The sequence below is a fragment of the Ctenopharyngodon idella genome, chromosome 22 (genome assembly GCF_019924925.1).
Source record: "Ctenopharyngodon idella isolate HZGC_01 chromosome 22, HZGC01, whole genome shotgun sequence".
Lineage (NCBI taxonomy): Eukaryota > Metazoa > Chordata > Actinopteri > Cypriniformes > Xenocyprididae > Ctenopharyngodon > Ctenopharyngodon idella.
Window position 1 is genome coordinate 14,141,130 of NC_067241.1, and position 121,763 is coordinate 14,262,892.

At 37.8% G+C, this 121,763-nt stretch overlaps 3 protein-coding genes across 7 annotated transcripts; 2 read left to right on the forward strand and 1 right to left on the reverse strand.

The window, feature by feature from the left end:
- Positions 1–448: 448 nt before the first annotated feature.
- soga3b (SOGA family member 3b) lies at positions 449–15,467 on the forward strand. 2 transcript variants are annotated; one of them, XM_051880368.1, is made up of 12 exons: positions 449–884; positions 1,297–1,984; positions 3,439–3,663; positions 3,830–3,988; positions 4,081–4,146; positions 4,960–6,192; positions 7,400–8,029; positions 11,287–11,522; positions 12,294–12,704; positions 12,815–12,882; positions 13,038–13,905; positions 14,373–15,467. In XM_051880368.1, the coding sequence occupies exons 2-7, from the start codon at positions 1,322–1,324 to the stop codon at positions 7,508–7,510; spliced, it is 2,457 nt and encodes an 818-aa protein (XP_051736328.1). In that variant the 5' UTR covers positions 449–884; positions 1,297–1,321; the 3' UTR covers positions 7,511–8,029; positions 11,287–11,522; positions 12,294–12,704; positions 12,815–12,882; positions 13,038–13,905; positions 14,373–15,467. The 2 variants fall into 2 exon arrangements, with proteins under 2 accessions (XP_051736328.1, XP_051736329.1); XM_051880369.1 differs by having other exon boundaries at positions 12,404–12,704.
- An 11,662-nt stretch (positions 15,468–27,129) lies between these two features.
- On the reverse strand, positions 27,130–33,351 carry rnf146 (ring finger protein 146). 2 transcript variants are annotated; one of them, XM_051880221.1, is made up of 2 exons: positions 33,059–33,351; positions 27,130–30,012 (listed from the first exon to the last, which is right to left on the reverse strand). In XM_051880221.1, exon 2 carries the CDS (start codon positions 30,009–30,011, stop codon positions 28,899–28,901), a length of 1,113 nt encoding a protein of 370 aa, XP_051736181.1. In that variant the 5' UTR covers position 30,012; positions 33,059–33,351; the 3' UTR covers positions 27,130–28,898. The 2 variants fall into 2 exon arrangements, with proteins under 2 accessions (XP_051736181.1, XP_051736180.1); XM_051880220.1 differs by having other exon boundaries at positions 33,126–33,350.
- A 5,507-nt stretch (positions 33,352–38,858) lies between these two features.
- On the forward strand, positions 38,859–114,247 carry LOC127505237 (cadherin-11). 3 transcript variants are annotated; one of them, XM_051880648.1, is made up of 14 exons: positions 38,859–38,992; positions 55,071–56,104; positions 80,899–81,193; positions 81,331–81,450; positions 83,503–83,670; positions 96,933–97,114; positions 101,017–101,273; positions 103,179–103,315; positions 103,975–104,096; positions 105,871–105,988; positions 106,590–106,916; positions 109,812–110,016; positions 111,476–111,842; positions 111,994–114,246. In XM_051880648.1, exons 2-14 carry the CDS (start codon positions 55,319–55,321, stop codon positions 112,888–112,890), a joined length of 3,981 nt encoding a protein of 1,326 aa, XP_051736608.1. In that variant the 5' UTR covers positions 38,859–38,992; positions 55,071–55,318; the 3' UTR covers positions 112,891–114,246. The 3 variants fall into 3 exon arrangements, with proteins under 3 accessions (XP_051736608.1, XP_051736609.1, XP_051736610.1); XM_051880649.1 differs by having other exon boundaries at positions 38,895–38,988; XM_051880650.1 differs by lacking the exons at positions 38,859–38,992; positions 55,071–56,104 and adding an exon at positions 80,099–80,673 and having other exon boundaries at positions 111,994–114,247.
- The last annotated feature ends 7,516 nt before the right edge of the window (positions 114,248–121,763 follow it).

Here is a 121,763-nt window from a genome sequence, read left to right on the forward strand (position 1 = left end):
CACAATAACGCAAACTCAACATTAATATATTTATAAATGGTGCGCAAATCTTCATTGTCTACTATTCTGAGTATTAACTTTTGAGACCATTGTGATGTGAGACAATGTGAGCATAAGGATGGATAGATATTGTAATTCACCTCTGAATTTAAAACAGCTGAGACCTCAAAACATGTAATAGGCTAATGTTATTGCTATTGTTCATAAGCTAACTTATTTGTACACAGACAGGCAGACGGCGCTCTCTAGTGTTCACAGACAGTATCACAGCCAATGACCTGAGATTCACTTGTGACTCACTGTGACATTTACAAGAGCATTTCATTAAAGTGATAGTAATTAAATATGAGAGCGATTGATTTGAAGACCAAGGCTAGTGATAAACCAAGACTTTGGGCTCTGAGAAATTGTGAAAACAAAAAAAATACATTTTAAACAGCACATGATATAAATATTTGTGCCTTTGCTGCTGAGGTACATAGTATATTTTCTGTTGTAGTCTGACTACTGGCCTGACTTTAGCACAAACTGCAGACTGACCTTTTTGAATGTATTCTTGTATAATAGTGTTGGGGGAATGACGCAGCAAACTCCAGTAGCATTCAGTCTTCCTCCTCTTTGGGTTTTAAAGGAGACAACACAACTGTATATATATCGAAAAAAAAAAACCTAACAGGAAAAACTGGAGAAAAAAAAAAACATCTTTATATAAAACAAAGAATTCTGAGGAAAAAGTACTCTCACTTCCTTATATCCGATGTTACGTCACCTCATGAATATTAAACATCCGTGTCTCGCGTGCCTAAGCAGTGCCTGGTACCCTCGAGCTAAAGTGAAGCTGAAGTCCCACTCACAGGAAACAAATGAGCACAGTTGATAAACAGGTAAGAAAACATCGCGATATTTAATGTTCTTGAAGAATAACTCAAATTACGACTGCACCAAAGATGTATTATAATATATCCTATGATTATTTGAACAAGCTAAACTTGCAAAGTATAAAACATTTTACTTAAAGGAAGCCTACTGCGATGGATGTCAAAAAACTTCACTGTCAAATACATGTAGCTACTTATAAGTTTGAAATTAATGTTCATGTACATAGCCTACTCACCTTGGTCGTTCTTTAAATGACATGAATTTACATTTTATATTGCATATTGGTTTATATTAAACAAATATAATTTTATTTAGCCTATTTCCTATATATAAGCCTGATGTAATGATGTACCGACTTGCACTATAACAAAGTTTAATATTTCATTTTTTCCCTCTTGTAAACGGCATTGATTAAAGTGTTGTTGGAGGTCTGCGAAATGACATGATGCGCTCTGCCGCAAGTGGCGCTGCGGATTTTTCACCATCAGCGGACAGTACCGAAGGGAAGAGGAGAACGTCTCCCGGACAAAACCCCGCCAAACCGGCCTCAAAACCCAGCGGCAGCCGCTCCTCATCATCCACTGCGTCAAAACCCGGAGGAAAAGGCATTAAAGGACGCGAGGGAGAGCAGGCAGCTATAGAGCCACGTGAAGTTAGGGTGAGAGGTGCGGCAGCTGTTCATGGTGCTGAAACTGAGGCGGTTTGGGAAACCGAGGAGCGGATTGATCGCGCTCCAAAACCGGACACGCGCCGCGCGCTGTGTTTACCGTGCGTCAACAGAGACTCGTTCTCGGACCAGCCGGACGGTTCCTCTGTTGGTGGTGTGAGGGGGAGCGAGAAGGAAAGAAAGGCCGCTGCGGGAGGAGAGTACGTGGGCTGCGGGCCGGCCTTCTGGGGCGGGGGCTGTCTGCAGTCAGAGCTCATCCAGTATCACATCAACAAGCGCTTGAAGAAAAGCGGCAGGATGCAGCGAACAGCATCTGACGAGACGCAACCGGGACCGGCCTCACAGGCCACGAGCGGCGCCGACGAGCCCGTGACACAGCAGAATGAAGCCCTGCAGGACGAGATCGAGAGATTGGAGGATGAAAACGAAGAGCTTAAGGTTTGTTTGTGCTACTTAAGAAAATGTAATCATGTTAAAATATATATGGATGATAGATAGATAGATATGAATATGCATAATATAAGCAAATATATAACTGCACAAATTTAGATTCCCACATTAATTTAATAAGCAATAAATATGTTGATGACCATTAGCAAAGTAGATAAATGATACATGTTGTTGATGTTGATAACTGTGAACATACGTGAATTCTGTGGTTTAGCATGTCAATTCAAAATCAAAGCATGTTACTTGCTTTTGATAATGCTTTTTAATGACTCCTGCTCAGAAGGTGCATGGCAATATTGCTCTCCAAACACAATCTTGATTCCTGCTCAACCTGATAAACAGAAATACTGGTGATTAACAGAAAGAAAGCAATGATAAGCCTGCAGAGATGTTGTCCATCCATCTTGAAATCAGAAATAGCACTCTGAGGCCCTGTTTCCATCTGGTATTAAGATGCGTTTTGGTTGATCGGATCGCAAGTGGACGACGCTAAATACAGGTGTAAATGGAGTCTAAAACGTTTGAGCTCGTCCACATTCGACCACTTCCAGAGGTCGTCGAAAACGCATTCAACGGGATTGCTTTCGTAGTATAAACGCTCATGTGGTTGAATGTGTTTGAACAGCCACAAAAGATCACCTACTCTCCGCCTACTGACCTAACGCGTAAACATTATGGGAAGTGCGCTAGCCAGATGGGATTTAAACTTTGTTGGCTGAAGATCCACATTTGGTTTGAAGACAAAAAACGTTCCAAGCACAATGTTCTCTCACCATTCCTGATTTCTAACACTTAATCACCATGTTCGGCGTGGACTCGCAGCTATCAGAGCAGAAATGAAAGCTGATGCTCTCTGTATGTTTTTCCGTCATCTCTGTGCGCGTTCACATGTAAATTGCATAGCTTATTTTGTCCATTAGATCGAAAGATCTGAAAAAACCCATACATTTACCCGCCAATAGACCTTCCACTTGAAGAAATCAGGACAGAAGTGGTTGAAAGTGGACAAAAGAGACAGATTGAAACTCCAGGTGTAAACGGGAATGTCTCCCTCATCTACTTGTGATCCGATCGACCAAAACACATCTTAATACCAGGTGTAAACAGGGCCTGAGCGAAACCCTGGAACATAAACATTATGACCAATGAGGGGGCAGTTTGCTTATATGTCTTTTATTAACATATTTTGGTCTATTTAAAATATATGTTGCCTTCTGATAATGAACAGAACAATGAGAGAAATGCAACATTGTAACAATTTAATCCATTTTAGAACAAAGCAAGATACAGTTATAAAAACAGTCTTGGTTTTATTCAATAATTTGCATGTTCAACCAACAGTTTGTCAAGGACTCATTAAACATGTTATTTTGGAAATAATGTACAGCTTATTAAAATAATTGGAGAGAAGAAAGCTCTAATGAGCACACTCTGGTTTTCAGAATGAGATTGAGGAGATGCGGACAGAGATGGAGGAGATGCGCGACACCTTTTATGAGGAGGACACCTGTCAGTTACAAGATATGCGGCGTGAGCTTGAGCGAGCAAACAAGAACTGCCGCATCCTTCAATACAGGCTCCGCAAGGCTGAGCGCAAACGACTTCGCTATGCACAAACTGGAGAAATTGACGAGGACCTCCTAAGGAGCTTAGAGCAAGATTTGAAGGCAAATACCATTGTTTTTATCTTTAAAGTCATGCAGAGAAGGTCTATGATAAATTACCCATTCCAAAGGACTTATTTGCACAATTTTTATCTAATTATTAACTTGTCATTTAGTTGATGCTTCTATCCAAAGCAACCACTAAGCCACACCACCACCATTCTGACAGGTTGCCAAGGATGTGTCTGTGAGACTCCACCATGAGCTAGAGAACGTGGAGGAGAAACGAACAAAGACAGAAGAAGAAAACGAGCGATTGAGACAGAAACTTATTGAGGTGGAAGTCACCAAGCAGGCCCTGCAAAATGAACTGGACAAAGCCAAAGAGGTAGTAATACAAACACAATTCACTACAGCACATCTAAATAGGTTTAAATACATATTAATTGCATAGCATTCTTATAAATTTGTTGTGTCCAGTCTCAGAAACGAAGAGGAAGCAAAGATGCACAAAAGCCTGAGAGGAAGACTCAGACGCCTACAGAGGTGAGGACAAAACACTGCTGTCAAATGAAGACTGTTACTTTAAAGGGGACCTATTATACCCCTTTTCACAAGATGTAATATAAGTCTCTGGTGTCCCCAGAATGTGTCTGTGAAGTTTCAGCTCAAAATACCCCACAGATCATTTATTATAGCTTGTCAAATTTGCCCCTATTCGGGTATGAGCAAAAACACGCCGTTTTTGTGTGTGTCCCTTTAAATGCAAATGAGCTGCTGCTCCCGGCACACTTTCCAAAAGAGGGCAGAGCTTTAACAGCTTGTGCTTTGGTTGCTCAACAACAACAAAGCTGGAGAATCTCACGCAGCCAAAATGACGATTGTCAGTAACGGTGTTCAGCCTTACATTGTTCAAACTGGAGTCGGACACTGATAGAGAGACTCAGGAAGAAGTACTACAACAACTCTTCCTCTTCTCTAAAGCAGCCCAACATGGCCTAGAATACATTTCTTACTCGAATGCTCCTGATAAATGCTCTGGGGAGGAGATAAACATAGCGGACTGTGTACAGCTCACTCAGGGTAACACATACTGTGGACACAAATCTGTGTTTAAACACCTTAATAAAAAGTGAATTTTGCATAATAGGTCCCCTTTAAGTGAAAAGCTCAAGTTCAAGCTCAGCTAGTTATGCAGCCTTCAAGTTCAAGTTGGTCATATGAATTAGCCGCATTCACCAACAGAAAGCTGTTTGGTTTGAAAGGGACTCATACTGTACATCGCTACACTATTGACAACAGACCTTTTTTTGTCTGCAAAATCTTGCCCCCACCTTAACGCAACACTTCTGTCCACAGGAGGACAATGAGGACCTGAAGTGTCAACTGACCTTCGTTAAAGATGAGGCTACTTTAATGAGAAAGAAAATGGCCAAGATTGACAAGGAAAAGGACCGTTTGGAACAAGAACTCCAGAAGTATCGTTCCTTCTATGGAGATCTGGACAGCCCTCATCCAAAGGGTGAAGCTGGTGGCCCACCCACTACAAGGGAATCAGAGCTGAAACTCCGCTTGCGATTGGTGGAGGAGGAGGCCAACATCCTAGGACGCAAAATTGTCGAATTGGAGGTGGAGAACCGTGGCCTGAGGGCAGAGTTGGATGATCTTCGAGGTGAAGAATCCTCCAATGGGGGCTTGTCCGGAGCGGAAGGAGGAATGGGGCGCGAGCAGGGGTCGGAGCTGTCGGAGCTGAGGCAACAACTGCAGTTGGTGGAGGATGAGGCGGAACTTCTGCGGAGGAACCTGGCAGATGTAGAGGAACAGAATAAGAGAGTGACATGTGAGCTGAACAAACTGCGCTTTAAAGAGGGTACAAGGCATGCCTCAGGTGGTAATGCAGCGAGTGCCGCCAGTGGAGCAGGAGATAGCTCCAAAGCCGAGGCCTTGCAGGAGGAGCTGAAGGCAGCGAGGAAGCAGATCAATGAACTGAGTGGGAAAGTGATGCAGCTGCAGTACGAGAACCGTGTGCTGCTTTCCAACATGCAACGGTATGATCTATCATCTCACCTAGCTGTCACTCCACGGGATAGTGACGCAGAAAGCGACACTGGTCCTGGAATCGGAGGGCGCAGAGGAAGCGATGACGACTCATCTTCCTCTCGCCTTCCTCCCCATCGCAAGCGTGAGGGTCCTGTTGGAGGAGAAAGCGACTCAGAGGAAGTCCGCAATGCTCGGTGCCTGACGCCAACTCGCTCTCTCTATTCTCCTGAATCCGCCCGCCTCCTCTCTCGCTCCATTCGAGACAGGCAACAGATGATTGACATCCGTGCTGAAGCAGAGCGATTGGGACGAACCATTGATCGGCTCATAGCCGACACCAGTACCATCATTGCAGAGGCACGGGTGTTCGTATCTAACGGGGATCTTTTCGGCCGTATGGAAGATGATGAGGATGGTGGCCGTATCAGGGAGCATGAGCTACTCTACCGCATCAATGCTCAAATGAAGGCCTTCAGGAAGGAGCTGCAGGGGTTTATAGACCGACTTGAAGTCCCAAAACCTGAGGAAAGAGATTCAGAAGAACCATTATCTGTGAGTCTGGCAAGAATCTGTGTCTCTATGTGAAGCACAATAAGAATGTTTACCACACTGTAATGGTAGTTCAGTTCAATTCTGTCATTTACTCAACCTCATGATTCTCTTTCTTCTGTGCAACAGTGACCAGGGCTGTCAGGCTCCTAAAAGGACAAAAAAAAGCATCATAAAAGTAGTCCATACAAATCTTGCACTGTATTCTAAAGCCGCGTTTCCACCGCAGGAACTTTCCCCAGGAACTAGGGACTTCGGGGTGGTACTCTGTGTTTCGACTGCAGGGTCCAGGGTCTAAATAAAGTTCTGGGTAAAATTTTCCCCACTTCAGAAAGTCCCTGCTTGCGAGGTAGTACTTTTTCAAAGTTCAGGAACTTTCGGGGGTGGGACTTGGGTGCTTCGACTGCTGATTGGTTGAGTTCACACAGCATTTTGATTGGTTGACTCCACGCAGCATTTTATTTCAACCACCATTTTTAAAGGCCTGTTGTAGTGCGTGCAGTAAGAGTTGTTTGCTATTTGAATCAATAATGGAGTTTAAAAAATACGACAGATGGACCGATGACGAGGTTCAGGCTTTATTAAGCTTTTATACAGAGGACGAAATCCAGTGGGAACTGGATAGTTTTGCACAGTCCTACGTCACCGGAATAATTTGCCAAATCTTCACGGTACTTGAAGACCACGATGAAAACGCAGACAGCAACAGGTCTGGGGGGAAAGTTCCTGGCAAAAAGGTTCCTGTGACAACTTTTTCTGGGTAATTTCAGTGGAAACAAGGCTTAGGGACAAAAGTTAGGGTTTTTACCAAAACTGTTTAGTAACAAAATTACTAAAAAATAGTGTGGTTACAGAAGCCTTATAGTGCATAAGTTATATTTGAATTTTGAGCAAACAAGAGAATCACAGGGTGAGTAAATTATGACCATTTTTATTTTTGGGTGAACTATTCCTTTAAAGGGAGTGAATTTGATAGTGAGGAGCAAGGAAGCACTACATATTTCAGAGAGTTCATTGCCTGACTGCTTTTAACATTCAGCAAAATAACAAAGCATAATTTTACGATTTGCCAAGATTTTGTAAACTATGCAAATAGAAAATGTTAATGGCTATAATATCTTAACCTCTCTCTCTTTCTCTCTGATCCTGTCTTCCCACGCACCCATGTTTTTTAATGCATGTTCGTCAATCCTGTCGGTTATTCACCCAGATGTTTCAGCCCATCATTTTATTCATCCTCATTCTAGTGTTGTTCTCCTCACTCTCTTATGCCACCATTTTTAAACTTGTATTTCTTTTTACCCTTTTTTTTGTCCTGTGATCACCATCCGTCCACTCATTAGCATAGTCTCGCCCCTTTGTTTTGTTTGTTTGTCAATGTTGTGTATGTCACCATGGTTGAAGAATCACAGGACAGTCACTTTCCAAGCACAGACAGCACGCTTAAGCACAGAAGTCTGCAAAACCTTAATTTCCAAAAAGCTGGAGGCTGTTTTACCCAATTCACATATATATATACGGCTGCATTGGAAGGCGCATCAAGACAAGAGTTTTTTGCAAATAAAGACTGTTACACATCGCTGGAAAAACATTACATGCATTTCTCAAGACATCAATACCCTTGAGCCTCTGGAAACTACATTACCCAAAAGACATTTCTTTCATTAAGGACTATGGCTATCTGCCCATTGACACTTGCTTTGCCACCAAAGACTTGCAACGAAATATGCAACTGCAGTGTTTACCATTAAGGGGCACATTACCACATTGGCCAGAATGCCTGCCACTGCACGCTTAAGATACATCAGCTGGAATGATTACCTGTCGGAATCATGTAAAGGTGAGTAAGAACATGGTATACAACTGTATGGTCAGAGAGGAACATAGGAGGTAGGAATCATACATTTGTATGTGTAATTTGCAAGACAAGAACTACAGTTTTGCATAGATAGATAAATTAGGTTGCACAAGAACCTGAAGAAATTGCACAAATGTTGCACAAAAAGTTTCATGCAACATGCTAAAGAAGAGCTGTGGCTTTGGTGGGTTGGGGGAAAGTGCTTATGTACATGATGGCAGTATGCATAAAGTACCTTCTGTTGCACCAGAGCAGGATCAGTCTACTGCTGAACGTGCTCCTCATTCCAGCAAGCATGTTATGGAGGGGTTGGGATATGTTACCCATGATGATCAGCAGTTTGGACATCAGAGCTTCATGCTTTCTGCACGAGTTTATTCAGCATGTTGGCATCTCCAGTTTTAACCTCTGTTGAAGGGTCAGAATCTTCTGAAGTCGTCGGCAGTAGTTCCTTAGTTAAATAAATAAAGCTGTCAATGGATTTAAATAATTGCTAAAAACAAAAACTATGGAAGGGTTGGGTTCACAATTTATTTGGATCACAAATACATTTGTTTTGTTTAGGTTTAGATGGGTCTACACTCTAAAAATATGCTAGGTTAAAAACAACCCAAGTTGGGTTGAAAATGGACAAACCCAACGATTGGGTTAAATGTTTGCCCAATCTGCTGGGTAGTTTTATTTAACTCAGCTAAATGACTGTATTGTTTGCTTAAAATGAACCCAAAATATGTTGGAAATTAACATTTATTAATATGTTTAATAAATAAACATTTATTAATAAGTTTATGAATAATGAATAATAATTAAACAATAAACATTTATTAAATTGCTTATTAATAAATGTTCACCTTTTGATTATTATTGTTGCCTCTAGTAATTATGTGTCTGATTTTTAATTTCCAACCTATTTTGGGTTTATTTTAAGCCAGCCATATAGTAATTTTTAAACAATAGTTGAGTTAAATAAAACTGCCCAGCATTTTGGGCAAACATTTAACCCAACCGCTGGGTTTGTCCATTTTCAACCCAACTTGGGTTGTTTTTAACCCAGCATTTTTTAGAATGTAGGTTATTAAAATGACAAATGAACTTCAAGAACAACAACTCATCTGTTTTCTAGAGTGAGTGTCTTTTTGGATCTCCTGCCAGCTGAAAGACAGTGAAAAAGTCAAACATACAGATTTCATCTCAGATTTTGCCAGTTCTACTGCGTTCTCCATTCTCAGAGGCTTTTGCTTTGTTGTTTTCCTTCCTGCATTATTGTGCCCGGAAACTATTTGAGTCAGCGGCCAATATTAGGGCTGAACTGTCGGCTGTCTGTTTATTGCGCAACAGCCACATGTGTCAAATAAATACAAGCGTGAGGCGCCCATTAAGAACTGCGGACAGCACACTTAGTATCCGCTAATTCTGTCCACTGGTATCTTAAAAATAAAATGGACAGAGTGTTTTGAGAGTCACAAATAGCCCGGTTGCCTATTGAGATTAGTAGAAATCGAAACAACTGGAATAGGAGTCACAAGACTGCAATCTGCCAAGTCCTAAAAGCAACCTAGCAACAGTTTCACAGAGGTGGGGTAGAACTGGGCATTTTAAAATAGCCATGTAAACACTCTCCCTCTGCCTTTGTAATTTTAACCTAGAATGTCAGTGACGACAGTCTCTTGCATGGAGACCACGAATGCTGGAATAAATCTGACATTATGACACCGGATACCTGGCGGGTCTGACGTCGCAGGGGTAAATACTTAGAGTCACTATAAAACCCCGGGGCCCCCTCAGGACTACAGTTGTTTACTCCTGAGCTCCGGACAGGACCATAGGGCTGGACAGAGGAAACATTTAAGATCCAATACGCAGGACTTTTACGTCACGCCGTGGGGAACGAACCTCTGGGGTCTTTGCGCTGTTACATGCTGTTCGAGTGCAGGAGCTGTCAAAGAAGGAGGTGGTACTGAAACAAGAGTGATCTTGATTTAAGCCACAAACCTGTACTTGAAAACCATACTCATATTCTGGAGCGTCAGTTCATACCAAGCACATGAGAGGGAATTACTGGAGGAACCAATAATACGATTTAACTGGTAAGGATTAAGAAAGCTTGTAGACAAGACTGGAACAGAAACCTCCTCTTTGAAACCTTTTAAAGTATGAAATTATTACTACCTGTAACTCTTTTGAAGCTTTTTAACTTTTCTGTGATCTTTTTCTGGGCTGACAACGTTATACAACATTAAGAACCTTGCAGCCAAACTGGTCACACTAAAAGCATTCACATACGTACGTGCATATACTTGCTAAGAAAATACTAACAAACAATATATACTAAATATATAAATATTTTATGCAACTGTCTGTAAATACAGGAGTATTAGTAGTATTACTATTGTGATAAGTTACATTTACATAAAGTAAGTGTGCATGCATGTTGTAATGTAAACAGATAGACACTTACTCTATGTCTTTTTAGTTTTATGACACATAATTGCAAAGGGTATAAATATCCCTCTATGCTTATGTCATATGGCGGTACATTCTGGCAATTTCAGGAGTTAAACTGGGTGTCAAGTTCCTTGACGGCAGAAAATTCCACCCCTAACACCCGCCGTAAATCAAAGCTGTGTTACAGAAAAACTCAGTGACGTTACCATGGAAAGGATGCAACTATTCCGAGCTCATCCAAGTGGGTAAAAGGTTCCGCACTTGCTTGGAACTTTGACCTCATCCTAGCCTGAAAGAAGTGGCGTAACCTCATAGTTAAAGATCTAGACTGGCAGTAGGTGGAGGTTCCCATTTTGCAAGGGGCAACCAATTACCCTTTACTATTGTGCCCTTGATCAAGAGAGATCATGTTACACCAGGGAGACTGTCCATGTTATAAAACTGACTTAAGAATCCCTGAAGTCCCTTTAGGTAACTTGAGCATGTCTAATGAAGTTGGTGTGGTAAAGAACGTGCTGACAATTTTGACAGTTAAGGGCTGGTTTGAAGGACATGGAATGCATATAGAAATGAGTCAAAGTTTTAAAGCAGGTGTCCAGAGCAAATAGCTGGGATTTTGTTTCCTTCTATAAGTCTACTTGGATGCAATTCAATCAGGAAGACTTCACTAATGTTTAGATTCATAACACCTTTGAACTTCAAAGCAAGCCACAGTTGACACTGTAAAATTTATTTACTCGAGACATTTAGGATAGGCTGTTTCTCAATGATGAATGTCTTTTTTGTCTTCATAGAGGTATTGGTGGACTTGCCAATGTGGTCACTCCAGTGACCTTTCAGGAATTGCAGCATAAGATTCTGAGCACAGACAAACACTCGCAAAAGAATGGCCGCATTGGAATTGCACTGTGGGCCGGAGCCTGGGAGTTGTGTGTGGGGTGGAGAGAGAGCTAACCTGCTTGATAGTTTTGACTCTGAGATGCAGGAATGGGAAGATCAACTACAGGACATGCAGAGGAAGATTGAAGAGGTGAGACAAACTTTCAACTGCAGTGACGCCAGTCATTGTGACAGAATCCATCTCCATATCTAGAGAGAGAGAGATACTCATTCCGATCCTTATTTAAAAGTGTAAATAAACATCAAAAATATGATGCCAAAAGATCCAGTAGCACTGCAATCCTGTATTTATTAGGGACCATGAAGTTGTTGATGTTGTGATAGTGGCCACTAACTAGGATTGTGATTGGCTGAAAGGACCTTGACCCCCTGTTGCCAAAGTTGGCTGTATCTCTTGGATATAATAATAGGTGCTTCACCCTCCGTTTGGAACCATGACTTTGACAGATGTTAACAAGCTTATTAAACCCAAAGGGATAGGGGTAACAGGAAACCCAAAAACATTTACACACACACACACACACACAATCTCTCTCTCTCTCTCTCTCTCTCGCTCTCTCTCTCTCTCTCTCACACACACACACACACACACACATACACACACACCAAAACACACAGGAAGTCAATGCATTCATGTTGAAACAGGCCAAGTGAGTATGTTGTTATTGGTAGATTAATTAACCTTTGAGCAAGTAATCCCCTTCTGTTTCAATGACCCCTTTCTAAAGAAACCTCATGCTGTTTTATCTGTTTAATCAAAGATTGCATAATTAGTCCATGCAGTACACTATACCAGTTGTATTTGCTGACTTGTGCATTTGAAACACTTGCTTTCATGTAGGTGAGCAAAACATGCTTTGCAACTGCTGAGTTTGTCTCTAATATTATGATTGTATTTCAGTTGTACAATGAGGTCAAAGCAAGAAGAGAAGCCAGCGAAAGCGGCACAAACAATGTCACAAACAACAAAAGCCTGGACATTACTTTGCTTCCTGTCAACTCTCATTATAGATACCAGGCCAATGGTTATCATGAACCCCATGGTCACCCCAACAACAACTTCCCAATTCGTCAATGCAATGAAGTAAGAGCAGATCGTTCAGTTATGCAAAGCCTTGGGTTTCACCACCCCAGTGATTACTATAATGGCTCCAACAATTCCTCACTTGATTCCCTGAGCAACGGCAGCCATTATCCTGCCAGTTGTCATGATCTTGAAAAACAAGATGCCACCCTAGACATCCTCAATGGATATCTCCAACAGGGCCCGCATTTTGGAAAGAACTTAGGGAATCTTAGAACCCCAAATGCAGTGAGTACCTCTTTCACTATTTATCAATCTTTCCTTCATCTAGACTCTTAAACCCCAAGGTACCTTTGATATCCCTCTTATATCCCATATCTCTCTCCTTTTGCTATCAGAACCCCAAGGTATATCCAGTTACACACAGTTATCAAGATAGCATGAAGACTAGCCTGGTGACAAACAGGTAAAGGCTTCCCATCTCAATTTATCAGAATCATTCCTATTGTTTGTCCTAACATCATGCATGTTTCTTGTTGGTTGATGGTTACTGACCAATTCTTAGGATTTGCCCAATGCCCTTTTGTGGCTACTTTTGATTGATTTGTCTTTTCACTTCAGGACTGCATCGTGTGTAGTTCAGGATGAGTTTGAGGAGGCTGAGAACAAGAAGAACAAGAAATCAAGTTGGGATGACTCCCAAGCCCGCCACGTTAGCTGGAAAGACCCAGTTTCATCAAACGAGCTTCCCCCTAAATATTCAGCTTCCAAACTGGCAGTCAGACAGAGAGATGCTTCTCCTGTAACCCCTCGTTCCACTTACCATGAGTCATCACAACAACCTGACAGGAAGTGCCTCTTGCTTGACAGGAAATCTGGCAGCCCATCAGTGTTGCGTAAGTTTGGTGCCATGTTGCAGGAGAACGAGGGGAAAACCCTGATAGAGGATGGTCTTGTGACCACAGTTGTCTCCACTGAACCTCCAAGGCACACCAGCACTCCCATTTGCCAGAGCAAGTTTGACGCCAAGCGGGCATCCACGCGTGCGCCCGTCCAGAAATGCCTTGCAGACTGTGACGTACTGGTAGCAGAACTGGAGCCCAGCCAGGAGCCTTGGGCAGCTGGTCCTTCTAGACATCTCCTGAATGGAGACAGAGACAGTGGGAGGGGTGGTAGTACTCTTGAACAGTATGGCTTGGCCTATAACTTAAGCCCGTCACAGTCTCAACTTAAATCGAAGTATCACAAGGCACCTCAAGGGCCTAAAGCCAACAAAGCAGGCTTCCAGGGTGAGAACCTATTCTCTGACTACCAGATGGTGGAGAGGATTCTGGCAGCAGGATCTCAAAACTTCAGGAAGATACACACAGGGCTTGATGTTGATACAAGACAGGGAAATGACAACTTGGAGCAACTTCTAGAAATGATGGAAATAGAGAACAACAGAAGTCAGAGGGTCACATTCACCCAGCAACTGGACACCAAGCAGGTGAATATGGAATACAAATGTGATCTGCACACACACTAAATTACAATGCAACATTCACTTTTGTCTGAGTGATGGTGCAATTGTAGTGCACATAGTCTCGGGCCAGTGTTTCCTTTGTCTGGAGAGCCACTTTCTTGAAGAGTTTAGTTCCAACTCTGCTCCAACACAATTGGTTTTCAGGTAAGTCCAGACATCTTGATTAGTTACTTCAGTCATGTTTAATTAAAGCTGAAACTAAACTCTGCAGGAAAGTGGTTCTCCTGGACCAGGAATGAGGAACCCTACTCTGAGCTGTAGTGCTCCCGATTCTCATTCTCCCTTCTCTCCTGTACACTACTTTCTTTTCTGTTTCCTCTAACCTGCCAATTAAAGACATAACATATTGGTACATAAAATGCAAGAATATTCACCCAAGTATTGATCATTTATGCACAAAGATACTTAGATTAAAATTTGTTCCCCTCCAGGTCAACCATGAGTTGTCTCCTGCCCCCAGCAGTAGCAATTTTTCCCGTCCTGCTAGACCAGCCAATCAACGTCGTCCATCAAGGTGGGCAAAGCAGAACCCGTCAAGCAAAATCGCCCACACATCCTGCCCACCAAGCCCTGGCCTGAAAGCCAAACAGTTCTTGAATTCATATTTCCAGCACACAGAAACTGTGATCATGTGACCAGGATAGAACAACCTTGAATGGACACTTTAAAGGACATTTTCATAGACAAACCTTTGACCTTTTGTAGAACACAATCTACTTTTTTTGTATATAACCACCACCACTTCAAAGAACCTTATTGCAGCCCACTAGGATGGCCTGTGATATTTTCATTAAATAACTTCAAAAGGATACTGTTTTCATTTAACTCTGTGCTGTTTGAAGTGCTTTGGAAAGTAACTCCAGTGGAAATTCTCTGACCTGGTGAACTTCTGTGCCTATGAACCTTTCATTGCCTTTTTCTCTTCATTTCTTTCTGTCATTCTCATTCAATTTTGTATTCTTTTATTCTTTTTTCTATTTTCCTGAGTGCTTTGTGTACACTGCAGTTCTTTTGGTGCCATGTAGGGCATTTTTTTGTAACCATATAAGCATGTATGCAACAAGCATAACATATTTAAGCATACATGTCAACGAGTTATTGAGCCTTCTCTATTATGCATTACCTGTAAAGACGTGTGCAAATGTTTTGATGTTCTGTCAAAGTCCATTTCAGTACTGCATTAGTGCTTCATAATATTGACATGTAGAGGTCATTACGGGCTCATAATCTTTTTATAAGCCTTATTTGACTGCGCCTGACGTGGGCTGTAACTACGCGGTGCATGGCACCTTTCTGCGGGAACATGTCTGCATTCTCCAGCCTTGTAAAGAAAATCCTTTAAGTTCAACATCTGTGAAGAGTAAATTATATCTTTTGACCATATTATAATGAAGAAATGCTTTGGAATGTTTATTTAATGTTGTGATATGATCCTTACAAAAACGTGATGCTTTTTGTGTTTTTTTTTCTTTCTCAGTATAATAAACGCAAGTGCTTTGACGAGTTAGTGAAACTCTTGAACTCTAGACTCTGTACGCTTCATTGTTTTTGTTTTTAATGGTGATTGCTAATGTTAGCACTGATATTTCTTTTCTGTTCAGTGTGCTATTACTTTCTCTTGTGATCCGGCTAGCCGATTTTCACTTGGTAGACAATAAAACAGGCAACAAATCCATCCACTTGTGAAGCAACCCAAGTCATCCAGGGACTAGAAAGTCAAATAGACTTGGAAATGGGTTCTTTTGACTTTTAGCCAGTAAGCAACCACTTAGCAATGTGTTAACAACCACTCTGAACACCTCATTAATAACACAGCAACAACCTAGTAACCAAGCATAATATCCTAGTAGAATCTCAGCAACTTGATGTAGTAACTTCATGGCCCCTTACGTCACTTATTTCCCTATAAAGCAAAACTACAGTATAAGACGCTTCATGCCAAAATAGTAAAAAATCCCCTCTTTAATTAGCTCCTTGTTAAGCAGTATTAACAGCATTAACATTGCTCTTATCATATGTTACTAAAAGCTACCAGGAAGCATCCTGTTCCTCATACAGAGTCCTAATGTAACCAACTCTTACTGAGCTTTGCTCTCTCTCTCTCAGCTCCGCTCTCCCGGTTACTCGACCCACTGCTGAAATGTTGCACCTGTGCCTGAAATAGGAAGCGTGACGCTGTTTTGGTGCCAGAAATCTTAGACGTGTCAGTGGACGGGTGAGGGGGTGTGTGATGTCCAAGGGGCATCTCTCTCGGTCTCACTCTGAATCTGTAAATGAGTAATAAAGGCTTTCCTTCAACATAACACCTCCCTGGAAGCACGGAGCAGCATTTTAATGAGGTCTTTAGATAGAGTTGGATGTTCACAACTTACATGTAGGGTCTTCATAGCACGCCACATGAATTTATTATTATAGGACAGGAGTAACCTGGGGTTAAAGGGTTAGTACACCAAAAAATGAAAGTTCTGTCATTAATTACTCACCCTCATGTCTTTACAAACCCGTAAGACCTTCTTTTATCTTCGGAACTCAAATTTCTGAACCACTCACAGGCAGCAAAGTCATTGCACCTTTTGAGGTCCAGAAAGGTAGTAAGGACATTGTTAAAATAGTCCATGTGACTACAGTGGTTCAACCTAAATGTTATGAAGCGACGAGAATACTTTTTGTGCGCAAAAACAAAACAAAAATAACGACTTTATTAAACAATTTCTTCTCTCCCCTGTCAGCCTCCTATGCTGTTGACTTAGTAAACACAGTGCAGCGCTTCCGGGTTCTACATCAGAATGCCCACTCATTATTGGCCGACGTTGTACATATGAGCTGCACGACGCATGCGTGTGAAGCTGACGCAGGAGCCGGCCAATAATGAGTCGGTGTTCTGACATAGAACCCGGAAGCGCTTCACTGCATTCACTGCATTACCTGCGTAAGAGACTGACAGGTGAGAGAAAAATTGTTGAATAAAGTCGTTATTTTTGTTTTCTCGTCACTTCATAACATTAAGGTTGAACAACTGCAGTCACATGGACTATTTTAACAATGTCTTTAATACCTTTCTGGACCTCATAAGGTGCAATGATGTTGCTGCCTATGTGTAGTTCAGAAACTTTTAGATTTCATCAAAAATATCTTAATTTGTGTTCCGAAAATGAACGAAGGTCTTACGGGTTTGGAACGACATGAGGGTCGTTTAATGACAGAAATATCATTTTTGGGTGAACTAACCCTTTAAACTCATTGCAGATTTCTTACTGGGTTCAAACCATCATCCTTCTGGTTACCAGTCCTGAACCTTGACCCCTTAACCGCCACCTTTGCGCCCTTGAAAACCTAAGGTTTGTGTCAGTGGTGCTTACACGAAACAAAACTCTCTGCCATGATGGTAGGATGTTTGTAAAGGTGTTTCTTCAGCTGCTTAGGGCTTTGCTGAGCAGTTACTTAAACTGAAGTAATACCAATAGCGATGACTAAAGGAATGATACAATCAAAGGGTTAAACTGGCAGCTGGACAGTCTCCATGACGTCACAAAGACGTCTCTGTGGAATTGGTGAATTACCGATGTCTAATCCTGGACAGTAGAACACAGACAACTTGGCTATATAAAGCTCTCTCAGTGAATGCTGATCTCAGATCATCTCAGCCAGTGTCACCTGCTGTTGTAGAAGTGTATGGGTACTGCTTGAATGTGTAAGAGTTGCCCAGTAACACATCTGTGATGTCAGAGACGAAAGACAACCAGTAAGAGCTCTTCAGATGCCTTGCCATGTGTCTTCTGCTGGTGAACGTGATTTCACCAAGTGCAACATGTTCCTGGATCAATGACTTTGTTGATCCTGGAACAAAATTCCAATCATCCAATCAGATTTAAGGGGCAAGTCTACAGTTTATATCAAGTTTAGGCTTACAACCAAGTGTTAGGTGTTATTCACTTAACATTGCCCTATGATTTTAGGGATAAGGTATGGGTAGGTTTAGAGATAGGGTTAAAGGGTTAGTTCACCCAAAAATTAAATTTCTGTCATTAATTACTCACTCTCATGTCGTTCCAAACCTGTAAGACCTTCGTTCATCTTCGGAACACAAATTAAGATATTTTTGATGAAAACCGAGAGGTTTTTTTTTTTAATCTCCTATAGAAAGCAACGTAATTACTGTCATTCAAGGTCCAGAAAAACATCGTTAAAATAGTCAACGTGACTACAGTGGTTCAACCTTAATGTTATGAAGCGATGAGAATAATTTTTGTGCGCAAAAAACAAAAATAACGGCTTTATTCAACAATATCTTCTCTCCCCTGTCTTACTGCTATGTTGTTTATGTCCAGAGCTTCCAGGTTCTACATCCGAACCCCGACTCATTATTGGCCATTTTAAGTGGGTTACCATGATCTTTACTTTAGAATTAATTATACATTATGCGTTATTGATGTTTATTATAAACCTGTATATCTTAGTAGTCCTCTGGGAGGTATGAAAAAATAGTAGTTACTGAGTAGTTAATAGTAAACTTCCTCATTCAACTGAACGCTATTACTTTCTAATTAGTTAATCAGAGTCTCCTGTTAGTTATAGCATGTTATTATAATGTTAATATTGTGTGACTCATTTGTTCCTTTGTAGTTATACATTAATGAAGGAACAATATTCTAACGTGTTACCATCCATTGCTCTATTGTTATGATGAAGCAACAGTTTGAAGAAAATTTTTCAAACATGTACAACTCCTCACCTCCACTTAATTTGAGTCAAATCAGACATCACATGGTAGCTCTTGAGTATACTGAGATTTGTATCCACACTAACACAAGAATGCATTCTAAGTATGTACAACAGGAACATGCACATCTTCATTTACATGCTTGCATGAAGAATATTTGTGGTCTGGAAATAATTCAAACTAGTTAAATCAACCTAAACTCTGATTTTAGATTTTAAACTGGATATGTTATGAAGGCTTTGGCTGGTGGGCAAAATAATTCAACCATGTATCATGGAGCAGTAAGCCTGTGATCATTACATCTACATAAACATGCAGATAAATGCAAAATTGAATGCTTGGCCAACACAATGGAAGGGCCAATGGTGGTCTTGTTGTACGCTATAGCGCTCCTTGTGGCAACTCTGAGAATTTGAGTGTACTTGCAATTTATTATAAATTGTGACACTTTAGCTGCATTGTAGTGTTTATTCTCAAGTACTTGTGTAGATTGTTTCATGTCAAACTTATCTCTAATAAACTCCCTTTTTCTCACATTTTAAATGTTAGAATCAAGACTTTTGTATCTTGATTCTAATACTGTATTTCAGAACAGTTAAAAACAAGTTCCATATTATATATTACCCTGGAATTAAAAGCATTTTAAATTCCCCCCAAAATCAATAATTTAGTCCAGAGTTAAATATTATATGTTTCCATGAAACAGCTCTATTACATAACAACCCCTAGACTGAATGTCCCTCAGTGACACACCACAGAGAACCAAAAACTCCCTGAGCCAATCATTTTCCATATTCATGCCTCAGATTACTGACCTGACACGTTTACTGCAGTAATGTCATCAGGAAACTCTTGAGATAACTGAGGGAAATTAATACCTGGAAGAAAGCACTCGCATAATTACAATTAGTTAAACAATTGTAGATTAAATAAATGCCACTTGGTTTGATTATTTAATGACATTCATACATTTATTTCGACAAGTAGTGTCAAAATACTTGTTGAAGATAAACTGCAGGTAAAAATCGTCATTTACCTTTGATCCTGTTTGTCAGCTTTCATTCAACATCTGTAAAATTATACTACATTACTTTCCACAACATAGATCGTGTAAGTGCACTAATCTTGAATGAAAAATAAAATGAAATTAGTAATCTCTCAAATTTGACTACTTACCACCACATAAATTGTGTAAATGCACAATATACTTAATATATACAATATACACAATATACTGTGGGATGGTCTGAAATGAGTTTTTGTGGTAACTGACATGCTGTCGACATAGCTTGACTTTTTTTGAACCCATAAAACATTTATTTTCACAATGAAAGAGTCATGTGAACTCAGCTTCAGAAGGTAAACAAGGGCAGCATGGCATTGTGCATAAAAAAAAAATAAAAACAGCTCAGCCTTGAATTTTGAGAGAGACATCTGTCAGTTAAAAAACCCTCTCCACCTCTAATGACAGACGTTCTAGACACTTCCATTTAGCGCTAGTTATACTGCAGACAGGTTAAAAGAGGTTGCTGATGGCATGGTTATATCCAGAGAACTGTCCTCACAACAGATATAGCTCAGTGCTGTGTACAATACAGACCTGACAGTCACTCCTGATGGCTGTCTGTGCTGACAGATGGATTATTGGAAAGACAGGCTCTGATAGGTTTAGACCAGGGATGGGCAACTTCGGTCCTGGAGGGCCACTGAGTTTAGTTTCAACCCTGATAAAAACTCAACATGATGTGTTTGCCAAACAATGCATTACCAAATCTTAATAATGTAATGCTAAATATGGGATATCTACCCATCTATCCACACACACACACACACATATATATATATATATGGGTCAATGACGTGACGGGTCATTTTTTTGTCGAAAGGCCTTAATAATAATGAAAAACAAAGATATGACATCCACAGTAGGTAAGGTAGTACAACTAGATCTCTTTTATTGAATCCAAAAGGTTTTAATTATATTTTGTTTCATATAAAGGTATTTTAAAGATTTTGAAGTGTCAAAAGGTCATTCGGTTTAACTGTCCAAAGGCCAATACAGCCATTTCATTAGTGATTAGAATATCTTAAAATGTAATAAATGTATTTATTTTTTTATTCTGGCATGATTTTATATCATCATATATCAGCATAGTGCAAACCGTATTAAACTTATGTAGAAGTCGTTGCTTTGTTATGAGAAAGAATGTCCAGAAAAATGAATTTCATTGATGTCATTTGGAGTAACCAATATAAAGGGACCATTTTGGATCAAGTCATGTGGTCAATATCATGTGACAGGATGTGACATCATTCAGACACCTGCAAAGGACCACATGGTCATGAAGCAAAGTAACTAACTCTCTTTTAACTATTTGAAAAATTCATGTTTTCACTTGCTCATACGCATGTCCCGAAATATCAGGTCATTCGGTACAACCGCTATAAAACATGGAAAATATTGTAATATTTTAAAAAACTTGTACTAAATATAAAATGTTTGATTGTCCTTTTGCTACCTAGATATCAGCCTGTTAGCATTCTTTGAAAATATTGTCATTCAGTATAATCAACTGTCATTTGGTAAAACCGAAATTTTGGTTAAACCAAATGACTTTTTTGTAAAAAACGACAAAAGCAGTGTTAACTGATTTTAAAAACCACATGATCTCATTGTTAACACTTAATAAATCTTCAAAATTAATTATATCGCCATTATGTTTTTTGTACACTTTTAAAAAACCTTATTCGTCAATGACCCATATATATATATATATATATATATATATATGTGCGCATTAAGTACTAAGTAATATAAAGCAACTTCATGTACTTACTATAGGTTTAGGGTTTGGTTTGGTTTAGGGTTGGTTGCATGTAATTATGCATAATTTATAGTTATTACAATAGTAACTACATGTAACATATGTAACAATGACACTGTAAAATAAAGTGTTACCGACTTTTACTTATTAGCACTAAACATCACAAGGATTGAAATATAAAGACAGAAGACTAGAGTTCTATAGAGTGCAAAAGCAGTCATGACTCGTTTGCTCGGCGCCTGAGTGTATGTAAAGAGACAGTGAAGAATAGAGCAGCTCAAGAGGGTGAGAAAATCACACTCTCAGTCAGTCTGAGACTTGGGAATGTGAACTCCACCAACAGCTGCTGTCAGAGAGAAGATTATCACCTGATCTCCATACTGTCCCTCAGAGCAGCGCAATATCAGCAACAGCAATCAGAACCTCCTTACAGTAGCAAACTGACTTAATGTCCCATTCATATTTTTACTTAAAAAATAAATAAGAACATTCTACTTTTAGATTGTTACCAAAGCTCTAATGAAAAGAAATGTCTACATACATATATACATACACTTACTGGCCACTTTATTAGGTATACCTGTTCAGCTGCTTGTTAATACAAATATCTAATCAGCCAATCACATGGCAGTGAATTAATTTAGGCATGTAGACATGGTCAAGACGATCTGCTGAAGTTCAAACTGAGCATCAGAATGGGGAAGAAAGGTGACTGAAGTGACTTTGAATGTGGCATGGTTGTTGGTGCCAGACAGGCTGATCTGAGTATTTCAGAAACTGCTGATCTACTGGGATTTTCACACAACTATCTCTAAGGTTTATAAAGAATGGTCTGAAAAATATCCAGTGAGTGGCAGTTCTGTGGGAGAAAATACCTTGTTTATGTCAGAGGTCAAAAGGAGAATGACCAGGTTTGAGCTAATAGAAAGACAACAGTAACTCAAATAAGCACTCGATACAACCGAGGTCTGCAGAAGAGCATCTCTGAATACGTCCAACCTTACAGCAACAGAAGACACACCGGTCAGATAAGAACACCAAACTGAGGCTACAATTCACAAGGCCTCACAAAACTGGACAATAGAAGATTGGAAAAACATTGCCTGATCTGATGAGTCTCGATTTCTGCTGCAACATTCAGATGGTACGGTCAGAATTTGGCGTAAACAACATGAAGCATGGATTTATCGTGTCATGTATCAGTGGTTCAGGCTTCTGCTGGTGGTGTAATGGTGTGGAGGATATTTTCTTGGCACACTTTGGGCCTCTTAGTACCAAATGAGCATCATTTAAACGCCACAGTCTCCCCGAGTATTGTTGCTGACCATGTCCATCTCTTTATGACCACATTGTACCCATCTACTTCCAGCAGGATAATGCGCCATGTCACAAAGCTCAAATCATCTCAAACTGGTTTATTGGACATGACAATGAGTTCACTAAACTCAAATGACCTCAATCACCACATCTCAATCCAACTGAGCAGCTTTGGGATGTGGAGGAACGGGAGATTCACATCATGGATGTGTAGCCATCAAATCTGCAGCAACTGTGTGATGCTATCATGACAATATGGACCAAAATATCTGACGAATGTTTCCAGCAGTTTCTAGTTCTGAAAGCAAAAGGGGTACAACATGGTACTAGAAAGGTGTCCCTAATAAAGAAGGGGTCTACAAATCGAGTTTATGGCCCAAAATCCTATAATCCCACTGAAAATCATAAATCAGTTTTTGCTTGAACTATTTATGACCTTTCCCTGACAAAAACGCATTGGCGGTTTAAGCACAATCATGTAAAATTACTCACGCTTAAAGTCCCCGTGAACCGGAAGTTGCAAACGACTTTTCTCCAGTGTTGTGACGTATTTCCAAGTGAAACGGAATATTAAATAGAGGTCAGGGTTTTACTTTAGTGCTCCTCCTCTCCATCTCTCACTCATAGCAGATTAACGTTTGGAGGGGAGTGGTTTAAGCGTTTTCAACCCAAGCCGTCAAACTGACGTCATCAGAGATGGAATGGCATTCCAGACCGGAAGTAACTTTTAAGATTTTGATTAAAGATTACCACGACAAACTATTTTTTTCTGTGTATTAACTTGCACAGATTAATTGTTCACCACAAGATTAGTAATATGCACTAGCAAAGTAAACGGTCAATTTTGATTTCATGATAACTTGAACAAAATGCTGATTTGTTCTGCATAATTCGCATTACTGTTTTTGAATAGTGAAACACAACAACTCTGACACTGGCAATCAGGAGAACTGCTGGGGAAACCTGTTTGAAAACAATGATTATTATTCTATTTGGTGACGCCAGTGGCACATAAATTACACTCTTTTAGGGGGATTATTTCACCGAGTGAAACAACTTCTTCAGGCACCTAAACACCAGAGAAAACTCTGAGTAAGATGTGTTTTTCCAAGTGGGAATATAGCCATTCAAATCAACAAACTCTAGCATACAGGCGGCCTTATTCCTATATCATGCCTTTAAAATCGTTGACTGGTTAAAAAGCAGACTGTGATCTGATCCCAGGGAATGACCCATGCATACTTGCCGGCGCCGTGACTAGAGCACAGCAGAAAATGAGCTGAGATGTCATCAGTGGAGTGAGGTGTCATATGAAAGTTATTAATGATTACAGAATGAGGTCATCTCGGACACAGTGCCAACATATTCGCCAAATACTGTCAGCCAGAGACACGACATTGTCCTTAAATACACACCCACATCCACAACCATAATAAATACATGTTGGATCCCCAAAGAAAGACCATATAGGCCCTAAGCATGTCCTGAATACCAGGTTGCCAAGTTTGGTTGAAGCTAGGAAGGTGAACAGCGACTATACAAACATTCCCATTGCTATTCCAGGAGCGAGATGCTACTGCAGATCAGTCAATCCATCCCCCCTGTAGTGGAGGGATAGAGATGCAATGACAGATGTCTGTCTGGCGGAAAAGAGGAAGGTTGTGCCATTTGGGTCGCCGCGGCGCAGATTGAGTTTAACAAGTTTACTGGAGTGCCACAGGGGTCTGTACTGGGAGATGCTCAGGTTCATGAACCTCGGACTCCACTCTGTCTGAAGACTAGCATGAAACCCTCATTATAACACTGATCACTATGTCTGTGTCATTTGTCACAATTGCACTCATCCATACTGTACAGACAGTCATGCACACACAAATAGCATGATGCCCTATTGCATCAGTTGCACAAATTTGAACTGGTTTGTTTAAAGACCAAGTGAAATTCAAATTGGACTTTGCTGGTGGCTTTTAGTCCATGTCTGTTAGCTTTGAGGATAATCTATTACATATGCTAGTGTGTACAATTAAAGAACACATTAAATAGGATTTTAGTAGATGCACACTTTCCCCCCGGTTTCACAGACAAGGATTAAGCTAGTCCTAGACTAAAATGGATGTTTGAGCTAGTTTAACTGAAAGCAACTTGCCCTGAAATATCTTAAAATATGTCAGAGCCATTGTTTTGCCTCAAGATGCACACCAGTAATGTTTTTTTTTTCTAGGGCACATTCATAAAAGCTACTTAGATGCCCTAATTGAACTAAGGCCTAATCCTGGCTTAGTCTAAGCCCCGTCTGTGAAACCGGGCATAAATGATAATAGTATATAACAAATTGTAACTTATCTCGCACTCAGGGTCATCTAAACTATGCTGAGTTGCAGAGTTCAGCCTGAAACTTGTGATCTGTTGTACTCAGAAACCAATGCATGATAACAGACAAAGTATGCAGGCATCAGCATAACTGCATCCTAATATTTAGGGGTTCAAGCACGTAGCGCTGAAACCATATTGTAATTGTTAAAATTTCCAAGGATCAGCATTCACCCCAAAAAGTGATCAGGCAGACCAAACCCTAAGTCGCAGAGACTTGAAACTTTGAGGGCTTGTAGTATTCACACCGTCTACAACGTCACCAAGGCTCGCCCCGATTGGCCTGATGGGGGCACTACAAGCGGGCAAGAGTACACAATGGCTAATAACTCTTAAACCGTTAGGCATAGGCTCAAGTGTCGTATATCGTTGGATTCCTTGACTCAGGATGGACAAAATGCATGCCTCGGATTCACTTGCAAAATTTTCGGGAGTTGGATTTTTTTTAAAAACCTACTTTTGCGAACTAGTCCTAGGTTTTTGGTCCGATCGGAACCAAACCAGTGCAGCAAGATTTTCTGGAGTCTGACTGTCAATAATTATCAAAAAAAAGTTGATATTTTGATTCACAGTCCCTTAGGGCGACCAAAATGTTCGAAGTAGGTGGAGCCACTTTTACTAAAATGGCTATAACTTGTGAACGGAATGAGATGTTTTCACCAAACTCAGCAAACCTATGCAAGAGCTCATTCTGTGGTTGCGTGAAAAAGGACGCGGTGACTGGCCACTTGGTGGTGCTATAACAGGAAAAAAAAACATGAAAATGGCTATAACTACTTCACCATTAGACCGATTGACATGAAAATTGGCAAAAAAGTGTCTTTGTCCAAGGTGCCATGACTGTCTATGAGGACATTGATGTTATCTCAAAAAACACGTTTGCCATCGTCCAATGAAGTTTGAGCAGCTATCAGACAAGGTTAACGAAGGCTGATTGGAACGAAACTTGCTGGGCCTGTTTTCTGAGCAACTTTGCCTTTAGGACCGCCACTGTCCATTGAATTGCTCGCGTTAAATATTGGAGATTATTTCAAAAAACAACTTTGGAGAACTATTCCTAGGTTTTTGGCTCAACCTCGATAACCATTAAAAAGCTTTATAAACCATAAATTTCCTATGGTAAATTGCCTGTATTTGGTCTTTTCCATCTATGATCGAGAGGTTACAGGCTTGCTAATTAAAACATTATACCTTTTTACGCATGTTTATAGGCCTTAAAGCACTTAAACCCAGATAATTGCTGCTCGCAGCTATATTAATAATTATAATTGCAAACATTACACATTAAAGCCAGATTACTTTATGAATGGTACTTCTTACAGTTTTCTTAAGTAAATTCTAACAGAATTTTTTTCCACATACATAAGAGTACAAGGAAGTTTATGGCCATACCTTACATCTTAAGATACAGTATTGGAATAATAATAAAACTTGAGTTTAATGTCTTTGTTTCAATCTTACCCAGATTGTTGATCGCCTCAAGTTAGTTCCAGTATCATCTGCATATTGCACAGAAAAATGGAAAGAGCCTTTCACAAATCTCAACTCCAATCAGCTGGCTTTACACAATTTCTGGAGGTCAGGGTGCCCAAGATTTTAATTGGTTCACTGCAAAAAAGAGGTCATTAAGAAGTCAGTGAGCACTTTACAGGAAGATCTACAAAGAATTTCAATAGGGCCACTGGCTCAAACCTTATTAGCAAAAACAGGCTCAGAAAGTGAGATTCACATTTGTAAATCTGTTCTTTTAACTGTCCGTTGTAATGAATTTTGAAGCCTTGAAGAGTATGAAGTCTTGCTGCTGATTTTTGAAATTTTTTATTGGTGGCTAATTCTGGTTTCAACATGTTTAGATCATGAATAATATTAGTGGATTAAAAAATACAGAATAATGAACAATCTATAGAGTAAAGTAAACCTTCTTATATTAATAAATATACATCAGGACAGTTTCAGGACAGTTAACAGACAACACTTTATTTCTCAGATAAATCTGGTAACAAAACAACACATTTAAAACAGAAATACATCAAAAAGAAGTTATTCTTGATTTTAGTTTTCATTTTGTTTTGCTGACAACAAAGAACCTGAACAAGTGGAGATGAAAATTAGCAGGGTTGAAAATAACAGATTAAAATTTCCAAACACTTCAAATCGGACACCTATGCTCGAAAACCACTCGCTCGCTCGGTGTGCTGCAGTCTGGGGACTACTTTACAACTACAACATCTGATAAAAGTCGCCTTTCCCAGAGTTCAAAGTGCCGTAGTCCAGGGCTCCATCCTTGCTCACAGCAACACATGCAAATCCATGAAACAGATAAAGCACACAAGATGAGACAGAATAAAGACAAGTTGCTTAAAATAAAAGCAAATGCACACACACGCAGTTAAAGATTTTTAAACCTCACATTATGAAACACTAGTAGTAGTAAATGTCAGATGACTGAAGCTTTTCTAATGACTAGAGCATAAAGAGGAATCCTTGGCAAAACTACAATAAATTCTTTTCTCGTTTGAAATTATGCTGGTATTGCATCTAATGCTTGTCATTTCACCAAAACGCCAAAACATTCTTAACACTTGTTGCAGATTTAGAAGGCTCTGTACCAGGTGGTGCATAAGAAAAAGTTCTTAAATGCTGATAGCAAAATAAATAATTTGATCTACAGCATAATTGTCATATTCAAAACAGCAAAGATCCAACCTGTACAGGTTTACAAACAAAATATGTGATTTCATTCTTCTTTACTAAAACAGTGCAAGTAGTTCCAGTTATTTTCTGATGCCATGGCAGAATCCTAAGGGTAAAAACTGATATGGCATATATATATATATTTTACTTTTAATGGAGAAATAAAAAAGATAACTTCATTACACCACAGTAAATTAATTAATTACTGTATGACTCCATAACCACTGGATAATGGTGTTGATCCATGCTAGATGTAATGAAATCTCAAGACTGGATAAAGGGTGAATCTCACAAAACATGTTCAGGTCATATTTCACCCCAAAAATCAAAAGAAAAATTTAGTTTTTTTTTTTTTTTTTTTATACATAAAGAAGAAATGAAGGCTGTTTAGGATCATTAACATATTTCTTTGCACTGTGAAATTATGCACAATTAAGCACGTTTTCTTCTGAAGTACTATTAATGTAATGCAATATATATATATATATATATATATATATATATAATGTATATGTGTGTGTGTTTGAGTGTGTGTGTGTATGTGTGAATTTATATAGTAATGAGAATTTAAAGTGAAACCTGTTCCGAAAACGCAAAAATCGTAATGATCACAAAAAAAGCTGAAAATAGGCTTGTGCAAAATATATTTCTGTACTCTTTTCTTTTAATTTCAGGGTGAAAAGTGTTTTTTCCATCATACAGTTTTATTGTGAATATTCTTAAATGAATGAAAAAGAAAATGTAATGGCTGGACCAATTCAGAAGAATTCTAGGCATTGTAAAAGCAAGTTTTATTGTAGTTTTGCCTGTAATTTCCATTAAAAAGTACAGCCCTGGTACAGTCCTCTAAGCCTGAAAGAGAAAGACAAGCACTATTCTTACACCAAACCCATCCTCCCCCAGCCTCCACCCTTATCCAAGACCGTGTCTCTGCGATTTGAATGGTTCATTAATTTTTTGCATTTCAGAGATTGGTTAGAAACACCCAGCGGCTGTGGTAGTTGGGTAGGAGTTCTGTAGTTGTGCTGAGGTCAGACCTTTGTAACGGTGCACTGACCGTCGGGGCACCCAGACCGATCTCCGCTACTCGCTGGCCCACCACCAGGCGGCGGTCTGTCCAATTGCTGCAGTCTATGCCTACCCTGGGATGCTTCCGTGTGCTCGTCTTCACTTTCCCCATCCTGCTCATCTTCATACTCGCTGTCGCCAGACTCGGATTCATACCCCGAGGCGGCATCCGGAGCGGCCGAATCGTCTTCATTTTCCCCGTCTTCTTCCTGTTCTGGCTCGGCGACATTAAGTTGGCCGAGAGCCTGTACAAGTTGAATGTCGCTGGAGGAAGCAGGGCTGGTCAGGTGACCACCTAAGACAGTAGGTGGCCTTACGGGAGCAGGAGCAAAGACGCCTTGAGGACGTCCTCCGCTGACCCCAGTGTCCGCTCCATCCGCCGAGCTCTCTCGCTCCACTGTGGCTCCATCCACACTTCCGTTTAAATCCGTAACTGCGGGCGCTGCAATGGGAACCGTTCCCGTTCCAGACCCCGCAGTTGGATTGGGATCTGGATCAAGTCTTAGTCCGGCCACACCTTTTTTAGGGATGTCCACCACATCCCTCTTCATCCTCCGCCTACGGCCGTGTTCGTTCCTCCTGTACTGCACCATGTTCTCCAGGTCGGCCACGTACAGGAATCCGGCGATCAGCATCTCAGCGCTCTTTTTACCCTTGTTGAAAGCATCCTCTAGCTCTCGGCTCGTCCGCTCGTCGTACTGCCACCATCCGTTACGCCCCTCGTAGTACCACGCGTGACCACCGGTCCCCGCGCCGCGTCCGCCCGTCGCCGAAGCCTTCAGCTCTTCAGGCGAGAGCAAAGTGGGACGCTCCAGGAAGTCCTCCGGCACTTCCTGTCTACAAAGGGCGCAGCGTTTGCTGTGCCAGGAAGCTCCTTTCACGCAGAGGAAGCAGAAGATATGGCGGCACGGCAGACGTACAGGGTGGACGCAGCTCTGCAGGCAGATAGCGCACTCTGGAACAGGCAGGGAAGGAGAGGAAGGTGACGGACTTCCCTCTGTCACAGACTCCCCACTCACCTTCTTGCCCGAAGTCAGGGAGTCCATGGAAAGATTAACCTCGCCGCAACTAGCCATACTGTGAAGAAAACAAAAATACAATGAATTCACATGCAGATCAGGTTTGCCTACACAAGCAGTACATACGCAGATGTAACAAACGGGGCACTGTTTAACAAACTATGTTGCCCAAGTTGACAAAAGTCACGAGTAAACAGTGGTTGTTTGAGTTCTTTGTTCATTGTGGCTCAGTATGATTAAAGCTTTTGCAATTCTACTCTCTCATCTGATAAGAATTACACACAAGAAAGAGTGCCATTCATGTAATATCTGAATATAAAAATATGTCCTTAATAAAAAGAACTGTTAATTTCTGAAAGCACATCACTGATTCTTGAGATAAGGGACAAAACATGTTTTAGAAGTTAGCTTTTATTATTTAATAATACATTATTTTTAAACTTTTTTATTTGTAGAAACATTTCTCAGCTAATGAACTATGTTTTCCTAAAATGTACATTTATTCACTTCAGAACTTAATTTGTGTCAACTCCGTCAGACGCATTAAAAAGCATGATATTTTAATTTGATCCATCCAACAATAGTGTAAAGTCTTTGTGAAGTCTAGTGTAAATTATGTAATAATGGTGTTCAATAAAGGAGCTAAGTGGGGGAAAAAAAAAAAAAAAAAATTCTCTAAAACATTTTCTCGGGTTATTATGAACAATCCAGTTCCTAAATTCCTTAATTCTATACCCTCCTTTTTAATATTAAACATATATAACCAATGCTCTTAGGTAAATCAGACATCGTATCATGTAGTTTAGTTGACGTTTTAATATTTTAACAATAAATTGAAAAAAGAATAAGACATTTCTTTCAAAATTATCAAAAACCTTCACCTGACAGTGTTAAATACTGACGGTGTTGATCAGCTGTGGCCAAATATACAGTATATGTAAATAGAATCATGAAACAACATTAGAAGAATTCCCCATATGCAAAAAACATATTAAATCACATTATATAGACTTTTTTAGAGCACTTATCAATCATCAGACATAAAACCTGACAAAATTGATTTTTTTTCCACCTTAACCACATGTTGTACAGTTGATCAATTTTGCTTTCTTTCTCAGTTGTTGCTGCCTTAATAATAAAAGGTTTATCCCACACCTATTTACAGAAACTATTACACTGGGATGACGGAGCTGACATGTTAAAGCTGTGACCACAGAGACTTCAACATTGTTTGTATAAAATATAAAAAAATATAAAACTTCCAGGACTATGTGTCCTACTGTGAGATCCACAATGAGCAGGAAACAGTAAGTGCTCCTCAGAGTTGAAGATGACCATGACACTGCCTGATTTATCCAGAATTATAAAAAATTCTGACTCAAAGTGAGGACACAACTTTAATAGGCATTTTTATGGAAAATATAATTCAAGACTTACTTGTTGTATTGTTTGATATATTACAGATCTCTGCCTTTCAATTTAAATGTCTATTTTTGAATTTGTTGCATTTTTAAACACTTTGTTTGGCAATTTTACAGTGTGACCTCATGCTGAGGACAAGTTAAATAATTACATGTATTGCATGCATTTCAAATAATAATACTAATAAAATTATTTAAAAATAAAAGCAATGAATGTCCTGAGTATCCAGATTTCCTTTAGATGTAACTTTTTAAGTATTTTTATTTTGTATATTGTATTTATTTTTAACATAAATAAGGCTTTTTTGTTGTATAGGACATGTTTTGTCCCTTATCTCAAGAATCAGTGAAATGAAAAGTGGAATCAGAAGCACAAGGAATGAGAAAAACAATTACACTATAATGTTCTCTTGACAAAATTTCTAGATCGTCTTTGTTTACCATCACCAATGTATAAAACTGACTTTAACATAACCGTCTGGCTTGATAGGACAACCTGTGTAACATGCTCATTATAGCAACAGCCCAAATCTGATGCAGAAATGATCTAAATATATCATGACCCAAATCCTTTACAGCCAAACCATTTACGGGACATTTTATGATGCTAGTATAGAATATACTAGAATATCAGACATTCATTTTAGGTTAGGCTTATAAACAGGAAACAGTTAGCTAGAATGCCACAGAAACAAACTGATAATTAATAAATAATACAAAAAAATATGTTTCTATGCAAACATTTACAATAAATTTTTAGCCATAAATAATCAGTATAGCATGTATATATTTGCTAACAAAAGTTACACTAAAATATCAACTAGGCCGACTAGATAATAATAATAACAATAATAATAATAATAGTTTTAAATAAAATTCAATATTAATATTTAACTATTTATATTTAAATAATCATTTTATCATACATAAATCAGTTAATTGTGACATTAACAAAAGCTAAAAATTATTGAAAATAGTAATAATTTGTAAATAAATAAATAAATAAATAAATAACTAACTAACTTAGTAAGCAAACATTTAAATAAAGGACAGCCATAAAGAATTAGTTACATGCATATGTTTGTTAACAAATGTTACAATAAAATATCAGCAAGGCTGACTGGTTTAAAAGAACAAAAAAAACATTAAAAAAAATAATTAAATAATTAAAATAAAACTCAAATCAGTAAAATGTTACATACAGTATATTCACAGAAGCTACAAAAAGTAAGATAACGTGAAAAAAAATAAAATGTGTAAATATTTTTTCATAAAACACAATATATGAATATATAAATATGTATATTCTAATAAAAAAACTGGGTTAAATTGCGTTTGACTGAGATAATTGTGTTTTTAAATTGCATTACAGGCCCAAATCCCTCAACAACACAAACATGAAAAAAAGAAATTATCTATTTATACATTTAGCTATTATATTAACAAATGATCTCGCTACACAAACTTAATGAATGAGATTTATGAGGCTTTGTATGTGCTGTTGTTGATATCAGATCATTGATAGATCAGATTGAGGCCTGTACACAGGACAACACCCCTGACCAAAACACAGCAAGAACAGCCTTATTTCACATTAAACCACAATACCTGAACCCTACAGAATGATCAAATCATAAGCTACAAACATGTAAAATGCCATATTTTCATCATCACTTCGGTTACCTGAATCTATGTTTAAATTTTTGGTGATTTTGCTGCGTGTTGTCTGTATGTCTTTCAGTTTGCTCACCTGACAAAATATCCGAAATTTCGCCTCTTTTTTCAGCGACGATCAGATTTGGCTCATCTGCTAGTCACCGGATGATCGATCATTGTTCGTTTATTATCGTAAATTGATCGGTAACGTTAGCATTCGCTCGACACAGATGAACACAATAATGTTTTTTCGGCTCCTCTGTGATAATAAGACCGCTGATGTGTGTTCGTGCACATCCGCTATGCGCAAAACTTGCGCAGAACCTTGAAAAATACGACTCTCTCTCATATCATATCATGAAATAAAGTGTTCATGTTTTTTAAAAACAGTGTTTAAATTGTTAAGAAACAGTACATTAACGTGTACGGATTACGTATCATCCTGAGACCCAGCATAGAAGGTTTTGCCTTTTAAGCATTTTAATAACATTATAGTATTTGGCGCATAACAATAACACCGCAAAGTATTTAAAAAAATATATAAGAAAAAGCATGGTCTATCAGAAAGTATTACGAAACTTCTATAATTCATCAACTCAAGCAAGAGTTACAAATCGACCTATTTATACATTTCTATACTATTTTACCTTATCTAATATAGTTTCATTAGTTTTGTAGATTGTTGACAGACCAAATTGGGGCCTGTCATTGAGTTATTTGAATATATGTGGTACTATCATGCTTTTTGGACATGTACAACATATACCATGGTATTCTTTGGAGTACCATGTCAATACTATGGGAGCTACATTAACAGGATAACCATTTACATCTGATTCAAAGACTTTTTTGTAAAATAATTTTTAATCGACTAAGATAAAACATATAGTTGTGAAAGGATAATGTGTAGCCTACATTTGTAATAAAAACATCTCTGGTGTGTAACTATCATATATGCGTCCATTTTGTATTATGCTTTATTTTCAAGACATTGTCACTAGATGGCACAATTGTGTTTAAAAAAAAAAGAGAGAGAGATGGAAACAGATGCTTGTCCCTTGGGGATTAGCAGTAAATCTGTCTACATAACCAACTAATTCAACTAGAAAAGGAATCTATTTTTATTTGTTGCAAGTAGGTTAAGACCACTTCCGATTGTAGTTCTACTTAGAATCAGAGATTTTTCTATTAAACTGTGATTGAATTCTCAGCACCTGGCACCGAGGATCAGATTATAAAGTTGGCATCTTTCCTGTTATGCTCACTGAACTGCATTAATCTCAATTATAGCAAGCAGTACAGTAATAAACAGATCCATGCCTATCCTAAATAAGATATTCACACTGCACGCCTGCAGGATTTTGCTTAAGTAACAGCATGTTCACTGCAGTCCATCTGTAGGCCTTGTTCTTCCTGTATTACACTTTAGAATCTCGTGTTGTCGGATGTTCTTTGTCACATCTGTGCTCAAGGGAATGCTGTTTCAAAGAGGATCAAATAATTCTTCTCAGTGTCTTGGTGTTGTGATGCAGAGATAATCAGTTGATGCGTGCAATCGTGTGTAATTCACGGCATTAAATGAGAGAAATTCTTAAATTAGAACGGAAAAGAATGCTTTATTCCCTGTGGCTTTGTTACGCTAGGATGGCTGTGTTGTAGTAACAAAGTCTTGGGTTTGAGTGTGTGCGTGTTTACATGTGTGGGTGCCATATGCATGAAATCAATGAGTGCTCATTTTCCACAGCTGTTAGTACGACGGCACACAAACCCTCTCAGTGTGAATGACAGCAGCCACACGAGACCTCTCTTCTTCCTCAGGAGGGTTTCTTTCCCATGCGCCATCGGTCTCCATTTCACCCTTCTGCTCAGCAAACTTCCCTCTAATTCCCACTTTTTCATTTATTGGCACTTCTGAACTATTTCAGCTTCGGCTCCCGGGCCCTCGAGGATGATGGTAGTTTATGAACCATCATCTAAGGCAGAGGAACTCGCTGGAACGTTTCCCCGGGGATCTCGTTCCTTTCCCTTCTAACACGGTTTCCTCGCCCCCTACGCCTTCACGAGGAAGAACCACACTGCTCGCGTGTCCTCCTTTTTCTCGTTTTTCTTTGAGCCGTGGCTTATTGTCAGCAGTTTTTCAAGGCTCCTGTCACTGGCAGCCACCTGGTAACAATAAGATACCATCAACGCGGAGGAGAGGAGGCATAAACTGGGGCGTTGTAATGAACGCACACACAGACTCGCAGGTATGAAAGTACTATGCCACACATTCATCTTCTCCAGTTATTGGGGCTGCATGCGAGGCGAATATTCTTCCAGTCATTGTTATTCTATGGATATGGTAAAATTAGAAATAAACATATTGGAGCTGGATCCCTGCTGAAATTACACTCGAAGGGAAATGAGCTGACAGCAATGTATTGTGGGTCATGTGGGACCCCGTTTACAAACCCAGGTCAAAGTTTGCATGGCACACATTCATCATTACATAATTATTAGGCGATGGATACTTATACTCACACCTTTTCAGAATAAAGATCTAGATATACTGCACCAAAACTCCCAAGCAATATCCTCTGTGACAGACTATAAACTTCAGGGCAATTAAAAGGGAATTACTCTTCAATTTTTGATAAACAGAAAAAGAGCAATATCAAGAATTTGCATGCAATATATTAAACATTTATGGCTCTGAATTTCCAAATATAACAAACTTTCTTATGTGTGTGTAATGAACGTAGGCCGGTAAGAGCTGTGTGTGTAAACCTCACTCCCCTGATCTCAAGAGGCACTCTAGCGACTGACGCTAGAGACTGCGGTCTTTAGCCTCCTTCTTAGAGAGCCTGACTCCCATGCCGGCGGACCAGGGATCGAGTCTCGCTTATAGCGGGCAGTTCGAACAGGAGGGGTTACATTGGTGCCGTGACCCGGATGGGAGTGAGGTTTAGGGGGTTGTGTAACGGACATAGGCCAGTAAGAGCTGTGCGTATAAACCTCACTTCCCTGATCTCAAGAGGCACTCTAGCGACTGCGGTCTTTAGCCTCCTTGTTAGAGGGCCCGACTCCCATGTCGGCGGACCAGGGTTCGAGTCCCGCTTAGAGCGGGCGGTTCAAACATGAGGGGTTACATTGGTGCCGTGACCCGGATGGGAGTGAGGTTTAGGGGGATGAGTGTAACGGACGTAGGCTGGTAAGAGCTGTGCGTGTAAACCTCACTCCCCTAATCTCAAGAGGCTCTCTAGAGACTGCGGTCTTTAACCTCCTTGTTACAGCACCCGACTCCCATGCCGGTGGACCAGGGTTCGAGTCCCGCTGAGAGCGGGCAGTTCGAACAGGAGGGGTTATATGTGTTTAAATTAATGTTGAGAATCATTCAATAAGCATTATGGTAATTTGTGGTACAATAATGATAAGTAGGATGCGGTTTTATGTTAAAGCTGCAGTCCGTAAGTTTTGCCTCTTTGTCGCCATCTCTGTTTGAAACCTGCAATTGCAGCTATTTGCGGAATTATCATCTTTACGTGGGTTGTGCGTCGGCATGGCTCCTCAGTGTGGATGAATCTGTCTGGCAAGTTTGTTCTGATCAACTGAGAAAAAAAAAAGCATTACAATAAATTGCGCTGTGGTAATTAAATCTAATGATCGCTTAGCTCATATCACATCAAACCGTGTAAATTATTATTATTGTTATACTTTGTCAGCATTGCGTGAAGTCTTTTGCTTGACTACGGGTGAATCTCCAGTTGTCACTTATGATTGTGGTTTGGAACTTTCTGGATTAAAATCTGCCATCAAAATGACAAGTTTAATTATTCCAGCTGCTGTGAGAAAAGGCTATAAATTATCCGCCACCTGCAGCGACCGGGACTCCTTCTTTATGCATACAGACGTGACGCAATGATGCAAAGGCAAACTCGTATTTCCCGCGGAAACATACCATTACCACTCAAATTAGAAAACATTATTACAAGCTTACCGTTGTGAAAAAGTTTTGAACACTAGGTTATCTACTTGCTCAAAAATTGATTTTGGATCATTTTTAACCAAAAAAAGTTACGGACTGCAGCTTTAAGGTGGTATATAAAACAGCCTGAGCTCTGTGTATGTGTGAATCTGAGCATTAATATATAACTGAATTTAAACTTCAAGGCAATGAAACTTTAACAAAACAGAGCAGCATTAAGCTCAAGATTATGCATGTGAAATTGTACATTGACATTTATGGTGGCATTACATCTGCAAATAGTTTTTGAGTTAGAAGATTTCTTTCTTGTGTTTAAATTGCTGTTGAGAATAATTTAGTGAACATTACAGGCAGGTAATTTGTGGAGCAGTTATGATAATAGGAATATGATTTTATGATGCTGTGGTATACAAAACATCCTGATATATGTCTGTGTTCAGTAGACTTTAAATTTCAAGGCAATGAAACTCAATTTGGCAAAATAGAAAAAGAGCAACATTAAGATGAATTATTATATATTTATATCCATTTCTGTTCTCCTAATGGATTAAAATGTGTTTTTGTGTGTAAAATACTGTTGTAATTTGAGGATCATTAATAAGCAGACTTAATATGTTCTTCTCAAGAAAATGTGAGTGCTACCATGCTTTACAAAACTCTTACCTCAACTGTGGGTGGTTGCCGGGGAATTGTTATGCAGTTGCTAAGGTGTTTTGGGTGGTTGCTATAGGGGGCCAAGTCAAAAATTTCCAGCCTATATTCAGGTTTTATCATCCAACAGGTCAAAGTCATATGGATGAAAGCATTAATTACCTTATAATTTACAAAGAAAATGTGTAGCCTATTATATTTAACAAGGTAATTCTGGTGCTGTGTGGCCAATAAAATATTGTTAAAATTAGCGCCATTTTTTTTTTTTTTTTTTTAGATTTTAAGTGAGTTTATTCACATTTTTGTTATCAGTAAATAACTGGATATATGTTGCGTTTTTATATTATTTAGTTTATATTTAGCACATTATTTTCGTGCCGTGTTACCGTGATGGTGGTTCTTACCTCAGTTGCTGGAAGGCCAGGAGGATCTTTGTGTTGTTATCAGGATATTTTACGGTAAACAATATCTAATAGTTCAATTATTTCGACATATCAGCATTGTATCATTTTATTAAAAGATTCCCTGGCATACTTCTTTTAAGTTTTGTCAATCGGCGCATTCTTTGGTCAAATATTTCTGAACAATCACTGCTCATCCAACTCGTATCACTCCGCGCGCTCTCTCCATAAAAGTTAATACGTCAGAAATTTGAATAGATAATTGGCGCCATCTAACGGTTATCTGACTGAAGTAAAAAAAAAAAAAAAAATGTTTTGTTTAAAAAAAAATTGAACATCGATTGAGAAAATAAAAACAACGAACTGGTAAGAGGCACAAAAGAGCTGGATAAAAAGAACTAGAATTTATTTAGAATCGCATATTGATATACAAAATGTATATTGTAATTTAGTTTCAGCGAATCAATATTTCATACACATGAAGTTATTTATTTGGCAAGTAGCCGTATAATAAGCAGAATAGTACTGTCAGCCGGCCATTGTCCCGAACTTATTTATTTTTGATTATGACCGACGGACAGCATATTGACATACTGTAGCTATAGGTTACACGAATTGTTAAATATACAATCAACAAAATGCCTCACGTAATGCTTGTGACATCCCCATGTATTTCTACTGTTAAGTTCTGGGTTCCAGAGCTGCTTTTTCCCACCGTAAATTTATGTGGAAAAATAGCATATTTTTATTTTGAGTGTGCGCGCGCAGATTTGAGCGATGTATGGTGATGATGCAGAGAGAGAGAGAGAGCGAGAGAGAGAAAGAGCACGCGCGCGCTGGAGACAGTGCGCGCTCTTCTATGTGCGTGTGTCTGTCTGTCAGACCTTCTTCACCAGCACAAGACTCAAGACTCTCCACCTGTCATTTAAAATCAGCCTCCTGTAGGTAAGACCTGATGCCTTTTATAAGCTGCAGGTTGCATGTATGACATGAGTTTATATCATCAGCATATCAAACTTATTAAAGCGGAAACATGCGCTAAATGTCTGGATATCTACAGGCACTTATGGTGAGTCCATAGACATGTGCTGTGATTGTGGAAAACGACAGATGCTCGCTGATGTGTGCTGGTTGGATGTGCTTCATGTGGATACATTTGGGAAATACACCTTTTGCTTTCGCTTCGGCTGAATTTCTGACAGATGGAGACGCGCCGCGCGCACTGGTGACCGGTTACCGGAGCGCACGGACTCGCAGCGCACTGTAGGCTGTTCATTTACTAATTAGTGCTCCAGTCGTAGTGTCTTTGGGTCACTTGTTACATCAGGTTCTGTCCTGTTTGAATAACCTAAGGTCAACTGTCTTGATCAAAGGCACGTGTTTGTAGTTCATGATTCATGATTCGGTTAATGAACAATAGTGGATAGTTCATCAACCCTTCTGGGGTTTGAACCTACAACCTCACCAGCTGCTCGGATTGTCTCAGTTATTGTAGTGAACAGCTGTGTGTGCATGCATATTATGTTATAGGAGAGACCGGGGGAAGTTATCACACGTCTGATTCAAATTAGTCATACCTTGATAGATAGATAGATAGATAGATAGACTTATTTCTGAAAATATCCTCACAAACGTCTTAAAACTGATTTGTTAAGGCTTTTAAAGGGACAGTTCATCCTCATGTTATTCCAAACCTGTAAGACTTTCGTTCATCTTCGGAACACAAATGAAGATATTTTTGATGAAATCTGAGTGATTTCTGTCCCTCCATTGACAGCTACGCAACTACCACTTTGACGTTTCAAAAAGTTCATAAGAGATAAAACTAATCCATATGAATTGAGCGGTTTAGTCCAAATTTTCTGAAGAGACTCGATCACTTTATTTGATGAACAGATTGAATTTAGCCTTTTATTCATAAACATTGATCAGCGAACATAAACAGAAACTCAATCATACATGATTGACTCGCGAGAACAAACCTCATTGGTTCTTGTGGAAGCTCAAACGTGATGCGAAACACGAGAGTGAACCTCATTGGTTCTCGCACACGTCAAGCAAACATGCTTGAGCTTCCATTTACAATAACTGATGTGTGAGCTGATGAATGTTTATATGTGAATAAAAGCTTAAATTAAATCTGTTCATCATATAAAGCGATCGAGTCTCTTCAGAAAATTTGGACTAAACCACTCAATTCATATGGATTAGTTTTACGATCTCTTTATGAACTTTTTGAAGCATCTAAGTGGTAGTTATATAGCTGTCTGTGGAGGGACAGAAAGCTCTCAGATTTCATTAAAAAGATCTTAATTTGCGTTCTGAAGATGAACGAAAGTCTTACGTGAGGGTGAGTAAATGATGACAGAATTTTCATTTTTGGGTGAACTAACCCTTTTAGAAGGATTCATAAATCAACCATAATGTAATGTATAAAATAATGTATAAAATCCAAAAAATGTCTGTAAAGTTTGAAGATATGTTTGTAGTAATTTATAAATTGCTTGATGTAAAATTGAAGTTTATGGGAGGTCATCAGAAGTCTAGGGCTCTGTTCCAAAACCTAGCAAGCTGCATACGTGGGCCGCATCATAAGAACGTTCTGGACGTGAGTCTTTTCCAAAAGATACCTTCTTTGAGCAATTTTGAAGCCAGCATTGCACGTATCCTTTGCAAAGAAAGTAATCCCACAATGCATTGTGAGTAAATTCCATCCAAGATGGAAGAAAAAGTGAGTACAACTTTAACATTTCTGCATTTATATATGCATATATATGTAAATGTAAGCAATATAAATATAGTAAGTTTCATTCAGCCTTAACTGAAACTGAATTTCATTCAGATTGATTCAGTACTGAAAAGTATTGATTAAAAAAAGAGATTTGATCTTATTTAAATGCCACCAAAATGGTCATTTATGAGCATGTGGCAATACGATATTAAAGTTGGGGGGAAATTGAATTGCGACTGTCTTAATTTCTTTATTTTCAAATGTTAAACCATCAAATTTTTTACCACAGTACTGTATAATTACCGTATTCATATACCATGTTATTATAAGAAGGTACTTTGTAAGTGATATTTGGTGCATGAGTAGAATCTAATATGGTTTACAGTACTTGTTGCAAGAAAATAATGATCTTTATGACAGCTCAAACCTGGCAACTTTAGCATTAGGGTGGCGTTTTGCCTTCTCCCTAATTTCTCAGCTTTAGTTTGACTCTCTTAATGGATTCTATGCATCAGTCTGAGCATTAAAGCGAGATTACTGCAACAACTCACTGTAATTAAGCTCTTGCCCGGTTAGGGTGTGTGTAGGCCTGTGTGCGTTTGCTCCAGCTTGTTCATTAAAGAACAAATTTGTTCAACAAATGTTCTGCAAATTATCAGTCCCAGTCTGCCTGTTAAGGATGGAAACTGCCATTCAGCTCAATTTGCAAGCAGAAGCTCAGATCTGCATGAGATACTCAAGCGAGTTTCATTTCCAGTGCCTTTGTGGATCAGCCATTTAAGGCATTACCATTCTCTGAATCTCTCACATGCAATATGTGTGCATCTCTTGTCGTCTGCCTGTGCGGCTCTGACAAGCTCGTGGGTTATTTTTACTGGCAGCTGTGTTTGAGTCCAGTGAAGTGAGACTGGAACAGCGATTTGCCATTTGAGATGCAGTGACCATTCATCGTTACCCATCTGAGCCTGCATGAATCAAAAATATTCATAAACCTCTCACTCGCTCGAACATGCACTCATTCGGTTTTATTTTTTGGCCACTTCCATAGCTCTCTTTTTTAATGTTTAATTGTTTATTTAATATTATAGTATTATGATTTTTTTATTATTTATTATTTTATTTTTAACTCTAACAAGCTGATTTATTAATTTTCAAACCACAAAATAAAGAAAATCGTACTGCTTCGTTTTGCTTCAAAACAAGAATATAATTATTTCCTGTCTTTTTTCCCTCCAATATGTTTGCTTTCTGCCAATATTTAAATTGGTTTTACAGGGAAATCAACCTACAAATGGCTTATTCACAGGATTATTTTTTTTTTTAATTTTTCAAAATTATTTGTTTTTGAAACATTATGTATTTTGTATGGAAGCTCTTATTTTGTTCGTTTAAAGTTTCTTTTTAACCTTCACCCACAGCAGCAGTACCCAATCGCTTTAAACACAGTTTGCCTATTACAGATTAATTCGAAATCAAAGACTTTTTAGAAGGTCTTATGCACCGGAGAAGCTGTGTGTATCCCAAATGAACAGAGCTCTAATATCTGCTCTCCTTAATAATGCTGAGTTTGTTTTTGATCATTTGGTCTGAAGACGGTGTGGTAGCTATTCATACTCACAGTCAGTGAAAATCTGTTTTGAGGTAGTGCTAAATGGTTTACTTTACGCTTTGTAAGTTAAGCAATTCCAAAGCAAACCTCTTGCTTTCGCTGTTTAAAAGTTTTAAATTGTGCATTTGTAACGTGGCTATTTGAGAAACGAATGACAGCAGAAACAGTTATTTAAACAAGCGTAACAATCCAGGCAAAAACCAAATATTCCAATCCAGACACGGGCAAAACCGGAACTGAAACGAATGTCCATCAAGGACAACACCAAACCAAGAACAAAAAAACAAGTAACAAGGAACAGGGTATAAGTGATGAGCTATTGAGATAAATATGGGCTGTGTCCGAAATCACCCCCTATATCCTTAAATAGGGCACTATTTGAGGGGACAGCCATTTATAGTAGTGTCCGAAACCATAGTGGACGTTATCAAGTGCACTCATTCAGTCTCATAATGCCTGTGGTGGATATCCAACCCCCACCCACATCCAAGTGTGACGTCAGAAGCCATGCGCATGTCGCCCTGCAGCCGATTCTTAAGATTTTATTGGTCATGTCAGTCACAGTACTGATTGCCTACACCAAACACTGATCCCTAAACCTACCTGTCACTGTAACCTTAACCAATGAAATTAGCTGCAGGCCAGGATTTCTAGTGAAGTGGTTTGGTGGAAAAAACGTGCCTCCTCATTAACTTTGAAACAGGAAGAAGCATTGAGAAGAATTAACAGTCACCTAATTCTTTTTCATTTGCTTCTTATATTTCTCTTTTTATGACAGACCACACTGAAACCCACTCAAAACCTAGGCTATACCCTTACACCTAAAAAAACCCTTTTAATCTGGAACTTACATACTGTAACCCACCTAAAACCTACTCTTACCCCTGAAACCCACTCAAAACCTACCCTTACCCCAGAAACCCACCTAAAACCTACTCTTACCCCTGAAACCCACTCAAAACCTACCCTTACCCCAGAAACCCACCTAAAACCTACCCTTACCCCTGAAACCCACTCAAAACCTGCCCTTATCCCTGAAACCACTCAAAACCTGCCCTTACTCCTGAAACCCACTCAAAACCTGCCCTTACCCCTGAAACCCACCTAAAACCTACCCTTACGCCTAAAAACCCTTTCAATCGGAAACCTACATATAATAAATCGGGTTTCCGGGGCGGAACGGGGATGGGAAGTCACAAGGTGATGTATTTGAACATGGGTGTGGCTTCTGACGTCACACTTGGATGTGGGAGGGGTTGGATGCCCTACTTGGGCTGCATCCCACTCCACTTTTATACACGCACTCACGAACTTCCCTAAACACTTTCCCACCATTTTGAAGTGCATTCCACTTCGTGAAGTGGACGAGGGAAGTTTATATGGACAGACCCTTGTCCCCTCGATTTTGACCGAGGAAGCAATGGAGGGAAGTTAGCAAGTGAAGGGCATAAATATTTGGAGTGGAATGCAGCCTCTGACTCAATGGCTAGAGAATACCCATAATACACTGTGAGGTTGTGCCAAATGAATTTCCGCGTCTCGCCAGAAGATGGCGCCTGCAGCTGAATCATCCATACATCCATTTTCCAAACCACTGGTCCAATGTGGCTACAGTGTAATATCATACAGGTATACATTATTTTTTAATTGATAATTAAATTGTTTAATTAAGGTTTATACATGCTAGTTTCCATGACAGAGATCAAGATACATTTTCTTCATTACTACTAGAGCTGCCAGTTTGCTAAGATTCAAATGATTATTAAACAGCAAGCACAAACTATGCAAAAGCAGCAGCACTCAGTGTCCGAATTCACTCATTCACTCCCTCACTATATTAGTGGAGTAATGTAGGGTACAGGGGGCAATTTTTAACACAGCTAAAATTTTTACCACCCAGTGACTAAGGAAAACAAGGCAAACATAGGAAGTAAAACACACAAACCATGAGAACAGGAACTGCATATCAAAATAAGAGTCAAGACACAAAAAGGGAAAGACGAAACAGCATTAAACATCAGAGACATTTTTAAGCAACCTCAAACAGAGGCGATTTTTGGTAGTATGTGAAACAATATTAAAGAGTGGTTCTTGCCCATGCAGAAGTGACCATTGTGATTTCAGGGCTATGCTGTGATGTTTTGAGTTCCCCCCCCCCCCCCCCCACTTGTTGCTATGTGGTCACTAGGGTGTTCTGAATGGTTGTTATGTGATTGCTTGCTGGCTGAAGTCAAAAGAGCCCACTCTCAAGTCTCTATGATATTCTGGTCTCTGGGTCCCAGTTATTTTGCATACTTTGTATATATAATTTTATTTAAAGAAAAAAGATTCATTGCATTGTTAGGTGTGTTCTAGTTGTATAATGCACATTTTGGCAAATGTAGTAGGTCATCTGGGAATGCAGTGCATTTAGGCAGTTTGCATACTGAAAATTACATACTGCAGGAATAGTGCGAGTAGCATGGTATTTTCTCTTCCAAATATAGCAAGAGCCAAAGTGAGTTTAATGGGTTGGGGAAAGGGGTTTAGGCCTCAGCGAACTTGAAGTGTATCAGAAGGGGCATGCGATGAGATGAGATGAGATGAGAAGGAAGATTACATTTGAGAAGAAAGTTTGCTGTTAATATTGATGAGCAAGTGTTAATGTGATCCTAAAAGCAGCTCTAGCAGAGATGACATTATCCCCCCTTTTTTTTTTTACCTTTGAGAGGGGCTAGAAAAATGGGACGAGAATGAGGAAAAGAATAGAAACACAGATTGAGCCGTAGAGCAAGTCAAAGTTTTATGATCAGAAGCTCAGAACACTTATTGCACTCCCCTATGGCACAGAGCAGCGCTGTGAATTATAGAATAAACGAAAATTTGTTGTCTTTTTTCATCTCTTTGGTAAACACTCCAGTTTGGATCAATAAAAGGCAGCTGTACACACTCAGAGGGCCGGCCCGTTCCTCATTTCCATTTTAATGAACGAGGCTTAGTGAGGTATTGAGCAAGTTATAATTGTGTTGTGGTGTAGAGACCTGCAAAAGTGCAGGATACTAAAAAGGATTTGTAAAAGTGCGGTGTGCGTCTGTATATTTCAAAGGTTCAATGGTGTGCTTTATTTAGTGTAGATATAAATACAAATACTTTAAAATATGTGACACCTAAACCAGTGTGTGGAGGTTTTATATTAGAAAGTAGAGGCCTATTTACACCAAAAGCAAATATTTAATGCAAACATGACTTAAAGAGACCTATTATGCCCCTTTTCACAAGATGTAATATAAGTCTCTGGTGTCCCCAGAATGTGTCTGTGAAGTTTCAGCTCAAAATACCCCACAGATCATTTATTATAGCTTGTCAAATTTGCCCCATTTGGGTGTGAGCAAAAACACGCCGTTTTTGTGTGTGTCCCTTTAAATGCAAATGAGCTGCTGCTCCCGGCCTCCTTTCCAGAAGAGGGCGGAGCTTTAACAGCTCATGCTTTGGTTGCTCAACAACAACAAAGCTGGAGAATCTCACACAGCCAAAATGAGGATTGTCAGTAACGGTGTTCAGCCTTACATTGTTCAAACCAGAGTTGGACAATGATGGAGAGAAATTACACTTTTAGAATGAACTGAACATTTCTGAATGGTTAGTGGATAAATTTATGTAGTTGCTGTGGAGTTGATTCAACTCATCGACTAGCATGTGCCGTCATGTTAATCTTTTGTGCAAAACCATCGTTGAATTGACCCTCGTTTGTGAAGCAGTCCGGCGTAAAATGATTTGCGCAAATATATAACACTTTACCGAGTTTCTTTAGCACATTTCCTTCATAACTGAAATTCATCCACAGTGTCCTCAGTGGCTCGGATGCCGGGAGTCTACGGAGACTCTTATGTTCGTTGGTACATCCAATAACAGAACATTTGTAATGTTTTCTGACACAGACATTGTATATCTCCAGCTGCTACGGCGAGTAAACAGGAATGGCGGACTGCTGCGGATCTATGCTAATAGGGCAGATCATCACCAGTCATGGGCGGGGCTTCAATACGTAATGTAGACACACACACTGTGGGTAAACAACCAGTGAATTTTGCATAATAGGTCCCCTTTAAGCAATGCACATCTTTTCATATATTTATCCTATATAGTGTTTCTTCATGGCACTATTAGCACCATATTATCATATTACAATGAGTCAAATCTGTATTATCAGATGGCTTGTTGCATTGTAATGAATTATAATAAAAGATTTTTTTGCTACAAGATGGTGTACCCTTGCAGGTCAGCGTTGTCTGTGGACAGACAAAACAGAGTCCTGGCATTTGTTGAGCCAGAATTCAGGATGCTTAATCAGGGAGATCAATTTTTTTGTTTAACTTTTCAGGGAAATCAACTTATGAATAAGTGCACTTTGCATATTAATCCAGGATAGGAGGAAGTATTTTAGCATCTAAAAAAAAATCACACATCATCTTTTAGTCATAATCAAAAGATGTTTTTGAAGGTCTTACTCAGCAGGGAAGCTGTGTATATCCAATGTAAAAGAGCTGTAATATTTGCTCAGCATAATAATGCTCAGTTTGCTTTTGATCATTTGATCTGGTAACCATACTTACTGACAGTCAGCGAGAATTGGTCTGTTGAGGTAATACTAAATTATTAAGTGTGTTAATAAAGCACGAATGCAAATGATTTACTGCACATAAAATATGTTTAGCAACGTCAAGTAAATACAGTAAAAACATTAATACTGTGAAATATTGTTACAAAAATAAAAATAGCTGCTTTCTATGTGTATGTAATTGATTCCTGTGATGCAAAGCACATTTTTTAGGATCATTACTTCAGTGTCACATGATCTTTCAGAAATAATTCTGATATGCTGATTTGCTGCTCAAGAAACATTTATTATGTTGAAAACTGTTGTTGAAACCATGACACATATATATATATATATATTTTTTTTTTTTTTTTTTTGGGTGAATAGCAAGTTCAAAGGAACATTTGAAATAGAAATCTTTTGTAACATTATGAAAGTCTTTACTGTCATATTCTGGTCAGTTTAATGCATCCTTGCTAAATAAAAGTATTCATTTCTTAAAAAACATTCTTACTGACCCCAAAATTTTAAATGGCAGTGTATATTCTGAATATACTAGTCACCTTTAAGAGCATTATTGTGGGAGAATGATAAGATGGATGGATGAGGGAGATGGGAAGGAGGATTGAGGAAGAGAAATGCCTGGTAATTATAGTTCTTAAGTCTCGTTATGTTGGTGACAGGCTCCATCATGCCTTGGGGCTCTTAAGATCAATGGCTGGGACCTGACTCTAATGCTAACGAACTTCAGATCGTTAAATGTATGGGTGCAGAACACAGGAATTAATTATGCCATTTATGGCTTCAATTTATCAGCTCAAGGATATGTTTCTGATAGTTCGCACTCCTTAAGATGCTTGGCCGGGGGGGTCCTAAGTCAGTAGATCCAATTTGGACCCATGACAAGAACCACACTGAATTCTCGGCCCAGTAGAGCAACACTTTAGAGGACGGATCTTAAAGTTACTGCGGATTCAGCTGTGTTTAGGGCCTCACAGTGGGAGATGTGATTGAAAATCAGGTCTCATTTTAATCATAAAATGCTACCTCATATAGATAATTCACTGGCATGTAAAAAGGCCTTATAATCGGTGTAGCGCACATGAATACCAAGCAACCTCTGACAGTCAGAAACAATATTATCAGCTCAGAGGGACTGACACAATTCCCTGTTGCTCGGCAAGCATTAACTGGAAACACAATGACAGGGAAAAACATAGTTTGTCACAAGCTTTATTCATTTGTTCTGTCACTTCCATCAGAGGCTGTTGATTAATTCCTCTCAGTAACGCAAGTAAGGCTTTGTAAAAAAAAAAAAAAAAAAAAAAAAAAATACTATAGCTGTAGTACAACTGGAATATTGCTAAAATCTTTTGTTGTAGTAAAGCTTGAATATTAAGAAATATTTGAAATGCAGTAAAGATTGAATACGGTTAAATACTTGAAATGTATAAAGCAGAAATGTGGTAAAATACTTGATGTGATCAAGCCAGGATATAATAAAATATATGAGATATAGTAAAGTGTAAATATGGTGAAATACTTCAGTTATTGTTAAATGTTTGAGATGTATTAAAGTTGTAATGTGGTAAAGTGCTTGAGATGTGGTAAAGCTAGAAAGTGGTAAAATACGTGAGATGTGGTAAATCTGGAATATGGTAAAATACTTAAAATATAGAAAAGCCAAAGTATTTTAAAATGTTTAAAGTTATACTTGAATGCGGTAAAATACTTGATGTAATGAAGTACTTAAGATGTGGTAAAAAATACTTAATACTTAAAAAATACTTAAGATGTGGTAAAACTGGAATATGGTCAATTGTTTGATGTAATAAATCCGAAATATAGTAAAATACCTAACATGTAAAGCTTGAAAATGGTAAAATACTTAATGTGTGATAAAACTGGAATATGGTAAAATATTTGAGATGTAAAACCAAAGATTAAAAACGATATTAAAATACATGAAATGTGTCAAAGCTGGAATATGGTAAAACACTTGAGATGTAGTAAAGCCGAAATATATTAAAATACTAGAGATGTGGTAAAACTGGAATATGGAAAAATGATTGATGTAATAAATCTGAAATATGATGTAGTAAAATACTTGAGATGTAAAACCAAAATATATTAAAATACATGAGATGTGTTAAAGCTGGAGTAAAGATATAGTAAAGCCGAAATATAGTAAAATACTTCATATGTGGTAAAGCTGAAATATGTTAAAATACGGTAGTATAGCAAAGCTGACATATGGTAAGATGCTTAAAATGCAACATGCCTGGAAAAATTCTTGACGTACAGTATATTAAAGCCAAAATATGGTAAAAATCCTTGATGTATTAGAGCTAAATTGGTGTAAAATGCTTGATTTAGTAGAGCTGGAATATGATAAACTGCATCAGATGTAATGAAGCAGACATCCCTCATTTCTCGGCATTAACTGGACGCACAGTGACAGGGAAAAACACACACACACACACACAGATCAGTTTGTTCTGATTTGTTTGTTTACTGTCACGTCCATCAAACGCTGCTGATTAATTGGATTCAGTTGAATATGTTTAGCCTTGGCGTTCCATTACAGCCATGTTCAGCCCACCCACTTCCACCTGTCTCTATTATTTTCTCCCGCGATACAGTTTCTGTCACCGCCGCTGATGTGTGGAAGCAATATTGATCCACAGCCGGGGAGGCGGCGGTCCGTACAGCAACTTTATTGCTTTCTATTAATGATGCGTTTCATGGCCGATGGTACAAGCTCTTACGATGTGAACAAAGACCCAGGGCAAGAAAGACTGTCATGGGGATTTGTACTGTAAATATTGCATGTGTTTTATTCAGTCTGGGAATGGGAGCACTTCAGAATAAATTAAAGTGAATGTACTTTGCAGGGGTGTCATGGACTCATGTGGGAATGCTGCGGCTTGGTGCAAAAGGTTTTCTCATCTCGGACATTGCAGAGTTTCAGCTAAATGGCAATTCACTGCGATCGAAAACCAATCTTAGTCAAGGTCTAATGTGCTTGTCCTGCACTAGGTTCTGTCTTTATATTCTTCCTGAGAAGAATCTAAGGCTCTGTATTAAAGTTTTGGGTTGCGCTTCAGACATGACTGTCCAAAAGTTAGACTTGTTTTAGAAACTCTAAAATGTAGAATCACTATTATAATCACTATTATTATTACTTAGGGTTAGTCATTTGAACAAACCCCTAACTGTGCAAGAGACTTCTTTTGCAAAAATATTACTATATATGGTCAAAAGATTGGAATATCTATCTATTTATCTATCTATCTATCATGCTAAATCATACTACATGCTAAAAATGTTAGCAATGTGCTAATTAATGCTAGAAGCATGCTAGCAAAGTTAAATCATGCTAGCAACATGCTAAAACATGCTACCAGCATTAAACCATGCTAGCAACATGTTAAAACATGTTAGCAATTTGCTAATTAATGTTAAAACATGCAAAAAAGGACAAAACAGGCTAGCAATGTGTTAAATCATTCTAACAATGTGTTAAAACATGTTAACATGTTAAAACACCCTATTTATCTATCTATCTATCTATCATGGTAAATCATGGTAGCAAGTAGCAACATGTTAAACATGCTAACAATATGCTAAATCATGGTAGAAACATGTTAGCAATGTGTTAAATCATGTTAGAAATAGCTTGCAATACGCTACATAACGTTAGCAACATGTTAAAACATGCTAACAATGTGCTAATTCATGTTAGAAAAATGCTAGCAATGTGCTAAAAATTTACATGTTAATTCATGCTAGAAACATGCTAGCAACATGCTAAATAATGCTAGCAACATGCTCACAATGTGCTAATTCTTGTTAGAAACATGCTAACAATGTGTTAAATCAAGCCAGCAAAATGCTAAAACATGATATCAATGTGTTTAATCATGTTAGCAACATGCTAGCAATGTGCTAATTCATGTTAGAAACATACTAGCAATGTGCTAATGTGTCTAGCTATCTGTTTTTTGATAGACTGTATTACCTTCAAAACCTTCAAACTTTAAGCTTTAAAACTTCTATAAACTTCAAATTACTTGCTGACGAATTAGTCGTGGGAATGAATTGTTAATTCTTGGCCACAATATACATTTTTTTTTACGTAGTATGTAATTTTTGCTGCTTAATATTTTTGTGGAAACTGTGATACATACATTCAAAAGTTTGGGGTAAGATTTAAAAAAAAAAATGAATTAATACTTTCATTCAGCAAGGACACATTAAATTGATCAAAAGTGACAGTAAAGGCATTTATAATGTTACAAAATATTTCTATTTTAAATAAATGCCTTTTTGAAACTTTATATTAATCGAAGAATTCAGAAAACAATATCACTGGTTCCACAAAAATATGAAGCAGCACAGCTGCTTTCAACATTGATAATAATAATAAAACAAATGTTTCTTGAGCAGCAAATCAGCAATAAAATTTTGCACAGACAAGCACCACTCACATTTTTTCTTTCAGTATGTTTCCTGTCTTGACTTTTCTATGAGTAGCTCCCAGTTGTAAAGAAATACAATTACAAAATGTCACTTCTGTACAAACATCAAGGTTCACGAGTCACACAACTCTGATAATTGAAAGTTTGGATGTAGCCTGAGTCTCAGCTCTCAAACTAGCCAGAGCTCAGAGCCAGACCGGATTGTGAAAGCTGACATTTGAGGTTTCCGTCTGAATCATTGATCAGAGATTACTTACACCACAGTGGTCTCTTGAGAGATGCGCCGAGTTCAACATGACCGTATTGTTTTTTTGAGAAACGCTAAGTACTTTAAGCAAGGCATTTGAAGATGGATTTAGCCAGACTCATTAGACAACCAGGGAAAAGGGCAAAATAACAGCTCTTAAATTTAGCTCCAGCGCTATGGCCATAAGATTACATGTGCTGAAAATGTGCTGTTATCGTCTGTCTCGCAGGAAACCCGAGTCGGATGTGTAAATGTGTGAGGAGAGCTACACGGTTGGCTGGTTCAGGACATGGCTGTTTTTCTCCTGCTCTTAATCTGTTCAGAGAAATCTGTCTGAATGTTTAGACAGCAACAAGATTTTAGAGAAAGAGAAAAATTTCACAAGTAAAACACTTTAGATGCAGTAAAGCCAGAATATGGTCAAATAATCTAGATATGGATGTCAAAATTAAGGTTTCTGAGGAAAACATTTCAGGATTTTTCTCCATATAGTGGACTTCACTGGGGTTCAACGGGTTGAAGGTCCAAATTGCAGTTTCAGTGCAGCTTCAAAGAGCTCTACACGATCCCAGACGAGGAATAGCGAAACGATTGGTCATTTTCTAAAAAAAAATTAAATATATATACTATTTAACCACAAATCTTGCACTGCGATGCGCCACGCATTACATAATCACGTTGGAAAGGTCACGTGTGACGTAGACGGAAGTACCGAGCAAGTGTTTATAAAGCGAACATGCGAAGACTAAGTCAAGCACCCTTTACAAAAAAAGGTAAAACAACGATGTCTGACGATTCTGAAGTTGGAGAAGAAAATGAGATGGAGTTTTTCGCCCTACTGCGGTACTTCAGCCTACGTCACACGTGACCTTTCCAACGTGATTATGTAATGCGTGGCGCAACGCAGAGCAGTGCAAGACGAGCATTTGTGGTTAAAAAAGTATATACATTTTAATTTTTTTAGAAAATGACTGATCGTTTCACTAGATAAGACCCTTATTCCTCATCTGGGACTGTGTAGAGCTCTTTGAAGCTGCACTGAAACTGCAATTTGGACCTTCAACCCGTTGAACCTTCAGTGAAGTCCACTATATGGAGAAAAATCCTGGAATGTTTTCCTTAAAAACCTTAATTTCTTTTCGACTGAAGAAAGAAAGACATAAACATCTTGGATGACATGGGGGTGAGAAAATTATCAGGAAATTTTAATTCTGAAGTGAGCTAATCCTTTAATGTGCACCTGTAGTGTATTTCAAATCTTAAAAGTATATTTAAAAAATACTTGCAGATAATATAATATTAATAAAATATAAGGCCAGTTAAGTTTACTTAAAAAGAGTACAATTTCATGACTGTTTCTTAACACACTCATGCGCACTTTAAAAGGTGAACTTTGTAATGTAAAATTAAAAGTTTTACTTTAAAGTACATTTTAAATAATTAAATAAAGCACATGTAAAGTGCTTGATCATAATTTTAACTGTAGTGTGTTATTCGATGTTACATCTATAAACTGCAACTCCATCATTACAAATGTCTATTTACATATATTTAAATACATGACATACAAGTTTCAGTAGAATTTCTTTTAAAATATATTTTAGTTTACCATAAATGCTAACCATATTTATAGATAATAGAAATTGCTCCAGGCGGCCTCGTTCCGCTCCGATGGTTTTCAGACACACCCTGCTTCATGCTACAGTAATGGTAATAAATCTTTAATACATTAACTCATCCATGAATATGATTTCTGCCCGAGTCCCGTTGGATTCTTTTCCACCGGCTGTAGATGTGAAGACAACACCTCCCATGATTCCACAAAATCAAGCCATTATCAAGCTATGCCTTTGTATTGAATAAGCGACCTCTAGTGGCGAAAAATTACATATTGTGCCTTTAAGAATATTCTTTAAAGTAATTTTTTCTGTAATAAGTGTGCTAAAGTGTACTTCTTTTTCACAAGGGTGGTAAAGCTAGCATATTCAGTTGTAGTCAAGGACAGCTGTTGTACAGCTGGATTACTATATTTGAGTCAGTTTTATGCTTTGATATTTTAAAAGGACAGTTAGTGACAAATAGACTTGTTTAAAGATAGGGTCGGTATTGCTTGTTGAAATGGTCGAGCTGTAGTGAAGTTTGGAGCCTCTAAAAATGTGCCGCATAAAAGTGAATGAGGATATGGTTTGGTGCCAGAATTAGAAATGGTTGAGCTGTAGCCTGTTAATATGGATGGCAATAACCTCGTCCCTACAGTTAGAAACTGCCCTGTAAAATGCTCAATCACGCAAATCAACACGTTTTCAAGACCCAAGTGATTGACTGTTTCAAAGTGCTTAGCCACCTAAAATTCAAGCCAGTAATTACATTTCACAAGCATAAACTTCGTGAGATGGCCAAGAGCAGTTTAAAGAATATTGCAATATTGGTTTTTGCTTCTAAAGCCGTTAAAAGATGTTGCAGAAAAGATGCATGATTGTAATTTATTTTGAACATGTTTAGACTGGAAAAGCTGTCTGCTTTTGTCCTTTTTCTTTTAACATCAGGCATATCCTTAAATCAAGTATTGGATATGGATGTCACAAAAGTATAAATAATGACAAATGCTGAATCACATTTTCAGTCACATTTTCAGTCTAAAAGACTTTGAAATCCTCAACTACTTCATTTTGGAGAAGTAATGCAAACTAACCGCTAAGCTTCTGTATTTATTATGGAGGACTTCTTTGGAGCAGTCCCAGATTTTAAGTGATTGAAAGTTTTATGAACCTTGGCTAGTCATGCATGTTTCTGTACCCACTCTAAAAATGCTGTGTTAAAAACAACCCAAGTTGGGTTGAAAATGGACAAACCCAGCAATTGGGTTAAATGTTTGCCCAATCTGCTGGGTAGTTTTATTTAACCCAACTATTGTTTAAAAATTACTGTATTGTTTGCTTAAAATGAACCCAAAGTATGTTGGAAATTAACATTTATTAATAAGTTAAATGAATAACCATTTATTAAATTGCTTATTAATAAATATTCACCTTTTGGTTATTATTGTTGCCTCTAGTAATTATGTTTCTGATTTTTAATTTCCAACCTATTTTACATTCATTTTAAGCCAGTCATATAGTAATTCTGAAACAGTAGTTGGGTTAAACAACACTTCCCAGCACGTTGGGCAAACATTTAACCCAACCGCTGGGTTTGTCCATTTTCAACCCAACTTGGGTTGTTTTGAACCCAGCATTTTTTAGAGTGCATGATTCTCTGTAGAGACCCAAACTGTTACCTAATTGAAACTGTGCTAGTTTTCCGGTAATCCCAACAGCAAATCCCAATTACCTTTACTCATGATCAGCACTGATTCTCATCCCCTTATCTCTTTGAACAGGTTTGCCCAATCAAACCCAAACCATGGGAATCACCCTCTGTGTTTAACCTGACCCAAAGAGAGAAATGTAATCCTCAAAAGCGGATAAGATGCTAAATGACCACTGAGCCTCATGAAGAATAAGGAATTAAGAAGAGGAGATGAATGGAGCAGCCATCCACTCAGCGAGACAGAGCGTGAGTGAAGGTCGATCTTATTGTTCTTTCCCCCTGTGGCAAACATTGTGACTAATAACGAAGTGAGGCACGATGAGTGGCCGTATCTGGGCAGCATCGCTCTTCCTGTGCATGTGCTTAGAGCTCGGGGGAAGTAGTGCTCGTCTGAGAAGATGGAAACGTGAGGACCGTTTGCAAACTGCAAGGAAAGACAGTCAGGTACAGCGTCTAGACATGGAGGAAGGGCAAAGTGAGATGCCATTTGCCAACACTGCAGGAACACCAAGCTTGAGATTAACAGATAAAAATGACGATAATTTGATGATTTCGCCAAAAAGCAACAAAGAAGATCACGTGCAGATTGAAAAAACTGGATTTGAAATCACACTGACTCCAGTTCTGTTGTCTGGTGCAAGTGTGAACACAGATTCTACTCCACATATTATGAAGAATTTTCATCCCAAATCCAAAGATATACCAGAAATCACAAAGACAACAGCATCACCTCTTAGCCAGAACTCCAAAATATCTAGAATATCTCAAGATGATTTCATTCCCACTGAACTAACTCCTGTAGTAGAGGTAACTGAAACTGAACATGGTGAAAAGGGACCTGACAGATCTACACTGGACGGCCTATCAGACTCCAGCGTGATCCTGCTAAAGCCTCTGTCTGGGTTAAAAAACAGCGGACAGGAAGTGCAAACTATAATGATTGGCAGCCAAGATGCAGAGAGCAGTGGCGATTTCCACAGGACCTTTACTCGACCAAATCTGGATGAGATGCCCTCACAATCCCGCAGCCGGAGAAGCTGGATATGGAACCAGTTTTTTGTGATAGAGGAATATAGTGGACCAGAACCGGTGCTGATTGGACGGGTAAGGTGAACATTTGTATAAGCGATTGTTATGCTTGCATGCTAATTTAAAATGATGACCAACTTCATTTGATGAAACGATGTTTGCAACTCATTTTACTTCTTCAATGCAATGTATTGAGTGAAACATGGGCTCGGCAATATGGCCAAAAAATCATATTTTGGTATTTTTTGGCTGAATGGTGATATATGGTATATGTATATATGGTATTTGCTACATTTTTCTATTTGGATTTATAAAAATATATATATTATTTCACATCCTGCACAGTGTTGTACAAACAATGTTCATATTAAAGGCTATGAAAACAAATATATTGAATGTAACCATGTAGCCTACAGTATGTGCAAAAAAGGGTCAAATCACATTACATTCTAACATTGTAACATTACAATCTATATATAAAAATAATGCTTTTTAAAGCAGAAATTAAATTCACTGAACTATTTTGATTTCAGCGTTACAACAGTCACTTTACAGTTACTGCTATCACAAAAATACACTTACTTATTTAGGTTTAAAATTCTTCAAATGGCATATTTATTATTCAACAACAAATATTTTAGCAAAATGTATAGACCTTATGCAGCCCCGCCCCTTTTCAGTCTTTTGACTTCCGGTTTGTATTTCCACAGCGATCTTGCGTATTTATGAATGAACTGCTCGTTTTAAAATTTTCCCGGTCTACTGACATTTGTTAAGACATCTGCTTTAAACATTACAGTGCTCACGATAACTTTCATTAACTCTACAACAAGTAAATCCACTTCACCAGCTAATTATTCGATGCCATAGAAATGTACAGAGATACCGCAAAAACGGAAGTTCAAAAACAATATAATAAAGATGGCGGCGCATATTCTTTGGCGCATAGTCAGAATTATGGCGCCGGCGCTCGTTCACTGAAGTGTGAAGTTTAGCGGAAATTAACTCGCTTGCGTAAGGCTCGTCCACTCCTGACAGCGAAATGAAAATATTTGCACAACCTTCTATAATTTACAGATGGAGAATATACCTGTGAAATGTTATGCACTGAGGGAAATACCAAAAACACATTAGCATTAAATAGCGCAAGTATCTGTTAGCACATGCATCTGTCTGAGCATCTGATGAGGTAAGCCACTTTAAACTAACTATATCTTATGAGTTATTTTAAAGCCCTAAATATTTAGCATGTTTAAGACAAACTGTCTTATGCATTTTCCTTGCAGCAGCACTCTGCTTCCTCTGCTATTTTTCAGATGTGCTCGGTTGTATTGATGGTATTGCCTCATTCCATATCGTATGTAAAAAAAATACGACGATATATCGTACAAACTCGATATACCGCCCAGCCCTACTTGGTGACAAGCCAAAGAGAAAAGTCTTTTCAGAAAAGGTTTAGGTAGAAACAGTAATAGGAAGAATTGCAAATGCATATTTTATCTTTGGAATAACATGCATGAACCGTTCACAATGTTTCTGTGTGGACTTTAAAGGGATAGTAATTTCTGGACATCCTCATGTTGTTCTAATCCTTTCTTTCTTCTATGGAACACAAAAGATATTTTGAAAAAATTAATTGTCCATACAGTGAAAGTCAATGTTTTCAAAGAAAATTGTGACCAAAATGCATATAGGTTTGGAATGACTTCAAGGTAAGTAAATAATGACAAAATTTTTATCCCTTCAAGGTTCTGTTGAGTTTTTTTAAGACGTTTTAATGCCCACACTATCCTTGTCGCTGAGCAGGTCGATTTGGAAGGTTCTTTTATAAATAAATCAAGGCTATTGCATTACCTCAGAGTTTGTTAAACGTGGGATTTGGACAGTAATTATTAGATGTCACCAGAAAAAAAAAATACAAAACACAATTACATGCTCGGTGGTCACATTTAGTAACACATGCACAGACACAGGCATGCACTACAAAACACAGATGCTCGCACGCGCTCTGCAGTAATGAGCTGCACTGGATAGGTCACATTATCTGCGATTCACACTGAGTAAGTTTGCCAGCTGCTTATACAGAACACAAGGCTTTAAAGAGTCTGGCGCTAAACCAACACGAGATCAAGAGAGCGCACCTCATAAATGTTGCATCCGTTTCTCTGCCTGTCACTGTGCTGACACTGTATCCCAGTAAATGTTTATCCGATGGGCCAGGACATGCTGTTGTCACTGTTGTTGTTCATCACGATGCACCGTTTACCTGTGTACGATCCAGAGAACTGCATTGTGAATCAGTTATGGCTGAATGGAGGGCAGCTGTCTCAGAGACAGAGCTGAACTTGACCGTTCCACTGCTATGAGTCGTAACAAAGCCAAACACAAGCACAGGTTTTGATGTATGAACTAGGAACTTTTCTATTTGATTTGTAGTAAAAGCAATTGAATCAGTGGGTTGTTTAACATGACATTTAGACTGTGTTCGATGTCATGCAATCAAAAAGAGAGTTTTTTGTGGCTTTTAGGGGCTTTTGTCGTTTGCACGGCACTGTTTTCAACTAAAAACAAAAAACGTTTTATGGTTTTGGTCATTCATTTAGGCTACACGACAACAGCGTTTTGGGAGATCTGAACATGGCAACTTTTGAAAACGTGATTTCAAAGTGCAAGTTTTTGAAAATGATAACATTATCTATTGAAGCTTGTTTCCGCCACTAAATAAAAAATAAACACTGCAATTGCGACTTTATATCTCGCAATTCTGACTTTATAACTCGCAATTCTGACTTTATAACTCGCATTTAGCCTTTTTCACAAGAATCGGAAATCACGTGACGCGGGGTAAATTTAGTTCCGCTATGGGTCTGCGGCTATTAGATTAATATGCTCTATTCTCAAATATCGCTTCCTACCTTTTCTGTTTTGTCTGTTTTCCAAGTTGTTTTTGTATAAATTACAAAGAAATTATTTTCTACTTGTTTGTAGCTTATACAGCCAGTTGCTCAGACCGTTGCTCGAATTTACCGGAGAGCGGTTTTATTTCACCAGCTGTCATACAGTATAGGCTACGCAGCTACTCATTCAATAATTCCCTTGCTCGTATCATCATACAATGAACATTATTTATATAATTTATTCATTAAAAAAATTAAACTTCCAATATATGCTTCAATGCGGGATATAAAGTCGTGAGAGATACATAATATTGTCGTGAGTTTAATACGTTTTGAAAATATATGGGTCAATGACATATAAGGATTTTCGACAGGCCAATTTTAAAATACAAATATCCATTGCAATTTTTCAAACATTAAGAATGTTGTGTACACATAAATTCATATTAAAATTTTAAATTAAGTGATTTTAGTGTGTTTTTATCTAGATGAATTGGCCATAGCCTTAAAAAATGTCATGTGGTGCAACCATGATTTATCTTAAAAAATTAATTCATTTCCTTAACATGCTTAACTTTTTTTTTCTTTAGTTCTCAGTAACTAAAGTGTTTAGAAACAAAGTATTTGCAGTTCTTTTGAGATTCAGTAAAGAATGACCTTATATTTTTGTTCTATAACTTCAGAGTTGCCTTCTTAATGTAGTTAACAGATTTATTTTTCCTGTAAATTGCATAAAACTGATTAAAGTGTTTTAAAAATACCATTCACTTAAGCATACTATATCAGTAATTCATATTTCAGCCACAGAAATTAGATATTTTATTTTTAATTTAATACAGTTAATGCTATTATTGGTCGCACCACATGATGTGTGGTCGCTCTAAATGACACAAAGACCTTAAATATCATTAAAAATCTATTTAAAGAGATTAATAAACAATCAGTTTTATAAAAAATATAGATTTAAACCAGATTTTATTAAAATTTCACAGAATTTTCATGAACACAATTTTATAAACATTTTTTTTTATATATTAAAAGAATCACATTGCAAACATAAGTGGACCATTTCATTTAAGTTGACTTTCATTTAGGTTAAAATTAATTAATACTTTAATTCATCAAGGTCACATCAGGCCTAAATTGATCAAAAGTGACAGTACAAGACATTTATAATTTTACAAAATATTCTATTTCAAATAAATGCTGTTCTTTTGAACTTTCTATTCATCAAAGAATCCTAAAAATAAAATATATATCACAGTTTCCACAAAAATATGAACATTGATAATAATCAGAAATGTTTCTTAAGCAGCATATCAGCATATTGGAATGATTTCTGAAGGATCATGTGACACTGAAGACTGGAGTAATGATGCTGAAAATTCAGCTTTGATCACAGGAATAAATTTCAGTTTATTATATATTCACATAGAAAACAGTTATTTTAAATTGTAATAACATTTCACTCTTCTTCTAGCAAAGTGTAACTCCATTCTTGCTGCAGGGTCAGAATGAACACGCTGCCTATGGCCAGCTGTTTTTACTTTGCTTGGCTGTGGCATCTGGTAAAATAGATTGAAATAGTTATAAATAAATAAACAGTAAATGACTAATAAATGCATAATTACTAAACTGAAATTACATGCTCTAAACATTTTTTTTTTTTTTTTTTTTGCAAACATAAACTGTCTGAAATATTTTTATAAAATGACCCAAATTGCATAGAAGTGTTTATATATATCCAGAAACATCCAGGGTGCAAGCGGTCCTGCTTCTCATTATGAATCAGAGGATCAGGTCTGTGTGTTAAGGGAGCTGCCAGCCGATCATTTCCCCAGCACGTTGCAAAAAACACTCCCTGCATCCCAATGTGCATACTATCCACCCTAAATAGTATTGAATATTACTAATGTCACATAGCCTACTATTGAGATGCAGGCACATACTCTTTACAGCACATGGAGCGCGATAATGCACAGCAGCGCCAAACAGACACGGAGAATATAACCAATTTAAAGATTTTAAGATTCCCGAACTGGTTCTTAGGCTCTGCTATCTATCACTGTTATCGGAAAAACTTTTACCCGGCGTGGGCCATTCCAGAAGCCAAAAACCCGGAAGTGTGAAAAGGCTAATTGCGACTTTATATCATGCAATTCTGACTTTATATCTCGCAATTCTGACTTTTTATCTCGCAATTCTGACTTTATAACTCGCAATTCTGACTTTATATCTCGCAGTTCTGACTTTATATCTCACAATTCTGATATTATATCTCACAATTCTGACTTTATATCTCGCAATTGCGACCTTATATCTCGCAATTCTGACTTTATATCATGCAATTCTGAGAAAAAAATCGGAATTGCGAGATAAAATGTCACAATTATACCTTTTTTATTTTTTATTCAGTGGCGGAAACAAGCTTCCATAGTTATCGTCTCCTTGTAAAGTACAAAAACGTGAATTTGTAAAAACGGTGATGTCATGCGTATGCGTGTTACATGTTCAGTCTATAGGCAGTGCAAGTACTTGACAACCAAAATAACAATGGCGGACCACAGGACTGTGTTTGTGCTGCTGAAGATATTGAGTTTATGAACGCTTCTCCAGCAAAATGTAGATTTAATGTTTGTATTCACTGCTCTGTAGAAGAATGCGTATGCACACAGGCACGTAGTGTTTCTTTACAAAGTGGCATCTCCAACTACTGGCCTGGCAGCATAATACAGTGTTTTTAGTTGTTTTTGCGGATCCATGTGAACAGGGATCGTTTTGACAACACTGTCTTCTGTATGCGTAACTTAACGCAAAGAAAAACGTCTTAGTTTTTAGTACATTAATGTCATGTAAACGTACTACTTAGTCTATGTCTGTTAGCTTTGAGGCTAATCTGTAAACTTGTATAACACATTTATGTCCAATAAAATGCCTTCTAGAAATGCTCTCTACCACTTGCAGTAGTAGCGAATTATGTTTTCCCATGGCTTTTTTGCTATTTTGGATAAAAAGGACAAGCTTTTTGATATGCCCCACTCCAACTTCCTGTTTAAATAAGAAATATGTCTACACAAGACAGAACAAATGTTTTTGCACTTCATCAAAAATGAACAAAGTGTTGATAATGAGTTTGTAAGGATAAAAAGATGCATCTGTGCAAAAGATGACAAAGTGTGATGTTTATTATGCAAATGTTTGCTGATTTCTGAATACTACAAAATGTAGCCTAGTCTTCACGTACCAAACCACACAAAAAAAATGTTACTGAAAAAAAAGCTTATATTTCTAAAACAATGATTTTGAATTTTAATGTGTATGTCTGTAAGTCATCTGCCTGCCGTATCTGGTGTGCATCTGCTTTACAAATATTGGAATTTGAATGTTTGTTTGTTTTTTTTTAGTTAAATTAATGCTGCACAATCAAATAAAATGAAGCCATTTTTCCTCAGTTTGTAGGGCAGAATTGTTGAGAATCTGTAGTATAGCAGAAGTATGTGATTTGAGACACCATCTTTATCCTCAATCTGTATTTCCGCATCCCATTTTCTCTGTTTTTTCACCTCCTCTCAAATCTGTTATATAAATCTCCTAATCATCCGCTCTCAGATTTGTGCTTTAATTGCTCTACTGCAGTCATCTGTACACTGAAATGTTTCACTGTGGGAATTAAATGAATCCAATCCGTAAAAAAAACAAAACAAATGTAGAGACAAAAAAAGAGATGGTAAAAAAAGAATGAAATTTGGGAAATGATCTCTGATGAGTTTCCCAGCAGGAAAAGCCCCTCCCTGCTTCTCCTTTTCTTTCATTGTACACTTTTCTTCTCCTTGATCTATCCATTTTTTCCTCTTTTTGATTCTCCAGTGTCCACATTTGTTCTTTCAGAAACACCACATGCACTTCTCTCCTACATGTGATTCTTCCACTAATGGGTTCAAATGAGGCAAAACGCACACTTCACATAAATACCTAAACACACTCACGCACAAATGTGCACACTCGACTTCTCAATAATACATACAGACCTTGAGGTCCTTGGGAAAATAAAATACTGAATAGGCACTTCTAATCGGCATCTCTACACTTGGAGAATACTGCCACTAATAAAAATGGACCTAAGTGGCCTCTTTGTGTTATTTTCTGCATCGTTTGCATTGATTGGAAAAAAATTATAGCACCAAACTCACGCAACTGGTTGATATGTACGCTACCATTCAAAAGTTTGGGGTCAGTAGGATTTTTAAAAATCTCACAAAGGCTGCATTTATTTTATCAAAAATACTGTAAAAAGAAGTAATATTGTGAAATATTATTACTAGGGATGTTAACGATTAATCAATGATTGATTAATTGTCGATAATACATTTAATCGATAAAACTTATCGATCATCGTTTAAGCAGGTTCATGCGCGTGTGTGCTGCTCAACCGCGAAACATGTAAAGCAGACACAAGGAAAGTTATGTTTGGGACCATTTTACACCTTCATCATGACTAGACTGTGTGTGCATTCGCAGCCTTTTGCTTTGTGCAAATGTAAGTTTTAATATTGTTTATTTTGTGATTTATCTCATATAGGATGCAATTGGTTAAGAATTAACGCTGTAGTAAAGCGTGCTGGTGATCATCTTCAGCGCATGCAGCTCAAACTAATAATAACTATGATTGGGACTGTCATATTACATAACATTAATGAGAACACCATTTCAATAAATCGTTGTGAATTCATTGGGTTTATTTGCCATTTTCAGCACATTGTTCCAGGAAGAGTGCGTCCAACAGGATATAATAACATTGACAAGCACGCATCTGAGGCGGCGTTGGTGACACGTTGTATTAGTCGTTATATTTGATTATTAAATCATTAATTTAATAAATGATCAATCACATCAACTCATTTTACTATCCTGCTAGCCCTTTATTTAGATTAAAAACCCTTCTCATTCATTTGGTGAGGAGCATGGCGTTTTTAAGCTGTTGACTATAAGCAACGATCGATCATGGGAATTTGTGTAAATTGACATCCCTAATTATTACAACTTAAAATAACTGTTTTCTATGTGAATATATTATAAAATGTAATTTATTCCTGTGATCAAAGCTGAATTTTCAGCATCATTACTCCAGTCTTCTGACTGGAAGTAGACTAGATGCAGTATATTATTTGGTGGAAGAGTTGTTTATTCCATTAAATTTCACTTCTAGTGTACTTCGGTGTCTTTCATTAAATTGCTGTTGCCGTTGCTTCATGTTGTGCCTAATAACACCCTGTAGCCGTGGTAAAGTCATAGTGCTTTAGCCGCTGACAACATGTCAACGAACAACATAGCATAAGAGCTTGTCATCGTTTTTGCACAAAATGGCTAAGAGAGCTGATAAATATGGACGAGACAGTGGTTGAGGAGACGTGGGCAGCAGTTTGTGATGTTTCTTTTCGCTCACACTTCCCACTGTCTTGGCCTTCTCTTGCGCACTTTCATTTTCTCGCACTTTCATTGGCTGGTGGTCATTGCAGTTGCTAGTTTGACTAGTCGCAGTGTGTTTCGCAAGTATGCACTAGAAGAATGGTGGCTATATTTGTATCCCAAATCTACTCAATCGTGTAATGTATGAATTTTATAAGGTTATTTTGTCATTCACCATCAGAGACTGATAGCGCTATGTAAGGAAAGCTAGTTGAGGGCATGAAGTGTCCAACATTCCAGACATCATCCAGATATTTAAGTGCACTTTTTCTCTTTGGAATATTCAGTGTGAACACACTACTCGTACTATTTATACCACAAAACGGCATTGAATATAGTGCATAAGTACATGACTTGGGACGCACCTATGACCTGGATTTTGAATGTGAATAGTGAAGTTGAGCACATGGCATTATGGGATTTAGTACATGTATACTGCACATTTTGGCAAATGTAGTAGGTCATTTTTTTATAAATTCTGAAAATATAAGAGTACTATATTATTATGCAATTTCGAACATACTGTATGAGGTTAAAACTCTGAATAGCCAAAGGAAGCAGTGGGCGTTCTGTCAGCCAGCCATTAATTGGCAGGTTTAAGGGTGTCCAGTTGTCACTGTTTAGCACGAGAGAAAGCTAAAGATGGTTCTGGCGGTCATGAGCTAGCAGTGGTGGGTTTATCTCTGCATGTTTACTCAGGGTTGGCACTTTTGGAAGCTTTTGGCAGCTCTTTGCTGTGTGTGTCTGTTAAGCTTAGGGTCTTAGTTTAAATGTAGGCGGTAAACCTGCCCATCACTGGACCATGAGCAGAGCTGAAGCCCCTCTTAGCATGTGGTCAGATTCGACACACTCTGTGAGCCGAGCGATACAGTCCCTGCGTGTATAATTGTTCTTATAGTGTTTGTGTTTATATGTGTATATACTGTGTAAATTCATGTGTGTGCATTTGTGCATTAATCATTTGTAATTTTATTTTTTACTTTTAATTAATATCATAGGAACCTTTTTTGCACATTGTTTTTGTTATTTTATAAATGCTTTGGCAATAATAAAATAAAAAGTAAAATAATTGTATTTTTTCTGTTGTTGTTTCTGTTATTTGTATTGATGATTTAGCTTTAATAGAGAAATAAAAATAGAATTAACAAATCACTGAATAAATTATTTTAATTATTAAACAATTAATTGGTTAATTTTAAAATAATTTATCTTTTACTTTGATTATCATTGGCACCTTTGCTTTGGCTATATTGAAAAAAATAAAATACTAAAAAATACATTAAATATTTCAATTATTGAGTGATTATTACTTAATCATTCAATAATTAAAATAATTAATGTATTGTATTTTTAGTTTATTTGTAAATAATATATAATTTATAATGGAGCCCCGCACATGACATGCAAGAAAAAAGTAAATCGTGCGCACAATTTACTAATTCGTTCCTTCGATTTGCTAATTTGTGCGTACAATTTACTATTTCGTTCCTTCGATTTGCTATTTCGTTTCTTTGATTTGCTGTTTCGTTCCCTCAATTTGCTAAAACGTGCGCACAATTTACTATTTCGTTCCTTCTATTTACTATTTTGTTCCCTCGATTTGCTATTTCATTCTCTCGATTTACTATTTTGTTCCTTCGATTTGCTGTTTCGTTCCCTCAATTTGCTAAATCGTGCGCACAATTTACTGTTTCGTTCCTTCGATTTGCTATTTTCCTTCGATTTACTATTTCGTTCCTTCGATTTACTATTTCATTCCTTCGATTTGCTGTTTCGTTCCCTCAATTTGCTAAATCGTGCGTACAATTTACTATTTTGCGCCTTCGATTTACTATTTCGTTCCCTCGATTTGCTATTTCGTTCCCTCGATTTGCTAAATCGTGCGTACAATTTACTATTTTGTTCCTTCGATTGGCTGTTTCGTTCCTTCAATTTGCTAAATTGTGCGTACAATTTACTATTTCGTTCCTTCGATTTGCTGTTTCGTTCCCTCAATTTGCTAAATCATGCATACAATTTACTATTTCGTTCCTTCGATTTACTATTTCGTTCCTTTGATTTGCTGTTTGGTTCCCTCGATTTGCTAAATCGTGCATACAATTTACTATTTTGCGCCTTCGATTTACTATTTCGTTCCCTCGATTTACTAAATCGTGCGCACAATTTACTGTTTTGTTCCTTCGAATTACTATTTCGTTCCCTCGATTTGCTATTTCCTTCCCTCGATTTACTAAATCGTGCGCACAATTTACTGTTTTGTTCCTTCGAATTACTATTTCGTTCCCTCGATTTGCTATTTCGTTCCCTCGATTTACTAAATTGTGCGCACAATTTATTATTTCATTACTTCAGTTTACTATTTTGTTCCCTCGATTTGCTAAATCATGCACACGATTTACTTAATTGTTCCCTGCATGTCATGTGCGGGGCTTTGTAATTTATTGTTAATAATATAATTTTATTTTAACCACTATCACTGCCATCTTTGTTGTTGTTTCTGTTATTTGTGTTGATGCTTTGAAATTTCACATTGTAATTGTGTGTTGCATTAAATGTGAAGTGTGTAATCCGAGATGATTCAACCAATCACTTGACTTTGGGATAAGATTACCTGTTTGAAAACAGTCATTATTTTTGCATTTCATTTGGAAATGCTAGTCAGAAACTATACGCTTAATTTGCAAATCCTTTTTACTTCGGTAATGTGACATATTGTTTTGGAATGAAACGGGATATTCAGCAGGGAAAAATTGTAGGGTGGAGATTTTTGATAAGTTTTACACAGTAACACCGGTCCAAGAATGTGAATCACAGAAGTAAATATGGTGCATTTTGATTTCACGTTTTCTTTAAATACGTGTACATCTGTGTTTGTGTGTGTGTTTTGACTGGTTAGAGTAATAGGCAGTGAATGTGCTTTGACATCATGGTCATGCTGTGTTCTGGATCTCACACACGCGTGAACGCAGACTGCTCAGCCCGGGGCTTCATGTAGCTCACCACAGAGAGAGAGAGAGAGGCTCCTCTAAGCTGCTCTTTGATGCTGTTCTTTTTTTCCTTGTCTGACACACAGCAATGTTTGCTTTATTGCCTCCCAAAATCAACCAAGCGTGCCTCCTATGTGACCCCCTCAGGACAGGAAGTCTCCCTGACTGCAGGAAGTGTAAATCTTTCCCACTTCACATCACTCGGGGCCGAATTTGTCTTTGGCTTGGTGCTCTTAGGAATTCAAGGATGAATTCCCTAAATTTCAGAGAACATTTGTCAGTTTGTCGGGTTTGGGACTGCTGTCAGTGGGTTTGTAAATATATTACAGAAGGTCCAATATTGTGGAATAAAACACGGAGGACTGTGTGATTGTTTTCTGTCTGTTTGCTTGTCAGATTGTATGATATGACCCCAATGATATTTTGGGTAAAAGCCAAGGTAGGCTTTTATGACAGTCTATATGATTCATATTTTAAGACTGGTGACGATTGACAGTGTTTATGCAGAGTCTTATATTTATCAATCACGTCATGTTCTGATATCCTCATTGATATCTGAAATTAAAATGGTACAGCAAAACCTCAAGCATCTATCTATCATCTGTCTTTTTTTTTAGTTAAAACTAGTCATTTATTTGAATTTCAGTTTATCATAATTCTGCTTTCTTACTTTCAAATTCAAATTGCAATTCTGCATCCTGCTTGATTCCTCAATTCAGATTCACTTCAAATGCAGGAAGTAAAATTGAATTTAAGAGGTGTTCTCAATTCGGTTCTGAATGGCACACAACCTACACTCTTTCTCCATTTTTGGCCATTCAAAATCAGTAGTGTATTCTTCTTCAGTAGCACTGTCCGACTATCTCTGAGTAATTGCAGACCCGCTGATCATGTCCATCCTCTCTCTGATGTCAGAATAAACGTGTTTTCTCTCACGGCCCTCAGATCTGCCGGGTCTTGCCACTCTGACTGGTGTTAATATCTATTAGAGCTGATTCTGAGATCTACTTGAACGCTTTGTTCTGTGTTATTCTCTCTTTCTTTCTTTCAGAAGAGCGACTCCTCCTCTGCCTCTCACTGTCACACATACATCCTCTCTCTCTCAGACTACAAATGGCTTCAGAGTGCACTAAAGAAAAGCACTCAGCGTACCTCAGAGCTCTTATTATGATCAAAAGCCTTCATGCCTCTCAAATTTTGAACCAGCCAGTGGATGGTGCGAGTTTCTCGGGCTGTGTTTGGAAGAGCACACTACCATGCAGCGTTGAGGAGCAGCTAACTATACAAGTAGTGGTGCTATATACTTAACTTCATTTGTTCAGTATAGCATAACAACGGTTCAGCTGTTTTCAAAGTACTGTAGCTTTTAAATACCGTAGCCAATATCAAGCTACTTTCCCATCTAGTAGTAGTAGTAGCTAGTCAACGGCAGAATTATTGGCACCCTTAAATATGAGCAAAGTCGGCTGTGAAAATAAATCTGCATTGTTTATCCTTTTGATATTTCATTAAAAAAATTCACAAAGTTCTAAACTTTCATTGAAGTAAAACAATTGAAAGTGGGGGGAAATCTCATTATGAAATAAATGTTTTTCTCCAATGCATGTTGGCACCCCTAGAAATTCTTATGAGTAAAATATCTCTGAAGTATATTCCCATTCATATTAACATTTTTCCTTCATATTAACGCACACTGGGGTGACTAGGGGCATGAAATTGTCCAGCCATGACTTCCTGTTCCACAGGAGTATAAATATGAGGAAACACAAAGGCCAAATCCCCTCAATCATCCATCACAGTGAATAAAACCAAAGAATATAGTTCTGATGTGCAGCAAAAGATTCACAAAATAGAAAGTGGCTGTAAGAAAATAGCTAAAGCATTGAAAATCCCCATGTCCACTATTAGGGCAATAATTAAAGGGTTAGTTCACCCAAAAATGAAAACTACCCCATGATTTACTCACCCTCAAGCCATCCTAGGTGTATATGACTTTCTTCTTTTAGACGAATACAATTGGAGTTATATTAAATAATGTCCTGGCTCTTCCAAGCTTTATAATGGCAGTGAATGGAGGATGAGATTTTGAAGCCCAAAAAAGTACATCCATCCATCATAAAAGATATCCACATGACTCCAGGGGTTAATAAAAGCTTTCTGAAGAACCATCTGTCGGAAGCTAGTTATTTTAATTTTAAAGTTTTAAATATGAATATTTTTCTTGACCGCATCTCTTCACTTCAGAAGGCCTTTATTAACCCCCTGGAGCCATGATGGACTTTTACGATGGATGGATGCACTTTTTGGGCTTCAAAATCTCATCCACTATTTACTGCCATTATAAAGCTTGGAAGAGCCAGGATATTATGTAATATATCTTAGATTGTGTTCGTCTGAAAGAAGAAAGTCATATACACCTAGGATGGCTTGAGGGTGAGTAAATCATGGGGTAATTGTCATTTTTGGGTGAACTATCCCTTTAAGAAGGTCCAATCAACTAAAGATGTTTTGAATCTGCCTGGAAGAGGACGTGTGTCTATATCGTCATAATGCGCGGTGAGGAGTAGAGTTTGAGTGGCCAAAGACTCTCCAAGGATCACAGCTGGAGAATTGCAGAGATTAGTTGAGTCTTGGGGTTAGAAAAAAAAAAATGACCAAACAGCACCTACATCCCCACAAGTTGTTTAGGAGAATTTCAAGAAAAATCCTCTTCGCTCATCCAAAAACAAACTCTAGCATATTCAGTTGTCAGACAAAACTGGAACTTCAAACGGGACCAGCTTCTATGGTCAGATGAAACTAAAAAAAGAGCTTTTTGGCAGCAAACCCACCAGATGGGTTTGGTGCACACATGGATAAAAAGTACCCCATGCCCACGGTTAAATATACTGCTGGATCTTTAATGTGGGCCTAATTTTTTGCTGGAGGTCCTGGACATCTTGTTCAGATACATGGTATCATGGATTCTAGCAAATATCAACAGATAAAAATCAAAACCCATTTCTAGCTTCTGCTAGAAATCTTATAATGGGCCGTGGTTGAATCTTCCATCAGGACAATGATCCAAAACAAACACAAAAATGGGTCACAAAATGAAGCTTCTGCCATGGACGTCCCAGTCCCCTGACCTGAACCCTAAAGAAAATGAGTGGAGTGAACTGAAGAGAAGAATCACCAACATGGAGCTGGGAATCTGAAGGATCTGGAGAGATTCTGTATGGAGGAATGGTCTTAATCTCCAAACTCATCAGGCTTTATAGGAGAAGACTCAGAGCTGTTATCTTGGGAAAAGGACGTTGCAATAATTGGGTGCCAATAATTGTGGCTAACGTGAACAAGAGAAAACATTTATTTCATAATGAGATTTCCCCCCACTTTCCAATGTTTTACTTCAATGATAGATTAGAATTTTGTGAATTTTTTGAATGAAAGATCAAAAGGATAAACAATGTAGATTTATTTCCACAGCCGCCTTTGATCATATTTACCAAGGGTGCAAATAATTCAGGAGTTGACTGTAGCTGGTTTGTAATGTTTCATTGTATTGTGCACACAGCTTTACAGTTGAGAGAGTTAATGAAACATACTCTCCCTCTCAAGTGACTTTAGGAAATTCAGTTTAGCGAATTGCTTGGTTCAGGTTAATTAAGTGGTTTAAAAAAAATGCAATATGAGCCCTGTGCTGAAATCCCCGTGGCATTTTACATCTTAAATCATCTATTTTTGACTGTTATATCTGGATGTTTTCTGGTTGTATTCAGTGTAAATTTAACTGTTTAAGTTTGATGCTTTCTCTCTAATTGGGAACTGTTCATGCATGCATTCGTTCAAAAACCCTGATTATTTTTGTGCTGGGAAAATATTGCAGTTTGTAAAATATATGATTTAATAGTTATATACAGCATAACTTTTCAAAAGTGTGAGGTTAATACATTTTATTTAGCATTTATTGATCAAAAATGACAATAAAGACATTTACATTGTTAAATGTAAAAAAAAATGCTGGGTTAAAAACAACCCAAGTTGGGTTGAAAATGGACAAACCCAGCGGTTGGGTTAAATGTTTGCCCAACGTGCTGGACAGTTTTATTTAACTCAACTATTGTTTAAAAATGACTATATGGCTGGCTTAAAATGAACCCAAAATAGGTTGGAAATTAAAAATCAGACACATAATTACTAGAGGCAACAATAATAATCAAAAGGTGAACATTTATTAATAAGCAATTTAATAAATGTTTATTGTTTAATTATTATTCATTAAACTTATTAATAAATGTTAATTTATTAAACATATTAATACATATTAATTTCCAACGTACTTTGGGTTCATTTTAATCAAGCAATACAATAATTTTTAAACAATAGTTGAGTTAAATAAAACTACCCAGCACGTTGGGCAAACATTTAACCCAGTCGCTGGGTTAAAACAACCCAATTGCTGGGTTTGTCCAATTTCATTTTCCATTGCCCAATTTTGGACTTTCCTCATTCTGAGCTGACTTATCTTAATGTTTACTTTTTAACTTTTTTTTTTTTTTAAATAGTATGCAGTATTAGTATATAATTCCATTCCAAACATCATTCCAAGCATCTGTCTGTGTGCTGTTCCTCCAGCAAGCGTGTGTTCCATAGAAGGACAAATGTGTTAATATGAGATTATGAATCCATGTTCTTACCTCACTTATTTAAAACATTCTGACAGCTTGTGCACTCGTGTTCTGCTACGGCTGAGCGCTGCCATGTCTGAATATACAGCTCTGGTCTGACGTATGTAAATGCATTTGTGTGTGTGTGTGTGTGTGTGTGCGCGTAAGGTATTTTCAGTGCTAATTTGTAGATTTAAATACCCATGCCTGTCAGATGCACAGTGCGGTACAGTGGTGGTGTTTGTGTGGTGATGAGACATGGTAATGAGGGATGATCAATGCACAGATTCATTAATCCAGATGTCTTGACAGAACTACAGAACTCGGGTCCATCTATGTATGCACTTTTATGTGCAAGAAACACATGAATAAAATGAATAAAAATGTTTATTGATTAATAATATATATTTAAGAATTCAGTCAAAAATGATAACAAGCACCATAAGAGCAACTTGAGAGAAATATTTAGTCTTTTGAAGCTCTGTGTGATGAACAGATCGAAATTTAAGTCATTTAAGGTGCTCAAACTGTTTTTTTGTTCAGGTGAAAACCCAGTTCACAGGCTGCTAGTCCAACTAATCTAGACCAGTTTGTGGTATATATTTTATATTTTTTACTGTTGTTATTATTATTTTTTTTAATAATTTCCATTTATGCATTTTTGTTTTTTAACTTGTTTTTACATAAAAAGCAATACGAATAATGATAACTATATTTGCGTCCACACCAACGAAAGATAACGGTCTGTTTATTCTAAGCTCACGCGCTGCGGCTTCAAAGTGTGTACAACATGTTTTTGCTGTTCTTGTTGCATTTACACGGCTTTAACCAGCAGATGTCCTCAGCATGCTATGTTTTGAGAGAATAGCTAGTGTAATCGATCTAATCTAACAGTGAATTTAGCTGACGAACTCAATATAGTGGAATAAAAACAACGCCTTGTCTTTTTCACTGCAACTTCAAAGGAAGCAAGATATTGTCGAAACTAGCGCTGGATACCTGAGGTAATTTTATTACACTGTTTGTTAGCCTGACATAATCGTTAATACTTCTCATCATTTATTCCAAGGGTATGACCGATTGTTTTCCATATATCCATTTTCTTTAAAGTATCCTTGAAAAGGGGGTTTGACTTGTCAAAAAGTGGTGGATTTTTCTGGACCTCGGTGATTAACTTCTTCGCAATGTCGTCTGCCATTTTAAATGTGCGAACCCTTAAATTAGAATAGATTCTGATTGGCTGTCAGTGTTTTATCGTTCGACAGCTGGAAAAAAATCGTTCTGAAAGTGATCCCAACGATATCATTTCTTTATATCGTTATCGTTATAGCTGTGGTGTGAACTCTGCTATATTTTTATTTTTAGAACGATTTTTAGAACTATATCTTTATTGTTATCTTTATAGTTATCGTTCTTGGTGTAAACGGGCCTGAAGCCACGGAATAAAAAAATAAAAAAAGTTAATTTCGAGTTTGTATCTCACAACTCTGACTTTTTTTCTTGCAAATCCAAGTTTATATCTTACATTTCTTAGAAGGAAAAACAGAATTGTGAGATATACTCATTATTCTGTCTTTTTTCCTCAGAATTGCGCGTTTATATCCCGCAATTCTGACTTTTTTCCCCTCAGAATTGTGATATAAACTCACTATTGCGAGTTATAAAGTCCGAACTGGGAGATATACACGCAAATGCAGGAAAAAGAGTCAGAATTGTGAGATAAAAATGGCTATGTTTAAAAAATGTTATAGGTTTAAATATTATTTCATGCTGTAACTGCTATGTATGTATGTCCTCTTGAACTGCATATGTGAATATTATGTAGACGTACGGTTTACATCAAATTCATGCTTTAATAGTAGAGTAACCATTGAAGGTTTCATCAGTCCAGTCTGTAACTTGCAACATAAATGTCTGCGTTTTGCTTCAACGACAGTATTCTGTAAAAATGATTTCGGATTCTGACATCCAAAGGCATAACAAAACATTTTTTCTCTTATTCTGTGGATTTTGCTCATTTTCTTCCACTTGTTGCCGCTATTTTTCTGGCACCACTATGCGCGCGCAGCTGCAAGGGACGCAACTGTTTCGTCTGCTCCAAATTGGCATATTATTACCACATTTTTCTATGTTAGTATGGTATAATAGCGCAGATAATCCTGCCCTTAAACTTTTTCATTGATCCTGGTCAGTTCTTAACCAGAATAATATGCAGTATGGATTAGACAGTCTCCACCAAACTAGAGTATATCTACAGCACAGGGCTGATTGTTTGCACTTACTGGATATTTATGCTGAGGATGTGGGAGTGTGTTCGACATCTTGGTGGTTGAGAGTCTAAAAAGCAGTCTGAAAGTCTAAAAAGTACAGAATATTGAGTGAATCAAATGAAAAAGATGGAAAGTTGTCACTGTTTTAAGACTGAAAGCAGGGGGAAGAGATTTTAGACACAGCAGGAGGAAAGAACCTAAGAGCTCCTTTAATCACAAGCTCCCTCAACCCACTTCAGTTTCCCAGCATGCCGAGCTTTAGTGTGATCACAGGATGGGAAACCACTGTAAAGCCTTATTCTGACCACACACACATTCCTTCTGTACTAAAGTAGTACTCCAAAAAGCTGTGAGAACAAGACAAAGATAAGACGGAGAAAGAGACCCGACTGAAGGATGAATAATCCCTTCAGCTCCCTCTAGCTGGCCGTCAGCTCACTCTCTCTCTTTCTCACCCTGACCCAGCTTAGAAATAATAACTTAATTCTTGTTAAACTCTCCTCTCCTCCCTCACACACACTTACAGAAGCAGACAAAGGCAGAATATTAGCTGTCGGAAAGGCTTCCATTAGAGTGGAAGATGGATGGATAAACATGACAGTGAGGTGTTAGACGAGGGTTAAACAGATGGACAAACAGAAAGGGAGAGAGTGAAACAGATGGACAAAGAGGGTGAGAGGCAAACAGCTGAGAAGAGGAGTACAACACAGATGGACATGTAGACTGCCATTGTGTGTGTGCGTGTGTGTGCGCGTGTGTGTGTGTGCGCGTGTGTGTGTGTGCGCGTGTGTGTGTGCGCGTGTGTGTGTGCGTGCGTGCGTGTGTGTGTGGGTTAGAGGGGAAAATCCAGAGAACGGTTATGTCACAATAACGTACATGCATACTTCTCATATTACATCTGCAGTGTTGCCCCATAAGTAGCTTTAATGTGCAATAGTTTACTACTTTTTGTTAGTAGTCTGCAGTGTTGGAGTAGCAGCACTAATTTATTTGTTTAGTAGTGTGCCAGTAATTTAGCTGTATAATATAGCATTTATTTAATTTTTTAAATTTTATTGGAAGGTACCAGGTAATGACCAGTGTTGGTGGTAATGTATTACCAGTAATGTGAGTTATGTAATCAGATTACTTTTTTCAAGTAACTAGTAAAGTAACGCATTACTTTTAAACTTAGAAGAAAACATCTTTTAGTTTTTCAGATAAGTAACCATGTTATTTTGTTTTCCCATTTATTGACTGACAGCTCTCCTGCCTTCATGTTGAGAGAAATCATGAGTAAGTGCAGAGGTGTTGTGTGCGCTGTGTGAACATGATGGATATTGTAGTTCTAGACTAATGCGAACATTTACTCATCTCACTTGCACAAAAACAGACTCGGTATTACTCAAAATGAATAAAAAACAATTACGTTTTTATTTACCAAAGTCTTTGCTGCTGACCTTCGATGATCCAGTTCAATCATACTAAATGACTTTAGATAAACATCACATTTGTGTTTAATCTTTTTGTTTTTATTGCTGAAGTAAGAGTGTTCAATCTTCTTCTCCTGTATCCTATTCTTCTTTAATCCAGAGTTGCAGAGCTGCGCCCTCTACTGTAAGGCTGAATTTGCATTTCCTTCAAGTTTAAAGGGTTAGTTCACCCAAAAATGAGATTTCTGTCATTAATTACTCACCCTCATGTCGTTCCACACCCGCAAGACCTTCGTTCATCTTCAGAACACAAATTAAGATATTTTTGATGAAATCCGATGGCTCAGTGAGGCCTCCATTGCCAGCAAGATAATTAACACTTTCAATACCCAGAAAGCTACTAAAGACATATTTAAAACAGTTCATGTGACTGCAGTGGTTCAACCTTAATGTTATGAAGCGACGAGAATACTTTTTGTGTGCCAAAAAAAACCAAAATAACGACTTTATGTGATGGGTGATTTCAAAACACTACTTCATGAAGCTTCGAAGCTTTACGAATCTTTTGTTTCGATTCAGTGGTTCAGAGCGTGTATCAAACTGCCAGAGTCACGCACTCCAGTGGTGAACCATTGAAACTTCGAAACACTTATGATGTAACGAAGCCTTGTTTAATGAAATCATGTGACTTTGGCACTCCGAATCCCTGATTTGAAACAAAAGATTTGTAAAGCTTCATGAAGCAGTGTTTTGAAATCGTCCATCACTAGTTATTGTCATACAGTCATTATTTATTTATTTTTTTTGCCGCACAAAAAGTATTCTCATCGTTTCATAACATTAACATTAACCACTGTAGTCATGTGGACTACTTTAACGATGTCTTTACCTTTCTGGGATGGCAGGCGTGACACAAATGTATTTTTTTGTTATTTAAAGGGCGTGTTAGTAATATGTGCCTATAGGCGGGTGCACAGTGCGCATACACTTTGCTTGTTACACACAAAGGGATGTGCAGCAGCACACAAACCTGCCAAATATTAAAAATAAAAGGATTCCTCTCTGGAGATGCATTCAGTCTTTCCGGTTGCAAATTCCTCCATGTAAATAGCAATCTGCCATGGTGCAAGCACACCTGGCTTTTAAAGGGAATGGGAGATGATAATCTTTTTGCACATAATGCCCAAAACACACCCATGACTCATTAAGAGAACAGGTACAAAAAAAGTGGATTCAGACGCCCTAAGTGCACCTGCGCCATGCGCTTCAGATCATACACTACGATCATTAAAATAGGGCCCTTGGTTTTGTCAAATTGTCTTTACATTTGACAAAAATAGAACTTTTATTATTATTACTACTATTATTATTATTATTAAAAAACAAACAAGCAAGCCCATCCCAGGTAAGAAAAAGAATTGCAAAAGTAACATAACACATTACTTTCCATAGAAAGTAACTAAATAACGCAATAAGTTACTTTTTTAGGGAGTAATGCAATATTGTCATGCATTACTTTTAAAGGTAACTTTCCCCAACACTGGTAATGACCATAAATGGTCCAGCTAGAAGAATGAAAAAGGTAATTAATTAAATTTTTTTAAAAAATTTATTTTTATTTTTTTTTTTAATTTTTTTGGTAATTGACCATTCAATCATCACTTAAAAATCACAATGAATACATTAATAATAATAAATCATTTATTTATTTAATTTTAATTTTTGGAAGCTAGCTCGAACCATGCAATAAGATAACCACATGAAAGGAAATTCAGTTTTAAATCATATAATTTTTTTGTAAGTAACCATTCAGTCATAACCTAAAATTATGATGATAGTTTGATAATCATTTATTTATATATTTATTTGTTTGTTTGTTCATTTATTTTAATGCTACTGATTAATTTTAGTGAATCGGTTCGTTTGTACAGTCAATGCAGATTAATCTATTCGATAAATGATTCACTGATGCATGTCCATGTTGTATCAATGGACTCCTTGAGTTTTAGGTCTACTTATTTAAATGCTGCTGCTACATTGTAGTAACTAGCTTCATTAACCAAATCGAGTCCCTGTGCAGTATTTTAGGTCTTCCTTTTTCTTTTCACATTGGATCATGGACAATATTCTGTAGCATGTCACATGTATGTTCTATTTAGTTCATTTTCCGTCATGTCTATATCAGTTCACATTAGTTGCTATGGTTTCTGATTAGTTAATCTTCATCCAGCTGTTCCTGTTTAGTTCCCTCATTTAGCTTGTGTATTTATTCTCCCTCTTTTGTTCAGTCCCTTGTCAGTTCTCGTTCGTATTATATGGTGTATTTCTGTATTTCATCACCACTCTCATCGTGTGCTTTCTCGTTATCACCAGAGCGTTACATAGCATCAGTCAGTGTACATATTGATTGTACTATAAATCAGTGCATTATGGCAAAGACTATAGATATACAAACACGGTGCACTCCTATTACTTACTGTATGAAGGGAGAAACTGCAACACGCAGTGTGGCAGAAGAAGTCCCGCCTTCTAAATAAAAGAGGCAATCGCTGATTGGTAAGGTCATTGCATTACTGCAGCTGCCGTTAGAAGTGTAACCATGACCGTAAAAAAAGATGGACGCCGCGACGTCGCTTCCTTCCATTGTAATGAACTGAACGTAAAACGTACGACGATGGGCGCTGACACATTACGCAAAAACGTCAGTTTGGAGCCTGGGCATGCGCAGAAGGAATCGTCAGTGGAGCCCGGAGGCGGAGCCGCAGTGTCAAACTTCCTCCCAAACGCTCGCACGCCCAATTAAACCACACCCCCTGAACTTCTCATTTGACTGGCTTGCTAAAATAAGGTAAATACAACAACTAACGACTTAAATTTAAAAACACATAATAATATACTATATATTGAAAAACAGTAGTGACGTAGGCTATTTTTTTAATTATTTAAAATGAACAACTAGCAAAATTAACGATCTTTAGTTCATGCAGTCTGTTTTAACTAAGTTAGCATCATTATGGTGAGCACATGCATTTACTTTTTCTCATATAAAAGAAATATATTTGAATGGATTGTTGGTTTAATTTTTGTTATCTTCATTTTAGGAGTAACGTTAGAAATGTCGTCAACAAATAAATTACTAGTGATAACTACAATACATTGGGATAGGTCAAAACAACATGTCGTAATTAATGTATTTTAAATCAATTTAAAATTTAAAAATTCTACCTATAAAATAATATTCTGTTTCTTGAGCAATAATATTTTTGAAACAGCAAATTCAGTAGAGAAACTCAATAATATGCCACTAGAAACGACTCTAAAATGTCAGAAACGGTCCTGCCATTTTAAATCAAGTTGAACTAACGTTACAGGAGATCGATTGCTGTAGACAGTGCTCTATAATTAATTAGAGTAGGCTATCATTAGTTTTGTCCTGCTAATTATTATTTTATACACATAAAAATAATTAGTAACTGCCAGATATTGATGACCTGCTTTTTCCCGTCATGGCTAACGTTAGGCGTGTTATCTTAGCTAATAACATTTATTAATTAGCTTATAAAGCCCACATTTAACGTTACCGAAAAAAGCTCAGTGATCCGTCAGATCCTGTAGGTCGGTTAGTACAGTTTACTGCTGAACAACTCATTTTGTTGGTGTGAAATAACACAGAAATCGAAAATTAATAGTTAGTTATATACTTTCAGTCTCCCCTCGAAGCTCCGACAGTTCTCAGAGAAGCTGTCAATCACAACTGTCAATCATAACGACACGCCCCGTTTCTATAACATCAAATTGCTAGCTAAAATCAAACTTATCACAAAAACGAACAATTGAACGTATATCAGCGTGATAACAACTACCTTAAATGACCAAAACCATCTTTCGGAAAATTGTGTAATTTAAAAAAAGTGTAATTTATTTTTTTATTTTGACTCAAGTCCTGTTCGTTTACATGGAGAGGGCAGGGTTTATGACCTGTACTGCATCCAGCCACCAGCGGCCTGAAAAATAAGCTTTATTAATGCTATTTGAGCATAAGAAACAACATTTATGGTACAGATCATTTTTAAAACATATTATTTAATTGTGAGTTCGGCAAGCGGTTCTTGAGATTTCAGTATGCCCCCATTCAAATAGATAGGACTTGGTCTTGGATGCACAAAATAGCAGCCAGGAGGCATTTCAAATATGGCCACAGAGTTTCCTTTCCTCTTTTTTTAAATCATTATTTAATCAGATTACGAAGTTTTTAAATGTTTTTACACATACTGGATTAAAAATGCAACAGCTAATGCAACCCCCCGCAGTAATGACAGGCTGCGTTGTTTACATTTATAAAAAATCAAATGCAATATGCAGTGAACACTGTGCAGTATACAGTAAACATAACACTATTCTGTTGTGTTCTTCATAGCCAAAGCATGTTTGGTTTTACAGGTTTATTTGGCACATTTATGTTCCATGTTCCTCACAGATCCCCTGTGACCTTATTGGTCGGCTGAGCTAATGAATTTTCTGCCCGGCCAATCATCATCCCCGTATCAGTCTAAAAACACCTGGTGCTCCTCGTATCAGACACACTGGATATCTGGATACAGAGGTCTTTTTTTGCCCCTGGTGAAAGGTGCCCTTTCACAGCGATCCTGGATTAGTCTGCCTGCCCAGAGCTCAACCACAGCAATTATGACTTTGTCGGAAAGTATTAAAAGGGAAATGCCTTTCTATTAGTAATGGCTGCAAAAACAAGGAAGCTGCACATATATTACGGACAGTTTTTCTTCATATCATTTTTTTTTTATACTCGGATATTAAATTTGTGTGGTTAGGCCTTGGAGGATCTCAGTTACTGAAAACAACAAACACATCTCATTACCTCATGGAGTTATTTATTCACATGGAACCAGACGGTCTCTTAAGTCATTATCTTCACGGGATGTTTTTAGAAAAGAATATTATCCAAGTGAGAAAATAGCATTAGATTTATGCAACACCTTCTGTAGTGCCTGTGTACTGTATACATTATAAATTTAGGGGATATTGTTCTTCATATCTCAAAGTCTACTTCATTGTATTACAATACATATCATATTATATTTATACTGTATACAGGCTTCACAGAAATGGAATTTGCTGATGATTTTGTGAACATATTTTGTGTTTTTCTGCCTTTTATTCATTCCTCCAGCTTCATTCGAGTGTGGACAGGGGTGATGGCCGAACGAAATACATTTTAAAAGGAGAAGGGGCCGGTTCAGTGTTCGTCATTGACAGCAGGACGGGGAATATCCACGTCACCAAGCCCCTCGACCGCGAGGAGAAGGACCAGTACCGCCTTATCGCCACGGCAACAGACCGACAGACCGGCCGAGCCCTGGAGCCATCCTCCCAGTTCATCATCCGCGTGCAAGACATCAACGATAACCCACCTGTGTTCCAGGGCGGCCCGTACAGCGCCACCGTGCCTGAGATGGCCAACATCGGTACTGCGCACGCAAATGCCCTCTGACTGCTGTCACTGGGAGAGCTGTGTTTGGAAGAAAAGATGGAGGGTCACATGCTTATTGAACCTTGACTTTGTTGAAAATATCTCTTTTTTCATCTCTCTCTTTTTCCCTAGGCACATCGGTTATTCAAGTGACAGCCACAGATGCTGATGACCCAACCTATGGGAGCAGTGCCAAACTGGTGTATTCAGTGATTCAAGGCCAGCAGTACTTCACCGTGGACCCGCAGTCAGGTGTGTTCTGTTGTATTCTGCAATATTCACCAGAGATTAGAAATGCAATATTTCTCATTTTTAAGTAAAGGGTGATTGACTGCTGGGCTGTGGTCCAACAACATCATTAAACACAGGCTCTCAGCTCTGAAAACATGAATATGTTTAAATGTGCACCAGTAATGCGATTATTTCCCATATTCAGAGTAAGGACGTAATGGCAGTAAGATGTTTACATGACACGAGCAAACCTTGTCTCAAGATGCACACCCTTAAAGGGTTAATTCACCCAAAAATTAAATTTCTGTCATCATTTACTCACCCTCATGTCGTTAAAAACCCGTAAGACCCATACATTTATCCACTAACCATTCAGAAATGTCCAGTATCGTTCTAGTAACTTCTTCCTGAAAGGGGGTCGGGAGCAGCAGCTCATTTGCATATAAAGGGACAAACACAAAAACGGCGTGTTTTTGCTCACACCCAAATAGGGGCAAATTTGACAAGCTATAATAAATGATCTGTGGGGTATTTTGAGCTGAAACTTCACAGACACATTCTGGGGACACCAGAGACTTATATTACATCTTGTGAAAAGGGTCATAATAGGTCTCCTTTAATGACAGAAATGTCATTTTTGGGTGAACTAATGTCCTAATTAAACTAAGGCCTAATCCTGGCTTAATCTAAGCCCTGTCTGTGAAACCTTTTACTCAAGTTTTGGAATTGGTGAACTTGTAATCAGTCATTTTCGCTGTAAGGAATCTCTACTTTTACTTGAGAGTGGTTTTCAAGTACTCATTACACTGCAAGTGCATGGAAAATTAAAGGACGAATAATTAAAAATGATCATGAATCTTAAGACCAGAATTTAAATGTAACATTTTCACTTTAAAACAATTGAAAGAAATTTGTTTTCTATTGCATTCTCCAAAAGATTTCATTAATTTCCATTCCTTGAACAGTTTCTAATCCCTTCTGTTAACTATATTGTATTGTTTTTTTAATGATTAGAATAATATTCGATATTGACTATATACTATTCTATTTACTAAATGATGAAAACTGACTTCATTTTCTATTGTATTCTGTATTATTGTCTACATTCTATACTACTGAAGTTGAAGTTGATGACCAGATTCTGCAGTATTTTGTTAGATTCTGTTCTTTAAATTATGAATATTGACTAGATTCTATTCTATTCTATTCTATTCTGTTCTATTCTATTCTAGGTCCATATATCAGCTGATCAGTTTTCAGGGCTCCAGCAGAAAAGAATGATCTATTTTATGTATTTGTGAATTTTCTAGATACATTAAATGTTAAGTTTTCTTTACAAAACGTTTTGTCCCTTAGAATTTTTTTTTTCTTTAGAAAAAGCAAATATTATTTTAAACAGTATATATACACTACCATTTTTTTTAAGAAATACATTTATTAGGATGCATTCATTTGATCAAAAGTGACAGTAAAGACATATATAATCTCTTTTTATTTCAAATAAATGTTGTGGTTTTTTAACATCCTATTCTTCAAAGAATCCTATAGTTTCCACAAAAATATAAAGCAGCAAATCAGCATATTAGAATGATTTCTGAAGGATCATGTGACACTGAAGACTGGAGTAATGATGCTGAATATTCAGCTTTGATCACAGGAATAAATTACATTTTAAAATGTATTTAAATAGAAAATATTTATTTTAATATTTCACAATTATACTGTCTTTACTGTATTTTTGATCAGATGTGTAGAACACATCATAAAAAAGCAAACTTTTAAGTTTGCAAGGCATAAAAACGTATGTACAATAAATGTAACATTTTCAGTGCTGGTATGTCAGAATAAGTGACTGTTCCATCTACTGTAAGATTTGTTTGATCCATTAGTCATGAAGTCAGATCTGTATTTGCTCCAGCAGTGTGATGGTGTAGGTTGTTCAGTGTGATTCCTTTTAATTCACTTCAGTTTAACCTAATTACCTTACTGGCATGAAAATTGGTCAGTATTGCCAAAGTGAGATGTGCTGTGAGTGATCTGCTCCTGTCTCTGTCTCTCTCTGTGTCTCTGTAGGTATAGTGCGCACGGCGGTCCCAGATATGGACAGAGAAGCTCAGGCGCAGTACCAGGTGGTGCTCCAGGCAAGAGACATGGGCGGCCATCAAGGAGGTCTGACAGGGACCACCACTCTCACTGTGCACCTCAGTGACGTCAATGACAACCCACCGCGCTTCACTCAAAGTGAGTCACACACCCAGCTCTGTTCCAGAACACATCAAAAACCAGTCCAATCTAGTCTGTCTACTGTAGTTTACTTCACTCTACTGCTCTGTTCTGTTCTGTTCTATCCTATTCTATTCTATTCTATTCTATGAAGGATCATATCTGCTCTTCTCCACTGTACTGCTCTATTCTATTCTATTCTATGAAGGATCATATCTGCTCTACTCCACTGTACTGCTCTATTCTATTCTATCCTATTCTATTCTATTCTATTCTATGAAGGATCATATCTGCTCTTCTCCACTGTACTGCTCTATTCTATTCTATTCTATTCTATTCTATGAAGGATCATATCTGCTCTACTCCACTGTACTGCTCTATTCTATTCTATCCTATTCTATTCTATTCTATTCTATGAAGGATCATATCTGCTCTTCTCCACTGTACTGCTCTATTCTATTCTATTCTATTCTATTCTATTCTATGAAGGATCATATCTGCTCTATTCCACTGTACTGCTCTATTCTATTCTATTCTATTCTATTCTATGAAGGATCATATCTGCTCTACTCCACTGTACTGCTCTATTCTATTCTATTCTATTCTATGAAGGATCATATCTGCTCTACTCCACTGTACTGCTCTATTCTATTCTATCCTATTCTATTCTATTCTATGAAGGATCATATCTGCTCTTCTCCACTGTACTGCTCTATTCTATTCTATTCTATTCTATGAAGGATCATATCTGCTCTACTCCACTGTACTGCTCTATTCTATTCTATTCTATTCTATACTATTCTATGAAAGATCATATCTGCTCTACTCCACTGTACTGCTCTATTCTATTCTATCCTATTCTATTCTATGAAGGATCATATCTGCTCTACTTCACTGTACTGCTCTATTCTATTCTATTCTATTCTATTCTATGAAAGATCATATCTGCTCTACTCCACTGTACTGCTCTATTCTATCCTATCCTATTCTATTCTATATTCTATTCTATGAAGGATCGTATCTGCTCTACTCCACTGTACTGCTCTATTCTATTCTATATTCTATTCTATGAAGGATCATATCTGCTCTACTCCACTGTACTGCTCTATTCTATTCTATTCTATTCTATGAAAGATCATATCTGCTCTACTCCACTGTACTGCTCTATTCTATTCTATCCTATTCTATTCTATTCTATTCTATGAAAGATCATATCTGCTCTACTCCACTGTACTGCTCTATTCTATCCTATTCTATTCTGTTCTATTCTATGAAGGATCATATCTGCTCTACTCCACTGTACTGCTCTATTCTATCCTATTCTATTCTAGCCTGTCTAGTCTATTTATACCATTAAATCTATTCCAGTTTATTTGATTGTACTGTTGTCTGTCTTAGTCCAGTCTAGTGTAGTCTACTAAGCTTTGTTTTATTTTAGTTTGAATAGTCTACTTTAGTCTACTTTGGTGTAAGCAAATCCACTGGAGGCAAGTCTTGACGAACCCAAGTGCAGATTTATTTCCATTTACAATAGTCCAAACTTGATAAAACATAAAACAAAGGCTTGGCTTGGCTTGGCTTGGCTTGGCTACATGTACATGTACATCACCAACAGTGGTACACAGACAATACTTGACCAGGGACATGGCAAACATGAGGGCTTAAATACACAGAGACTAATCACTAAAGAAGACACACCTGCGAACATAATCAAGACAATTAACCAATGACAACACAACACAAGAAGCACGTGACATGACATGGGAGCACATGGCAAACCAGGAAACATTAAAACATGACAATGACTAATTACAAAATAAGACAAGAAACAAGAAACATGAACAAAACCAAAACTATACTTGACATTTGGTCTGGTCTAGTCCAGTCTAGTGTACTCTGTTATATTCTGGTCTAGTCTATCTACTCTAATCTACTCCACTTTACTGTTCTATTCAATTCTATGAAGGATCATATCTACTCTATTCCACTAATCTGTTCTAGGCTAGTCTAGTCTACTGAGCTTTGTTTTATTCTAGTTTTATAATCTGGCCTAGTCTATTTTAGTTCAGTCTAATTTACTTTATTTTTTAGTCTTGTCTATATACTCCAATCTATTCCACTTTATTGTTCTGTTCTGTTTAAGATATTTTATTCTATTGTCTAATCTACTAGATTGTACTTCTCAATTTTATTCTAATCTGTTCTAGTCTAGCCTACAGAACTCTATTCCATTCAAGTCATCTAATCTGGTCTGGTCTAGTCTAGTCTACTCTGTTATGTTCTATTCTAGAGTAGTCTGTCATTTTCTAGTCTCGTCTAGTGTCCTCTATTCTATTCTATTCTATTCTATTCTACAGCACTGTTTTGTTCTAGGTTTTTTAGTGTACTGAACTTTTTTTCCCCCATTCTAGTCATCTAATCTGATCTGGTCTAGTCTACTCTGTTATGTTCTATTCTAGAGTAGTCTGTCATTTTCTATTCGATTCGATACGATTCTATTCTGTTCTATTCTACTATATGGCACTGTTTTATTCTAGGTTTTCTAGTGTACTGAACTTTTTTTTGTCTAGTCTATCATATTCTGGTCTCGTCTAGTGTTCTCTGTTCTGTTCCAGTCTGTTTTAGTCAAATTTTTTCCCATGTACTCTGTTTCAGAGAATATAAACTCTGATTCAATAGCTATTTGGTTGTGAAGATCAAAGAGTCGTGGTGTGGGCTCTTTATATCCCTGTCAGCATGTACGCTGTCCATTAGCTGCTCTAATGACACACAGTGCACTGTTTGCTAACATCACAAGTGCTTTTTCCACGTCCGCAGACTAACCAGCAGGAAGAGAAGAGATGTGGGCGTTCAGGTTTGTGTGTGACATGATGTAACCTTTTGAAATGGATTCATGCTTTATTTCTCTTCTACTTTAAATCTCCCTGTCCTATTTTCCTGACTGCTCTTCTGTCCACTTGTTAACCGCAGCGAGCTTATTACACACGTTCTATTCATGCAGCGGATGCGGTCTTATTGCAGTAATTGATTGACAGCTCAAAGACGTGAGTGGTGGTTTGGAGACTGTGGGCGTGATGTCAGCAGATGACACACGAGGGACTGACTTGCCTCTGCTGTATTATATTCTGTCTGATTGGGATGCGATCTTATCAGTCGTACACTAGAGTCATGACGTACACAATTACTTAGCCGCATAAATTGTATCCCCAGTCAGAATTTTCCAAAATAGATTATTTCCCTAGAAATGTGTAATAATGTTAGTTGAATATTACAGCGTATCATATTTGTTGTGTTTCAATTATAGATTCACTTGTGTTCATCGGCTCCTTGAATCAATCTTTCTTAATCACAAGTGCTCAAACCACCTGTTGTTTGTTTCTCTTACAAAAATGTGCTTTTTTATTTAGTACTGCCCTGAAATAGAAGACAAAATAATTGACATAAATATCTTGTTATTAGTTTTATAAATATTGGTTGTTTAATATCGCATGTTGCCTTCTTGAGCGTCAATAACTGCTTGTAATAGTTATTTGAGTCCCTGAGAAAAGTTTCAAACAGTCAATGATTAATTCAGAAAACATTTTGACATTAGTTAAATCATTTTACTAATAGCTGATTCATACTTTAAACTCTATATTAGGCTCATAGGTTTGTGATTAAAGCCAGCGGCTTGATAGTGAAAACAGTTTACAACCAAATGGAGTGATGAATTCTGCTCATCTTACCATCTAATTGTAATCCTGAATCCGCAACCACTTATTCCAATTATTATGAGAGAGCACCATCTCTCAAATTCATAGTGAATTTGCTGTCTTGAATATAAAGAAGATATTTGCATCTGAAGATGAAATGGTAATGCGTTTATGCTAACTTGTTTACAATACAATTAACACTGACTTCATGTTATGGGAAGTAAAAAGGGTCTTTCATAGACTAACCAACTCTTATGGCCGTTTTGATTAATGAGGTGATTAAAATTTGAGGCTGGTCTAGTAGATTAGTTGCGGTTGTTGATTTCTGCACATTTTAAAACCATTAAATTATGCATACTGGGCTGTTTTATTCACTGCCCCTGGTCATCCAGTTTTTTTATTTATTTATTTTTTTTAACAAAGTTTATAAAGTTTGTAATATATTAAATAAAGTTTGCTTCAATGTAGCATATCAAGTAAAAATCGTAAAAAAAAAAAAAAAGACTTCATTAACATCCAATCCTGCTCAACTAATATTAAATATTAAAATATTAAAACTGTGTATGACCCACTTGGTCATGCTTAAAAAATTCCAGCCTAAAATCAGATGGCTAATGGTTTCAAATGGCTAATTAAAAATCGGATAATGAGAAAAAAAAAACATGCCAGAGCATTAAATTGTCGCCTTTTTCTGGATTTTTAATTAAAAGAAGCAGTACTGGAGCCTCTGGGCCTTTTTTCTCAGTTCTTGGGGGTCCTTTAGCACTGATAACTAACCAGTAAACTGGTCTTTTTGAACTATTCATTAAAAGAACCGACTCATAAGAGTCATACCTTTGGCATTCAGAGTAGCATGGTCATGCTGCCGCTGTATATATTTGATTTACTACAAAGAACTGCGTCATATGTATGTTAGCTTGTTTCCGCCACTAAATAAAAAATAAAAAAGGTAATTGCGACTTATCTCGTAATTTTGACTTTATAACACAAAATTGCGAGTTTATATCTCACAATTTTGAGAAAAGTCAGAATTGTAAGAAAAAAGTCAGAATTTTATAGCTCGCAATTGTGATTTTTTTTTTTTTTTGTATCTCGCAATTCTGACTTTATATCTCACAATTGTGATTTTTTTTTTTGTATCTCGCAATTCTGACATTATAACTCGCCATTCTGACTGTATTTCTCGCAATTCTGAGAAATGAAGTCAGAATTGTGATATAAACTTGCAATTGTGAGGAAAAAAAGTCAGAATTGCAAGGAAAAAAGTCAGAATTGCGAGAAAAAAAGTCTGAATTGCAGGAAAAAAGTAAGAATTTTATAACTCGCAAATGTGATTTTTTTTTATTTTTTATATCTCACAATTCTGACATTATAACTCGCCATTCTGACTGTATTTCTCGCAAATCTGAGAAAAGAAGTCAGAATTGTGAGATATAAACTTGCAATTGTGAGGAAAAAAGTCATAATTGCAAGAAAAAAAGTCAGAATTGCAAGAAAAAACTCAGAATTTTATAACTCGCAATTGTGATTTTTTTTTTTTTTGTATCTCAATTCTGACATTATAACTCGCCATTCTGACTGTATTTCTCGCAATTGTGAGCTTATATCTCACAATTCTGAGAAAAAAAGTCAGAATTGCGAGAAAAAAAATCTGAATTGTTGGAACTGCTTTGTTCAATATTTTTTGTGTAAGCCTTTGATTTGACTGACTTGATTCATCTAGATGAGCGCAAAGGTGGATTTTCCATATGAAACTGAGTAATTTGTTTATTTATTTATTTTTGCTATTTGTATTTGCATTTACTTTACCGAGGCGACATAAAAATGTGTTTATGCATCCATAAAATAAGGGATTTTACTACTAGACCAAAATACTGAAAGCAAAGCATGTTTGTGCGAGTCTGTGGGCAGCGCAGCATTATGTGCAGTGATATGGAAATAAAACAAACTAGACATTGACTTATAAAGTCACTTATTGTGACTTTTTTTTCTTGCCACAATAATATATGAAATTACCCTCATTTGGGATTTTTTTCTAAGAAATAGACATGCATTTAATGGAATTGATTTGATTAATTACTACATCATATCATGTAAAATAGCATATTGTGTAAATTTAATTTGTAATCATCTGACAGCTTTAAAGAGACACCCACTCTTTCAGTTTTTAGCACAGAAGAGAATTAATCAGTTATAATGTCACACGGTGACATACAGTGGATAAAGAGCACATACTGCTGTTACTATTTCTGGCATATATAGATAGATATGGCATAAATCATAAGAGTATGATATTCTGATGTTCAGCCGATGCGCTCGTTTGCACATCTGAAACTGCATGATCACAGAAATGCTGGTTCAAATACGGCCTGCATGTTCGTTTTCTGATCCTGTTTTTGTTCTTTCTCTCTCTTCCTCCACTGAACTATATAATAAAAGACAAAAAGGCCTATAAATAAAATATTAGGGGGGGGAAAACATGTTAAACCATGTTAAAGATCATGTTAAAAACATATTTCATTGATCTCTTATAGTAATACTTTAAAGGGTTAGTTCACCCAAAAATGAAATTTCTGTCATTAATTGTTCACCCTCATGTCGTCCCACACCTGTAAGACCTAGGAGCTGTACTGTACTTGCATGATTGAAAATAGCGTTATGAATATGCTTCCTGATTAAACTTATTTGCTTTAAAGGGTAAATTCAGATCTTGTAGCCTTTTCCAATGAGTTAAATCAGGTACATTAGATTGGGAAGCCATCTGAATTGTGTATGGTCCAGTGATTGTGTACGATGATCCTCTTCAGTGATCCGCTCTATAGGATCCGACAGTGATCACAGAGTGAAGTCACTGAGCATCTTAACCTTATATCCTGCGTGTCTCTTGGGATACTGTGCTTTATTTCCAGGTCTGGCCTGTGTGTTACTGACGTTGTGTCCTGGTGTGTGGATTGAGTCCCGACTCTCAGCAGGAGCTGATTCACAGTGTTGTGAAAAGTGTCACTGAATCTCTCAAACAAGCCTTGTACCCACTGACCCGTGATCCGTCACTGCCTTCATTCTCCGTGCGGCTCTCTCGAAGTGCTAAAAACCTCTGCGCTGTGTGTTTAAAGGAGAGATATGAAAGTGTGGTTTGGTGTTGTGGTGGTGGGAAGCTTCTGTGTACGTGTGGACGAAATATTTGATGATTTCCATGGAGATATGATGAGTACGGTATGTGCTGTGTGTGTGAGATATCAAAGTTTGAGAGGTGAGTGTGAGTGACTGTGGATTTGATAAGGCTTATGGGTTTCTGTCAGTCCATATCCGTCGACTTTAATAAATGCGTGTGTGAGTGAGTAAACAAAGCCTGAAGCCATTCACAGCGTCTGAGTCACCTCTGAGCAAGAGAGGTCCGGTGAGTTGGTGCGAGACTGAGACTCGTAACTCAGTGTGGCCCTCCAAGTTCAACGGTTCTGCTTCTTCATGGTACACTCTAAAAATTGCTGGGTTAAAAACAACCCAGTTTAGGTTATTTGGCAACCCAGAGCTGGGTCAAAATTAGTCAAACCCAGTGTTGGGTTGTTTTTACCCAGCTGGCTGGGTTAAATGTTTGACCCAACATGCTGGGTTGTTCTATTAAACTCAACTATTGATTAAAAATTACTATATTGCTGGCTTAAAATGAACCCAAAATATGCTGAAAATTAAATTCACACACAGAATTACTTGAGGAACAGCACAGGCAACAATAATAATCAAAATGTGAACATTTATTGATAAGCAAGAACACCCAGGAATGTACAAAAATATATGCAAGAGTTAAAACAACGTGTACATGGTGTTTGCGAGTGAAAAAGTGCAGAAAACGAATGACAACTCAATTATACAGCTAAACGAAATTGCTTTTTAAAAGTTAAATATTTAACTTGCGTTTGAAAACAAATTTGACCATATTTCACTCATTTTATTCTCACGCCAACGAACAACGATATGCTTAAAACGGAGAAGTTTTTCCTTTGAGTTTTCTACGTGCATACGACACCATTGTCAAAACGATCCCCACGGATCCGTGAAAACGACTAAAAATGCTGTATTCTGCTGCCAGGCCATTAGATGGCGATGAAACACTATAGACTGAGCATGTAATAGCATGTGCATGACGTCATCGTTTCCACAGATTCACATTTTTGTTGTTTACATGGAGACCGTTTTCAAAAACTTGCATTTTCAGGCCACCAAAACGCTGTTGTCGTGTAAATGAACGGCCAAAACACATTAAAAGTTTTACGTTTTTAGTTGAAAACGGTTTCGTGTAAATGGCCCATAAAGGTGATGATACACAGGGCAACTTTCTGAGCAATGTTGCTTGGGCACTTTCCCATTGAGAATGGGCAACAAATTTTTATCTGGATACATTAGATCAAAAAATTTTTTGCCCATTCTCAATGGGAAAGTGCCCAAGCAACATTGCTCAGAAAGTTGCCCTGTGTATCATAACCTTAAGGGTTTCTGCTCGGTTTCTGCCAGGGTTGCCAGGTTTTCACAACAAAACCAGCCCAATTGCTAATCAAAACTAGCCCAAAACTAGCCGAAACTTGTGATCCCCTGGCAAAAATTGCGTTCCGGGGGGTAAAATCCATGTTTTTGGCGGGGTTCCCCTGGTAAAATTCGCATTACAGGGGCTAAATATCATGTTATTTGGGGTCGATTCAACTTGCTGCAGCAGTGTTAAAGTAGCCCAATTTCACTGAAAAATCGTGGACTTGGCAAAACTGTCTAGTAAACTAAGCCACCGCTGGATTGTTGAGTCAGAGGGCGGCAGTGTTGCCAAGTCCGTGGTTTTCCGTGGAATGGGGCTACTTTTACACTGTTGCTGCGGTTGTCTTTCATGTCCTCGGGTTGAAGCGACCCCAAATAACATGATATTTAGCCCCTGGAATGCGAATTTTACCAGGGGAACCTTCCAAAGAAGCGGATTTTACCCCCTAGGGCGGGTTTTGCTGTGAAAACCTGGCAACCCTGGCGGGTGGGGAGGGGGTGTATTGTTTCAACTGTTAGTGAGATTGACCAGCCTACCCAACCATGGAAAAAATAACTCAACAAAATGACCCAACAGGCTCAACCCAGCGTTTGGGTAGAGAAAACAACCATTATGCTTCTTAATTTCAGTCAAATGCATGTTAACCACACAATGCTTATACAACGCTTCCCTGATAAAAATACAGATGCAAACAAACTGTTTCTCCTGTCATGTTTGTGAATGATTCCCCACATACTTTTCGGGTTTGTCTAAACTTTCTGAAGCTTACAGAAAAGATTAGAATGCTCGTGTTTGTTGGAATTGCCGGGTTTGGTTCCGGAGCGCCGCTCGCTTGCTCGTTTTCCACCTCGTTAGTCTGAAACAAGGAAACATGCAGCATATTGTTTGCAGCAACAAAGATGCCGAGAAGACTTTTTGTCCTCTTGGGGACCCGTGGAGTTTTGTGGCTTTTAAGTGCGTGTTTGTTAGCTTATAGACTGGTGTAGCTACTCTTAACACTTGACAAAATACAATTTTAACAGATGTGTTTAAAATGTTCTGTTTCTTTCTCTTCTGGAAAAATGGAGCTCTAATATCATCGATGACTAGCAAGAAGCACATCATAGTTTGGCCTTTAATCTTTAAACTTGTCATATGTGGGTGTTTCTTCAGCTTCGGGCACTTTAATGTCTCATGTTTAACTGATTTCAATCTTTTTTTTTGACATAAGGGTTACGGTCTTGGAAATTTGACCATGCCTTCATCATTTATTTTTGCTGCCTTTCAAATGACTTTTATGTGTTGATTTTATTGTTTTACCCTCGTCCCAGACCTAGACTTGTAATTTTAAAGTATAAAATCCATTATATAATATGTTTATTTTTAAATGTACAATAATCTGGTAACACTTTACAATAAGGTTCATTTGTTAACCTTAGTTACAGCAAAAACAGTAATATTGTGTAATATTAATGCAATTTATTCTTGGGACTAGTGATAGTATACTACACAGTATCATAGTTAATCATTAGTGATATTTATTCCAAACGCAACAGTAATCGTTTAATGGCGAACGCTACAAAGATTGACTGTTGTTTGCCCTCTGAGAGACTCACGCCATCAAACGATTACGGTATATAGTGCTTATCATAATTATAAAGTGGATTATGGTGCTGATGAGGCTTGTGACTATTATCACCGTGCCAGAGATAACGATAATCTGTGTTACGTTTCTTTCAGAGGGCTTCGGCCTGTCTGTAGAGTGCCACGGCTTCAATCCGCCTTCCCTACGGATTCTCTCTTCAAAATCCACGCGTTTAATATTTCATTTAAAGTTCAGAGCATTCTGCATCAGTACGCAGAAAAATCACAGCTGAAAAATACAGCTTGGAGACACACAATACATCTTCCTCCCTCTCCCTCCTACATGCATACACTCTTTCTCCCTGTCTATTGCTCTCTGCCTTTTTCCGTTCGTTTCCCGGCTCTTCTACCTCTTTTGTTCTTTCTATCTCTCCCCTAATCTCTCCTCATCCCTTTCTCCTCCTCTGAATAATACACAGTGATAATACACTGTGCAAAGAAGCCATATTGTATTCCCACAGTGTGTTTCTGTGATCATCTTCTCTTGGCTGCACTCAGCTTTAATGAATGTTAGGAGTTATTAGCTGGCACAAACTGCCTCTGGTGAATCACACTGTCTCAGCCTTTGTTGTTTGCGTGATTCATTTTCTGTTCTGGAGCAAATTTGGCTCCTAAAAGAAGCGAGGAATCATCAGTGTCCCGCTTTATATTTCTATCACACTCTCTTTTAGGACCTTTCTCATCCTGTCTCTTTGAAATTCTCTTTGCAAAAGCATGTTTGGAATTTGTGGAATTTAATAATTGCAGTGTTTGTGCAGCAGTACTGTACTGATCTTCCTGTTTATGGGGTTTTCTAAATCCCCCTTACTATTAATATCCATAGGTCTGTCTGTCTATCTATCTATCTATCTATCTGTCAGACTATCTGTCTGTGTCTGTCTGACTGACTATCTGTCTGTTTGTCTGTCTGTCTGACTATCTGTCTGACTATCTATCTATCTATCTATCTGTCTGTCTGTCTGACTGTCTGTCTGTCTGTCTGACTATCTATCTATCTATCTATCTGTCTGTCTATCTGTGTCTGTCTGTCTGTCTGACTATCTATCTGTCTGTCTGTCTGTCTGATTATCGATCTGTCTGTCTGTCTGTCTGTCCATCTGTCTGTCTCTGTCTATCTGTCTGTCTATCTATCTAAGATTACAAGTCTAGGTCTGGGACGAGGGTAAAACAATAAAATCAACACATAAACGTCATTTGAAAGGCAGCAAAAATAAATGATGAAGGGATGGTCAAATTTCCAAGACCGTAACCCTTATGTAAAAAAAAAAGATTGAAATCAGTTAAACATGAGACATTAAAGTGCCCGAAGCTGAAGAAACACCCACATATGACAAGTTTAAAGATTAAAGGCCAAACTATGATGTGCTTCTTGCTAGTCATCGATGGTATTAGAGCTCCATTTTTGACTATCTATCTTGTCTATCTCTGTCTGACTCTATCTGTCTGTATATCTATCTATCTATCTATCTATCTATCTATCTATCTATCTATCTATCCATCTGTCTGTCTATCTGTCTGTATATCTATCTATCTATCTATCTATCTATCTATCTATCTGTCTATCTGTCTCAAATTCAAAATTGCCATGACTGTAAATAATACAATATTGCCAAAGCTTGGAATACATATATACATAAAACAATAATAAAAACATCAAAACAATAGAAGAAATATTATGTATAATATTATATAAATATTAAATATTATGAAATATTATAACATAAATTAACAGTGTAACAAATTAGAACATTTCTGAACATTTGATACCACAGTGTTTTAACATATACATACACACACATACTGAGGGTCACTGTGGTGGACAAAACGGAAACACACTGAGGTCAGACACACACACACACACACATTACACACATTCACCTGCTGTCTCTCAGGCTGTGGCACATCCACACGTATCTCGCAGCCAGTGCTGCTGTCGGTCCCTCTCCTAATATTATCTTTATTTGTTCTACTTCAGTCATGGCTGTAAAGTTCTTTATTGAGTTACTGAATTTGTTTAAGTAGAGATCTCTTATAGGTGTGTATTTGTGGCAGTGAAGGAGGAAGTGCGTCTCTCTCTCGATCTCTCCTGTCCTACAGTGAACACACACTCTTTGCTCTCTGGGTAACCAGCTCTTTCTGTGTCTGCCAGTCTCGATGGCTAGACTGTGCTCACTGAGCCTGTACTTGGTCAGGATCCGTCTCTGCTTTGTGTCTTTGACACTCTGGAGATATTCTTCAAATTCATAATTTAATTTTAGAGTTCGATAGAATTGTAATTTACTTTGTGTTTTAGTTTCCTGATCCCAATGTTCCAGATATGTATTTTTAGATTGTTTGATAATTTGGTTTATTTTGATGTTTGGATGAGAAGCAGTGCTGTTCTGAGACTGGTTAGTGTCAGTAGAGTTAGTCAGGTTAGTAAGTCTCAGAACCAGTTGACTTTTTTTTTTTTGTCTTGGGGTGTTCAGTTTTTGGGTTTGTAATGCTTTAAAATATAGCGATTCTGTGGGACTTGGTTTTAGATGCATCCAGAATTTGAGGGATCTTTTTTGCATATTAATAATCAATGGGAATCGGCCTAATTCTGCCCTACATGCATTATTGGGTGTCTTTCTTTGTAGTTTTAGAATAATTTGCAGAATTCTGTGTGTAGGGCTTCTGTTAGGTGTGTGTCCCATTTAGTGTAGCTCTGATCACTGAGTGGACCCCAAACCTCACTTCCATACAGTGCAATGGGCTGACTCACACTATCAAATATTTAGTAATTTAGTCGAATACATTCAGTGTTTTGGAATTTTTATCTATCTATGCTATGGATAAATGACCCCATATGTCTTGTTGAGAAGAGGTGCGCTGTTACTTTTTGTAAGCAGTCAGACAAATGACTTTTTCCTTGTGGATGATAAAGCGGATGGAAAAAATCAGACGTACTTTGTAGCGGCACCCAAACCATATTTAGGGACCAGAATATCACTCTTTTGACTTGATCCAGTAAACAATCACCCAAAACACCCTAGTATCCAAATAAAAGTTAACTCAGAACCCTTTGGCAACACATTTGTTTTTATTATTGTGATTGATCATGGTATAAGATATGATGTGTGTCTCCAGTGTGAGATGAGAAACACTTTTCATTCTGTTATGGAATGCAGTAGATTGCCTGTGTTATTTGCTGTCTCTAATTAGGTTTAAACAGACTCAGGCAGGTTTTTTCTTTTTTTTGTTTTATTTTTGGCCCATGATATAGCCGCCGCACACAAAGACAGAAAAGCCTGTTATTATTAAACTGCAGAAAAAAATGTCTATGTGAACAAAAGACAAGGCATGGCCTCCTTTGCAGTGTCTTTTTATGTAATGAGATTAATGGTGATGTTCTAATATTATGTTATCGCCATGTTTTGCCTGATTATTTACTACACCCTCCCTATTTCTGTCTCCATTAGGTATGTGGTCGTTTTCCGTGTCTGAGTTGGCCGTTCCCGGGGTGGAGATCGGTCGTCTCTCAGCAACAGATGCAGACCTGGGTGAAAACGCACGGATGGACTTTACGATCGTGGACGGAGAGGCAGGGGACACATTCAACATAACTGGATTGAACCAAGAGGCAGTGATTTTGTTAAACAAGGTGGGAGTGGTGAAACAGAAATACCTACAGTAATGTTGTTTTCTTCCATGCGTTCCCAAATCAGAACCAAATCCAATTTTATGGTGTATCTGACTCAAAACTGTTAGTAGTTTGTACTCTTAACAGTGAAAACCGCATGAATAGTGAATGAGTGAGTGGGTTCGGACACAGCATATGTCATTTTTTTGTCCTCTTTTTTCCACAGACATTCTTTTATGTCTTTTGCAACCACATAGCAATGTAAAAGTGCAAAAAAAAACCCTGAAAAACCCTAGCAACCACACAGCAAAATGCTCAAAACACCCTCGCATAGCAATGTTCTAAATCCACGCAGAACACCTCAGCAGCTGCATAGCAACACCCTGGCAACCACACAGAACACCATAGCTACCACGTAGCAACATTCTAGCAACCATTTAGTGAACTAAAAATGTGCTGAAAACCATAACAACTTCAAAGCAACATGCTGAAAACACTCAAAACATCTTAGCATAGCAACACCCTGGTATCTACCCAGAGATTCCTAGCAACCACATAGCAAAGCTCTAGTCTAAACCACATAGAAAACACTAGCAACCACACAGCAATGTGCTAAAAATGCTCAAAACACCCTAGCATAGCAGTGTTCTAAATCCACGCAGAACACCTCAGCAGCTGCATAGCAACACCCTGGCAACCACACAGAACACCCTAGCTACCACATAGGAACATTCTAGCAACTATTTAGTGCACTAAAAAAAAGTGCTGAAAACCCTAACAATTTCAAAGCAACATGCTGAACCACCTAGAAAACCATAGCAACCACAAAACAACATGCTAAAAATGCTCAAAACACCCTAGCATAGCAACACCCTAGCAAAAGCCCAAAACACCATAGCTACCACATAGAAACATTCTAGCAACCATTTAGTGTACTAAAATGTACTGAAAACCCTAACAACTTTAAAGCAACAGCTGAAAACACTCAGAACATCTTAGTAACTGCATAGCAACACCCTGGTATCTACCAAGAGCACCCTAGCAACCACATAGCAGCACATTGAAAAAAACACTCAGAACACCCTGGCAGCCGCATAGCAAAGCTCTAGTCTAAACAACCTAGAAAACCCTAGCAACCACAAAACAACATGCTAAAAATGCTCAAAACACCCTAGCATAGCAATGTTCTAAATCCACACAGAACACCTCAGATGCTGCATAGCAACACCCTGGGAACCACTCAGAACACCCTAGCTACCACATAGGAACATTCTAGCAGCTATTTAGTGCACTAAAAATTTGCTTAAAACCCTAACAATTTCAAAGCAACATGAAAACTCTCAGAACATCTTAGTAACTGCATAGCAACACCCTGGTATCAACCCAGAACACCCTAGCAACCACATAGCAGCACATTAAAAAAACACTCAGAACACCCTAGCAACCGCATAGCAAAGCTCTAGTCTAAACCACCTAGAAAACCTAGCAACCACAAATCAACATGCTAAAAACGCACAGATCACCTTAGCAACTGCATAGCAACACCCTGGCAACCACCCACAATACCTCAGCATTGTGGTAATGAGTTTTTTGCACTGGCTTCGTACTTTTCTTCAGAAAAATGACTGCTTTAATTGTATTTTTGTTGTATTTATTTTAAATAGCAAGTGAGCAGAGTGAAAAACAAAGAAAGAAGGTAAAGCAGAATGAATCGCAAACGAGTTAAATTGACTCTGAGTTCAAATGTAAATGAGGATAATCTGCACCGCAAACGTCTGCCAGCGAACATGCATATTAGTGCCAGTGGAAAGAGAATTTAACCTGCGGCCCCGTGAGAGACCTCATCACAGCGCACACAGACAGCCATTTATTTAAATACAAACTTTGCAAGGTTTGAAAATGTGGATTTCATATAAAAGGACTTTGTGTGGTTGCAAGTCACGCGTAACTAATTGAAAAGAGAAGAGATTCCACCTTTTAGCCGAATCAAAATAAGCAAACTGGAAAATGAATAGCAAGCTATTTTCTGCCCTGGTAAGTCCTTATAAAGACAGATATATGTGTGTGTGTGCGTGTTTTTGTGACATATCAGGACACAAATTTGTATAATGACATGGGTATGACATAGGTATTACAAGGAGACTTATGAGGACATTACCTCATGTCCCCATTTTTCAAAAGGCTTATAAATCATACAGAATGAGTTTTTTTGAGAAAGTAAAAATGTGCACAGTTTCCTGTGATGGGTAGGTTTAGGGGTAGGGTTGGTGTAGGGCGAAAGAAAATACGGTTTGTACAGTATAAAAACCATTATGCCTATGGAATGTCCTCACAATTCACAAAAACAAACCTGTGTGTGTGTGTGTGTGTGAGAGTGAGAGATCTTTACCCATCCACTAAACTCAATACTTCAGTGACAGGTATGTGTGCTAGTTAAAGACACAGCCAGAACAAACAGAACGAGGAGAGACGCAGATAGAAAGGAAAACAGGAAAGAGCAGGTTGTGAGGAACAAGATGAGTCAGAGACATGGGGGGGAGGAGGAAAAAAGAGTGAATACGAAAAGCAAATTAGATAGAGGAAGAGTGCAGAGAGACTAATGCTGTTGAGTAACAAGGGAGAGGAAGCGAGTGGAGATGTTGATTAACACATGGCTGTAGTTCAAGTGACAGAGCTTTTCATGTGTGTTAGCGGCTCTGAGCACTCCTCATGCCCACTGCTCCTAGTACAGCTACACCACTGCACACTATTTCTACACTGTCACCACATGCTATATTCTACAATTCTGCAATGTTTTATTTTTTCCCTGAAGTCCACTTATACTCTTAGTTATGAGTGGGCGTTGTGACCCAAATCTTGTATCACGACACAAGTAATTTTATTTCACAGTAACAGTATATGATAAAGTTATTTTGTCTGGAAATTCAAAGGAAAGTGGTTTCTCTGTATATTTATCTGTCTCTCTGTCCATCATACTATCTATCTATCTATCTATCTATCTATCTGTCTGTCTGTCTGTCTATGTATCCGTCTATCTATCTATCTATCTATCTATCTATCTGTCTGTCTGTCTGTCTGTACTGTATCTATCTATCTATCTATCTGTCTATTTATTTATGTATTTGTCTATCTATCCATCTATCTGTCTGTCTTTTTAGTTAACTTTTCATGACTATTTTCTTCTCTCTCTTTGACCTTTTTGGCCAGAAACTATGAAAAAAATGCAAATGCAGATATAAACTCTTGGCCAGTGTTTTCATGCATACATTTCAGAATGCAACAATGCATGAAATTGAGCTTCGGTAGTCAGAATCGTTCGCTACTGCTGCACCTTTAAATTCTCTTTATGTAATGTAAATATGATTGGTCAAATGTGCTCATGTCTCTCCCGTTTTCCTTGACGCCTCCTTTAAAGTCGACATGACATCAAAACAGACCCCATTTACTTTCTTGTCAGGCTTTTAAAATGTGTCTTGTTATTTTACATCGCTCGTATCTTCTGACACTTGGTGGTGGACACCTACGGTTCTCCAATCTTATCGTGTCCAGCGTCACAAGTGCATCCATAACCTCTAATTCAGTTCTGAAGCAGTTATGGATGTTAATATAACCATATCTATGACTTCTTTCCATCTTAATACCAGCAGAGCAAGCCCTGCAGTCTAAGTTATGAAGTGCTGAAACCCAAACACATTGCTTTTTTGACTATCTATATATATATATATATATTTTTTTTTTTGTAATCTACTGAGGTGCAGAAATGAAAGAAGTGTACTGTATGTGGGAGTTTCAACATCTCACTGAAATGAAAAGATATTTTAGAGCGCCTTCCTGGTGCCAAAACACAGTATAAAGAAAGATGGTGAGTGTGAGTTTCAATAAATGAGTCTTTTATGAGGATGTGTTTTTATCTTCAACACCAGGCTGTGGACTATGAGAGGCGAAGCACCTACTCTCTGGCAGTGGAGGTGCAAAACCCAAACGTCGACTCGCGGTTCCTCAGACGAGGTCCGTTTAAGGACCGGGCTATGGTGCGCATCACGGTTCTGAATGCAGACGAGCCGCCGAGGTTCTCCCGTTCTCGGTACCGACTGGATGTGTCGGAAAACTGTCCTCCGGCATGTGTGGTGGGGAGAGTAGCCGCCGTGGACCCGGATACAGGCCTCAGTAACAACATAAAGTAAATACACTGTTTTTAGCTTGTTTACTCAGTGTGGTTTGCTTTTATATATACAAGTAAATGGGTGAATCTCACAAGAACACATTTCACCCCAAAATTAATGAAAAATACAAATATTCTGCATAAAGAAAATGAGGACAATGTTACATTGTTTTGCACATTAACATTATTTTCATGACAATTAAGCACATTTCCCCCAAATTCTCATTACCATAATGCATTCGCACATTTTACTTGTCAGTTTTTTGTTTTGTTTTGTTTGTATTTCTCATTATTCTTAATTGTCAAGCTGAGATCTCATTTCTGTAAATACGGTGGTTTTTTTTTTTATATATATAAAATTTATCAGCATAAATTATTATTCTTCAATTATACTTTTATGTTGCATAGACATTGTGAAATTTTTTCTTATTTTTATATGAAAGCCACATTAAAACTATTTTGGAATCTTTTCACCATGCATTTTTTATGCTAGTTTTGCAATAAATTGTATTTGTTATTTTTTACCCATTTTCCTAGACTTGAAATTATGAAAATTATTTATTAAAAAAAAAATATATATATATTTTTAAAACTATATCTAAAAAAGAGCCATGACTACTATGCGTTTTTTTCCGCATTTCCACTATTTTGCCACTAAAAAAGGTTTATCAGAGATTTGTGTTGGCTAATTTCAGTAAGAGTCAGTAAAGAACTCGAGATAAGGATGAAACGTGACAAAGATAAAACCTTTTAAACAGAATATTTTTATTGTGCATCATTTCCAATTATGCAAAAAGTGTGAAAATATTAAGGTTCCTACACCATTTGGAAAAGTATGGAATAGTATTTTCAGAGTATTTCCAGACTATTGGCACTTTTTCAATGTTCAATTTTAAATTTTCTAAGATATAAAAATAAGAATTTCTAAAAATGAATTTATCATACAAGCAGAGTGTTTTCATGGCAAATGTTTAGTGATCATTTAGTGAATGAATTCAATGTGCACATTTTCATTTAGCAAAACAGTTTTTCTTTACCATAAGCGAGTCTCTTTTGAGCTTCACTCAGACTGTACTTTACTGTTTGGTGATCGTGCAACATCAAACCACACTTACAGTATTAAACTGATGTGTCAGAGGTGAATATATGGAGGTTATAAAGTGTTTTAGCGTTTTTTTTAAAGCGTCTCATCATATAAGTGCATACTATCACTTTGAGAAAACCAATGAAAAACAAAACAGAGAAAATAAAAATATTTACAGATGACTGTATTATTATATACCAAATATAATGCTTAATATGTTGTATGAACCATTTATATTAAATATGGTCTAGAAAAATATGGAATTTTGAAATGGAAAATTGTATTTAGGAAACTAATGTATTATTTAATTGTTTATTTAAGGATTAAAAAAATCAATTTCCACCCTCGAATGCTCTATATTGAGATGTGATGGCAATGACAATTCTTGGCTCTGAAAAATTATTGCTAAGAAAAAATATAACAATTCTAACATAAAGCATGTAAATGCACTGTGCATAGAGAAAGAAAACAAGCAGTGGGAGTGTAAAAGTGTTTATTTTCTACACGTCCTCAAGGACAAACGTGCCCACAGTTAAATGTTTTTTTGCATTACAGTAATGAGAATGAGATCTAGTTTTCTTCCTATAGATTTTGCGTAGAAATATCACCTGGACATGTTCTTGACAGGTTTTACCCATACAGCACATACAGTATTTACATTATTAGTTGTTAGTTATAAATATTGCATCATGCTTCTGTCTTTCACAGGAAGTATGTGGGCCGTTTTCAGTTAACCTGCTCCGTTTCACTTGCTTAACTGGGTTATTGATGTACTGGCTCCTTTATATCTTCTAATCTGTCTGCCCTCCTTCTTTTTATTCCTGTCCATTTCTTCTCAGGTACTCAATTGATCCCGAGTCAGACCCTGAGGCGCTGTTCCGTATCGCTTCTGACAATGGTCTCATCACCACGGCGATGGAATTGGATCGGGAACAGGAGCAATGGCATAACATTACTGTCATCGCCACACAGAGAGGTACCAGAACTCCTCGCCTCCACTCTTAAAGGGACATTGCATCAATTCTGAGCACTTGACAATTTCACACAGGTAGCAGCGTGAAATCGGGCCACAGGAAAGCTATTACTTCTGCAGCGGCTGTGGACATGAAAGCTCATGGCAGAGACACGCGCAAACAGAAGGGGAAGAGAAAAGAATAATAGAATGAAAACTCAAATTGCTTTTGAGTCTGGTCCACCCGAGCTCAAGGTCGCCCATCTGAGCTCCCCGTTGGCCCTCATAAAACACTATCTTGCATCCTCAGCAGTGACTCTGAGACTGGAGTGGGTTTGTTCAGCTCATATTCAGTAATTACTTTCATATTAGACACACGCTCTGAGTGCGATAAGTCAGTGTGGCTCTGTTATGGCTTTATATAATGTCATATTCAGAACATCAGATGAGCGAACGATGACGTTCGGGCCACTTCTGGTTGTGATGTAACCTTATGTCCCAAAAGAGCAAAGAGCGTATGGAGAACAGTAACCAGACAGATTGGAGTTAGCTTCTGTTTCATGGTCAGTAAGATTTAGTTGACCTACTTGGGGCTTAAAAGCTTTTGATTTCTAACTCCCTTGCTTTTTTATATAGTGTACTTCTCAGAAGTTCCCATCATGCTGTTCTTTTCTCCTTCTTAGACAGCCCCAACCAAGTTACCAGAGTAGCAGTTGCCATAGAGACACTGGACCTCAATGACAACGCCCCCGAGCTGGATCGACAATACAACACCGCCGTGTGTGACTCCAGCGCTGCAGGACAGGTCAGTGATCTTTGACCCTCTGAAGCCTGCAAATAATGAAGTGTGGTGCGCTTTAAAAGATTATTCTGGCCCGGAAGCGCCCACTTACAAGGAAAGACTTGTAAAACAACAAGAAAAATACAAAAATAAAATCTATATAATAAATTTGAAGACAAAATGAAATAAATAAAATAAATTGTTGCCTAATAACACCCGTTAACGGTAAAATGACTAATGCATGTCGTCTCTTGTGATGTAGGCTTTAGAAAATGGTGGCAAAGCAATATGATAAAGTTACTAAACAGTTCTTCTAATATAATTGACTGAGATGCTTGATTCTGATTGGTCAATAGCAGCATTTTGCATTAAAATATTATTTAGTATAATTAATCGCTGCTCCAGGCAACAGTGTCCTATATTAGCTGTGCCAGCTTTATGGTTGTTGTATCTGTTCCTTCTCGCATATTAAAATAATTAACACAAAATAAATCCCTTCAGGGTGAGACCTATTTTTGATCACCCTGTCAGGGTTTATTTTGCACTAATGATCAGCTGACTGCACATTGTCTGTCTTTTATTTATAATACTTTCTATATCTGGCCAAACTACTATGGATGAAGCTGGCCCTATGCTATGTTTTAAAGAGATTTTAACAAAGGCATTTCAGAACAGCAACATTTCGATTTAACTGACTGATGTTATTGATGCCAGTGCACAGTGAGTCAGCCTAAACATGACGTGGTGTGTTAGACTTCTAATCCTTGCTGCTCAGTTGAAAAAAACTGACTTCATTTGTGCAAATCATGGACAAAGAATAATAACGTCTGCACACTGAAGCTCCAAACAGCTCCAAAAATGTATTTATAAACAGAGAAACATTTCGACCAGTCTTCATCAGGCACAAAACCCTTGTGGAGTGATAATGCAGTATAATGAAAGCTAGCTAGTAAGAACTTTGTGAGTAAACCTCACTCCCCTGGCCTCAAAAGGTGCAGTAGCGACTGACACTGGAGGCTGTGGTCTTTAGTGTCCTTGTTAGCGTGCCCACCTCTCAAGCCGGAAACGCTGATTCGAATCCTGCTTGGAGTGGTGTGAGTAAACCTCACTCCCCTGGCCTCAAAAGGTGCACTAGCGACTGACACTGGAGGTTGTGGTCCTTGTTAGCGTGCCCACCTCCCATGCCGGAAACGCCAGTTCGAATCCTACTTGGAGCAGTGCTGTAGCGACTGATGCTAGAGGATGTGGTCTTTAGCATCCTTGTTAGTGTGCCTGCCTCCCATGCCGGAAATGCTGGTTCGAATCCTGCTTGGAGCGGTGCGAATAAAACCAGAGGGGTTAAATTGGTGCCGTGACCCAGATGGGAGTAGGGCTTAGGGCGGTGAGTGTAGTGGAGGCCAACTAGTAAGAGCTGTGTGAGTAAACCTCACTCCCCTGGCCCCAAGAGGTGCACTGGCAACTGACGCTGGAGGCTGTGGTCCTTAGTGTCCTTGTTAGCATGCCCACCTCCCATGCTGGAAATGCCGGTTTGAATCCTGCTTGGAGTGGCATGAGTAGAACCAGAGGGGTTACATTGGTGCCGTGACCCAGATGGGAGTGAGATTTAGGGGGGTGAGTGTAACGGAGGCTAGCTAGTAAGAGCGGTGCGAGTAAACCTGACATCCCCTGGCCTCAAGATGGCCTCCCATGCCGGTTTGTATCCCTTACATTAGACCGGTAATCCTTGCTGTTCAGTCTCAAAAAAACTGACTTATTTGTGCAAATCACTGTATCAGTCTTTTCTCCATTTGCGTTTCAGGTGGTGCAGGTGCTTCGAGCGATAGATAAAGACCAAAGCAGCTCCAACTCTCCCATCCACTTCAGTATTCCCGCAGAGTCCAGCAGTGCACTCAACTTCTCCATCAGAGAGCGAGGAGGTGCGCTCTCCAGATATCTCCTGTCATCCATCCGTCTTTTCTTCCCCATCAGTTTTCCTCATCTCCCTCCCGGTCTCTGTCCAGACATATATCCTCCTTCATTACGCTCATCCATTTATCTTTTTTGTCACATTCTGCTCCGATGAGCACAGCAAACTCCCTTCTCTGTGCTCTAGCAATCCTTTCTTTCATTTTGCTCATTTATCCTGTTCCCTGCTTCAATCTGCTGATTTCTAATTTGCTTAAAGGAATAGTCCACCCCAGAATTAAAATGTATTCATCATTCATTTCTCTCTAAACCCGCATGCTGTTTTTTGCAGTGGAACACAAAAGGAGAAATTTGAGAAATCTGGTGTGAGGAAAATATCTGTATATTTTATATAAAATAAGATATGATGTAATAATAATATAATAATGTATTATATGTATAAATATAACAAATTTAATTATTAAATAATTAGTGTATATATATATATATATAAAAGCATACAAATTCATTTATATTGCATTATATATATGAATATTTGTGTCTATTTCTCATACTCACACAAATCCAAATCATGACTGATGGTTGTTTATTTTCCATTTCTTTTGCTTCCAGACCACACGGCGAGTTTGGTGCTTTTGTCATCCCTGAAGGCTCTTCCTCGCTCTTCCTCTTTACCTGCTCTAAAAATACCCATAATGCTCCGTGACGGTGTGTCAGACCTCAGCAGCACAGGAACGATTACCGTTACGGTGTGTCCGTGCCAAAACGGAGGCATGTGGGCAGATGAACAAAAACAACAAACGGACGAGAAGGATAAACCATCTGTGCCGGACTGGGAGAGGCAAGCGGTGTGTTTGCCTTTACCGTCAAACTCCTCCCTGCTGGGAATCAGCTCAGCCGCCATGTTGGCGATCCTGGCCTGTGCATCAACTCTTCTGGGTCAGTTTTGATTTTCAGTCCATTTCGTCAGGTTTATGATTGCTGCTCACCTTTCGCTCCACCTCTACACCCGGCTGGTTTAATGATGTGTTGTTGCTACATCTGTCCATCACTCCCTGTCTTCATCCACCATTGCCTCCTGGCGTGTCTTAAAATTGCTGCTTCCATATATGTAAGTTTTTGTGGGTCGTTCAAACTTTCCGCCAACTTGTCTCATTGTTTCTGCTCTGTTTGTCAGTTGGGCTTGCTAATGAACATGTTTGGGTTTGATTTCTGCACTAAGTCAGTCATAATAAATAGCATTTGATGAGTGCTGATGGCATCGTATGGCATTTTGAGATTGCGGAACAACCATTTCCCTCCCTCGAGGTACCCCAAATGACATTGAACACTCAAACCCCACTAAGTGAGAGGTGGAATAGGCATTTTCTACAAATACACTTCGGTGTCTTACAGTGTAGCCATATGGCAACATATAATTTTCCTTCACTGTTTCACCTCCAACATAATAATAACTTTGTTGCAAATAAAAGGGCAGTCTTTTAAATAACTATAATATACTGTTTTTAAACCACGTTACTCCTTCAGAACTCCTAGGAGTCATTTTTCCATGGACCCTTGCTGAAATGCTCCACAAATTGCTTTATTAAACACATTTTGTTATGTAAATAATTATTTTCGTTAAGTTATTTGGTTGTTGTTGTTAACAGTTGTTGTGATCAACTTTATCTAACATAGTTTTACAGAAAATTTAGAAAGCATGAACTGTAGCATAATGGAAAAATTGCTTGAAATTGGAACCGCACTAATGTATTTTCTCACTGGGAATTTTATAGATATTGGCATCAGTTACATTATTACATTTTCTTGGAAGTGTTTACCATGATATAATTGCGTTTCTGCAGAAATAACACAATTATCATTCGTATTTTGTTTTTCTTTTCAGTCAAAAATGAAAAATGAACAGTGAGGAAAAAGCATTTAGGAGCGACATGGAAGAAACCCTGATAATGATTCACTCAATTTTAGTTTTAAAGCAATGTCAATTTAGTAAAGTATAAATGAATCATTTTTAAGATGAAATAATAGTTTTTGAACCATTTTCCATTGTAGTACAAAGTTGCCGTATGGCAATGTGCCCTCCCCCGCTTTTCTCAAATATCTTTGAATATATTTTTTTTAGGGCTATTTTTAAACTACAGTTTTTGAATCATTGCATCAGAAGTTAAAAACTAAAACAAATCATATTGGTAACTTTGAATACCTGATATAGTATATTTGTTCTGGTCTAGATGCAGGTTTTCCTTTAAAAGGTTGAAGGTTTATTCTTTTAGGAACGATACTGAATAAATATTGATAATGACTGATTTGATTAAATAAATATTAATTTAGTTAAAGGAGATTTTGTATTATTTTCCATTGTGGTACAGAGTAGCCATATGGCAGTGTTTCCTTTCAGTCTTGCAATAATTTTTGGTTTTAAAACTATTTTATGTCTGAAAAATTAAAGGGAAAATATTCCACTGTTAAAACACAATGCACAGTTGCACACATTATTTATAGTGAAAACGAATTAATTTAAAACTAATTAGTAGAGGTGCACCGATACTAAATTTCTCTGCCGTACCGATTATTCAGAATGATATCGGCCGATGCAGATACCGATAGTTTGGTTTTTCTTAAGGAAAAAAAAATCTCTCCCAAATAATGTTGCAAACTATACAGGGAACCCTCTCATTTGGTAGACTACAATATAAGTGGTTACAATTAACAACAGAGGTATTATATTCAGCTGCTGTTTATTTTCAGATATAATAATTACACTCAAATGAAAACTGAAATGTTTGTATAAAACTTAGTATCACATAAGGTAGTTTTCACTTGTTGTCTTCATGGCATATTTACACAAACATAATTAACAGTAAATAAGCTCCTCTCTGGTGGTTTTTTATATATATATATATATATATATATATATATATATATAGATAGCTAAGGAAATGTGAAACATTCCTGAGGTAAATTTAACATGATTTGACATATTGTTCACAAGCTGTTTTATTGACGTCTTTCCGCGGTTGAAACACAAATAAAGTGATTACATGAGACGTGATACATTCTGGTGAGTTGTACTAGGCTATATCTTTCAACATACCTCTGATGATCATTCATGTTTTTCGAGACATAACTTGTATTTAAGAGGAAGAAAAGACTCACGCTCCGAGCTGCCGCCTGAGCTGAGGCATTACAGAGATCTGTCACGTCACATTTAAGAGCGTCAAAACGCCATTTATTGTTTGAATTTCATGATAAAATGGACAGAATTTGAAAACTGAAACTTTTATTTTTATCAGAAGTAACAAAGCACAAAGCCTTTTGCGATTACTGGATGGGAGGCGCTACAAATAATGTTTGATGCAAAAAATAAAAATAAAAACCCTGGCTTGAAATACAGGTGATTCATAGGGTCAAAAAGAGCCGATAGTGACAATAATAGCTTTTATCGGCCAATACCGATTGTTGGCCGATACATCGGTGCATCTCCACTAATTAGCTATCTAAAAAAAGATGTTTACCTTCCTAAGGTTGACTGTGAACAATCTCTGAAGGTTACGCACCTCTTTACACAGATTATTTACTGAAAAACAAGAAATTGTCTATTTTGTACCCTATTCAGCCTCTGTATCTTCCTGTGGCTTAAACAGTGAAGCATGGCTCTAACAAAACCAGGGTCATGGGTTCAATTCCCAGGGAATGCATGAATTGGGGAAAAAAATGAATGCAGTGCAAGTTGCTTTGGATATAAGTGTCAGTCAAATGCTTAAATTTAATGCATGACTTTATCCATGGAAAGAGGCAATAACGTGTTTTTTCTCACTCTCTTCTGTCCAATAGTGGTAGCTGCACTTTCGCTATCGTTGCGAAGGCAGAAACGGGACACTCAGTCTCCTGTGGAGGATGATGAGATCAGGGAGAACATCATCACGTATGATGACGAGGGAGGCGGGGAGGCGGACACGGCCGCTTTCGATATCGCGACCCTGAAGAGCGCCCCCCAGAGCATGCGGAGGGCACAACGCCTTCGAGACAGCAAGAATATGTGAGTGTTTGATGCTCACATAAATAGACGTCTCATTTCATCGTTGGAATCGCCCCTGATTTAATGCTGGCACTATCTGATCTTTCAAATCACATGTCATTTCTTGACATTTGGCTTAGAAAATGGCATATTATATTATTAGACATGTGAATCATTCGGCTGACATTCACGACAAACACAAACTTGTCTATCTGTCTCTGGAATCTCTTGTTACTCTAAAGGCGTTCAGTTACACTAAATGATGTTAACTGTTTATCTGATTAATGAGGGCTCTGTACTCAGTGGTGTGTGTGTGTGATTTAATGAGCCTTCACAATGCAAATCTGACAGCTGTTTCAGTGCAAAGTTCATCTAGTTAATATTTATGGTGTTCAAACCCACACGGTGTTCTAGTCCTCTATCCATCATATTCCTGTTTGATGTCATTGTAATACTCCTGGGCAGGTTGACGAAAGTACTTCACATGCAACTATTTTTAAAGATACCACTGACAGTTTTTGAATCGTTGCATCAGCAGTTACCACTGGGACTACAACAAATCTTTTAATTGAAACAAAACAACTTACTGGTAACTTAGAAGCATCTGGTTTTGGTGTAATAGTAGGAATGCAGTTTTCCTTTAAAAGCCCCATTAAATGCTTGGAGCTGTGCAGTTTTCCTGAATTTGGTGATGTATTTCCTAATTAAACACAAGCTTTATGCAATATTTGCACTAGCCCAAAGGTTTAACTGTGGAAGCCCATTTCTGCCACATAAATAAACCATTATGCATTGGTAAATCATAATTATGACAAATGTCAAAATTCAAGATACTAACTCAATTATGAGATAAAAAGTCAAAACTGTAAGATATTGTTATAGGTGTGAGATATTGACAAAAAGTAATAATTATGACAAGTCAAAATATGAGACACAAAGTCGTAATTATGAGATAAAAGTTGAAATTATGACAAAGTCAAAATTATGTGTTAAAAAGTTTACATTTTATCATAATTATGATTTATCTTATTTCTTTCATATTTTTCGACAAACTGTCATAATTGAGATAAAAAGTCAAAATTGTAAGATACTGTCATAATTTTGAGAACGTTGAAATTAACAAAGAGTTATAATTATGACAAGTCAAAAAATAAGACAAGTCGTAATTAGGTAAAAAAAAAAGATAAAAATTCGAAATTCTGAGATAAAAGTTGAAATTATGACATACTAAGTCAAAATTATGAGTTAAAAAGTTTAAATTTTGTCATAATTATGATTTATCTTATTTCTTTTTATGTCATATTTTCAACACAAGTCGACATTATGAGATACTGTCATAATTATGAGATAAAGTTTAAATTCCATGTCATATTTTTAACTTCATAATTATGATTTTTTTTTTCTTATGTGGCAGAAATGGGATTCCATATGCTAAACTAATTAAATCATTTTCATCTCAATTTCTATTTTATTATAACAGGTATTCTCAGGATAACCTGGACAGCGTCAGAACCTTCAGCTGGAGTCAGAGTTTGGGTTTGGACCCACGCCGTCCCGTCTCTGCACCACTCTACGGACGGTACTGCTACAGCATCCAGACCCTTCCAGCTCCGAGAAACAGACTCGGCCCGTTAAACTCCAGGCTGGACCTCGCCAAACTGGCATATGTTCTCCCCGGCAGCCAAGGCCAGTCCGGCGGCCCTTTAGAATCCGGTTCCGTGTTTATTGACAAAAGCAGGGATGGATCAGAACATAAAGGAGCACATGGATCCACCGACAGCATTCCGAAAGAGAGCGAGACAGGAAGTGAGGTCATCTCTGAGAGTCACACACTCAGCCAGGATCAGGTAAACTAACATTTATCACATGACAATCCTATAGAGCGCAACAGCATCTTACTGACCGCAAACTTTTCAATGGTAGTGTATAAGCTATTAAAATTGCCTGAGGTTTAAATATTTGATGTTCCTCACCATTTTCTGTTGTTTTCTCTCTCAGTCTGTTCATTCAGACCAGGTTCTGTTTGTGAAGGGCTCTAGTCAGAGCGGTTCCTGCTCGGAGGCTTCCAGCTCTTCAGTGGGCCATAAACCTGAGTCGTCCCCTCACTGTTTGACAACACGAGCCTCCATTTCCACCATCACCACGGATGACTCCACCCCCGCCTCGGCTTTGGACAAGAATGGAGACGTTACGCCTATCAGCACCAGCCAGAGCACAGCCAGCCTCGTCACGACGGAGATGCCGTTCAGAACGATGGAAGGTACTCTGCTGAGGGGCGGCGGAGGGATACCTTTGCCCGGGACGACGCTTCTCTACCCAGAAGCTGTTGGACTAATGGGCTTGTACGGGGTGGGCGGGCAGAACTATGTGCCACACCTAGTGATGCCCCTCCCAGGAGGGGCGGGGCTGTATGAAAGGGAGTGGGGCTTGGGGAATGGGAAGGTTGGACAAGCGAACTCAGAAAAGGCAAGCGGCGATTCGTTGACTAACAGAATGGGCGACTTCCTGCAACATCGGCTAGCCCTGGTGACCTTTGACCCCATGCAGCCGCCATACGACTCGCTGCAGACGTACGGATTGGAGGGGGGCGGCTCTGAGGCGACGTCTCTCAGCTCGCTCGAAAGCGAGGCCGAAAAAGATACAGAGGGACAGAAAGACAGATTTGAGGAATGGGGACCCAAGTTTGACAGGCTGCTTGATATTTTCAGGGAACGAGCGAAGGAAAAAGAGGATAACAGAAAGCACGAGGGTGAATTTTTAAATGAAGAACACGAGGAAATGAACAAGACAGAAACGAGCAAAGAGGACAAAACAACTGAATCGAACGAGACACGGCGGGTCGAGGAGGAAAACCTAGAAGAAATGGAACGAACGCAAAACAGAAAGAGACACTAAAGAGGAAATGGGAACAAAGAGGGAGGATGTGATGTCACATCGTGAGCGTTCAAAAGCAATAAGTGCTGAAAGGAGCCAATGAGCACAATCCGGACAAAGGGAATTTTATATGGACCTGCCAAAAACCAGTATGTCAGTGTTTTAGAGGAGCAGACGGTCTTATGTAAGTCACTCGCTCAGTTTCACATGCGTCCAGCCACACACGCAGGGCTTGAGTTGTAAAATACAAGCTCATCTTTATATTGATAAATCTTTTATTTATTTCCTGGTTTAAATCTCAGATTTTCATTGTGGTTTCAGACTTTTATACACCGCATTAACAAGTGTTTTTCTGCTCTCGCATTGTGAAAAAGACAGCAGACACAACGCTTTTACAGTCTGATGACTTAATTTATTCAACAATATCTGATTATGTATCAAATTATTTCTCTATGTTAATTTAGTGTGCTATTATTTATATACTGTTGTAGTATTTATTAATAGTTTGAATTAGCTTGTATTTTTATATTTTTAGTTTTTTTATTTCATTTTTTTAGCTTAAGTTTGAACTTTTCAGATTTAGTTTGTCATTTTAGTACTTCAGCTTAAATCAACTTAAATATATTTCAGTTATTTGCCTGAATAAGTAACCTTTCTAAGTTTTTTATCTAATATTTATATTTTATTTTTTTTTTTTTTTTAAGTTTTAGTTAACAATAGCAACACTGAATTACACCTGGAATCTCATTTCTCTCCAACAAGAGAGCACTTTAAAGCTTTTCCTCCCCTTTTCTTCTTCTGATAACTATTAAAATCCTTTGCTGTGTGGTTAGTGAAGAAAGAAAATGCAAGAAATGATGAAGAACTTTCGTCAGTGTTCTTAAAATTCCATAAATAACAGAAATGTTTCAGTTAATGCAACCTGCTCTCTTAGAAGAAAAGGTTCTATGTGGAATCTTAAAGGGTTCTGTCAGGTGCTTCATACCTAGAATCTTTTATGGGTCATTTTGTGGATTTATTTTTAATTAATTAATTTTGTTTAAATTCATTTTTTAATTTTAATTGAATGTTATGAATTACACAGCTCATAAACATACTTAATCATTTCGAAATGACCCATTAAACATGAAAGTATGGTGGAATCATTTAAGACATTTATCCTTATATAGAACCTTTTTGGCATAAATGGTTCTTTGAGTCAAGATTCCTAGAGTACTACATAAAAACCTTTTTTTCTAAAAGTTGGGTTCTGGAAGTAAAAATGCCATTCATTTTCTCCATAGGGAAACCTTTAAAGGGTTAGTTCAACCAAAAATGAAAATTCTGTCATTAATTACTCACCCTCATGTCGTTCCACACCTGTAAGACCTTCTTTCATCTTCAGAACACAAATTAAAATCCGATGGCTCAGTGAGGCCTCCATTGACAGCAAAACAATTAACACTTTCAATGCCCAGAAAGCTACTAAAGACATATTTAAAACAGTTCATGTGACTACAGTGGTTCAACCTTAATGTTATGAAGTGACGAGAATACTTTTTTGTATGCCAAAGAAACCAAAATAACAACTTTATTCAACAATATCTAGTGATGCGTGATCTCAAAACACTGCTTCATGAATCATGCTTCAAACTTTTGTTTCGAATCAGTGGTTCGGAGCATGTATCAAACTGCCAAAGTCACGTGATTTCAGTAAACGAGGCTTCATTACATCATAAGTGTTTTGAAATTTCAATGGTTCACCACTGGGGGGCGTGACTCTGGCAGTTTGATACACGCTTCGAACCACCTGATTCGAAACAAAAGATTTGTAAAGCTTCAAAGCTTCATGAAGCAGTGTTTTGAAATCGCCCATCACTAGATATTGTTGAATAAAGTTGTTATTTTGTTTTTTTGGCGCACAAAAAGTATTCTCGTCGCTTCATAACATTAAGGTTAAACCACTGTAGTCACATGAACTGTTTTAAATATGTCTTTAGTAGCTTTCTGGGCATTGAAAGTGTTAATTATCTTGCTGTCAATGGAGGGCTCATTTGGGCCATTGGATTTTATCAAAAATATCTTAATTTGTGTTCTGAAGATGAACGAAGGTCGTGCAACAACATGAGGGTGAGTAATTAATGACAGAATTTTCATTTTTGGGTGAACTAACCCTTTAAAGACGGACATACTGTAGAAGGTTGTTAATCTATAACGGGGTGGCGAGCTCCGGTCCTGGAGAGCCTCAGTCCTGCAGAGTTTAGCGCCAACCCTGATAATAACTCACCTGCCTATAGCTTATAGCAACTCTTCAGACCTTGATTAGCTTGTTCAGATGTGACTGATTAGGGTTGGAGCTGAACTCTGCAGGACTGTGGCTCTCCAGGACCGTTAGCCACCCCTGATCTATAGTATTTGCTTCTGTTGAAGCTGTAAGCCCGCATTATTTCAACTTATTCTTAAAATAATTGTGTTTAACAGCGTAATTCATGGTGAAAACTACATTACCCATGATGCTGTACAGAAATTCCACCAATTAGAGTGTCGCCACAATCAAATTTTGCCAAAAGAGTTTTTTTTAGCTCTGCCCACTGCTTCATAGGATTGTAGTTAAGCCGTTAAGTACGCAGTCCTGAGCTTTTATTTTTGTTCGATTTTCAAATACTTTTTTGCTTCAAATCAAGGTTTTTAATGTTATGATTCACTTCGACACTTTTTTTTAAAATCCCTATGGGAGAAATGAATGAAAAAAATACCTCCGGAACCAACGCCCCTAAAAAATTGTGTGGGCACTAATGCGCTCTATATGTAAGTGGTGATTTGACTTGATTTTTCTTTAAACACACAGGTCACAGCATAAATCTGAGGTGGGGAATCCACTAAAATAGGGCCCGTCTCATTCCGCACACACACATTAGCAGCACGTCTTAGTCGGCTCTTTCAGTGTTCTCGTGTTACACTTAAGTTAATAATTCACGTCGGCGTGACAACTCAAAGTTATGAAACATCTCATTTCTGAAATATTGATTTCAGCCCTGCGAGCGGTATTGTTTGAAAAATAGGTCTCATTAAATATGTACATTCTCTGACAAATTCATATTGAAGCTTGTGTATTAATAAGGCAACGACGCTCTCTCACACTGATTTTCATAGCGAGAAAGCTAAACTGTTTAAAATGGTTAGTTTTTTTACTAGGTCACCGCAACCACACACACGTCATTGCATAAAGACGATCTGCGCATGGCTTACTTCTATCTGTTTTTAGATTGGTTTTCTTCTGTTCACTAGTCAGGATACTTTGTCTGGTTTAGCTTCACCTGCCACCGGCACTTCTTTAACCCTTTCAGTTTTTAAGGAAGACCTATGCAACTGAAACTTTGAGACAATGAACTTCTGAACTGAATGTGATCATGTTTAATATAGTTTTTTGTCCTGTACGCTGTTAGCGTTCTCATGTACAGATGTAAATATCATTGGAGAACTGACAAGCTTTTTTTGGACCTGAGAGTTTATGTAAATCTGAACCTGTTCATGTAAATGTGGAATTCAAACCTAAAACCACAGCAGGAAGATCCTGTGAATTTTCCAGTGTGTTGTATGGTCTCTCGTCAAACTAATAATGGACTGTCATCTGATGTTCAATAAATGGTGTACAGTGAAATTTGGTAAATGTGGATGCAAAGAAGTATGTACATATGACTTCATTTCTTCAGTAAAACGTTAAAAGTGAAAGTTTGCTGTGATCAGGCTCTCAGAAGGACGAAATGCACCACACAAGCATCATAAGAGTAGTTCAATCATGACAAATCTCGGAATAGTTTTAGCTTGTTATTGAATATGGCAGTATAATGTATTTTGTCTTAGTGGCCCAGACTAATGCTACGCTGTACGGACTTGCTACTGGCAATAGATACATAGAGTCGCTGCTGTGAGCATGTAAGATGTGCTGCTGCTGCATAAATAGACATGTAAATCCTGTAGCAGATCTAGGCAGGGGGAGTTGGAGGGGTTCAGAGGAACTGCAGGACTAGCTGACAGCAAACCTGAACCAGACTATTTAACCCTCTGGTGCTCTTCGGTCACTTTTGACAGAAAAAAATTACGTTTTGGTTTTTTTAGAATTTGTTACTTCATCAGAATTGTACAAAACTTTGTAAAGGTTTTGGCACTTCCTATGTGAACACATAATAAAATCATGGACATGATTCAAAAAGATTAAATAGTCCTGAAAAAAATAGTCACACTTGTGCTCCAAAAATGAGCGCATTGGAAATGAATGGGAGAGGAATTCCATCTACTTCCATCCAATCTTACTGAAAGCTCATTTTTTGAGATATCAACCTCAAATTTGGAACACAACTAGTTTAAAAATATGGCTTGGATTTTTTTTTTTTTTTTTTTTCAGTTTCAAAGTAAAACATGTTTTTGAAAATATATATTTCATATAAAAACTGAAAATAGTATTTTTATGCATTTTCATAACAATAAACGTAAAATTCTGTAACTTTTTTTAAGTTAACTTTTTAAAACTTTTTTCATTTCAGCAATAATTTGCCAAGTGTCATCTTTGAAAAGAGATCAAAATTAAGTCTTGTGCTCTAAAGCCTCAAGATTTCTGACAGTTTAAGTTGGTAATTTCATTTTCAGGTATATGCTCAAAAAGTAAATAAATGGATTATAACTACAGTGTAAATATAATTTAGTACCATAAAATATACCATTAAATAATAATAAAAAAAAAAACTAAAATATAGTACATTCATTTCATTGAAATAAAAAATTTGGCCAGTCAGCTTGTGCCATGTGGTAATGATGTGTTTGCTTGCAGATTGCATGTAAAGGACCATCAGCCTGTGCCTTCTAGAGTTTCATGACTGAACTAGATATTTTTATGTGTCATGTCTTGTGAAATCATAAGATAGATTTGTGTGATAAAGCGATTGAACTACAAGGATTTTTGAAATATCATTTGTGCTTTTAAAAGTAAAATTAAAATGAAAGCAGAAAATACAAAAATAAAAACTAATTCAATTATATATATTATATATATATATATATATATATATATATATATAAACTATAATAGTACCTCAGTGATACTAAAATAACACTGTTAAATAAGTTATAAGTAAAAAAAAAAGTTTTTCCACATAAATTTTTGCATATTTACATCATCTTTATTATTATATATCATATATTATAACATATATTCAGGTGGAGTTGGACCTGTTTTTCTCTGGGTTAGAGGCTGGGAATCACATAACTCACTAAAATGTGCGTAATTCACCTATAAGATAATTGTTCAATTATGAATGATAACTGTTGACTGGCGCACATTTTTAATTTCAGTCATCATAGTAACAGGTTCTGTACAGTAGCTCAATTGCGCGCATGTTAATTTTAATGTCTGTTTGGTTAAATAAATCTTCCAGGTTCAATCTGTGACGTGCTGTCGATTATCATAGATTATCAAAGATATTTCAAAACTTTTGCGTTCGCTCGCAGAGCATTTGCATTCCCCCGAGAAACTCTGCGTTTGCTTGCTAAGAACTCCAATTTTTTTAGAGCGAAGGCAAAATTTCTTGTGGGAACGCAAAGGTTTTGCGAGTTTTTTGGGGAACACAAAACATTTACGAGAGAACGCAAAAGCATTGACATCATTTTTCCTCAGATTTAATTTTTTCCCCATCACCATGTCCCTTTAGGGGCTCTGTAGGCCTACTACAGGACATGCTGATGCGAGTGAACGCAAATTTTCTAGGGGGAACGCAAAACATTGACATAAACATTGACTCTGTCATAGTCGTATACTTATTTTTGTATTTTAAGTGCTTATAATGGGAACAGCATTGGATAACGGGATAACGAGTGTGCATTACAATAATGAGACTTGGTGTTTTAAAGCCATAAATGATCAATGTTAAAAGGTCCCTGCATGTATTGGATATAAAATCATAAAATTTTGATAAGTCAGAATATTTCCCAGCTTGTGTATCTTTAATGCATTGAGAATATAAACATTTAATAAAATGAACTATTTCTTTCAAAAGCCATTAATATATCTATGACGTCTCATCTTGCACGTTTTTAAATGTTTATCATATGAAAAAGTAATTTATTTAGTGGTTCATTGAAACCTTTAAATATATTGTCTCCAGTCCTTAATTATAATTCACTGCATACATTTTTAAGAAGATGTGAATTATTAAAATCATTTTAAGACCTACCATCACACGACGGACAAACTTCCAAACTACAGAAAACCTTACTGTCTTTACCTGACATGAAGCCGCTGTGATGTTCAGAGGAGAATGCTAAAGCTCACATCGCTTTTATTGCGCTGTCACTTTGCTTTCTACACGAGACGGAGAAGAAGAAAGAGAAGAAGAAGCATGCTTTAGGCTTTAGACCTCAGGATGAGAGATCCAGATCAAGTGCATCATACAGTCTGTCTCTTCAACTGTATGATGTGCAGCACTTTCTGCTTTTATCTAACAGGTTGTCAGCGAGACACAGAATCACTTATTCAGAAGAGAGCCGGGATCCAGAAGGCAAAGGCACACCGCCATTAATATACTGAGAGCCGGAATACCGTTAAATTAGAAGAAAAGGAGGCCAGCGGGCTTTTAGACCTTTACCAATGCGGCCCGCTGTTGCTCCTGGCGCTAAATTATTCAGCAAAACACACAAACCACCACAGAGCGATAAAATGTTTTTAAAGTTTAAAGCAACTATACCTTCCAGACAGTATTATCTGCTATATGTAATTCACATTTTCAGGCCTGAAACATTTATTCGCCTGAAGGCAGAGCGTGATGGCCGTCCTCTCTAGTCTGATCACTAGAAGTTTGCAATCTCATATTTAAAACTGGAGATGTGAGTTATGAGTATTATGAGAGACCCTGCTGTCACCTGCTCTGAGATGATGTCCTCTGGCTGTTTGTGTGCTCGCTGGAGAAATGAAACCTTCATGAAGGACTTTAATTAACATTTGTTTTCTCCAACACTATTGTACATCAAGAACTCTGGCTTTACTGTGAGGCGGAAGTAGAACAGGCTGATTCTTCAGAACTTCTGACTTCTTAATAGGTTGAAACTTAATCTTCAAACCAGTGTTATTTTAGTATTGTTGATACACTGATAAGCCAAAACATTATGACCACCTGATTAATATGCTGTCGGTCCTCCTTGTGCCACCAAACAGCAAAGCATGTACTCTACAAGACCTCTGAAGGTGTCCTGTGGTTTCTGGCACCAAGATGTTAGCAGCAGGTCCTTCAAGTCCTGTAGGTTGTGAGGTGGAGCCTCCATGAATCAGACTTGTTGGTCCAGCACATCCCACAGATGCTCGATTGGATTGAGATCTTGGTAATTTGGAGGCCAGGGCAACACCCTGAACTCTTCATGCTGTTCCTAAAACCATTCCTGATCAATGTGTGCAGTGTGGCAGGGTGCCTTATCCTGCTGAAAGAGGCCCCTTCCACCAGGAACACCATTGTCATGAAGGGGTGTACCTGGTCTGCAACAAATTTACATTCACATGAATGGCTGGACCCAGGGTTTCCCAGCAGAACATTGTCCAGATCATCACGCTCCCTCCACCAGCTTCTAATCGTCCCACAGTGATCCTGGTGCCATCACTTCCCTGTGTAAATGCCGTACACGTACAAGGCCGTCTACGTGATGTAAAAGAAAACAGGCCTCACTGGACCGGGCGACCTTCTTCCACAGCTTCAAGGTCCAGTTCAGGTGTTTTCGACGATGGACAGGGGTCGTCATTGGACTCTGATTGGTCTGCGGCTTCACAGCCCCAAACGCAGCAGAGTGTTGTGACACATTCCTCCCATAACCATCATTCAAATTTTGTGTGAATTGTGCCACAGTAGACCTTCTGTTGGCTCAGACCAGACAGGATGAGTCTTGGGCACCTAACACCCTGTCACTCATCAGTTTGTGGTTTGTCTCTCCTTGAACACTGTTGGTAAATTTTCACCACTGCTGACCGGGAGCAACACACAAGCCGTGCTGTTTCAGAGATACTCTGACCCAGTCGCCTTGCCATAACAATTTGTCCCTTGTCAAAGTCGATCAGATCTTTATTCCAGCCCATTTCTCCTGCATCCGACACGTTGAGGTCCACAAGAACTGATTGTTTGCTTACCATCTAATCTACCCAGACCTTAAAGGGGACCTATTATGTCCCTTTTTACAAGATGTGAAATAAGTCTCTGATGTCTCCAGAGTGTGTATGTGAAGTTTCAGCTCAAAATACCCCACAGAACATTTTTATAGCATGTTAAAATAGCCAGTTTTGTTGTGTGAGCAAAAACAAGCCGTTTTTGTGTGTCCTTTTAAATGCAAATGAGCTGCTGTTCTCGGCCCCCTTTCAAGGGCTCATGCAACAACAAAACAGGACAATCTCAAGCACTGAAAATGTCAGAAACGGTCAGCAATGGTGTTCAGTACAAACCGGAGTCAGACAATGATGCCTACAGAACCAGAGAATATATGCTGCATGGAGACAGAACAGGTTTAGTTTAATTACGGTTATAAATTGTTGTCATCTTGCTTTTATCCACTTTTAGTACAAGCCTGTTCGGACCCCGTCCAAACTTTACTGATGAGTCTTATGAAGTTTATTGTACATCACACAAAAGATGAAGCATCCGTTTTCACTCCAGAAAATCACAGTAAGAGCTGAATAAATTATAGCACAAGAAGTGCGCATTAAAGTCTTATCCGTACTTTCTCTCTTTTGCATTAACATACACAGCGATCGAATTACACAAAAAACACTCGTTACAACTAACAGTAAACACATATTTAGGGTTGCTTATGAGACATTGTAGGTAAAGCTGCTCGAGTGCAGAGAAAATGGCGGACAGCATACAAATAGCTGAGTGCAGAAACTACGG

Excerpts from the sequence above, each read along its gene's own strand:
- soga3b (XM_051880368.1), top strand. The coding sequence starts at position 1,322 with ATGATGCGCTCTGCCGCAAGTGGCGCTGCGGATTTTTCACCATCAGCG. Across the intron at positions 3,664-3,829 it reads GCTTAGAGCAAGATTTGAAG|GTTGCCAAGGATGTGTCTGT; the intron begins GCAAATACCATT and ends CCATTCTGACAG. Across the intron at positions 4,147-4,959 it reads AGACTCAGACGCCTACAGAG|GAGGACAATGAGGACCTGAA; the intron begins GTGAGGACAAAA and ends TTCTGTCCACAG.
- LOC127505237 (XM_051880648.1), top strand. The coding sequence starts at position 55,319 with ATGAGTGGCCGTATCTGGGCAGCATCGCTCTTCCTGTGCATGTGCTTA. Across the intron at positions 97,115-101,016 it reads CAGTGATTTTGTTAAACAAG|GCTGTGGACTATGAGAGGCG; the intron begins GTGGGAGTGGTG and ends CTTCAACACCAG. Across the intron at positions 105,989-106,589 it reads CTCCATCAGAGAGCGAGGAG|ACCACACGGCGAGTTTGGTG; the intron begins GTGCGCTCTCCA and ends TTTTGCTTCCAG.
- rnf146 (XM_051880221.1), bottom strand. The coding sequence starts at position 30,011 with ATGGCTAGTTGCGGCGAGGTTAATCTTTCCATGGACTCCCTGACTTCG.